The sequence below is a fragment of the Lygodium microphyllum genome, chromosome 27 (genome assembly GCF_053477565.2).
Source record: "Lygodium microphyllum isolate KBCC chromosome 27, Lygodium_microphyllum_v1.1.10, whole genome shotgun sequence".
In the NCBI taxonomy this organism is placed as follows: domain Eukaryota; kingdom Viridiplantae; phylum Streptophyta; class Polypodiopsida; order Schizaeales; family Lygodiaceae; genus Lygodium; species Lygodium microphyllum.
In genome coordinates this window covers 39,034,018-39,178,196 of record NC_141161.1, presented here as the reverse complement: position 1 = coordinate 39,178,196, position 144,179 = coordinate 39,034,018, and the positions used below count along the sequence as shown (strand labels likewise).

At 41.4% G+C, this 144,179-nt stretch overlaps 1 protein-coding gene and 1 pseudogene across 2 annotated transcripts; both read left to right on the top strand.

Moving 5' to 3' along the window:
- The first annotated feature begins 2,284 nt into the window (after positions 1 to 2,284).
- On the top strand, positions 2,285 to 2,857 carry LOC148012230 (uncharacterized; annotated as a pseudogene).
- A 52,896-nt stretch (positions 2,858 to 55,753) lies between these two features.
- On the top strand, positions 55,754 to 122,861 carry LOC148012229 (metacaspase-1-like). Of its 2 annotated transcripts, none has more exons than XM_087669632.1 (6): positions 55,754 to 55,921; positions 56,031 to 56,500; positions 97,698 to 98,028; positions 120,575 to 120,695; positions 122,026 to 122,232; positions 122,344 to 122,861. In XM_087669632.1, the coding sequence occupies exons 2-6, from the start codon at positions 56,167 to 56,169 to the stop codon at positions 122,398 to 122,400; spliced, it is 1,050 nt and encodes a 349-aa protein (XP_087525758.1). In that variant the 5' UTR covers positions 55,754 to 55,921; positions 56,031 to 56,166; the 3' UTR covers positions 122,401 to 122,861. The 2 variants fall into 2 exon arrangements, with proteins under 2 accessions (XP_087525758.1, XP_087525757.1); XM_087669631.1 differs by having other exon boundaries at positions 56,023 to 56,500.
- Positions 122,862 to 144,179: the final 21,318 nt, after the last annotated feature.

The window sequence follows — 144,179 nt, the reverse complement described above, 5'->3', positions numbered from 1 at the left end:
GGCTTTTGCTTTTCAACCACATGAAATTGGATGTGTGGATCCTAGTGTTGTTGCTCTAATGGTTATTTTCATTGTGCCTCACGTGCCTTGGAACTTGAGACCAAATCATGTTCTTAAGGCTCACTTACCAAAGTTGATTTAGTTGTTGAATGTAAAGATCAAGATGGGTATTTTGGAGCTCTCTTGTGCTCCATATTCAAATAGGTGGTTCATAGTGCAAAAGAAGAATGGAGCTTTGGGGTTTATACAAGATACAGAATTGGTGAACAAAGTGAGTATCATGAATGTTGGTACATGTCCAATTGTGGACGAGTTTGCATAAACTTTTGCAAGAAGGGCGATTTTTTCTATGGGATATCTCTACTCTGGATATGATCAATTTCAATTAGATGTGGATAGCTGGGATTAACAACTATAAGAAGCAACCACCTCGGTTGCATATACAATGAATGGGATGAATAAAGTCCTTTGTGACTTCATACCATAGGTTACTATGCATTTTCTTGATGATGTGCCTATAGAAGGGTGTGAAGAAGGGGTCAAGGATGAGATAGTGGATTTGAGGGGGTGCCACAAGTTTGTTGTAGATCATATTTTTTATTGTGAGAAGATCTTATGTAGGTTAGAAGAGGTAAATCTTACTCTTTTTGGGCCAAAGTTAGTTTTTGGAGTCAAGAAAGTTTTGATTATGGGACATGTGTGTGGACCTTATGGCCAAAGGCCTTCTCTAAGCCATTCAAAAGATGAAGGAGACTTGTACTTTCATAACTGAGGTGAGACAATTCTTGGGTGCATGTGTTTTCTAGCTTATTTGGATTCCACATTTTGTACATAGCATATGCACTCTATCAATTGTTGAGGAAAGGTCAAAAGTTTCATTGGCATGCATCACATACAAAGGCAATGAGGAAGTTGAAACATTTGTTGTTATCTACACCCATACCAAGGAAAGTAAATTATGAGTGCGAAGAAGGCATATCATCGTTACAGTGGATACTAGTCCAACAACAATTGGGTGGGCTATTGGACAAGATGATGAAGGAGGAAACATATATGCTATGCGGTTGGGAGCCAAAGTCTTAAGTCCTCAACAACAAAATTACCCATATGTTAAGCGGGAATTATGGGGAGCGGTCATTGCATTGAAGTGTAATAAAGAATACTTTATTGGGGTATCAATGGCTATCAAGATAGATTGTCTACCTTTGTTTGGGATGATCACTAGTTACTCAACTTTGAATATTGCTATGTTGCCATGGATTGCTTACATCAAGTCCTTGAACCTAAAGTTTTGCAATATATTGCAGGTAAAGGTAATCCAATTGCAAATATGTCATCGAGAGGTAGGTAGTCTGAGGATGAAGAAGACATGGTTGTTGAAGGAGATGAGGTTGGTACAAATTTCTACTCCACTTCTTATATTCAATGAGATCATTGTTGTTGTGAATCTTCTCTTGAATCATTTTCGAAAGACATGTATGATGGTGAGTGTTTGCTTATTGACTGCTACTTGAGCACTTTGACTAAGCAAGAGGGATGGACTAATCAGGAGTTCAAACGAATCCAAAGAAAAGCATATGGGTATTTCTCAAAGAATGGCCATCTATAGAAGCATCCAAAGCAAAGAAACAGGACTCCATAGAGGGTAATATGCGATAAGGAGACTAAACAATAAATTATCAAAGAGTTTCATAAGAGTCTATGGGCTAGTCATCAAGATGTGTAGACCACTTTTACAAATATCAAAGAAAGATATTGGTGGAAAGGTATGTATAAATATGTATTGCAGTTTGTGGAGACATGCTACTTGCCAAAAGTATGCCAATGTGCAATATCATGATGGTCTACATGTTACCTATCCATTAGCCATGCATTACAAATGGGTGGTTGACTTGGTGACTATGCCTATGGGACTTTGGTAAATGTGATACATTGAACTTGCTAGGAAAGATCTAACAAATTAGGTGGAATGAGAACAAAGGCTACAAATGCAATATGTAAATTTCTTTTGGAATATGTTATTTGCCGCTATGGTTGTATTGGAAAGATAACTATAGATTGAGGAGAGTTGGATGCAGAAGAAGGTAGGGAATTATTCTTGAGGTTGGGTATAAAGCTTGCTCTCACTTCACCATACAATCTTGAAGGCAATGGAGAAAGTGAACGCGAACACCTGCCTATCATCAGAGCTTTAGCCAATGCATGTAGAGGTAAGATTTGAGAGTGGCTCAAGCTACTTTCGTATGCTTTATGGGCTGATTGCACTACACATAGTACAGTGACTGGATATATGCCTACCGAGTTGATGTATGGTCAAAATCTTGTTATGCCTATTGAGGATGTTATTACTGCTTGGAGTGTGCTACCTTGGGAGAATGATATGAATAGGGAGAACCTTCTTATTTTGTGGATTCGATAGCTAGAAAGGAGGGCCAAAGACATCAAGATTGCAACCATGCATTTAAAAGATGCCAGTTTGAAGAATAAAGATAGGTTTGACAAGAGACATAGGCTTCGTCCAAAAGTCATTGAGAAAGGAGATTGGGTGTTAGTCTATGATAGTAGTCTTGACACTCAACATAGTACACTTAGAAAGGTTTCTAAGAGATGGTTTGATTCGTATATTGTGAAGCATGTACATGATAACACAACATATTCTTTGTGTGAGATGGATAGTACATATTTGAAGATTTGTATTGCAAGAAAGAGAATCAAGATTTTTAAGCAATGGAATGTAAGTGAATCAATTGAAGAACATGTGCAAGATGATGAACATGTTTATGTTGACTTGGATGATCAAGAGGATGATGAAGATGCAAGGATGGAAGATGAATATATTGATCCATATGAAGATTAACCATGTGGCACATACTAGAGGATATGCGGGTTTGGAGGGAGTGGATGTCGTGCATCTACATGGACACAATGTGAAAAACCCTCGAGTGCATTATCATATAGCTTTCTTATTCATCTAGAGAGTCAGTGTCATATTAGTCATTAGTGTTAGTGTCTTTAGTATGGATGGTTCAAAATTACATGATTTTTTGGACAAATTTACCCTATTTTTGATATTTTGGATATTATTTATTGTAAATATACTCAAAGGTGTAGTAAACATTTGGAATAGGGTGTCATGCATAAAGTAAGTTGCTTTTCAGCCACTTTTGGAGATCTCATGCAAAAAGAAGGGCTCTCGAAATTGTGTTGGGTGCAGTTGCAGTTTGAAGGTAGCAAGCAACACTCTGGATGAGGGGAGGGGAGAAGGAGAAATCTAAGTGAGTTCCTATTAGGTATTCTGGGGTTTTACCCCTATTTCAAAGCCAATAGAATCATCAGATTTGCCATCTGAGTAGCAAAGTAGAAGCTAGTGTTTGGTGTGAGTTTTTGGGTATGATAGGGTGAAATAGGACAAGCAAAGGGGAGACTCATTTAAACATGTTTTCTTAATCAAGGATTGGTTTTGGGATACTTTGAGCCTCTGATCTCTTGCATGTATGTTGTTTCATCTCTTATTGGTCTTTACTTTATGTAAGCTCTATTATCATCTCTACTCTCATATAAGAATATGCCTAATCTCGTAGTACCACTAATCCTTGCTTAAGAATCTCTTTATCATCATATACACCTATTTATCCACCACTACTACTTTTATTCACTCCCAAGCTAGAGACTCAGTGTCTTCTTGGCATACGCATAGATTATCTTGACAACAGGGCACATTCTTAAGAGCCAATTATTTTCCTCTTAGGCGGAAGGTCGTGGGGATGCCTATCACTTTCAAGCATAAGACTTGAAGGTGTGAACATGGGTGAAGTCGTTTGTGGGTGATGCCACAACATCCACATCACGTGTTAAGTTCTACATGTTTTAATTAGTTAATGAAATTCCAATTATTTTATGATTTATTATGGTTAGCTGCTTTAATTCAATTAATTATTTTACTGATAGGATTTTTTGAATTTTTGACAGCTAATGTGTAGACACGATATAAATTGGATATGTGTGGCACGCACAATTTAATTTAGAGAATTTTTCTTTAGCCTATGGCATGCGCACAATCCTTTTGTAAATATTTATTGATATTCTAGATTTAAGAGAGATATGTTGAAGATATTTCATAAATGTTTTATGGCTCCCGATGCCAATGGTTTATGCAATAGCTTGCAACCATCCATTTAGTGAACTCAAGCTCTTTTCACCTAAAGAGTGATGTAAAGGTCCAACTTTGGGCAAAGCAAGATTCAATTTAATATTATAAATATGTACATGGAGAAGCAAACCACTCCTATCACTTTCAAGCATAAGACTTGAAGGTGTGAACATGGGTGAAGTCATTTGTGGGTGATGCCACAACATCCACATCACGTGTTAAGATCTACATGTTTTAATTAGTTAATGAAATTCCAATTATTTTATGATTTATTATGGTTAGCTGCTTTAATTCAATTAATTATTTTACTGATATGATTTTTTGAATTTTTGACAGCTAATGTGTAGACACGATATAAATTGGATATGTGTGGCACGCACAATTTAATTTAGATAATTTTTCTTTAGCCTATGGCATGCGCACAATCCTTTTGTAAATATTTATTGATATTCTAGATTTAAGAGAGATATGTTGAAGATATTTCATAAATGTTTTATGGCTCCCGATGCCAATGGTTTATGCAATAGCTTGCAACCATCCATTTAGTGAACTCAAGCTCTTTTCACCTAAAGAGTGATGTAAAGGTCCAGCTTTGGGCAAATCAAGATTCAATTTAATATTATAAATATGTACATGGAGAAGCAAACCACTCCATGTACAAGAGGAGATTACTCCCAATTGTGTGTCACTTAATTTTGTTCTCTTTCTCTTTTGTCTATTCTAAATTTTATTGAGTCATGCAAGTCTTTTGAGAGAGAGAGAGAGAGAGAGAGAGAGAGAGAGAGAGAGATCTGATCTACACAACAAGGATGCCTCTATCTAGACATGTGTTTCCACTATGAAGCATAGATGGTGATCTAGAGAAATGTTAGGCGAAGAGCTTAAAGCTAGCTAGAGGAGCTTTAACTTGATGGTTCCAAGGAGATCTCCTCATTATAGCTTGAAAGATCGTCTCTCGTGTCAAGGGTGCAAAATCCCATTCTATGTCTCTCTTCCCCTCCAACAACGCATCAATAGTTCGCTTCCTTTAAATTCTTTATCTCACATAAGATTTGTTGTTTGTACATATTTGATAATTACATCTTGATGTATTAATACTTCAATTGTACACACATGAGTGAAACCACATAGACGTACACACACACTTACACATTCCTCTCTCTCTCTCTCTCTCTCTCTCTCTCTCTCTCTCTCTCTCTCTCTCTCTCTCTCTCTCTCTCTCTCTCTCTCTCTCTCTCTCTCTCGTTACATCTCACTAATAAGATTGCTTGTTTGTACGTATTTGATAATTACATCTCTCTCTCTAATTACATCTCACTAATAAGATTGCTTGTTTATACGTATTTGATAATTACATCTCTCTCTCTCTCTCTAATTACATCTCACTAATAAGATTGCTTGTTTGTACGTATTTGATAATTACATCTTGATGTAATAATACTTCAATTGTACACACATGAGTGAAACCACATAGACGTACACACACACTTACACATTCCTCTCTCTCTCTCTCTCTCTCTCTCTCTCTCTCTCTCTCTCTCTCTCTCTCTCTCTCTCTCTCTCTCTCTCTCTCTCTCTCTCTCTCTCTCTCTCTCTCTCCCCCATCTAATTAGTCTAATGTATGAATTGTAGTTATGCATTCGTTTACAATAGACCCTACTTGCTTTCCCATCTCTATAAAATATAGCTCCATATATTACTTCATTATACATAAGTTATTCCTTCCAATAATGTATTCTTTTATGCTCCAAACTTCAATAATCAAACATTTTGATACACTAATGTATTTCATATCATACTATACGAACTTACTACAAAAGAATATATTAAATCCACAAATGCATTTGTAATTAAAATAACTGCTATGTGTAAAGAAAATGAACATAATTATTGCAAACATCAAATATCAATCTAGCTCCATTGTTAGAGGATAAAACATGTGTTCTCTAACAAACTCCTAGACTCCCCCATGAAAGCTTCCTAGATTGATCAAATAGGAAAGCATATGTCTCAAGAGGATAGTATTGATGGGATTCCCCTAAAATATATGTGGACATATAATGGAGCTAGGTGGGGTGCCTTGCATCTTCTCTATGCTATCATCCACAAATAGTGTCATTATAGGGTTAAAGTGTGGCCAACCAATATCATCAAAACATTTTAGAAAGTGTAGCTTTGCCTATGACTCCTTCTTGTAGGAGAAGTTACTGAAATTGTCTTGCACTTGCCTTGACTGTACAAAAACAAGAATTGTAGTGCTCACATTGTTTGCTTTATATAATCACTTTTAATTACTTGAAGTAGCTTACTCAAGTCCTCCTCCTTCTCATTGAGCTCCATATGGGAATGCCAAACAAGGCATGTATTCCCTTTAGAAACTTGGCAAGGCATGGCCATAAAATTACCCAACATCTACCTACCTCCAAGGACTTGTGACTAATAATGACCTCTTTTGCCTTAGACGCCTATGTAAAAGCACTTATTCACATCAAACACAATAAGTTTTTTTGTTGTTGGGAGTAGCTATAGATTAACATTAGGAAATGTGAGCATGTATGTATATTGGTATGAAAAAAAAACCTTTGTTACGATTTGATATTATAGAGGTTTAATTAAATATGTTATCTTCACTGTCAAAAATCACCCCTCTTTGGCAAAATGATACAAGCATATGAGCTGTCTTTGAGAATCCAACACTATTGATATAAGGTCACCACACCCCGCATTGCAATCTAAGATACTATCCCCTTCTCTCCTATACAAATGTGAAATGGACATCTAAAAAGTTGTACTACATTGCATGCCACCTATCACACGCGATACGAAGAGATTGGGAATTTACTAAAAGCTCAAAAAATAGCTCCTTGTTAGTTTGACAACAATGGATCTCATACTAACCTCTCATTGGGGCTCTAGTTATATCTTGTATCCACTCATCCATAATTATAGCATCTATTGTGAATTTTGGAGGGATAATTGCTCCATAATTGGCATTTGTGAGCATATATGCTAAAAGATATATTGCATATAGTTGCATCTTAAACACAAACATTAATATTAGCTACTACCATCCATAAAATGAGCAACCAAGTTTGATACTATTGAAGAAATCAACATAACCATGTTCTCACTTAATACCACTTACCTCTCTACCTCCAACATCACAAACATCGATCTCGTTAACGAACAAGTTGTGTCATATGCAAGACCCAACATCTTTGCCCCAATTCAATTTGCATTATCGGTCCATCCTCCACGACTTTCTCCATGAGCTCCATCGTGGAGGATGTTGTGGCAAGGAAAATTAATATCATGGTATCTTTAAGAAAGCAATGAGCTAGATGCATGACGTTGACAAACTCCTCCTCAATACAGAAGTTCTATGATGGAATTCAATCCCTTAATCTATACATGAAATTATTACTGGAAGCTCATACACCACATTGCCATTGTACAAAACTTGGATTTACTCCACCCTCTCTAGAATTCTCGTATTCTGAAGCAATCAACGTAAGGCTCAATATTGCCCTCTTGATGAAATTATCTACTTAGCAATACTTGTAATATGAGTGCTTGCTCCTACCCCTTCTTCTTCCACATCAAGTGTGATTGGGATGTCTTAGTTTTGGCCATGTCTAGGGCTGATGTGATGTACTTGTGGCTTGATTGTTGTGAAAGGTAACATTTGGTAGTCATCTAGGGTCTATCATAGTTTCTGCCATCCGCACTCCATAGGAATAGTTAGACTTTGGTCTCATTGGGCAGCCATGGGTCTACGTTGTTGTTATGAAGCACTTAGCCTCGAACCACAAGGCTCAACTTGAAGGTTCCTATAAGACTTAACAATCTCTAACAACATTCTAGCACTTAGTCTAGGCAATCACATTATGACCCTACAAGATTGAGAGTAGGTCAATTGTCACACTATTCATAATGAGTGAGAGATGAAAGGGAGTTGAACTCTACCTCTCTACCCACCATGAGCCAAAATCTCATATTGGTTGCTCTAAAATGGCGTGTGATTGAGATCTAGGACCGAATCCTAGAAAAGTTTGCACATATCTCTTTATTCTAAATTTCCAAATGAGAAAAGCAACCAACTTATCGGGGGCCCAATTAAGATAAGTATATGTATAAATTGAGAGGAGAAAGAGTCAAGGGCCACAAAAAGTGATGGGCTGCTCCAGTTTAGGGGAAAGTTAACCCTAATCCTAATGTATATAATGTGTAAAATTAAATGGGGATCTCATTCTTGTATGTGGAAACATTTGTTCTAAATGTTTTATGAACACACACACACACACACATATAGAGGGAGAGAGAGAGATTGTGCATGAGGGAGAGATTGGTGCATAGATCAGATGCCGTAAGCACGCGTAATGAGCGTCAGAAGGTCCCCAAGAACAAAAGAACTCTACTTTTTGCACAAAACTCAATGTAGAAAGTATGCACAACATGAACAAGAGACCAATTGGGTGCAATCTCCCCCACGCCTTGTGTGAGCGCTCCACAAAGCATGTATTTTATGTATTAATCATCTTCAAGCTCAAATAATAGTCCAAAATACAAAATAGCACGCTTTTGGCTTTTGAGTTTGCTTTAGTGCCAAGTAGAAATAAAGCTAATAGGCGGGCGCCCAAGAAGTCAGGCATACCCAATACAATGTCCAAATACAAATATCTAAATTGTGCACCCATGCGCATACAAAAATAATAAATAAATATCAAACGCCTTAATAAATAGGCGCAACAAAATATAGGCGTCATGCCTAAGGTATGCACCCATCAAAATATAAATGATAACTCGAATACACGCTATCCTCCAATGCTTTCCATCACCACTACTGCTATCTCTACACATCAACTGAAGCATTCACAATCGTTAGTAAAATAATACAATTAAATCGAAAAAAGTGAATACCTAGCAGTCTTCAGCTACATAAATAAATCAATTGATTAGAAATCAATCATAACCTTAATTTATCACGAGTGCGTACTCTAAACTCATAAACGTTTATTAATTTAATATGTATTTTGTGGAATCACCCGCTATGGAATCATCCATGTACACACTAAATTAATAAAACGCCCGAAAAGGATAGGTGTCCCCATCGACTTCTCGCACAAAGAATCCACTTTGTGTAAATACGGTGGATTTCGTAAACTTTTATTATCGGGGCTTATACACAAAGTGGATTCTTTGTGCGAGAAGTCGATGGGGATGCCTATCCTTTTCATGCGTTTCATTAATTTAGTGTGTACATGGGTGATTCCATAGCGGGTGATTCCGCAAAATACATATTAAATTAATAAACGTTTATGAGTCTAGAGTGCGTACTCGTGATAAATTAAGATTAGGATTGATTTCTAATCACTTGATTTATTTATGTAGCTGAAGACTGCTAGGCATTCACTTTTGTTGGTTTAATTGTATAATTTTACTAATGATTGTGAATGCTTCACTTGATGTGTAGAGATAGCAGCAGTGGTGGAGGAAAGCATTGGAGGATAGCGTGTATTCGAGTTATCATCTATATTTTAATGGGCGCATACCTTAGGCATGGCGCCTATATTTTTTCGCACCTATTTATCAAGGCGTTGGATATTTATTTATTATTTTTGTATGCGCATGGGCGCACGATTTAGATATTCGTATTTGGATATTGTATTGGGTATGCCTGACTTCTTGGGCGCCCGCCCATTAGCTTTATTTTTATTTGGCACTAAAGCAAACTCAAAAGCCAAAAGCGTGCTATTTTATAATTTGGGCTATTATTTGAGCTTGAAGATGATTAATATATAAAATATATGCTTTATGGAGCGCTCACACAAGGCATGGGGGGAGATTGCACCCAATTAGTCTCTTGTTCATGTCGTGCATACTTTCTACATTGAGTTTTGTGCAAAAAGTAGAGTTCTTTTGTTCTTGGGGACCTTCTGACGCTCACTACGCGCGCTTACGGCATCCGATCTGTGCACTAGCCGTAAGTGCGCATAGTGAGCGTCAGAAGGTCTCCAAGAACAAAAGAACTCTACTTTTTGCACAAAAATCAATGTAGAAAGCATGCACGACATGAACAAGAGACTAATTGGATACAATCTCCCTCCATGCCTTGTGTCAACACTCCACAAAGCATGTATTTTATATATTAATCATCTTCAAGCTCAAATAATAGCCCAAATTACAAAATAGCATGCTTTTGGCTTTTGAGTTTGCTTTAGTGCCAAATAGAAATAAAGCTAATGGGCGGGCGCCCAAGAAGTCAGGCATACCCAATACAATGTCCAAATACAAATATCTAAATCATGCGCCCATGCGCATACAAAAATAATAAATAAATATCCAACGCCTTGATAAATAGGCGCGACAAAATATAGGCGCCATGCCTAAGGTATGCGCCCATCAAAATATAGATGATAACTCGAATACACACTATCCTCCAATGCTTTCCACCACCACTGCTGCTATCTCTACACATCAACTGAAGCATTCACAATCGTTAGTAAAATAATATAATTAAACCGGTAAAAGTGAATACCTAACAGTCTTCAGCTACATAAATAAATCAATTGGTTAGAAATCAATCCTAACCTTAATTTATCACGAGTACGTACTCTAAACTCATAAACGTTTATTAATGTAATATGTATTTTGCGGAATTACCTATTATGGAATCACCCATGTACACACTAAATTAATAAAACGCCCGAAAAGGATAGGCGTCCCCATCAACTTCTCGCACAAAAAATCCACTTTGTGTATGAGCCCCGATAATATCCACCGTAAAACCTCATAGAATCCACCATGGCACGGAATCCACCGTGTTTCATAAAAAATAGTAACATGCATGTTAGCAATATCATCAGCACTCTTAATTTTATTTGATAAAGATGCAACAGGTATAGGCAATCTATAACCATAAATGACTTCAAACGGTGCTTTCGTTGTGCTGTGTGTGGTGTATTGTTATATGCAAACTCAAGTAAATGTAGATATGTATCCCATGTATGTGGTTTTGAAATAGTGTAAGCACGTAAAAGATCTAAAATAGTACTGTTAGTAGCTTCTGTTTGACCATTTGTTTCAGGATGAAATGCATATGAAAAATCAATCTTTGTTCCTAAGTTAGCAAACAAAGTAATCCAAGAATTACTACAGAATCTAGAATCACGATCAGAAATAATAACTTTTGATAAACCATGATTAGTAAACACAGTTTTTAAAAACAATTGAGCTGCTTGAGATACAGTTAAAATTTTCTTGCATGGAATGAAATATGCTTGTTTACTAAACTTGTCTACAATAGTCCAAATCATATCATGGATAGCTTTAGTGTTAGGTAAACCAGTAATAAAATCCATAGAAATTTGTTCCCATGTTCGTGCTGGAACAGATAAAGGCATAAGTAAACCATACTGTTGACCATGATGTCTCTTAACTCTTTGACAAACTAAACATTCAGAAACAAAGTTAGATATATCAGTGTCCATATGTGGCCAATAAAAATATTCAGTCAATGTACGCAAAGTAGATAGAATATCTCTATGATCTTGATATGGAGGACAATGAATCTCATTCAAAACAAATTATCTAAATGGGACTGTAACACATAATCTCTTTTCATAAAACATGAATCCATCATTGTAAGACAGTGAATCAATAGGAATCCAATTATTTGCAACTAATTTATTCCAATCAGCTTGAAAAGTAATATCCTGATGATAAGTATCTTTCATAGGGATAAGGGAATCAAATGATATCACAGAAATATTATGAATGGTCAGTTTTCTACTTAAAGCATAAGCTACTACATTCTCTTTGCCTGGTTGATATTGTATAAGGGGATGAAAACTTTGAATGAAAGCTGCCCATTTGATATTTCTGTCAGATATTTGGGGTTGACTAAGGAGATGTCCAATGCTTTGTTGGTCAGTCTTAATCATAAACTCAGAACCCATTAAGTAATGTTTCCATTGTCATAAGGCTTGTACTACAGCTAGTAATTCCTTATCATATGTAGAATATTTAAGTTCAGATGGTTTCAGTTTACAGCTAGAGTAGGCTATGGGATGATTATCTTGCATAAGTACAGCTCCTATTCTAGATCCTCTAGCATCAGTAACTACTAAAAATAATGGTCTATTAAAATTAGATAGTTGTAATACAGGAGCATGGGTTAATGCATGTTTTAATAAATCAAAAGATTTTTGTTGATTATCAGACCAGTTATACACAATACCCTTCTTTAAAAGTTTAGTCAAAGGCAAAGCAAGTAATGAAAAATTTCGCACAAACTTTCTGTAAAAACTAGCAAGACCTAGAAAAGAATGTAACTCATGCACATTTTTGGGTATGGGCCAGTTTAAAATTGCTTCTATCTTTTTAGAGTCAACCTTAATACCTTCTGATGAAACAATGTGACCTAGATATTCAATTTCTGTTTGAAAGAATTCATTTTTTTCTGGATTAGCATACAATTGATTATCTTTCAACAACTTGAAAACTAAAGACAGATATTCATAATGCTCATTCTCATTTGTACTGAATACCAATATATCATCAAAGAATATTATAACATAATGCTGATATTATCATTCGACTAAATGTAGCAGGTGTATTAGTCAATCCAAAAGGTATCACTAGAAATTCATAATGTCCAAATTGTGTTCTAAATGCAGTTTTGAATATATCAGATTTATCTAATCTCACTTGATGATAACCAGATTTAAGATCTATCTTACTAAATATGGCAGAACCTTGTAGTTTATCCATAAGATTGTCTACCTTAGGAATTGAATATCTATTCTTAATAGTAATCTTATTCAGGGCACGATAATTAATGCACATATGATAAGCATTATTCTTTTTCTTTACCAATAAAACAGTGCGCCAAATGGAGAACTACTAGGTCTAATTAATAATCTGTTTAGCAATTATTCTACTTGATTTTGAATTTCTTTCTGTTCAATTTGATTATGCCTATATGGTGCTTTTCATGGTGGTTGTGTACCAGGAATTAAATCTATTTTGTGATCTTCAGGACGTGAAGGTGGTAGTCCAGGTGGTAAATCATCAGCAAAACAATCTTTAAATTGAGCAAGAAATTGTTTATGCCTATGATGCAGATGTTTTTCTTTAGCTTGAAGTTCATTCACCCATATCAAATAAGATTTACTACTTTTACATAATGCACGTTTAGCTTGAGTATGAGTAAGCAGTGGAAAATTATTAGAAGTGTGCATACCATGCAACGTAATTTGTTTTCCTTGAAAATAATTTTTAATTGAATGCGTGGAATAATCTATGTCAAGATTATACTGATGACGGCAAGGCATACCTAGGATAATATCACTACACTGCAAAGGTACAACTAGGAAATTCCTTCTTTCAGCGTATTCACCAATTTTAATTTCTAAGTTATGCACCTCTTGTGTTCCATTATATCTTGTGCCTAGGAATGCTGCTTTAATGCGATAATGTGTAGAAACAGTTTGTAATTTCAATTCTTTCACTAACTTTGCAAAAATAAAATCATGTATGCTACCATCGTCATGCAAAATAATCTTTTCTTTACCATGCACTAAACATTTCATTGTCAACAAAGAATGTGGAGTTGACATACCTGGTAAAATATCCGAAGTAGTGGTAATGTTGTCTTCATCTTCCGTAAAGTTAGGCATTTCCTCACGTTCTTTTTCTTCCATTGCTCCAAGATAGTTGATATAGACAGGTGGTTTCTTCGATTGGCAATTGGCTGCTAGATGTCTAGGTTGATGGCATTTGTAACAAACTATAGGTTTGGCTTTAGATACAATGTTGGCAATGGCAGGAAGTCTAGGAATATTAGGATTTGGCTGTGAGGATGGTTTAGGGTTTTGATTGGTATTTGATGGCAAAGCAAGTGGTTTTGTCCAAGACTTACGGAAAGATGATGAAGGAAAACGACTTTGATTGAATCTTCTAAAATTTGAATTGAATTGCTTGGAACCATAGTTACCATTTGCTTGAAATTGTTGTGGACGCTTGTCTCTTCCTCAAATCTTGTCTTCAGTGTCATGAGCCAAAGAAATTGCATCTTCAAGGGTTGTTGGCTTGAACATATTGACTTCACCGTAGTAATGTCCAAGTAAGCTAGACATAAACTTGCATTTGTGAGTCGCTTCAGGTACGTCTTCAAGCATGCGTAGTTGCAGTAGAGTATTCCAAAAACGTTCAGTGTACTGGGAAATAGGCTCACGATCTCTTTGCTATAGAAGATCCCATTGTTTTATGGCTTTTTTTTCATGGAATTGGGGAGGAAAGAAATTCTGCAAAAACTTCTTTTTGAAACTCTCCAAGGTAGTGGGACAATCAATGCTCTTGCGAACCATAGTCCACCAAAGAGATGCTCGATCGACTAAATGATTAATGACACATTTAATTTTATCTTTTTCAGCGTATGTCTCTTCATGAAAGTAATCATCAAACTGATTGATGAATGCAAGTACAATCTTTCCATCTCGAGTTCCATTGAAAGTACGGAATTTGAAATTTCTTTTACTTATCTTTGTTTCTTTGCGGATGGATTGAGCTTCAAGTGTCGCATCGATGGTACGTCAGATAAGATCTTCGGGTTGTGGTCCATCTTTGTCGGTGGTAGATCGTTGTAGATTGGCCAATTGAACTTGCAAACCTTGTCGGGCTCTTTATTCTTCATCAAGCTGCATCATAATTAAATCTAATTTTTGTTCCATCGTAGATTTGGAAAGATCACCTTTAGCCATTAAATCATCCATATTTTGTTCCATCATCCTGTAAAAATCCAAAAGACCTCACACTCTCGAAATCTGATTATCAGGATGAGCATAGCTCAAAGTCGGGTATACAAGGCTTATAAATTTTTGCTTGGCTTTTACGGTCTTTGTCTTTTGCGGTTGCAGGATTTGTAGTCTTCTTAGAAACTGTGTATGACCTTCTGCATGTGCTGAAACTGGTTCAACAAGTCTGCGTATGTGAATAGAGTCTTCCAGGGAGAAATTTTGTAGTTCTCTGCTTCTGCGCAGGAACAGTCTTTATGGGAGTAATTGAGATAAGTCTGTTTTGATCCTCTGTGGACTTGATTGACCTTTGTGACTTGCAGAATAATAAGACTTGTGAAACTTGAATGATAGCCTTAGTAGACTTTGAGAATTAAGAAGCTTTAAGCTTCTAAAACTAGTCATTGATTTTTGAGGGGGGGCTTGTTTTTTCCGCTGAAATTGACGCTGAACTGTTGTTGCTGCCGCCGATTATCAATTTTAATTAACTAAGCTTTTTAAAGCTTAGTTCTAAGCTTTAACTTTAAGCTTGTGAAGTTTTAAGATATGGAGGCTTATCTGTTGACTGTGGGAAAACGACTTGGAGAAGGAGATGTTGACGTGGTCCTCCGCTCCCTCAAGCCGGTCCTTCGCGATCAGAGGCTGTAGACAGAAGTTCTTGACCGCCAGGAATCCACCTGTATCGACTGTTCGCGATGAAATGCGCTATAGAGCTTGATCATTCCAGGAGCTCCGCCTTCGCGCAAGATGGGTAGCGATTGGAAGCTCTCGATCTCACCTTCGCTCTGATACCATTGGTGCATAGATCGGATGCCGTAAGCGCGAGTAGTGAGCGTCAGAAGGTCCCCAAGAACAAAATAACTCTACTTTTTGCATAAAACTCAATGTAGAAAGCATGCACGACATGAACAAGAGACCAATTGGGTGCAATCTCCCCCATGCCTTGTGTGAGCACTCCACAAAGCATGTATTTTAAGTATTAATTATCTTCAAGCTCAAATAATGGCCCAAAATACAAAATAGCACGCCTTTGGCTTTTGAGTTTGCTTTAGTGCCAAGTAGAAATAAAGCTAATGGGCGGGTGCCCAAGAAGTCAGGCATACCCAATACAATGTCCAAATACAAATATCTAAATTGTGCGTCCATGCACATACAAAAATAATAAATAAATATCCAATACCTTAATAAATAGGCGCGACAAAATATAGGCGCCATGCCTAAGGTATGCACCTATCAAAATATAAATGATAACTCGAATACATGCTATCCTCCAATGCTTTTCTCCGCCATTGCTGCTATCTCTACACATCAACTGAAGCATTCACAATCGTTAGTAAAATAATACAATTAAACCGACAAAAGTGAATACCTAGCAGTCTACAGCTACATAAATAAATCAATTGGTTAGAAATCAATCCTAACCTTAATTTATCAGGAGTGCGCACTCTAAACTCATAAACGTTTATTAATTTAATATGTATTTTGCGGAATCACCCGCTATGCAATCACCCATGTACACACTAAATTAACGAATCGCCCGAAAAGGATAGGCATCCCCATCGACTTCTTGCACAAAGAATCCACTTTGTATATGAGCCTTGATAATAAAAGTTTACGGAATCCACCGTAAAACCTCAGGGAATCCACCGTGAAATATGCCTCCTGGCATCAGAGATTGTGAGAGAGAGTTTGAGGAGAACCTCTTTGCCTTCTCTTCTACTCCTTCTCTATCTTCTTCTCTTCATGGTGCTAGAGCTTTTTGATATGGATGCAAAGAAGTTGAAATGATGGCTTGAGGAGTGTGATCTTTCATACTACAATGCAAGAAGGTAAGCGTGTGTCTTCTTTGACTTTGAACCCTTGATGCTTTCTTTGCTTTCATGGGAATGGGAAAGAGAGACTTGGTTGATTTGGAGCTAGAGTATGATACAACTAAATGAGTGATAGTTGAGTTACAGAAGAGTTGAGCTCTTGAATCATTAAGAGCATTTATTCAATGCCCTACCATTGAGCTCATTTTTAGACTAACAATGAAAGAGAATATGGCAGATTGAAAGATAGAAACAAACACAAGTATAGAGAGGGTACAAATTTTTCTGATGGTTGAAGGATCTATTCACCCATGTGCTCCTAGTCACATTGATACTAATCTAGGCATATGCTAGATAGAGGACAATGAGTATAGAAAGTACTACTATTTAACACCTATGTCTAGCTCAAAATCTTTTTTCCTACTATTCTATAATATTCTTATTAAAGAATTGAATGCTAGAATACACATAGTTCTTTGTGTAAATATATATATAAGTTTGAAAAGAGTTTTTCATCTTGCACTTCTCATAGTTCTGCAATCCCCGCAATCTTGCAAACTTGTAGTCTTTGTAAATCTTGTAATTCTACAGACTATTCTTTTGAGAAGTCTAAACTACTAAAACTTTGGGAAGAGCCTTTGAATGAACCTTTGAATGAAAAGTAGATGAAAATGGAGAAGCTTGATTTGGGCTATGATGTTTGTTTGAGTAATTTAGTAATAAGGGATGTTTTGTGGTATTGGGTTCAATGATGATAGAGATTACCTAACAAATTCACTACCAACGTGTGTGCTAATGTACATGCACTATGCATTGTACATTGTGCAATGTACACCAATGCATGCACTAGTGCATGATGTACTTCACCTAGGTGAAGGATATAGTGTAACACAACAATGACTTGTGTTTTAGGTTATGTGGGAGAGAATGCAATGTTCTACTTGCAATGAACTATGTGTTGGGTCTTTATGTGTAGTGCACTAGGTGGAGTGTAGTGGCTCAATGCACAAGGTGTGTGCACTACGATGGATTGTTGTGTATGTGCACTAGGGTGCACTACTGCACTAGTTCAGTACACAATGCACATGGGTATGCAAGGATGCCATGCACTAGGTGGAGTGCATTGTGGTGGGTTTGGTGCATAAGATATATGCACTAGGATGGATTCCTTGTGCATAGGGGTTGAGTGCATGGTTCTAGGTGTGGTAGGATAGTACACAAAGAACTATGGGGTGCCTTGTTCCCTCTTCTTCTTACTCATTGTCATGTAGCTCTATTGTCTAGTAGTTGAAAACTTACAAGATATTTGATAGTGATAGTATCTTATATGTCTACCTATGGGACTATTCTATGAGTGTTCATGCTAAATTTACATTGTTTTTGGTCATTTATCATGAAGTGAAAAGAGGATTTATACCTTAGTATGAATGCAAAGCAACAAGAATTGGTTCCCTGCCAAGCAAGTGACCATTTTATAGAACTTGGACAAGTGGGGAGAGAGAGAAAACAAGTGTGAAACCAAACTAGGTATTTCCCCTATGATTTGCACCATAAATTTTGGGCATAAAGTGCTGCCCTTAGTTTGGCTTGCTCCTATATTGTGAAGCATGCATATGATAATGCTATACATTCTCTTCATGAGTTGTATGGGACAAAGTTGAAGATACCCATAGGCGGTAAATGGATCAAACTATGCAAGAAAATATATTCTTCCACTTATGAAGAAGAAGACGATGACACTGGAACTACTCAACAATACAATTTAGAAGAGGAGGAAGAGGAAGATAATGAAGATGAAGTAGAAGATCTTGATTATGATTAAGAGTAACATAAGTGTGGCACATGGCAGAGGATGCACAAGTTTAGAGGGGGTGGATGTCATGTGGTTCTATATCCAGTAGTTGAAAACTTATGAGATGTTTAATATTGACAATATCTTACATGACTACTGCCTATGGGGCTACTCTACCAGTCTTGATACTAAATTTACATTGAAGTGGGAAGAGGATTTATACCTCAGTACATGAATGCAAGGTGAGAAGAACTAGTTTCTAGCCAAGTAAGTGACCATTTTATGGACCCAAGAAAACTGGAGAGAGAGAGAGAGAGAGAGAGAGAGAGAGAGAGAGAGAGAGAGAGAGAGAGAGAGAGAGAGAGAGAGAGAGAGAGAGAGAGAGAGAGAGAGAGAGAGAGAGAGAGATTATGAAAACAAAACAAGTAGTCCCCCTATGATTTGCACGGTAAATTTTGGGCATGAATGGCTACCATACTTATTTAGCAGGGAAAGAAGCATATTGTACATGCTAGAAATCAAGGGGAAAGCAATGCAAAGATTGGAAGAAAACATGTTGATGATTTGTGTATGCATGAGAGGACCGTTCTATGATCTCTAGGAATATAGTGGATTGTTCTAAAAAGGGCAAGTAAGTAGTCTACTATTGTTCTTGTAGGGAATATGCTAATATGTCATGCATTTGAAAGAGATTATTTCCTTTTGTTGTCCCGATAGGAGGTTTTGTATGGACTGTTTTGGGAAAATCTTAATTCTACTAATATAGTATATTACATCAAAGATTTTTGAGCTGAAAGAAGGTCTTTTGGAAGCTTCAAAATAGGGGACTATTGGTTTATGTGGCTTGATTTGGTACCGAACTATTTTAATACAAGTTGGCCTTGTTTTTGAGCCCTATACCTATTGTTTGATACTTGATCTTATTTATGGCAGACATTGAATCATATGAGTTGAATTAAAATTTCTTTAAGCCATAGCCTCAAATATGTGGTCTTTATGTGAAGGTATATGTTGAATAGAGATTGAGGTCAAGCTCATACATGAGAAATATATTCAACAGTTGGTTGGACTTTTATTCCTTCTTGTCATTTTCTTTCACAGATTTTCTTTTATTTGTAATGTGGTCATTCTTACATGAGTCCTAGTGGCTTTTGGCCATACATGACAAATATCCTAACACCATCAACCCCCCTTGCAAATAAGATGAGCATTAGTAGAGAGAAAAAGGAGGAGACACAATGTGGGCATTGGCGTATGTATGCAAGGTTGCATATGTGTGAGCATTATGTCTAGGTGGATTAATGCAAGCTACACAATACTAAAAGACAAGATGCAATGTAAGATATCTAATGTGCTATGTGGGATTGATAATGAGTCCTAATGCAAGGGTGAGAGGAGTATTTAAAGGTGCATTTTGTGGGATTCAAAAGTGCTTCGAGTGAATTTGCAAGCCATTTAGAATGGAAAATAAAAACGTAAGGCTCAAATATAGTCCACTTTGCATGGCGATTAAGGCACAAGGCATGGGACATTTTAAAGATAAAGACATAACGGAGTGCAGAAGAAAATTTTTGAGCAATGAAGAGGTGTCCATCCATTAATTTTGTGCATTTGAGTGAAATTTTATGTCAAAATGCCTTAGTTTATGAGGAGAATGGTTGTGGGTAGCCTTTATGGCCAATTTATGGGTCAAATACAAGTGGCCATGCCAAAATTTAAAAGAGCATGTGATTGAGACTCAAAGTGTCACATTTTTAACGTAGGGGGTCATGGAGAGAGAGAGATGAAGAAATGATCATGAAATAAGGTGTCATGCCATGCTTGATGGACTTGATCTTGTTGAGCTAAATCTTCATCGATTGTCGTGATTGAAAGCACAAATGAGGCTTGATCATCAAGCTCTTCACAATGATACCACTTCCACATGATGAAACAAAGGAATAAGAATTCTAAAATTCTAGTACATCTCTCTTCTCTATGATTTTAGTCTCTCCCCTCTCTCTCTCTCCTCCTCCTCCTTGTATATGCATAAAAAGCTTGTTCCATGTGAGAAGGGGGTGGGTGTTTCAGTATGAGAGATGGATCAACTATGATAAATGAGCATTGAATCATGTTTTTGGAGCATTTGGGAGTGCATTCAAGTTTGTTAATGGCCACATAAAACATCAGCAGTCTTGGAGCATCCATGACATATCACACACGTTTTGGTCATATTGTGTCTTACACGTAAGTACTTGAAATTTGATACTATTTGGTTATAAAATGCTGAATTGTTTTCATGAGGAATAAATATGAGGGAACTCTTAATTTTTATCACCTTTGCCAGCGTGTTTTCATTTTTTTTATCATCTATTCAAAATATGACTAAAAATTAGAAAAAAAATAAAATATAGCAAAAAATACCACAAATACCAATAATTATGGAAAAGTTAGGAACAAGTGTAGAATAAAAAAAGTCACGAAAAAATGTAGAATAATTATGGAAAAGCTAGGAACAAGTGTAGAATTAAAAAAACATCTTGTATCATAGTAAAAGTATCGAATTTTATCAAAACTATTGTTTAAGTGCATAAAAATGATGTTTCGATAGTATGGGGATAGCCTCGTGCCATGCATTGCATTCGACATAAAGAGAAATGCTAAAAAATTGATCATACATGCTAAAAAGATTGAATTTTCCATACATCTTATGCTTAGAACGATTATGTGTTCTTTGTTAGCCCTAGGGTAGCATGAGTTTGGAGAATGTGCCCTAGGGGTATGCTAGATCACTGCATTATTTATGTTATATTCATGGAAAAATGAAAGGATTGTTTTGTCGCACCTTCACATTGTTTCCCATTAATAATGATTGATGGCTTATCATACACATCTTGCATATGAAGCATTCTTTCGTGTACAACAAAGCATAGCAATTGTTCTTTGTTTAACTAAGTGTGGGTGACGAAGTCTAAGTTGTTGTAGGTTCACAAGTGTTGTGGGATATAAGTGAGGTTGAGTGGATTGAAACGGATATGTTTTGTGCTAAGATGAGGACTGGCAAGTTAAATCTCTAACAAGTAAAGGATCACTTGGAATAAGAGACCACAACACTTGATTGAAGATGCCTAAGTGACATTTTTGTAATAAGAGGTTGGCAAGTCAAATCCAAAGGATCACTCATAGTAAGAGACTACAATACTTAGCCATCAGAGGTGCCTAAGTGATGTTTGTGTGGTGTATTAGAGATGTCATTGTGTGGGGATACCTCTTCCTTGGAGCTCACATCGTTTAGGCAATTAGGAAGCAGACTACAATGCAGCATTCTAAAGTCTGTTTGAGGGTTTCTCAGCATTCTTCCAGTTGCTCATGGCCGTAGGGATATGGGGGTTGGTGTTTGAGGCCTTCTAGTGAAGCTTAGGATGAGAGAGCCACTTTCGGGCCCATTTTAGATCTTGAAAGGTGGTGCATTTGCCATGAGGCCTCTAGGATTCCCAATAGGGCCTAAAATTCAAATCTAGAGAGTGTATCTCTCTTTAGAGTAGTGAAAAGGAACTTGCTTAGGTAGGAACAAGAGCAAAATCTAGAAATCTCTCATATCCAATGGGAACAACGTGAAGAACGGTTAAGGAGATATGCAAAGATCTTTTACTCCCTTGATTATACTAGTCATGTATCTCTTAAGATTCTTGTATCCCTCAAAGTCAAGGGTCTTACAGCCCATCGTAGTAAAAACAGTCACATTGCATGTAAAAGTGGAAGTTTACCCTAACACTAGTAGCTTGGTAGTTCACTCCCCCAAGGACTAGAAAGAGTGGTGGATCAACTCCACCTAGTGCTTCAACCTTTTCAAAGCCCATCCTTACATCTACAGGCAGTGATGGCACAGCAGCCACCTTTGATAGCCGCTCAAGCGATCCAGATTTTCAATAGGTACGTTAGCCCTTCCTACTTTAGGGAACCTATTGCCCATATTCAATGGAGATCCAAATGAGGATGCTAAATTTCATATATAGGATTTTTAAAAGTTAATCTTCAACTTTCAAGTAAATGAGCAAGCTCACCACATGATGTTCTTTTGGGTGACCTTAGAGGGAAATTAGCCTAATGGTATTATCACCTTGTGGTTAATTCAATCACCAATATGCAACAATTTTACCCCATTTTTCATAGGAAAATTTTACTTGAAAAGGGTGGGCAATACTAATTATGTGTCCTTAATAAGATTCATCATGAGTTAAATGAGAGTGTAAAAGCATATGCTTCAAAACTATGTGAGGTTTTTTGTCACTTGGATGCAACCATTCTAGTGCCTCCTCCCACACTTTACAATCCAACTCCATTTGAGTAACACTACTCTTATTGATCTTGACACCACTGTAACTATAGTAGCAGAGGGGGTAAATTCTAGAATCCAAGTAGCCTATGCAACAAGGGGACAATCCCTTCCTAGGGTGGTGCTTAATGTAGTGTTAACTAGTTATAACCCATCATTACCCAACAGCTATATTAACTCGAGTCACTAGCCCAATCAAGGGTTTCTACAATTACTAGCTGTTGGGGGGATGTCAAATGTTGTCCAATCTCAAGGCCCATGATGTCCACGATTAGTGGAGAGACTCTTGTTATGAATCAAGAAACTATACAACTAGCAACCCCTCTACAAATTGTGAAACCTAATGTGGGGACAATAGTTGAGGCTGTTGGTTATGAATCTTTGCATCTAATATTGCAGAACAAGTAAAAGATATAATGAAATATTATACTAACATGAGTACATAACAATATCTCATATTGTAGTACATGTTAATTTCCTTAAACACAAGCATAACCTAATGAGTACTAGGAAGCCTGATGACATAGGCCCATAAAGATTTAGCTATAAGTGGTATGGTAGTCTAACACCATCCATGAAATTTTCCATGTGTAAAATGTGATATTTGCAAAAAGTCAGGGCATATGGATAATACATGTCAGAGTAGAATATGTTCACTCTAGCATGCTAATCAACAACCTGGGTCTATGAATCATTGATCAAATGATGGAAACACTCAAGGGGATGGCCCTAAGAAAATTCAGAAAAGGGTAAAGTAGCTCTTGAGGAGGTCACATAGTGGGTCTAGCTTAGTAAAAATATGCTTCCAATCAATGACAATGCTATTTTTAATGATGTTAGAGTAGTCACTAGGGGGACAAATGTTGAAAGTAGATCAGTAGACTATTGACCTAGCTTGAGTGAAACTAGGTTAACAAGAAAGTTATAAATGCTAATACCTCAAGCTAGTCTTTTAAAACTTGATGATTTGAAGAGTGTGTGGTTAAGAGAAAGCATAAATCTAAAGCAAAGGAAGACCTCATTATAGTTATTTAGAGAAAGTCTTCTTGGTTATGGTATTCACCACCAAAAAGTTCAGACGTTATATTCCTTATGTGAAGGTGGTGTTTTTTACTAAGACTGAGGGGCTACATTTATTGTTGAATAAACTTCAACCCCTCCCCAACCACCCAATGAAGTGGTTAATATATTTGCAAGAGCTTGCTTATGATATTAAAAGTAAGATATCAAAGTTGTAGGGGATTTTTGAGTGCTAAGTAGATTTCGATGAGCCACCAAAGTTGCAAACGATTGTTGAGTGCTTAGTAGATTTTGGTGAGTCTAAGGAAGAGTGAGCCGATATCAATTATTATGAGAAAGATTGATATATCTTCAATCCCATTGTGGTTTATACATTATCTATCTACAAGTAACTCGAAAGAAAATCTTTCCAAATTTGAAATGAGAAAGATCAAGTAGCAAGTACTCCACTTGTCCTTAATAGCAGATGTTGTATATAGATGTGGTGTAGATGAGGTATATCATAGATGTGTGGTGTCCAACAAGGTGCCATTGATTTTAAAGAGCACCATGATTCAAAATGTGATGGTCATTTTGCTAGATGGCTTACTGTCCATAAGGCTTTATGCGCTATATTGGTGGCCAATGGTTTTCTAAGATACTTTTGAATGTGTAAAGCGTTGTGATATTTACCAAAGGTACAATGATAGGGAAAATCATAAATGGCTATTTAACCCCATTCTAGTGACATTGCCCTTTGAAAAGTGGGGCATTGATTTTAATGGACCAGTACATCCTTCATCCACAACATGGAAGTGTTACAGTATTGTAGTGATTGACTAGTTTACAAAGTGGTCTAAGGCCCATGCCATGATAAAGGATAATGCCAAGGAGATGGCAAGTTTCATTCTTGAGAAAATCGTATGCTATTTTAGTCGACCTAAAGAGCTTGTTTCCAATCAAGGGGGGACAAATTTTGGAATAAGGGTATTGAAGCATTGACTAAAGATTTAAAGATTAAACATAATAAGACTACACCTCATAATGCCCAAGTAAATAGGTAGGTAGAGAGCACCAATAAATAGCTTGTGGAGATTCTATCTAAAATGGTAGCTAAAGGCCAATGAGATTGGGACAAGAAGCTATATGTGGTTGTTTGGGCCTACAAGATGACCTTCAAGAGAGCAACAAGCCACATGATATTTAAGTTAGTATATGGGGAAGAATGTATCTTGGCTTTGGAGGTTGAGATACCTACAATAAGATATGCATTGAATCATTCCTTAGGTAAGGAACAAGTGTTGCTCGAATAGCTACCTTCCGTAGCACATCTTGACGAGATTAGATTATAGAATTTGTTGCATTAGGGGGTAGGGAAGAAGCATATGAAAGTGCTTCATGATCTCCAACAAGTTAAGAAGTATAAGCTTCTCAAGGGTCAATTAGTTATCTACTATAGATGGGACGGTCCTTATTCAATTGTACGTGTAGGGAAGAATGGTTCTATAGCCCTTTTAGCAAATAGTGGTCAATCAATTGAATGGGACTTATAGCCTGCATGATCCCATTCTACGTATGTATAATCATGCTGCTCTTAATATGCTCTAGACATTTGAGCTAGTGACATGCTAAATGTGTTGAGATTTACAATCACACCTATTGTACCCTCTTTGTATGAGGTAGTTTAGGCTACGGATATGCAAGCTACTTTATCCCATAGGCACAGAGAGGGAGACTGCTACCCATCCAACAACTATAAAGCATTGTACTTGACTACCATTTTTTCATATGAGATTAATGTAATATCATGATGCTTTCTCTTTTGAGTTAGTGTCTTTGTCATTGTTAGTTAGTCCAATCTAAGTCTCTGTCTTTGTCAAGTCCACCAATCCTTGTCATGTCATCATGAGCTGTGTCTTCATCTTCCATCCTCCATAATCACTGCCATGCTCTAGATCCTGTGTTTTTCAACATGGTATCGGAGCCCAGTCGGCGGGCATGGCATTGCATCTCTTGCTCTCTTTTACTGTCATGTGGCTTGGCTTGAGCTTCAGCCCCCAGCTTAGGACCTCATCTCCCACTTCTTCTTCTCACTGCCTTGCTTGGCAGCCATAGCCACCTTGCTTTAAGCTCTTAGATCTCTTCAACTAGAAAAGATCTTGATGTGCTTCCTTTTGGAGATCTCTACTCTTGCTCCTAGAGCTCCCCTTTGTCATCTTAGAGCTCAACATTAGGCCATTTGTAGCTCAACATTGTCAACTCTGTCAACTTCTGTTCTATGTAACCTCCATAGCCAGATAGAACCTGCTGCACTTGGAGCTTCTTGATCTCCTTCTACAAGCCACATCTTAAGTCAATTTCTTCTGGGAAGTTGTTCTACATATTAGGGTGCTTTAGTCCATCATGATAGATCCCAACATTATGTGCATCAAAAGGCAACATTGTGGAGATTCGAACTTGCTAACGAATCTACACATGTCTTCATCTGTATGCTCTGTGCTACTAGCATCTACCACGGTTTACCTTGTGGCTATAGGGCTTTGGAAGCTTACTACATAAGCTTCATCTTCATTAAATATTCGTCATAAGATCATGTGTACGTGCTGTTGTAGGCAAAAATTCAGTCAACCAAGAACCCTAATCACAATCCACCATAGACAAAGTTGAATAAGCTTCATTTCTCACTTCATTTTCTTATCTTTCCTAGTTGGAAGGCTCAAGGGACCCCCTGCAACTCTCATCTACTCAATGCCATTGATTAATCAACAAGGAGGACAAGTCTTTGAGGATTTTTGAAGATTTCAAGATCTCAAGCTCTTTTTCAACCTCACTCTTCCCACTCTTCTCATTGGAGATCTTGCCTCTCTCTCTCTCTCTCAACTGAGTATCCAACCGATATTCAACTGATTTACCAGCAAGGAGGGGACTCAAGCATTGAAGGGTTCACATCAAATCATCAAGCAAGAGGAATTAGCATTAGCACCAAGATAGTATCTCTTGATACTAAGTTAGTGCTTCTTGGCACTTGTGCTGTTTAGCACATTCAAGATCAACTCTTTGCTAGTCATTTGGAGCTGATATCCTATCATGGGAATGTCAAATAAGAAAATTTTTATATGGCTACTTCCAATGAAGAGTAACATTACTCTTGTTGCTCATTTGCATTACATAGAAGACTTGTTTGAACCACTTGCAAGACGACATGAAGTTGCCTACACCAAAGAGCAATCAAAGGATTCATTTGAAGAACTTGAAGACATGCCTACTACCTTGGAGATAGTGCAAGAGTTTGAAGTCATTTCCGCTGCCTCAAAGATAATGATATCTTTGCTTGAGGGGGACATGAACATGAAGATTGATGCAACTATTGCAAGAAAAGTCAATTAAGAAGCAAACCACGAGGACCGAGAAAAAGAAGAACATGAAGCAAAGGAAGAAGAAGAAGACCACCAGGAGAAGGATCCTCATTAGTCCTTCTATGTCTACTCTGATAGATTGTTTTAGCCTTCTAATGTCTAAAGCCAAAATGCTTTTATCATAAGCTTGTAAACTCCTCATGAAGCCTTGTACTACAATCTCTATACACTTTGTGAGGCCCCTGACAGCCGCTGGATGTCCACCATGTTTGTAGTGCCCACACTTAGCCTTTCTGCGATAGCCTTTGGTGTTTTTGCCATGTTTATGGTGTGCCCACACTTTGCAAGTATTGTTATCGCTAAAGCCTCTACACACTTTGTACTTTCTGGTTGTCATTGAGGAGGGGTGTTGAGATTTACAATCACACCTATTGTAGCCTCTTTGTATGAGGCAGTAAAGGCTAAGGATATGCAAGCTACTTTATCCCATAGGCATAGAGAGGGAGATTGCTACCCATCCATCAACTATAAAGCATTGTACTTGACTACCATTTTTTCATATGAGATAAATGCAATATCATGATGCTTTCTCTTTTTAGTTAGTGTCTTTGTTATTGTCAGTTAGTCTAGTCTAAGTCTCTATCTTTGTCCAGTCCTTGTCATGTGTCATCATGAGCCGTGTCTTCATCTCCCATCCTCCATAATCATTGCCATGCTCTAGATCCCGTGTTATATGCTCAACAAATTGATCCCCCCTCAATGGAATTTTTTTGTAGGTTCTTTGGTGAACTATGCTTTCATTGAAGATGTATCTCTTAATTGTGGTCCCAAAAGGGCCTTTTGAAATTGTTTGATGGCTTCCGCTTGGGACTATTACGGGGGTTACAATGTCTTCTTTTGGTCATTGATGGTTGGTTAGTATGGGTGATGAGTCAGGTAGCAATAAATTACCTTTTGATTCTTTTGTGGATGCATAGGATTATATATAGACATATCCATTAAACACCCTTACCATTTATGCAGGGGACCTGATGCATTTAGTGTAGGACCCTAAGTGGCCTAAACCTATTTGCTTAAGGCCATTATAGGGGTTGCTTATTGGAATGTCTTGTTTCATCAATGGTTAGTATGGGTGATGAGTCAGGAAGTAACATATCACCTTTCGATTCTTTTGTGGATGCATAGGACTATATATAGACACATCCATTAGACAAGCTTACCATTTATGCAAGGGGTTGGCCAATAACTTGATGCATTTAGTGCAGGTCCTTGAATGGCCCATCCCATGGTCTAGATTTGTGCTTTTAATGAGTTATGTGAGGATCAAGGGGTTGAATTGGCATTGTTAATCTTTGTGTGGTACTTTTCTTAATACATCTCATTAGGTGAATTTAGTGGGTGCTTTTGGGGAAACTTGACATCTAAGGGGTGTACTACATCACCGCATCATATAGTTTAATAAAAGGATTTGTTTGCTACACCTTCACATTTTTTCCCCCTAACAATGATTGAGCACTTAACATATACATATTGCATATGACGCATTCCTTTGCATACCACAAATTATAGCAATTGTTTTCCCTTTGGTTGAGTGTCGATAAGGAAGTCCAAGCTATTATAGGTTCGTGGGTCTAGTGGGATATAAGTGATGTTGAGTGGATCAATAGTGATATGCTTTATGCTAAGACAAGGACCAATGGATCAAATCCCTAATCAGTAAAGTATCCCTTGTAAATAAGAGGCCACAAAAATTAGTTGCGTAGAGGTTCCTAAGTGGCATTTGTGTGGCATATTAGATGTCGTTCTATGGGAATATCTCATGCTTGGAATTTGGGCTAGGAAATTAGGAAGTGGACTACAACATAGTGTTCTAACATCAATTTGAGTATCTAGTATTATTCTAGTTGCTCATGGCCACATGGTCATGGTGAGTTGGTGTTTGAGGCATGATAGTGAGCTTAGGGTGTGAGAGCCATTGTCAAGCCCCATTTAGGTCTCAATAAGGGGTGGCATGTGCCATGTTTGGGGATGTTCTACATTGTGTGCCAATATGTGTGCATGTGTACATGTATGTTTGCCTTATACATTGTGCACTGTGCACATATGTATAAGTGTAGTGCACTAGTGTTGGGCACTACAATGTACCACCTTCCTTTCTCCTTCTTCCCCTTGGTCTTGCCCTCTTGCAAATATGGATTCAGGTGTTTAGAGGAAAAATGAAAGAGGACCTAGCAAATATGGGTGGTGTGTAGTGGGTAATGTGCATTATGCATATAGTGTGCACCAATGCACATGTGCACATACTTGTGCATTGTATGCTGCATGAAAGTGTGTTCATAGACAACCAAAATTTTTTATTGCACCTCAAAATTTAATGGCTTTAATTAACCAAGAATATTCAATAAGATGCTAGATAACTACCAAATGAAGTCAAGGCCACCCCCTTCCCATTAAATGTTCATGTTCTCTCTTCTTCCCCTTGGGAATAGGGTGGGTGTTAGAGAAGCTAAGGTATCAGATAGCCTCCTTCCCACTCTCTCTCTTTTAATGTATCCCCCTTTACAAAAGGATGTGGCCAATCAAATTTCAACACTTAACAAAATTCCAAATAAGATCTTACCTCTCTCAACTTGTGGTTGGTTGAAGCTCTCTCTACATCTTCTTGTGGTGGCTCTACTATGTTTTCTTGTGGAGTCCTCCCTTTCTGATGGCTCGTCTTTCTTCTCTACAATTCCTCCTCCCTCTTTGTGCTATTGCAGATATAGTCGATGGATCAAGGGAAAGTGTGGTAAGAAAAGAGGGGGGGAATAAGAGGAAACAAAGTGAAACAAAGGAGAATGTAAGATTAGTGGGAGAGATGGAGATTCTAAAAAGGATGATGTGGATGACAAGAGCAATGATAGGAGTGTTCCAATCTTTAGCACAGTAGCACAATTGATGCTAATGTAAATGTTGATGCTAATGATAATACCAATGATGAAGAAGATAGTGTTGCTTATGATGGAGATGGCTAACAACAACCAAATAGTAGCATGCTAATGATGGACAACATGGCAGCCTTTAAGGGCAATATGGTAGCGACTAGGATGAAGGTGATGCTAATGTGTTGATAATTATGACACTAGTGTTGATGATGAAGATCAACAAGTCTGGAAGGTGACAACAATAAGGTGGCCAATCATAACAATAAGAGATGACAATGTTGACGACGACGATGATGATAGTATTGCTACTATTGCAATTACCCCTAGGTGATCTATGTTATATAACAAGCATAAACTATGGTAAAAGTGGCACACATTGATATACATCATCAAGACAAGAGAAGGACTATGGCTCAAACTCTTCACTAACTATTCATCTTCAAGAGAGGTGACAGCTTGGAAGAGCCATCATGCTTATGAAGGGGACTATTCATAGAAAATAGTAGAGTATTCTAACTATTGTCTTGAACTATATAAAGAGAAGTTGGGGGCTATTTTGAACTAAGAGTAGTTCATTGCTGGCCTAAAGGGGTATTTTGGGCTGAAATAGAGGGCTGTCCATGGCCTAGAATAGGGTTGATCTTCCTCAAATGAAAGATACAAGATTGTTCATGATTGAAAAAAGAGCAAGACTATCTTATCAAAGTATAAAGTTTTTTCTTAATGAAGTAAACTTGCAAATCTAATTTGTATCAAGGCCTACAAGCTGTCCATAAACCTACCATGCTAAAGTTATTGTTTATTTCAGGTTAGAAACAATAGCATGTTAGAAACATGCTATCCATAAAATACTGAAATTCTTGTTTATTTCATGTTAGAAACATACTTTATGGATTTATCTAGTGCATTGAATTAAACTCTCTTCTTTCCTCTTCTTTGTGAACTCTCATGGCCAGTGACGCTATGCTCACACAAGATTTCTCTTGACAACGATGGTCACTAAAGGATGGTGTGGAGATTGGAGATGAAAAGTTGGAATTAAGAGTTGCTTATTTCTAACCAAATTGTTTGTAGATTAATAACACTTCGTGCCTTTTTAGGAGGTGCTTATCCTTGCTTGTTATATGCTCCAACTTTTTGAAGAATTTCATGGTGGACCTCTAGTAGATCTTACATTATGAATTTTGTATAATGATTGGCTTATAAATTGTCTTACTATAGAGATTTGTAACATGAGTAGCTTGTAAACTTGTAAATCTATATAAAACAACTTCACCAAAATGGAAGGTAAGAGAAATTGAATTAAGGGTATATTTGATATTATTCAATAGTTTGTTATAATCTTATTACAATATGTTTATCTTTTTCAAATCGAAAGAGAAATTTATCGGTCAATGGTAATTAAAAGTATTAAAACTCAATAATATTTTGACATTATAGAGATTTTGTAAGTTTATATTGATGACAAGTTGTTGATTGAATAAACAAAACATTGTATCTTTTCTAAATGCTTGACTTCATTAGGCTAATTGTGTATGATGATTATAGGTTCTACTTGAAGAATGTCATTTGTTTGTTCCCATAAAAAAGGAGGAAGAATCGCTTCAATTGTAGTCAAAATACGTGTTGAATCCTTGATTAACTAGTGATGGGTTTATAATAACAATTTCCATACTTGCAACTAAAAGCTCAACCTCTTGTATGAACCACTAATTGCTCAAGCATACACACATCCATGAAGTACATTAACAACAATATACGCATACAAAACCAAGAAATATCAACCATCCCCCATCATCATATGGAAAATGTAATTTATATCCATACATCAATATTCAAGTCCACAAGCACACAAGGTCTATTGTTGTCAACTTTCAAAAGTTAAATCCTCGTTCTTCTTCCTTTCTTCTCAAGAAGAGCATCTAGGATCCTCTTTTGTAATGCTTGATCTTTTTTAGTGAGTTTCAAAAGGTAGCCTTATTTTGAGCTTTATTTTGACTTCTTCCTTGAAAAGAGTATATAGAGTGCTCTATGCTTAATTGGGAGAGAAAAGAAAATGCCCATTTAGAGAAAGAGCAATTGTCCTTATTTCAACATTCTAACAACGCTTCGAGAGTCCAATAAATAAATCTAAGGTATAGAAGAAATCAAAAAAGTGTTGCACACAAAGCATTCACACTTCCATTGAACAATACAATTTTAACAAATAAAAAAGAATCGATCTCTTTTCTAGAGACAAAATATATCTTCATAATAAACACATGTAACAACATCATCTTTGGTAAAAATTGATCTTCTAGTAGGACCATGCATTGTTTTTCTAAAATTTCCCACTCAATTTTTGCAAACAATGTATTAGAAGTATCATTTTACTTTATATGAGACATCAGTTTCTATATTGATCAACAATTGTTTCTTGAGATTCTTTCTCTCTTTTCTTTCCCTTAGATATTGATTTGGAGCTTTTTCCTTATTTCTTAGTTATAGGTGAACAAGACCTTTATATGACTTTCAAAGGACCTTTATTTGACTTTCAAAGGAGATTAGATGCATGCCCATTATATTCAAAGATAGATCATAAATAATGGTCCATAAGATGAGCTTTCTTATTTTGGTAATATCTAAGTTATGATTAAAAGATCTTGGACCAACTAATTGCATGAAAAGTTCACTCCATATAATGCAATGCAATGAGGAATTTCACATGGTTTTTATGTACAAATCGAGGTTTTAAACTCATCAAGGCTAATCCTAATGTGGGTTTAACATGCTCATATGGAAATTTCTACTTACTTGTAATAATCTCAACATAATTGTTGCACTCTTAAAAGCCCATGAATGAGTTTTCTTATCTCCAAATTGGATACTTGATTAGCATAGGTAATAGGAATTACAACAATGTATGGGCCTATCAAGTGTCATTACATAGGTCAAGCATTTGAGTCAAGTGATCAAGTGTGTTGTTTCCATTCCATATTGCGCATATAATGTCATCAATGCATTCCATGAGATCAATTCTCAATTTTCTATCACAGAGGGAAATACTTTAAAGCCTTGATTGATTAGTTGTAATGGATTTTTTCACATGAAGTTTCATCTTCCCAATGTATAATTTATTCAAATCAAAGTGCACCAACCATAGCACATAACAAGTTCATGACTTGAAAAGTGCTTTCAAAACCAAACGTAAAGGATCAAACATTGCCTAATTATACAATGGAATTCAACTATGTTATACAAAAGCTAGGTGATTTACAAGGAAAGGGTTGCCATGGTACTTTATATAGAGGGTATCATAAATACCATAACTACAAGAGGAACACTTCCAAGGACATGGTTGTAGATGAGGGTCCTCTTCTTCAAGAAGGCCTTCAAAACATAATGAGAATATAAGGATATATGATTATAACTTTGAAGCAAATAAGCCATCCTTCTACATCGACTTAAACAATATTAAGGGGTATTACCTTAAAAGATGACTAAAATACAAGAGGGGATATTTATGAGCTTTCTAATGGAGATGATATATGGATCTAGTGGTCCAAAACACCCTCCACAAAATCTATTGAGGAGTTACTTTGAAAGCTATAAATTTATAAAAAGTAATTCATGAGGGAAATGGTGATGATGATGAAGGATGTGATAAGAGTTGATGATAGTGTGAGCACACATGCAGTCGCACGAGTGGTAATAAAGGACAAACCTTTCTCATGACTGAGAGAAAAGGAGTGTTGGAAAATAGAATGATTTTGTCAAAATGTGAAACTTGACAAGATAAAATGTCTAAGCACTAGCAGACCAACAACACTTATGCCTCTTGGCAGATACTGAACATGAACACAAAAAGAAAACACGCTTTTCCATAAAGAAAGAAACCGAAGGTCTTAAGTTTAATGAAGAAATTCTCTACAAAAGATGTTACCTACCTCTTCAACAACTCTTCAAAATCTCCGGCTTCAACTTTCGGGGGAAAAAAACTCCACTTCTCTAATTATAGACTTGATGCCACCAATTTCCGACCCGATATTTGAATGGGATCCTCCTCTCTCTTGATTCAAGTATTTTTGCAAAAATCCAAGTAACTATTTTTCTTAGTTCCCCCTCCTTATATAGTTTTCCTTCCCCACATGACTTGCTTTACCAGAAGCCTTTTAGCTTTTCTTTGGGGTTAAGTTTTTTTTTTTAAAATAATAGCCTTATGAATTATTTTAAAAAAAAAATTAAACATGCTTTTGACCTGCGGCTGCTGTGAATCACCGACCACAAGCATCAATGCTTGCAAACATCGACACCCTGTCGAGGGAGCTTCCATTTCCACCTACATAAGGTCACTGCAGCATATGTAAATATTGGCCACCAGCAAGGCTATTTCATGAACTCATGGCAATTCGCACGGTCCGGTGACTTCGACCTCCCATGTCAATCAATAAACAAACATCTTCTCTGTGCCTGTGCTCACTAGTGACAAGGTATGGCAGATTCCGTAATAAGCTGCCATACAAGCTCCTCCCTTTTCATAGGGACTCCAATCTGTTAGCCAGCATGTAGCGCTTGCCTTCGGCGAGTAATATGTCCACTTCCTGATCAACACAAAACACGATAACACTTTGCAAATGCACGCACAATCCTCCCTCACAGCCACGCCACAAAAAGACATTTCCGCAATGCTTCGAACACTAGATAGACAATAATAACCAGAGGCAAGGGAGCTATCTTCAGGACCACATCCCCACAAACCACCGCACCATTCCATCATGCTCTCCTACTCTACAACACTCTCACTTCCATGTCTGCCTATTGCTTTAGACGCGAACAGATATTTTATATTATACAGTGTAATATAAGCGTTACAAAAAAAAAGAATAACTCTAGTTCAGGCTTGGGCACGGGGGAAGGCCCTTCTAAGTTGAGTAGGGTGGACATATCTCTTGCCTCAAGCTCACCCACCATACATAGGACTTTCCAAAATGACTTGTTTTTCTGAAAGATAGACACACCCAAGCAAAATTGGGTAGATTAATGCCTCTAAGCCTATTAGATCTTAACTCCTACAAAGTCTGGAGAGTGGTGATGTGTTTCTTCTGCAGCCCCAGCAATTTGACACGATTTTGTGAATCTGCAGGACCAAAGACACAAATTTTTTTTCAAGCTTCAGTTGTGTTGTACTGCAACCCAAGGCACGGGAGACCAATGTTCCATGCAGTTCTAGCAAGACACCCATCCCAAAAGACGTGCATGAATGTCTCCTTTTCCCCGCAAGGGCATTGAACATATGCAATACCTCAATTGCTGATTTTTTCAGCAATGATGAAGGCTCCTATTAGCACCCGATATGCAAATACTCTGTCACACAGAGGGGTAGGCCCAGCGACCACAGAGACCTGAGAATTTGTTTCAAAGGTCTTGTGTGAGTTCCAAATCCCATAGCTTTCAAATTCTTTCCACATCCAGCAATTGATCTTCCCTTAGGATTGAGCATCCTTTGGAGTTTAGAACTTTGCTTATACATTTATCCTTAGCCCAGAGTTGCCAGTGATTGTTGCTATCTCCACTAGCTTGAGCAATAGAAATGCCTAAAAGATGAAGCCTAATGAATTCCCAAGAGATCTTGAACCCTTTAGATAAGCCATACCTGCTGCTGGCCTCTTCAAAGATTACTAGCTGACTTGCTTGATTCAGCCAATGAATAACTTTATAAAGCCCTTTCCTGGCTAGATATTTGCCTCTCATCCCTAGCAAGGCTACAAGTGGTGGATGAAAAGCCCACGACCAAAATACATTCTCATCCTTGGATATACTGTCTACTTTCGGGTCCTATGAGGCCTTGTTGAGAATACTTTGCCAATCTTCTATCAATTCTGTAGTCAACCCATGAGCCTTGATGTGCATGATAGCTTGGGAAGATATTAAGTCCCTGCTATTCAATCCCCAAGCCAAGCCAAAGGTTATATTTTGTTTCCAGCATATCTCTTCAAGCATGCAAACCCATGGCACCTTCTGCTCCTAGAGCTTTTTCGGCAGCTTGGCTCACAACTTCATGAATTCCTTTTTAATGTCTAGTAGATTCAAGCCTCCCGATTCTTTGTTTTTCATGAGGAGATCCAGTGAAAGGGAGGCTAGATATCTTGGAGCTCCTTGTTTCCCCCATAAGAATTTTTCTATGAGTGAGTGCCACTACCTGATCATGGCTTTGTTTCAGATTAGTAAAGGTAGATAAAACGTGAGGGAGGGGAATATGAATAGATCCAAGATTTTCATCTTCACATGTAAAGGCCATGAGGTTAGGCTCCAACTATCAATCTTTTTCCTGATTTTCTCAAGTACCCACTTAGCCTTTTGAGATTTTGTGATATCAATGCCAATTGGAAAGCCCAAATATATGAAAACAGAGCCCCTCTTAGTGACATTTCCACGCCACCCCAAATTCACCAAATTTGCTTCTGTTACACTAAGCAAGGAATATTTGTCTAAATTAATTCAAAAGCCCGAGGCTTTCTCGTATACCTGTAGGATGTTCAGGGCTGCTTGGATATTGTCCTTCTTAGCTTCTAACATGAGCAGTAAATCATCAGCAAACCCTTACCGTGCCAGCTGTGTTGATTTTTTTACCGCAGGCCCACTATCTTGCCATCTATGGTGGATCTGTCCAGCAAGCAAAAGAGGGGGTGGGTGACTATAACAAATAAGAGGGGACTCAATGGGAAACCTTGTCAAACTCCTCGCTTGATATGGACAGCTTCTAGCAGAGTACCAAAGCATTGCTTCTGCATCTTTCCCTAGAAACAAGTGAAGGTTAGCAATTTTGTCACAAAACCCCATATGCATCATTACCTTCCTGATATAATCCCAATTAACTTTATCAAAGGCCTTCTCTACATCCATTTGTAGGAAGACAACTTCCTGGCTTGATAGCTTGGCCCACTCCACTGCCATGGTCAAGTTGAGGACATTATCCAGCAGAGACCTTCCTTTGAGGAAACCATATTGATTCCAATTTATACATCTTTGCAAGACTGAGGATAGCTTAGAGGTCAAAGCCTTGATCATCAACTTGTAAACAATCCCCATGAGAGAAATGGGCCTCCAATGTTTAAGTTCCGAACATTGAGTTTGCTTAGGCAAGAGCGTAATGACACTTCTTTGCCATGTTGTTGGCAAGCAATTCTCCCTCCAAAAATTATTGATCAAAGTTGTGATAGGACCTTTCAACGAGGGCCAGAAATGCTTAAAGAATTCAGGGGTTACGGCTTTCCTTTTCCCCCATACTCCTAAGAGCTCTGAAAATTTCTTCTTCAGTGAACTCTAGTGTTAAAGTATCATTGTCCTCCTTTTGAACAACCCTGTCCACATACTTCAACAAGGTATCTGTAGCCTCTTGATCACAACATCCATCTTGACCATATAGGTCTTTAAAGTATTGCCTGCAATTGTCAAAAATTAGCCTTTGGTCAGTTAGCCAATCCCCATTGGGTTTCTTTAACACTACTAGACTTTCCTTGAGCTTCTTCTGCTTCAACCCCTTAATAAAGTTTGGAGAGATACAGTTGGGGTACAGCACCAACCTCTTGTTGAGACATCGAGCTCCACTCGTGATATGCTAGGGTGACCGTTGTGCATTTATGTCACCGATGTGTCAGTTGTAGATGCGGTTGGTACACCGCCCATGAATAATAGCTAGATGACAGCTATCCTTATCTACTCTAGTTCGTGGCTCAGTTAGTATACCACCTTAGTTAGTTGAGTTTGGTTTGAGACCCATATATAGGGTTCTTTTATTTATTTGTATAAGAGTTCTTTTGGCTTACACAACTAAGAAGAGGAAAACTATTTTCAGCATCCACCTCTATGTGTATTCCCCCATTGTGCAAGCAAGAAAGCTACAAGTGAGACTCCTTCATTCTCTCCCACAATCTTAACATGGTATCAGAGCCTTGTTCGTGGTAAGGAGCTCAAGAAAGCAAGCCAAGCTCCCGGAGTTCTGGTAAGAGGAGCAGTGTTACTTTCATTTTCTGTTTTGGGAGCAAATCTCTGCAGGTAGCACAGCCAGAAATTGCAAGAGTGCATTGTCTCAGGTTGAGACGCCCTTCGCGGTGAAGCAAGAGGGCAGTATATGCTGCGGGAAAGGGCTTTAGCCCTTGGTGACCCTGTTTTTTTTAATTTGAGGCCATTTCGGGGCCTGTTTTGGAGGTGGAAGTTTTCTGCACGCACTCAGAAAAAGGCCCAGTTTTATGCTGTGCAGCACTGTTCTACAGGTCGGTGAAAAGTTACTGTAGAAATTGCATCGTATACCTGTGCGCAGAGACATTGGGAGTTACAGAATCATCGTTGTTGCCTGTTGATGCAAAATCGTCACTAGGAAGTGACTGTGTGGTCAAATACCACTTTCATCAGTTTTGCAGATTTGCCCTTGTGAGGCTGAAGCTGTGTTCTTTGCAGTGATAGAATTTTTTGCAGTGTTCTGTAATGGTGTATGATTCTCTCTCACAGATTGTCACTGAAAAGCTTGACAAGAACAACTTCCAAGCATGGAAGTTTAGAATGACGAATTTCCTTATGGTAAAAGGATATTGGGAATTTGTTGCAGGAAATGAAGAAGAACCAGTTCTTCCTGATGTTCCCAATCAACAGCAAATGCAAGCATTTAAAGCATGGCATGAGAGAGCCAAGAAAGTTATGTATTGGCTGTCTATCAGCATTTCAGACTCTATGATTGTGCATATTCAAGATGCAAGTACGCCAAAGGAGGCATGGGATACTTTGTCAAAAATGTATAGCACAAATACACAAGCCAAGAAAATGCAGCTCAAGCAAGAGTTGCATAATGTGCAAAGAGAAAATATGAGCATCAATGACTACCACATGAAGGTGAAGAAGATTGCAGATGCACTTGCTTCCATTGGGTCGCCAGTGGAAGATGATGATTTAGTTTATGTGACCTTCAATGGTCTAGGAAAGGATTATGCACAGTTCCGAACATCCATTTCCGTCCGTGAAAGATTTCCTGATTTTGAGGAGTTGATTGCTCTTCTAATTTCTGAGGAGTAGAGAAATGGTGGTGCATCTTCTTCAGGAGGAACTTCAAAAGAAGCTGTCTTCTACTCAAATGCTGGAAGAGGTAGAGACAGAGGTAGAGGAGGCCGATCTGGAGGCTGTGGTAGAAATCAGAATATGCAGCAAACTCAAGAAAACCTGTCCTATGGAGGAGGACGTGGTAACTCTAGAGGCAGGGGGAGCCAAAGAGGTCGTGGTGGATGGCAAAGAGGCCAAAATGCAAACAGCAATATTGAATGCTACTACTGTGGTAAAATGGGTCATATGGCTAAGGACTGCTATAAAAAGCATAATGACATCATGAATGGAAAATTGCAACAAGGGAATTATGCATCTTCTAGTAGACAGGGTGATGACAGAAATAAGCATTTGTTTATGGTGTAGCACATGAACAATTCTGTGACAAGTGCAGAAGAAAGCAACGATGTATGGTATGTTGACTCAGGTGCATCAAACCGCATGACAGGTCATGCAGAATGGATGGAGGATGCAAGGAAAATGGAAAAACCAGGATTTGTGGAGACCGGTGATGATACTGCACATCCTATTGTGCAGATTGGAAAAATTCCTTTGTCTATGCAGGATAGGAAAAAGAAATACATGTCCGATGTATTTCATGTCCCGAATATCACCAAGAATCTGGTTTCTGTTGGTCAAATGGTTGAGCAGGGCTTGCAGGTCAGATTTAATCCTCATGGATGCTTTGTTGAGGATATGAAAAATAAATGTCGCTTGATAGCAAAAGGAAAGAAGAAGGGCAGAATGTTTATGTTGGATGCAGACATGTCTGAATTGAGTGCATCAATGTTTGCATATGGGACCGGTGTAGTTGTAGATATTGATATCTGGCATAAACGCATTGGTCATGTTAATGTACAACGACTTAAACCAATGCAGGCCCAAAATATTATTGCAGGATTGCCTAAATTCAAGGTTGCAGAAATGCATAAGGTATGTGAAGCCTGTCAATTTGGAAAACAAGCAAGGAAACCATTTCCTAGACATGTTCAAGAGAGTAAGAAGCCATTGGAATTAATTCACTCTGATGTGTGGACTACTAAAGCTGCATCTCTTGGAGGTTGTCATTATTTTGTCACTTTTATTGATGACTATAGCAAAAAAATTTGGGTGTATTTTATGAAAAAGAAAAGTGAAGTTTTTGGGCATTTCAAAACTCTTAAAGCTATGGTTGAAAAAGAAACAGGTCTGCAAATAAAATACCTAAGGTCAAATGGAGGGGGAGAGTACCTCTCAAATGAGTTTGCAAGGTTCCTGCAGGAGCATGGCATAAAGCAGCAATATTCATGCAGTCATACCCCACAACAAAATGGAATTGCAGAAAGGAAAAACAGGCATATTGGAGAGGTATCTCGTGCCATACTCAATGAAAAAGACTTGTCAGATTTTTACTGGGTTGAAGCAGTTGCTACAGCAGTCTACATAATGAATAGGACTCCCACTGCAGCAATACATGGGATGACTCCAGAGGAGAGGTATACTGGTAGGAAACCAGATATTTCTCATTTGAAGATTTTTTGTTGCATTGCCTACGTTCATGTGCCAGATGAGTTGAGATCCAAGTTGGATCCAAAAGCTGAGAAGTGCATCTTTATTGGTTACTCTCTGCAAACAGAAAGGGTATAGATGCTATAACCCTTCTACTCGTAAGTTTACAGTGAGCAGAGATGTTGTTTTTGATGAGATGAGTAGTTGGTATAAACCAGTAAATGTGATTGATGATGTAGATGCACAAAATGGTAATGCTGCACAGAATTCACAGCAGCTGTCACAAAATATTAGTGGACCTGGAACGTCCTCTAGCAGTGATTCACATTCTTCGCCATGGACAGGCAGATTGAGATCAGGAGAATCTTCTCAAAGCAATGCAGATAATGGTATTTAGATATCACGAAAAGAAAAAGAGAAGGTAGATCAGCCCATGTTTGATGTGAATGCAGGTCACTCTTATGTGGATGGTGAATCCAGTGGCTCAGAACAGAGCATTGATGATGAGTTGGATATTCCTTCTATTGTTACACCTGGAGTAAGGAAGACCAGGGATGTTTTGAGAGCACCTGGGAGTGAACCTACTTTGCGCAGGTCTACTAGAGCTAGGTATCCTGTGGATAGGCTGAAATATGATGGATTTACAGCCATTCACTATGCATATATGGTCAAAGTGATACAGGAACCAGAACCCACTTCTTTTGAGCAAGCCATGGGAAAAGAAAAATGGGAGAAAGCCATGGATGAAGAAATGGATGCCTTGGAAGCAAATGCTATATGGGATTTGGTATCTTTGCTTAAAGGTAAAAATGCAATTGGTTGTAAGTGGGTTTATAAGGTGAAGCACAATGCAGATGGTTCTGTGAACAGATACACGGCAAGATTAGTAGTCAAGGGGTATGCACAAACATATGGCATTGACTATGAAGAAACATTCAGTCTGGTTGCAAGGATGGCAACCATAAGAGTAGTCATTGCTATGGCTGCATCAAAGGGATGGTCTTTACATCAGATGGATGTAAAGAATGCCTTCTTGCCTGGTGATTTGCAAGAAGAGGTCTATATGGAGCAGCCACCAGGTTATGTGCATGCTGTTCATCCTGAGTTTGTTTGTAGGTTGAAGAAAGCCTTGTATGGCTTGAAGCAAGCACCTAGAGCATGGTCTGACAAGATAGGACACTATCTTGTCACTATTGGCTTTCAGATTTCCAAGGCAGATTTCTCACTTTATGTGAGAAAAACAGAGAAAGGTATTATGCTACTTGTCATTTATGTTGATGATTTGATTATGACAGGTGACAGTGATGAAGATATCCTTCATGTGAAAATGCTATTGAAGCAAAAGTTTGAGATGAAGGATTTGGGAGAGCTGCGTTATTTCTTGGGCATTGAGGTGATTAGATCACCAAGTGGGATACAGCTCTTGCAGAGGCAGTATGGATTGGACATGCTGTCCAAATATGGAATGACAGGCTGTAAGCCTATTTCAGTTCCTTTGGACAGAATGTGAAGCTGAGCGCAAATGCAGGTGAGCTTCTGGAAGATCCTACTATGTACAGACACATAGTAGGAAGCTTGATTTATATGACTATCACCAGGCCAGATTTGAGCTATGCTGTTGGATTGGTAAGTCAGTTTATGCAGGCTCCACGGAAACCGCATTTGGATGCGGCTAGACGCATACTCAGGTATGTGAAGTCCACATTGCAGTATGGACTATTTTATGTGACTGGGGTTCAGATACAGTTGCATGGATACACTGATGCTGATTGGGCTGGTAGCATTTCTGATAGACGATCTAGCAGTGGATATGTGTTCTCTTTTGGGAGTGTTGAAGTCACTTGGAGCAGCAAGAAATAGCCTACAATTGCCTTGTCGAGCATAGAGGCTGAGTACAGGGGTGCAGCAATGGCTACATGTGAGGCACCTTGGTTGCATAAGCTACTTTATGATATGCATCAGCCTACAGATGGGCTAGTTGTCATTTATTGTGACAACATGAGTAGTATACACTTGGCAAATAACCCAGTCTATCATGCTAGAACAAAGCACATTGAGGTGCATTATCACTATGTGCGGGAGAGGGTTTTACTAGGTCTTATTGATCTAGTTTATGTCAGCACAGAGGATCAGGTAGCTGACATATTTACGAAGGCATTGGACGCAGAGAAGCTGCGCAAGTTCAGAGACCTGCTTGGGGTGCAGGAATTGGGATTGAGCTCGAGGGGGAGTGTTGAGATATCGAGCTCTACTCGTGATATGCCAGGGTGACCGTTGTGCATTTATGTCACCGACGTGTCAGTTGCAGATGCGGTTGGTACACCGCCCATGAATAATAGCTAGATGACAGCTATCCTTATCTACTCTAGTTCGTGGCTCAGTTAGTATGCCACCTTAGTTAGTTGAGTTTGGTTTGAGACCCATATATAGGGTTCTTCTATTTATTTGTATAAGAGTTCTTTTGGCTTACACAACTAAGAAGAGGAAAACTGTTTTCAGCCTCCACCTCTGTGTGTATTCCCCCATTGTGCAAGCAAGAAAGCTACAAGTGAGACTCCTTCCTTCTCTCCCACAATCTTGACACCTCTTATTAATGAGGATTCCAAATTTTTCCACTTCCATGATATAAGCCGCTTTTCTTACTTCTATTACTCTTTGTACAAGCATGTTTTCAACTGTATCTAAAAGTCTACCTTTTATTGCTGATCCTGATGAGCAAAGTACCTTCTCAGCCTAATTCAGCTCCAATCTTTCCTGTTTACACAACCAAACTCCTTGTAGCTTGATGCAATGCTGGATAACATTAACAAAGTTGTTCCAAGCTCCTTCCATAGCCTGAAGCATCTCTTCTTTTAGACCTGTGATAGCACCTTCTATAAGGTAGTTAAATGCCTTCTGCCTGAAATGACGCTCATTTGCGACAATGAGCTTATGCTGAATTTTTGTCCTAAATGATTAAATCCACTGAACATAGTTGCAAGATGACTGGTGAGTGATCAAATAATAGGCTATTGAAGTCAACATTAAGTGAGACCACAAGAGGGAGCCATTCCCCGTTCTGTGAAGAATACCATCTATCTAGACGGGCCCAATAGCTTGCATGGCTAAGGGAGTGGAAGGTAAGCTGCAGAGATGAAATTGCAAGATAATTGCACACATCAATAAGACCAAATTGCAGTGCACACCATTCCCAAGCATGAAGCTCAACACCACGCACCAAAGCTGACTCAGTTTGCTGCATCAATGTTGGAGGTGACCATGTTGAAATCCCCCTCTAAGAGAAATTTGCCCAAATCTAGAGTGCTAATCTCAGACCATAATGCAGCTCTGTTTTTGGCATCATTATAACCATAAATGTTTACCAAGTCTAAGCTTTCCCCATCCCAATCCAATCAGACGTGTAGAATCCTCCCACAATCCAAGTTATATTTTAGAACAGGGTTCCAACGACTCTTGATTATTGTTAGGCATCTAGATTCATTGCCAGCTTGACCATCGAGGAAGCATGTATAATCCCTATAGGTGAAAATTGTGCCACTCCTACCATGTACTTTATGTTCCTGTACAAGCATTGCATCAAATTGATTGGCATAAATACAATTCCAGAATAGAGATCTTTTAACATCTCCATTTATTCCTTTAACATTGAATCTAGCAAGCTTAAGTGGAGCCCCTATCATGCTGGCGATTGTTATTGTCTGGTAGATTATCATCCTTGTGCTCATATCCCCGATCTGCCCCTTCATCTTTGATGTGATCTTTGAGCCATGAGTTCCATTGAAAGTCGGGGGCTCCTGAGGAGTTTTCATCATTAATTTGGGAAGAGAACTATCCGCTCTGCCGCTGTGCTCCATATCTTTTGGCTCCTTCATATGCAGAGAGCATGCGTAGTTTGGCATCAAGACCTTGGTATTCATGTTCAAGCTGTTCCACAAGTATCCTATTAAGATTAGCAAAAGCATTAGCTTTCCCACGATTGGCTTTAGGTATAGAAGCTTTATCCCATAAGTTTTTGACCAGTGGTGGTTTGGGAGGAGTATTATACGCCATCGTGCCTTGGCTTTTGCTTTTATTCTTAGCAATTTTAACCTACTGCCACCCATCCTCGACCATGCCATCTTTGTCAACAATGACATCTTTGCCTGAGGCTTTGCTTGCAAAATTTTCCTAGGTTTCTTGCGAATGCTGGGTTTGTGCGGCTTCATCTTCCCCTTTGTTGCCTATTTTGTTAGCAGAACAATCACGGAAGAAATGCCCCCAATTACCATAGTTAAAGCAGGTGCCGAAAATTTTTCTCCAAATGAGCTTGAGTTGCAAACTACCAACACATGGAATTTCCACCTCCAGAAGGTTCGGGTTCTCTTCTCGGGTATCCTAGAGCAAGCACAAGCGATTCCTAAAAGGACTCCCGAGAGGCAAGACGTAGAGGGATGACCTAGCCCCTTTGCAATGTCAGGTAGTAGATTCGAGAGATATGCTGAAAGGTTTGGAATCTCGACCCAAACTGGACATTCTTGCTTAATGCTTTCTCGACCAGCTTCCACTGGTTGCCAAGGTCGAATATGCACAATATCCAATCCCCAAAAATATATTCCATGTTCCAAGACTCGCTTTGCCGCTTCTGTTGTGGAGAACACCGCCTCAAAAAAACCTTTGCCTCCATAATAGATTTTCTCGACATCATTGTCAATCTATAGAATAGCTTTGGACCAGATGGCAACATCGAGAGGCTTAGGTGGCCTCTCCATGAAGAAGGCCAAAACGGCTCTGTCATGGAAGCGTAGGACATTGGCACAGACTTTCTTAGAATCAAGCACCAATTTCTTTTCTTTACCTTCAAGCTTATCCTCCATGCGCAGCCGTAGAGACTCCACCAGTAGATCAGCGACTTGTTGCAGATCAACCTCTAGGGGGCGACTGCAGTCTCTGCAGTCTACAGAGGAATCCTCAAGCTTCTCATGCATGGATGATTTTTGAATTGGTTACTTTACTGACTAGCTATGTGTATCCTCTCCCTCAATCTCGCCCCTCTTGCGTTTCAATGTTGTGGTTATAGATTTTGAGCTGAGCATATCAATATCATTACCCTCATTGCCTGCTTCCATAACATCATTCTCGATGGGCTCATGGTTGCACAGGATGGCATGTGCTAAGGTCCATGCATAGAGATGCATGAAGGGAACGTGGTTGTACTGGGAAATAACGCAGTGGCGGCCACACTAGGTGTATTACATGCTCATGAAAGCTTGGGTCCTCAACTCATCAGGCTATTGATTTGGGAATCTGGAACCATGTTTGTCTATTGCTTTGACAAGGATAGTCTCTTCAATTGCTGGCAAAAACCTCCCCTTCCATGATGTGTATGCATACTCTTATATCACAAATGCCCCACTAGACCTCACATGTCAACATATCATGTCCGTATGATATCCCATTCATGTTTGTAATTGTACCACTGTGCTTGAACCCAAGATACTCAAGCTTTAAACCCTTTTGTTGTCACATAGACTTGAAACTCAAAATAGTTATCCACATCCCCAAGGAGAAACCATGCTACTCATGGAGAAAAAAAGTTGGAACATTTCCACACGAAGCATGAAAAATTTGTGTGCAGTAAGGACATCCATCCAATTTTTGCTTGCTCGAAGGCACAAAACCATCTCCTTTGTTCCACACTCAAATAACAATAAACACTTTAGTGCTTCCAAAGACCTCCTTGTACTTTCAAACTTGTCATTGATTTATCCTCCAATTATTGCTCCCACCATAGCACTTGCAATTGCTCTTTTGATAATGTTCTCCTTTTGTTTTCCTGCTTCTAGTTCCATGCAATGTGTCCTAGTAAAAATTATGCTTTTGAAGATGAAATCCATGCTCAATCACACATTTTGTGAAGAATTGCAAAGCTGAAACCCATGCCATGCAATCACACAATCAATGAAATACACGCAAAGATGTATGCACTGAAAAGATTAGTGCCTAGCCTAACTATAGGTGCCCGTGCATCATGCAAGATGCAAACACAGTTCCTTGATTACGTTAAGATCCTTAACCTCGCCTCTCATTTCTTAGTGAAAGAAAAACTTGTTAAACTCCGTTCCACCCACACAAATCTTCTAAACACTCTGGAGAACAGTGGTTCTCATGATGTTGACCAAATAGAAAACCCATCTCACAACTCGAGGAGTCCTTCACAACCCTCAAACTTCCCCAACCACCTTTCCACTTGGTCCGAAATTCCTATTTAAGTGATGAATATCCCAACTCTCGTGCATGCAAAGAATAGTGCCTGCACAATGAAAGGTGCTTTCTCAAGTGCACGTGCATCTAAGATTTATTGCATATAGCAGTAGCGGGCGGCCTGATGCCATGCTAGTGCTCAACGATGGTGCAATAAGTGCTTTAACCCAACTCATGGCATGGAAGTAATTAAAGAAGTTAGAAGTCAACACCCAAGTGCAGTGTATCTAATAAGTGCAACGTGAAGTACTCATGAATCCATAATCCCTATGATGTGCAAGAATATCAGCATGAAAGCACACTTGAATCAAGATGTCCAACAGCTTCAATCAAAATCTAGCTCCAATCTGTCCAAAAGTGTTGGGGGTGAAGGTGCTTGTGCTTAGCTGCCCATGTATTGTTTACATTGATGGTACCCACATAACCACACACCTATACATTGCAGGTGGTGGGCACCCATCGATGTCACTTCATTCTTTATTCTTTCAGTGACATTTGAATAAAGAAAAGGCTAGTCACACATTGTGACTATTGGAGTTCCCACATTGTGTGTGTCTCTCTCTTGCTCTTGCTCCTTCCACCATAGCTCTTGCTTTCGCTCCATGCTTCCACTTCAGAGCTCACTCCCTTCAACTAGTATTAGAGCCATCTTCCCTGAGAGCTTCATTTTGACCCGACATTGTAGAGAAAAGCTTTAGCTCATAGTTTTAATGGCAACCATGGATTCTTCACCTTGAGGTATGCATTGAGCTCTATCTTCTACATGGCTTCCCCCCCCCCCCCTTTTGCCACTTGTGCCTGAGCATTACTCAATTCATTTGAGCACCTTAGAGTTCTTCTAAAGCCTCAGTACTAGCAATAGGTGCAACAACAACGGAAGCAACATCATCATGATTCGCACATGTTTGCTGCCCCTCATTCATGATTAGCCTGCTGCCCCATCCTCCAACTCCTAGCACTCCTCATGGCTCTTGGCAATCATTAGAAACTTCCCCAACATCTTTGGCATGAGTTTGGGCGTGAGTTTTTGGAGCTCTTAGGATCAACCAATTCACAAGTTGTGATAGTTTGCTTTCATACAGCTCAAGATAGCACTTTATTCATTGTCTGGAGGTCACTTATGCTTCCTGGGATATCTATTTGATCATCTAGGGATGTTATGCCAATGTATTGGAACCCTTTGGGGCTGATTTGAGCACTCTTTTTCTTAGTTTCATAGAAATTTTCTACTATTGTAATAAGCAGGGGGTGAATGCCATTTTATTATAAAAGCATATGCCTATTGCTCCCAGGTGCTTACCGATTATTTTGGGTGATATACCAATGGTTATGGTTCATGTTACATGATTTGTTGTGCTTCTGGATTGCTTTTGAGCTAAGATTAGAGCTTTAAATATTGACATTGATTGTCATTCATTGTTATGTATGGTTATTTGATGCTCTAGTAAAAGCTTTAGAAGATACTTGGGTCAGATTCTCCTAGATGTATGGTACTTAGATATTGGATGTATGGATGCCTTCCACATGATGTTTTGAGCTTTGTTTGCTCATTTGGCATTCGACATTCATTCCAGTGGGATCCACTTCTTGACGTTTGGAGATTATACTGAGCTTTTGGTTACGTAGTTGAGCTTGAGGGTCTTACTGTGAGATCATGGGACTTGGTGACATGTACATGCTCTTGTCATGTTTTACGTACGTAGTTGATGCTTAGTGGGCTGATCTAACATTACTTTTGGGCTAGTATCTATCTCTATCATGATATTATCAATAATGTATGCATCTTGGTTGGTTATGTATTGAGCTTCCGTTACATTTCTCAGTCCGTTGTGCCTCTAGTTTGTCTTTTCCGTTACCCGTGCAACCTACTCTATGCATGATGGTTATGCCTATGGGATGTATCTTAGTCTGACACACTGATTCTTTGACAATTTTTGGTACCTATCACATATTCATTCACTACTAGTTAGAGCTATTCCCCCTATGGCAGCTGCAGTTTGTCTTATATCAGTGATTGCCCATCCTTGGCATTGATATTTTACTATTGTACTTCTTTTTCAGAATGTTGTAATTGCAGTTTACTACACTATTTATGCAAGCAGTCGCCTTCATTTGATAGTTCTTTGCATTGAGTTTGTCGGCAGTTCATTACTTGGTCGGTACCCCTTTGTTTTTAACTTGATCTAGTAGTGGGTTTAAGGTTTTTTGCAGTAATTACAACCACCTGTTTTGACAGTTTGTGCACTTGTTTGCCTTCATTATGGTGGCTGGTGGCTCAAATGATAGTGCTATCTTTAATATTAACAAGTTGGATGGCACCAACTATAGCTACTCGAAGGCCCAAATTTGGCAAGTTTTATGCAGAAAATGCAAGTTAGACCCTTGAAATTTAAGGTCTCAAGCATGAACTTATTGATGTAAATGAGTGGGCTGAATTAGATGAGATACGTAAATCCACCATCATATTATCCCTCTCTAAGCATGTGTTCTATAATGTTGTCTCTGATGGGTAGTCCACATGGGAATTATGGGAAAAGATTTGCAATATCTATGATAAGCAAAGCCTTGCTTCTCAGATGTATTAGCTGAAGCAACTCATGGACCTTCCCATGAAGGAGGGCACTTCTATGTCAACCCACTTAAATGAGTTTCATTCCATTATTAGTCATTTTTCTTCGCATGGAATTGAATTCAAGGGCACTCTTCTTCCCTTATTTCTCTTAGTTACACTGCCTAAATCATGGGATACATTTCATACTACTATGTGTGCCAACATACCTACTGATGGGTTACAGTTGTAGGATGTAGAGGAGGGTGCACTCTTGACTAAAGAGGTTAATGAAGAATGTTGATGCTTCCCATACCTCTCATGCTTTGACAATTAGAGGCAATACTGGTAGGGCCAATAAGTAATGATCACCATGGCGGTAGAGACTCTGAGTAGTTTCACTCTCAGTCATGTGGATAGTCTCGCAGTAAGTCTTGTGGCCGTGTAAGTCCTCATTGACTTATCAATACTCTATGGGAAAGCAGGGTATATTAGGAAGTAGTGCCATAAAATGTGCAAAGACAAGTGGAAAGAAAAGGGCAAGGAGGGTAAAGCAGCACCTGACAAAAATGATGATTGCAACATTTTTCCTAACAAGTCCGGTGTTAAGATTAAAGAGATTAATGTTGTGTAGACTAATTCTGATGATGATTTCATACTTGGAGCTTTTTCTCTTGATACTTCATAGCTAACTGATGATTTTTTTGGATACACTCAATGATGGTTGATAAATTTGGGGCTTCCTTTCATGTGACCCCTTGTACAGAGTGGTTTCACTCCTATCGTAGTTTGACTAGATTTGTCTATTTGGGTAACAACTTTGTATTGGAGATAGTTGGTATTGGTGATATCCAACTGTAGTTTGGTTCAGGTTGCATGTTTACTCTTCATAATGTACGTCATGTATCGACTCTCACGAAGAGCCTTATCTCTACTAGATCTTTAGATGATGTAGGTTATGTAGTTTCTTTTGGTGATTCCTCCTAAAAGATTACTTCTTAGCAACTCCAAGAAGTTGATTGGATAGATGCAACTATGGATTGGCTAAAAAAAAGATGGCCAACATCACATGTTCCCAAAGAAACCAACCCATGCCAAGATTGAAGGTGGAAATTGGTACATCATCTTTTAGGATAAAGAGGTGAAGAGAAGTGTGAAAACCCAAAAGTCTTATTTTAAGTGTCCTCATCTCATTCAATAACTATTTCTCCCAAGAAGTTGATTGGATAGATGCAACTATGGATTGGCTAAAAAAAAGATGGCCAACATCACATGTTCCCAAAGAAACCAACCCATGCCAAGATTGAAGGTGGAAATTGCAATAAATTAAGCCTCAAACCCTATCTTGTTTCTAACAACCAATTTGGAGGGTCATTTAGACTAAGTAGATGAGTTCAATCTTAGGATCATTGACTTTAGAACCAAAGACCTTAGCAAGAGAACCATATACCTGAAGGAGAGCATCGAAGACATCCTTTTCATAGCTACGATGTTGGAGTTGTCATGCGCAAGCATTTCTTCTAGCAAAAGGAGAAGCAATGTAGTCATGTAGTTCCTAAGTAGTGGTTCTATAATTAGAGTAAATAAAAGGGCGGCTAATGGGAAGTCTTATTTGAATGAGTGGTTGAGAGTGAATACTCCAACTCCATATCCATTTATGGAGACAAAAGTAGTGGTATTAAAACAAATAGAGCAATGATCATGCTGCAAAATGTTGTATCAAACCCTATTTCCTCCATTAGCTTAATTATGAGAGCCATATTATCATTATTTGGCTTTAAAGGATGGTTTCATACATTGGATTTCCTTAGCAATGGCATACTATTCTTCAATGTAATAATTAGAGTGCTCCAAGTATTTCTTGGAATTCCATCTATTGCTTGCATGTTTAGTATCATTAAGACAAGAGTGTCTCTTGAATAGTTAGTTGGAGGTAGAGTATTGTTCTATGAAGGACAATGTTGCCTGGCAATATCTACACAAAAGCTCTTCCCTTGCCTTTTATGCTTTATTACAAGCACTTTAGTCCCCCAGCTACTTCCAAGATCTAAGGGGATGATGTTCTTTGTGTCTATCATCTCCTAATTGTGAGTCTCATTTTGAGTTAGAAGGGGGCATTTTGAGCTTTTGCTAATATCTATGTTGTTTCTACTTATGTCTATATAGCCCAATCTAGTAGAATTTCTTCCTATGATTATGGAGCCACATGTCTATTTATTCAAGCTAGATAGCCACATGGCATATTAGTAGGTTAGTTTCATTCACATTTCGAATTGGACTTGCTCCATATTTTTAACAATTAGAAGCAATGTGATAGACTCATTTCATTCACTACATTTGTCATTCATCTCAAATTTTCTCTTTTTTTGTCACTAGTAGTTTCCTTCATGATATTGCCTTGTGTTGTGCTCTCACTACCCTATCTCGTTGACATGTGCAAGGCCTCCATCCATTGTATACCTTTTCTCTTTTTTTGTCACCAGTAGTTTCCTTCATGATATTGCCTTGTGTCATGCTCTCACTACCCTATCTCCTTGACATGTGCAAGGGCTCCATCCATTGTATACCTTGATTTTCTACATGTTGTGTTTCTTCTCTCATTTGTGCTCTCTCTCTCTCTCTCTCTATCTATCTCTCTCTCTCTCTCTCTCTCTCTCTCTCTCTCTCTCTCTCTCTCTCTCTCTCTCTCTCTCTCTCTCTCTCTCATCATGTTTAGTGTCTCTAGTATCTTAAGGGTTTGGAGTATTACATATTGGTGACTATGTAAACAAAATATTAGTGAGTTTCGGAATCTCCCAATTCCCATTTTTTGAATACTAAAAAGGTGGCACCTGGATAACATGCCCATAAATTTCTCAAAACCATATGATGTGACCTATAATTGGAAATTGCTTGAAAAATGGAATCTATTGAGCTATAGAGCACTTGATTTGGAGTTATAGTGTTCAAGTTATGACAAATCCAAAGATTTGACCACGTGTCCCAAACTTATGAAAAATTCCCATATTCCCCCAATATGGTGTTTGTACATGAAAGGAGATGAGCTAGTTTCACTTTAAAGACTTCTTGAAATAATCTAAGGAGCATTAAAGTCAATGTTCATGGGAAAAAAATTGCTAAAAGCATATAAAAACATTCGACCTAGATAATCTACAAGAATTTTCCTAAATTTTGCATGTTTTCCATTTGTATTATGATAACCTAGTTTAGAAATTTGATAATCTCTAACGTATTGGTTAAATTATATAAAGGAAAGTGTATCAAGTTAATGCATATCTGAGTCGTTAAGCCTTGTGTATTGAAGCAATTGCATTACAATTGTTCTCGCCATGGTTTGAGAAGATACAATTCATAGTTCGCATTGATGGCCATTGGCAATGCCATGTGTTGATAGCTAGGACGGGTGAAAAAGTACATCTCGAGTTTTTAATCTTCGCTACCTAAAGAGGACGTTAGACTACTGACCATCTTACAAACAAACCCTTGTGATCCAAAAAACATAGCTACTCCCATCGGCATTCAATCATGTCTTGTGTTCTTTAAATGCGAGTAGGATTTGTGCCACTTCAATCTCCTTGGCTTGAGGAGTGCGGTTGTTTTCTTTTTTTGAGAGGTAGACCTTCAAGGCTTGAATGGATTCAAGCTTTCTCCTTGATTAAGATATCCTTGCTATTTCTTTTTATTAGAGATACACTCTTAAGGCTTGAATGGATCCAAGCTTCCTCCTTGATCAAGATATCCTCACTTCCAAGGATCTACAACATGAATTCCAATCTTAATCTAGAGACTACATTGGTCTTAGTTCCACAAAATAATGTAGTATTTCTATCTTTCCACATGCTCCATAGAAAGATACTTCTTGTGGTAATCCAAGACACCATGGATATTCCATTAGCCTTCCCAAGAGCTTCTTCCATGTTAGTGCTTGAGCAAGGGTTAAATATTGTATAGTTCTTGAATGGATTCTTTGTTACTTGCGCAATGGTTTCTATCTCTTCATTATATCGAGGACAAAGTCCATCTTCTACACCTATCTTAAGCACTCTCATTGGTCCATAATCCTTTATGAAGAATTAGCTAGATGAGGCATGAAGGTTTTTGTGGAATAGCTTTAGACCAGAAATGGTCAATGCAATAGAACCATTGGTGGCCATTCCGTTGCATGCACCAACATTTGTTTATTTGCTTTCTAATAAAGATAGTTGCGTCCTTTTTGAGATTGGGGAGTGGCAGTAGCCCAAATCTTGTATGAGGTCTTGAACTTTAGCTTGCATGTTCAAATAAAGAAAGATGGGGCTAAACTCTCTTCATGACCTTATAAGGGCCATATCCCACTCTTCCAGACCTTATAATGACCTTGTAAGATTGGGGAGTGGTAGTAGCCCAAATCTTGTATGAAGTCTTGAGCTTTAGCTTGCATGTTCAAATAAAGAAAGATGGGGCTAGTATCATTCCAAAACTCTCTTCGGGAGCTTATAAGGGCCATATCCAACTCTTTCAATCTATGTGCTCTCTTGAGCTCATTGTCTTTCTTCCAACTATGTTCATCAAAGCCCAGATGTCTTCCAAGTTCTTAACTCCTTATTAATTTGTATTGGTATAGTTTAATAGGGTTCTTCAATCGGAGAGAGTGTTGCATTGATCCACAAGGAGTGTGAAACATTGTATTTTACAAAGAAATCAAGGAGGCATTGGCATCATGGACACATAAGAAATGGGAGACAAATGCATTGCAAAATGGATTATCGTAGGACAAATTAAGGGGGATGAGGAGTGGGCTATCCTATTCAACCATAATCTCACCAACATGATGGTATCCCTATGTACTAGATGGTGATGGCTACATATCCACACTATTATGTTTTGAAAAGTTAAATTTAAGGAAAGAAAATGTGAGAACTAGCGAAAGAATTATGAAAGGCATGGGAGAAATACAAGGACACGGGGATCTAATGATAGTCGTGATGTCAAAATCTAACAAGGTTGAGTTTTTATGGGGGGCTACCTTTTCTTGCATTTGGCTATCTGGGATTTCCCCCTCGTTTCTCTTGGCTTCTTTTTGAGTAGGGGATTTGTCTTTTTCCTTTATTTCCCCTAAATACTTGAAAGTTTTCCTTGGAGAGTCTGTCAATTTTCCTAGACTAGAAGTCTCGAAAAAAATGATGTAGATTTTTTACATCTATTTCCTCCTCCTTCCTTAGTAGCCCCTTGGCTTCAAACCATTAATCCTTTAGTTCGTGCTCTCCATTGTCTACTCTAGCCTCTAGGGCTACTAGGTTTTGACAAGCTGTGACTTGTCTTTTTTCCCCTCTTAATCTAAGTGGCATTAATATTAACATCTTTTAGGAATTTCTATGAGCCCTTAACTGTATTTGCCAAAGTCGGGCTGGATGGGGCTTGAAAATGTGAGCCCCATATCGGTTTGAGCCCATCCTTAACATATTTGAACTTAAACAAGGATTGGTTTGCATAGAAGCACCCTATATGCAAACCACCCTGCTCTTAACTTGTTGGCATATGATTATCTAGGGTGAGGAGGATCAATTTATGGTCAAAGAGCACAATACAAATCATGGTCTTTACCTTGACATCTATGTATCCTAATTGGATTCTTGCCATCACACAATCTGTCTGGCAGGGTCTTTTCTCAAAATTTCCCCTCTTTGACTATTGCTTCAAGTAAAAATTGCAAATAAGTTAGCACCAACTAGGTAGTGGTATCCCTTGAGGGAGAGCCATGCATGTCCTTCTTTATCGGAGACAAGGATATCTTTACCTTCGAATTTGTCATTTACCATGTTAAAATCATCAGCACCACTAGGCAATCAATCATCTTTGGCGAATTCCAAAGTTCATGCACATAATCGACAATTTCCTCCATTAGCCTTGTTTTAGTGTAGGCATTAGGAAGGTTCCTGTAGACCCCTTAGAGAAAACCCCCCCATGAAAACAGCTCTTTGGTTTCTCAATGGGAAACCACAAGCTTTTTTCATTTTTGGGAAAGGGGCAAAAGGAAGGGGGAGACAAGAGGTGTTTTGTAATTACATTTGTTTTAAACCGCTGGTCGTTTGTCGGCACGTTGTCTGGAGGTGCTGTAAAATGTCAAAAAGTTCCGGGTAGGAAAACTACAGTGGCAAGGAAAGACCGAATCTTCGTCGACATGCATTATCGATCGTCATCATCATCATCGATTTCCATTATAGCCTAACAACAACGCGTACAAGGAAAAGAAAAGAGCACACATTTCGTCGGTCAAAATCAATCATCATCACTCGTGATTCCTCTCACGCAACTGTTGATGAGCAGGAGGAGGAGGAGGTCCTCCTGCTCCTTCCCTCTCCCCTCATCATGCGGGCTCCATATTCTTCTGATTGCTCGGTCCTGTAAGAAGCTCTCTCCCCAATCCAGAACGTCCCATGCAGCAGCTTTCCAGGTAAATGCCGATCAATCTCCCCTTCTTTGATGCCGGGTCGGCCCCTTCTCCGATTCTTGGATTTCAGTATTTACGATTGATTGCCAAGTTTTCTGTGTCAGAACCTCAGACCTTCGATAACACGGATATTCACACCTCTTCCATCTCCTCGAGAGCTGTAAATTACAGAGATCATATAACAGATCGTTGCACGTTTTGTCGTGGCCAGCCTCTTGCTTTCCTACCCCCTCGGATAGCTTCCTGTCATGATGAGAAGACACAGCAACATGGTGGTTCAGTGCGCTCATTGCCGCACTGTCTTGATGCTTCCACCTCTCGCAACATCGATCAGATGCGCTGTTTGTAAACAGGTTACGAGGGTGGCACAGGTCCCTGTCACATCTCGGCCTGTTCCTAATCTTCAACAATATGTTCCAACGGTCCCCAATGCCCACGGATCCAAGAAAGCACTAATATGTGGCATATCCTATACAAACACCCGACAAGAGTTGAAGGGCGCCTTGAATGATGCCAAATGTATGAAGTATTTGCTTAAGACCAAGTTCAAATTCCCAGAGAATTCAATCTTGTTGCTAACAGGTATGGCTGCTGCGCCCTGTCTCTCGTGCCTTCTGTCTTTTAAAGTTTAAAAGATTTTCCTCCCATTTGGGCTTGTTCACATTTAATACTGAGTATTTCAAAGAGAGTGCACGTGGGCATGTGCGTGTGCCCGTGCATGCACACATGTGCACATGCATGAGTAGAGCAAAAGGTAGACCTTGATTATCCACAGAAAGGTGTAATGTCTCACTCTTTAATCCTTTTGATTTATCGGATAAAAAAGAAGACCAACCTAGGGAGGGAGGCAAGCTTGATAGAAGTTCAAGTTGTTATGACTCTGATGGAAATCAGGCAGTGGCAGAAATGCAAGAAATGATTCAATGAACCTCCACTTTTCTGCCAGTGTTGTACTGAATTCTCCTTATCAGCACCAACAGCAAGAGCCTACTTGTATGCATGTTAGTGGATGATGATGGTATAGTTGATATGGGTTGGATTAAACCTATAAAACCTTTCATTCTTGCATGAATAAGGGCTATGTGGACCTTCCTCAGGTTGTTGCATAGTCTCTCTTGATTAAAGCAAGCTTTGTATTATGTTTTACCTTTAACCCTAGCTGATATTGGCAGGGTTTTGTCATTCTTAAATTTGTGTATTTCATACTGGTTTTTCACCCCTTCGTTTTTCAAAGAAAATAAAATTTTATCAACAACACCTTAGAGAAAATCCCCTTGAAGTGCAATACAAAGTACAAACAAACCTTGTAAAGAGTAACTAAATACATCATAGTGGTTGAGTGGACAACCAATATGGTGGGCAATAATGCTAGACCATCTGAGGGGCTCTCTGAAAGAAGCTGCCAGAGTCCTAGATCCACAAGGAGGCATCTCTCCTCCTTCTCCTCCTCTTAGAACCACCCTGCCGCATCTCCCATCTCCTCTAAGAGTATGATCTGTATCCAAATCCTTGGAAGAGTCTTTGCAGTGGAGACATCCCGCAGATCTAAAGTGTGGCTGCACCTCACAATCCAAATGTGCCAACAAGCAATAATACTAACAATCATCTCCCATTTGTGACAATCTTCCTTGGTCACCTGGGCTTTCCAGTAATCTGGAGTGGGAATCCTGCTCAAATTCTGACCAGTGATGAGAAAGGAGCTGGCAATGATTAGGAACATGTGACGATGAAGATGAAAATAATGATGGCAGCAAAGAGGGCTTGGATGGCTAGCACTAAAAAGGGATAGATGTCAGAAGTGATGCAGCAATGGAAGCATAAACAACATGCTGAAATAAACTACTGAAACACAAGATAAGAGAAAGAAAGAACGAATGAACACAAATACAGATGAGAACTTAGATGTATGCTCGGGAAACGGAATCCATATCGAACACGAGATAGCAGCATACAACAGTGAGTCACTGGCTGTGTGGGCACCCTGGCACCGGCTCGTCTCTCCCCTAAAGAATCCACAAGTGACGACTGAAGTACTCAAAGAGGAGGAGGAGCCCAACAATATATAAGCATAAAATGGGGGGAGCAATAATGGAGTCGGCCAGCATTTAATGCTGGTTAAATGCTCCCTAGCCCTAAAAAGGGCACCAAAAAATACCAGAAAAATACTACGTGAAATGCCATAGCCTCTGCAGCACAGACTCACACCTGAGTTGACTAATCTGCTAACACCCTATCTCAGATCAGGGGTGATCTGATACAATACAATAGTACAATGATGGGGAATCATAAACTATACAACATAGACCCACCAGAAGAACCATGGATATCCAAGTAGTGAGTGGCCAGCCCACCACCAAGATGCCTCGGAGAATATCTGACGTCAATGTCGATCATAACAGCACCACCTGAAAATAGAGAAGAATCATAGCAGCTCTTTGTGTTTTGTCACCTATGTCACTCAAGACATACAAGACCAATGTGCCAAATGTGTCTCTGAACATGTGACCATGGAATCCCTGCTTTTGGCCAAAACTGCCAAAGTGTTCCCTTACGTGAGCTCCAAACAAAAGCCTCCTGCTCTCTGTCAAGTAACCAGCCCATCATGAACCTAGATGTCAATCCCAGCTCCAAGATTGGTCCTTGCCAGACTTCGGTCGATGCATCAGGGATGTCCCTCTCTGGATCCTGCGCATCTATATAGACATATAGATGAGGCACGGTTGCCCCATCTCACCACCCTCTCACACTCCCTCTCTGGCACTGGAGAGTCGTGAGGGATGTCCTCATCACCACCACTAGAAAGTAGCTGAGGAAGGGGCCACCAAGCCCTTCCCACGATCCGGAGAAGAGGATCCTTTCTGTGCCTTGGACTTCGCCTTGGCCGGAGGATTGGAATCGGAATCTGAGGTAGAGGATGACTCGTCGGAGGAGTCCACATTCTGCTTCGTCCTCTGCTCATGTTTCTTCTTGGAAGCTATCAACTCTTTGCAGTCCTTCCTTAAATGACCCTTCTTGCCACAGTGGTAACACTGGGCCTTCGACTTCTTCATCTTCGAACCCCTCTCTGAAGCTGCAAGAGCCTCACTTGAACCTCCATAATGTGACGGAAGCCTCCCTTCTAGTCGCAAAGTGAAGAAAATTGATAGGAGTCGTAGATCTCTGTGCTCGTAAAGCATTCGTTGCTCCATTAAACTCCCGAGGAAGCTTGTAGAGATGTGCCTGTGATAGGGTAGACTGCAGAGTGCAAAGTTGGTCTTGGAGTTGGGTAACACGAAGTAGGAAGGATTGAATCGTATCTTTGGATTCAAACTTCAGTTGCTAGAGCTGGCCATAGAGAGTAACAGCCCTCATGGTGGAAGGAGCCTTGTATATCAACTGTAACTTCGACCATATGTTGGAAGCTGTCCTGCAGGAGGTGATCGCCGGTAGGACTTTCTTTGGAAATACACCGAATTAATGCCGAATAATCACGGGCATCATCCGAATCCCATGTAAGCACTGCCTCCTCATGGTTGTTTTCAGCAAAATCAGATGGAACAGGAGAAGGTTGTCGAGGACGTGCCACAGCTCCACCAACCACATACCATAACCGCTTCTAAATAAACCAAGCCTTCATCACCGCACTCCACATATAACAATCAGGTCCATGGATTAGTGGATGTGCATGGAGGAGCCATCTGGAGAGGATTTAGAAAAGAAGGGATTGGGAGAGGGAACGCAGCCAAACCACGAGCACAGATTGCAAAAAGCAAGAGTTCACATGCAGTATAACCCAAGATTTGATCAAAATAAGACAAAAGTTGCTGTAAAAAGTCAAGAAATCAGTCAAAAACTGTCAAAAACAGCAAAATCGGTCTGATGATGTAAGCGCCCAGCAAGGAGGAGATGCAGAAACACCAAAACGCAGACTGAAATGGATGTGCAGGCTGTACGGATGTTGACGTCAGCAAAAAACGCAGGCAAAACTGGTCACCTGATTGGAGCAATAGCTGCCTGATCAGCAAGAGGGAAAACAGTCCTGAAATCAGCAAGAAAACACAGCAGAAACACAAATCCTGAAATCTGATACCATGTCAGAAGTGATGTAGCAATGGAAGCATAAACAACATGCTGAAATAAACTATTGAAATACAAGACAAGAGAAAGAATGAATGAACACAAAAACAGATGAGAACTCAGATGTATGCTCGGAAAATGGAACACGAGACAGCAGCATACAACAGTGAGTCACTGGCTGTGTGGGCATCCTAGCACCGGCTCCTCTCTCCCTTGAAGAATCCAGAAGTGAAGATTGAAGTACTCAAAGAGGAGGAGTCCAATAATATATAGGCATAAAATGGGGGGAGCAATAAATGCAGTTGGCCAGCATTAAATGCTCCCCAGGCCTAAAAAGGGCACCAAAAAATGCCAGAAACTAACTACATAAAATGCCACAGCCTCTGCAGCACAAACTCACACCTGAGCTGACTAATCTGCTAACAATAGAATGAAGAATTAAAATGGCAATGATAGTGATTCCCCTTTATAGAACTTTCTGAGCTAGTGATCTTGCTCTAATTAGTTTCTTGTATTTAATGCATTAATCATGTTTGGGACTTTTTGAAAGCTACAAAAATGCCAAAAAAGCATGATTAATTAGTGGCTGTTTCTAGGCAACTCAACATGCACCACATTGGTGATTGTGAGTAATCAAAGGAAAGTTGGGATATACTTGTGTTAGTGTATCCTCAATCCCTTATTCTACACCAGACAACCTTTAGCCCCCTCCCTAACACCGCTGCATACACCCCTTCCCAGAGGACATTACCAGTTTATGGAGGCTTCATTGACTGCTAATCTGTTGTCCACAACATTTTCGACACTAGATGACCTAATCTACTTGTGCGTTTACTTTGTCTACAAGCTGCGTGGTGTTGAGCTAAAAATGCATTAGCTTTACTTAAATGGCCCCAAAACTTGCTTAATTAATGAAGAAACCTTGTTTATTTAAAAGAAACGCAATCCTAGAGAGTTTCTATGTCCCATAAGCACAAACCCACTTGGGAGGGCCCAAACTTTCTATAAATACATATGTTCCCCTCCATTCAGCCTACAGTCTCGTTTTTGCAGATTTCAGGTGTTTTAACTTGCTGCGCACACCCCGTTTGCAGAGGACATCTCAACCGAAGGTGTCCATTGCTGTCTCCATTAGTTGGCGCCTGATTTCCAGCCCTCTTTACGCAGTTTGGAGTTGTTCGCAGCTAGGCAATTGATGTTCGTGCACAAACCTGCTGCCGTACTGCTTGCCACATCATTTCTAGCTTGCGTTTTTAGTCTTTCTCTCTCTTTACTGCTGTCTGCATCAGATCCAGCTTCTTATTGCTGCGTTTGTTGGTGTTCAATATCCGGAGGCTGCCTTCTTGCTATGATTCAGGATCCATTCAAATTATGACACACTCTCCAACTCATTACCCTTGCCTTGATCCTTGAGATATAGGAGTTGTGTATTTGTTGCATGAACATTGTATATTCAGTAGTTATATCACTTCAGTTATTTTTTATGTTCATTATCTTTGAGTTACCCTAACCCTCACTGTGTTCTTTTATCAGTCTATGCTTTGTCGTACAATTGTTATTTGTGCTTCTATGTCAGAGTATTTCTTTACATGGTATTAGAGCTTGGTACTCTCTGAGAAACCTAGGCCTTTGATCTGAAAGCTCTTTGCAAGAAGCAAGAACAACAGTAGGTTCAAATGACTTCAAATACATCAACACTAATTCAGTCTCCAGAACAACCTATGCCGAGAACCGAGTGAGAGTGGGCGAAACAACTTGCTCCATAAAGTTCCAACATGGAAGATACTTCTGACAACATGGAATAAAGGCTATATAAGCTTTCTACTGAAGAATATCATGTGATCATGGACTTTAGATGAAAGAAGATTGAAGAGCTTGATTGAAGGATTGCCCTTTAGGAGAAGCTACTCAATGAAGGTATGCATGAATTTCTCTCTTCAGATGTTGTGCATAAATATAATGATATATTGCAGGACCATCGAGACCTCCCTTAGGGATGGGCCCCCTTGTTGGAAAAAGAGATCCTGAGTATGCTCCATTCTTTCATCCTCTTCCGTCCACTCCGGTGCAAGCTACTTTAGATTCGTCTTTTGTTCCTTCGTTTTTTACCTCTTCTGCTTTGCAAAATATTGGTAGAAATCACGAGAAAGATAGAGTACAATCCGTTGACTACAGAAAAGGTTCTCTTGAGGATCAAATCTTGTATGTTAACACATGTTGTGGGGATTATAAGAAAAAGCCAAGTACCTCTTTTTTCTACCCTTCCTTCTTCTCAAAATCAGAATGAATTTGTTGTTCCTATTTCTACATTGCATGGTGCATCATCATTATCATCATTTCATTTTCAATCATTAGATGGTAAAAATGAACAAAATGCATTTGCATCTTTCACACCATAAATTCAAAACCCATCCATTCCCTCACATTCTTTCACTGCTTCTCCACTTCCCTTTACACCATTTACATTCCCCTAAACACCTCATGTTGCACATCACACCACACCGGGGGGTTATGGAAACACGGCACCGCCCTTTAGGACCTCATCCTTTCCTCCATTAGGTGGTGTTCCACCTACTTCTCACACACTTTCGGGATCATTGTAGCCTGGGTATCCCCCCTAGTCTCTCCCGAGTGTGTATCAGTTGATACCATAGCTTGCCTTTTTAGCATTACCTAGTGGACCTTCTGGCCATGCTGCTGTGCCCCAACCGAGCTTTGGACAGGGCTTCCGTGTCCTAGTGTCTCCACCTCTATCGGCACCTTATGAAAACATTCATGTTCTAGTGCCTTTGCATCAATCGGCACTCATTGGACACTCCCATCCTATTTCTACTTACCCACTTTTTCCCCCTCACTCTTCCTATCAGACACACCTACCACCACCATCTTACCCTCCACCTCCATCTTATCCCACTTTCCCGACACCTCACTGTTTCAACTTATCTTCTGCCAAGTATGCTTTCAATGATAAGACTCATTTTAATGGATCAAACTTTATCACTTGATCGAACTTGATGAAATATGTCCTTGACTCCTAGAACCTATGGGATCTTGTGGAGGGGTTGGAACCCCAACCCGATTGCGCACTTGTTCCATACGAGGTTGTCCGCTTATGGAAGGCTAGGAATGCCTCCGCTATTATCGAGATGATGCAGGGCCTATTGTTTGAGTTTCATTCTTAGCTTTAGCATTTTGACTTAGTAGCGTCAGAACAATGGATACACTTGACTGACTGCTATGTAGCTCGGGATAGGACCTGTCGTATAAATCTTGACCATGAGCTCCAACTCTTTAAAATCACTGACTGGGATGACTTGAAAGTCAAGTTGGCTGAGTATTGGCGACTTCTTGCCGAATTCTCCACTACGGGGACTCCCAAGTCCTTTGACGATCAAGTCACATTGTTTCTGAACAAACTCCTAGGAAATACTTTAGTTTCGTGGAACGCATAGTTTCAAAGCCTACCATGCCTACTTTCTATAAATTTGAATGTTAGCTGTTGCGTTACGCACGGTTGTTCGATCAATTTCACATGAACTTTTCCTCAGAGGGGGCTCTTGTTGCTAATTCTCAAGAGGGGCAACAAGGAAAGAGCAAACAAAATCAAACCTCCACTCAAATAAAAAACAAAATCAATTCCGGGAATCACAAGGAAAATCCCAGTCACAACTCAAACAAGGGTGGCAGAATGTACCTAAAAGGAATAAGTATTGTCAACATTGTCAAAAGGCTGGTCACTTTGACGACGAGTGTCACTCAACGGCCAGAGGCACAACACCCAAATCTAAGTCTCAGACCCCTGCCCCTCAGTCAGGCAACCCCTAGTAAGGAAGGCAGGGTGATGGCAAGGGGCAGTTTAAAGGTCAGAATCATACTCCCACTGCTCAACCATCTTAGTCGACAACATTCTCAACTCTAGAGGGCTTCTCTGATTGGTCTACAGAGGCCCACATTGTATCCATAGAGACATCAGATGCGAGTCTCGTCCACATCTGTGAGTTGCCTCCCTACGAGGTTACTACAGAGGCCCAATCGTCATAGCCGAGCACTTCAACTCCTGTTTGGATTGTGGATAGTGGAGCTACACATCATATGACCTATAGCGGACATTTTCCGTTCCTGAGCCCTTGTAGCTGGTGGGCGGGTTCGCATAGGAAACAAATCCTTGGTCAAGATTCAGGTTCAAGGTAGCGTCAGTTTTGCCACTGATAAGGGTCTGGATTTGGCTTCACTGGACAATGTATATCATGTTCCCTAGCTTGGGGTGAACTTGTTATTTGTTCAGCAGCTTTGCCGGTTGGGGCGAGCAGTTTTCTTTACAGCGACCACAGTCGAGATCCTTGACTCTCTCAGAGTGGTTTTGTGATTACTCGCGGTGAGGCACAGCCTAATGGTCTTTACCACATGACACACTTTCTGACCGAGCTGACAGCCGAGAGCTCCGTGTTTCACAGCTTCCAGGCATTAGCCATATCTCGAGAGCCTACGAACAATGAGCATCTTTGGCACTTTTTCTTAGGGCATATTGATTATGACTCTCTTTATGAGTTATCCCGCTGTCAGCTGGTTGAGGGACTTCCTTGCCTAAAGCTAGCTCGCGATGTCTGTAAAGCTTGTCAGCTCGGAAAGCAGCACCGTATTCCATTCCCTCAGTAGTCCACATATCGTATTGAGGAGCCTCTTAGATTGGTTCATGTTGATCTTTGTGGGCCGACATCCATTGCCGCCTTGAATGGCGCGTGGTATTTCTTTTTGATAGTGGATGATCATTCTAGATACATGTGGGTATACTTCCTTAAGCATAAATCCGATGCTTTTATCTATTTTTCTACTTGGGTGTTACTGGTTCATAACTAGACTGCTCACCATGTTGGCTGCATGAGGAGTGATAGTGGTGGCGAGTTTATCTCCCACAAGTTTTTTGAGTTTTCACTGAAGTATGGTATCTCTTGCCAGCTCACCTCTACTAACTCCCCCTCTCAAAATGGAGTCATAGAGCGTAGGAACCGGACAATCATGGAATGGACACGCTCTATGTTGTTCGCAGTAGAGCTTCCTGAGTGCCTTTGGGTCGAGGCTGTTAACACTTCGGTGTACATCCTCAATCGGTGCTCGCGGCTCTTCTTTAGAAGACCCCGTATGAGGCATTTTTTGGCTCTCGGCCTGTCATTACCAACTTCAAAGTCTTCGGGTGTCATGCCTACACACACACGCGCGTGTGCCTGATGATAAGATAGAAAAGCTCACTTCTCGAGTCGATCTCTCTATTTTTGTCAGATATTCATATGAAGCGAAAGCCTATCGTTTGTTTGATCCTCGGACAAACAAGGTGATCGTTAGGAGGGACGTCGTTTTTTACGAGAGAGATATCGTGCAATCCTTTGTATAGGATGCTGATCCTATTCCTCCTTCCACATCATTGGAGATCGTGCCTACTGAGCCTAGTCTACTTTCCACTCTTGACATTCCTACAGATTCTTTATCTCCCAGGTCCCCCTCCACGAGACCCGTTACCTCGCTGGTACCAGCAGACCATGCAGGATTTGGGGATTCTACCACTGGATTTCACTCCGGAGGGACCTAGAGATCTACCCGGTTTGCTCCTTAGGCTTCAGTTGCGTTGCTGTTTATAGCCAATTACATAGTGCATTCTAAGCCGGATACATGGCAAGAGTCTCTTCAGCACTCTCAATGACGAGCGGTCGAGAAGGAGCTAGAGAGTATTGACCGAAATGAGACTTAGACATTGGTGGATCATCCAAGCCACAAGAAAGTCATCGGGACAAAGTTGATTTTCAGGACCAAGCTAAAAGCTGATGGGACTTTAGATAAGTGCAAGGCTTGCCTTGTCGTGCAAGGGTTTCGACAAAAGTATGGTATTGATTATGAAGAGACCTTTGCTTCTACCGTGTGGTTGACATCTTCCCGATTGCTTCTTGTGCTAGCTACTCACCATGGTTGGCCGATATATCGGATGGATGTCAAGAGTGCCTTTCTGAATGGTTTTTTGGAGGAGGAAGTCTATGTGGAGCAGCCATCGGGCTTTCCTTCAGGGAACTTGAGGGATAAGGTATTCTACTTGCAGAAAGCTCTTTATGGGTTGAAGCAAGCACCGTGATCTTGGTTCCATAGGATGGATGAGTTCTTACGGACTCATGGATACCATTCTACCCCTTATGACCCGAACTTATATGTTCGATCTACTACAGAGGGAGTCAACTATATCCTACTATACCTTGACGACTTACTCATCACAGGCTCAGATTTTGCTGCCCTAGCAAACATCAAGGCAAAGCTTAGTGCTACTTTTGAGATGACAAACCTTGGTTTGTTGTCTTATTTTTGGGGGATGGAGGTAGTTCGTTCTAGGGGATGCATTTTTGTGTCACATCAAAAGTATGCACTTCAACTAGTTGAACAACACACTTCGGATTAGACACGGCCAATGGCCATGTCTCTTGATCCTACTGTCCACTTGTCGAAGGATACCCTAGGACGACCCTTCGATGGACATACCTATAACTTTGTTGTAGGAAAACTTCTTTGGTTAATTCACACTAGGCCAGATTTAGCTTACTCAGTTAGCATACTTAGTCAGTATTTCACAGCACCTAGGACGTCACATTGAATTGCATGTCTTTGTGTGTTGCATTATTTATGGTGTACTTATTCTTATGGCCTGATATATGGTTCTGTTTATGTTTGTGGGGGTACACTGATTCTGATTGGGCAGGAGATCTCGACAACGTTCTCATGGTAGCTACCTCTTTACATTGGGCACGACTCCCATTTCTTGGTCAAGCCATAAGTAGGAGACGGTGGCAGCTTTCATGGCCGAGGCTGAGTATCAGGTTCTCTTCGATGGCACCACCGAGACCATCTACCTGAGGATGTTACTGACAACACTTCATTTTCCATGCGACCCTTCCATTGTTGTCTACTGCAACAACCAGAGTGCCATTGCCCTTGCGGGCAATCCGATCATTACACCACGAATGCAACATGTGGAAGTCCACTTTCATTTTTCCAGAGAGTAGGTTGAGCTAGGCACTATCCGCCTAGAGTTTATGCCTGCATCTGACAATTTTGTAGGTATTTTGACCAAAGCGGTCAACTGACAGGTTCTTCAGTACCTGTTACCCAGGATCGGTTTGGATATATCCTCCCCTACTTCTTTAGCTTGACGGGGAGAGGGTACTTTCCTCTTGCTTTTCCTTCCAGTTTGAGAGGGGGCAGCTTCTACTCTTGATAGTGACAGTGATGATGCTTACAGTTTTTAGACATTCATTCATCTATTGTATTATGGACATTTGTAACTTCATCCGCACTATCAAGATGATATGATTGTAAAAGGGTGCTTGGGAAAGTGAACAATTCCCTAGTGAGGGCATTGTCCAAGTGGCACCGTTGCATTGCATCTTGCGTGGGCATGACATCTTGCATTGCCCTTTGCATTACCCCATGCATTGGCATTCTATTCATGTAAACATGCATTTGTGCGCATTTATCCCTTTTTGGTCTTTTGGAGTGGTTGACTTTGGATCCACAATATTCGTGGCATTACCCATGGTAGTCTCCAAGGCAGCAGTTTTTCCTTAGCTTGCTTGCTTGCTTTGCTTGTCTTTCTTGCTTCACATATTTGCTATATCTACACCTTAGCCTTATTCTTCTTCATTGGCATCCTAGTAATGGTAGGGATAGTATGCTTGTTCTGTGAAGGTCTTAGGTCTAACCATCCTTTATTATTCTCTTGTTTAGGGCACAAATACTCAATAGGACGAAAATTGATTTGAACCCACACTTAATGCTAAATCTATCAATTAAAAAAAAAAAATCCATAGCTAATTCCATCCCCCTTTGTAGGGCTTGGTAGGCCACTGGGCAATCGACGTGCATCCTTTGTCCGATCCCTTGTCCTCTCTGGAGTGATCACTTGGGCTCCCTTGGTAAGATAACCATCGCCTCTGTAGTCTTAGTAGGCCACTAGCAGCCACGCGCACCCTTTGTTTGATGCTCCGGCTACTTTGTGGTGGGATGACTTGGGGTAAAATATCTTTCTCGGGGCACCGTTGTTGGGCCTAAGAGGGGATGTTGAGCTAAAAATGCATTAGCTTTACTTAAACAGTTCCAAAATTTGCTTAATTAATGAAGAAATTGTGTTTATTGAAAAGAAACACGATCCTAGAGAGTTTGTGTGTCCCATAAGGACAAACCCACTTGGGAGGGCCCAAACTTTCTATAAATACGTATGCTGCCCTTCATTTAGCTTACAATCTCGTTTTTGCAGATTTCAGGTGTTTCAACTTGTTGTCCACACCTTATTCGCGGAGGATATCTTAGCCGAACCCGTCCATTGCTGTCTCCATCAGTTGGCGCCTGATTTCCAATCCTCTTCACACAGTTTGGAGCTGTTCCAGCCAGGCGATTGCTATTCTTGTACAGACCTGCTGGCGTATTGCCTGCCACATGATTTGCAGCCTGCATTTGGTAGTTTTCTCTCTCTTGCAGGCTGTTTTGCCTGCCTTTTTAGTCTCTCTCTCTCTCTCTCTCTCCTGTAGGCTGTCTTGCCTGCGTTTTTAGTCTCTTCTGCAGCCTGCGTTTGTAGTCTTTCGCTCTCCTCACTGCTATCTATATCAAATCCAGCTTCTCACTATTGTGTTTGTTGGTGTTTGACATCTGGAGGCTGCCTTGCTAAAATTCAGGATCCATTCAGAGTACGATACACTCTCTAGCTCATTACCCCTGCTCTTATCCTTGAGATACAGGAGTTCGAGGTTCAGTATTCATTCATTGCATAGTGTGTTTGTTGCCCGAGCATTGTATATTTAGCAATTATATCAATTCAATTATTTTTTGTGTTCATTGTCTCTGAGTAACCCTAACCCTAACTGTGTTCTTTTATTAGTTTGTGCTTTGTCGTACGATTATTATTTGTGCTTCTGTGTCAGAGTATTTCTTTACACGTGGCTCCCCACAAGCCTTCTTCGCTTGGGTGACTTCCTTGAGATTTGTTCTAGCAGTCTTCTCCCTTATTAGTTACACCTGCGTTTACCTACTCTACAGACTGCTTAGCATCCTTCTCCATCCTACATCAATTGTCTTTATTACCAGCCACTATGTTTGTTGTCTAGAGGAATGTATTTGCTGAGCTAAAAATGCATTACAAACTGATTAACTCTTTTGAAAAGCCCCAAAACATGTAATTACCAAAACTTTCATTAGAAAAGAAGCGTGTTCCTAGAGAGTTTTTGTGTCCCATAAGCCAAACCCTAATTTGGGAGGATCCACTCATCTATAAATAGATAAGTTGCCCACCATTCATTCGATCTTTGTTTTGTAGGTTACAACAGTCTTCACTATCTCTCCAGCTGTTGGTGCCTAGGTTTCAGCCTTCAGCTTGTCTACATCAGCTGTCCAGGCCCTGTTGACTGCAACTTCTCTTGGTGACCTGATCTTTGCTGCTGCCAGTCACTTGACAGGCTGCATTTTGTTGTAGATCTGCCATGTCAACAGGTGTCACCCATCTCCTGCATCTATTGCCTATGTTTACTGCCTATGCAGGCCACCCTGCATCAACACACCCTCTTCCAGCGTCGCCTGACTGTTTCCAGCATCCGGTGATCAGTTTCCAGCACATTCAGGTGGTATACTGCTGCATTTTGCCAAATGCAGCCTCTAGACTGCTGTGTTTTGGTTACCAACTTGCTGCCCTTTCATTCTTAGCATTATTTTAGCTCCAGCTAGTGGTTACAACACTCTGGATTTGTCTTTGGAGAATGTCTCACTTCGACTACTCTCAATGCTTTTTCTTTGAGCATCTTGTATGCTCTTTTAATCATTTATAGCATTGATTCATTCACTTAAAAGTTCTCTTTCTTCTCTGCTTGTGTTGGTTTTTTAGCGTTTTGTGTTTATTGTGTTATTATGTTTAAGTCATGTTGTACACGTTGTGTTTTCTTAGTGCAAACCCTATCATATCTTCAGATGGTATCAGAGCCGATGCTCTTCTAAAGAGTATCTTGTGGCCATCATGGAGAGCTTGGTTTGTGCAAGATACACAAATGACACGTAACCAATTCACAATGTCTCAAACTCCTCGGGATCCTACTATGTCTTATCAGGTTTCTCCATAAGTGGAAGCCTTGAGGAGGCATTATGGACTCGACAAGGAAGACACTGCTTCACCTTCACCTTCTTCTTCTTGGCCAAATACACGTTTCATGACAAATGAGGAGTTCCAAGAATACTTGCGTATCAGGTATGGTCGCAGCTAATGCTCTCCAACTGCTGAAAACCTTGTTTTTGATACATCCAAATTGGTTGGTGAGGCTGGCCACCTCTCTAATTAGAAAGAACATATGGCATTTGGGAGAACTAGCATTCCATCTTTTTCATCATAGCTAGGCCCAGTGTTAGGTTTGTCTAACCCGTTTGAGTTACTCGAATCAAAATCCTTCCTTGTGTTTCCTTTTGGTATACAGGACTCTGTAATGCCAGGTTTGAGTATATAAATGTAAATTGAGGAGGCTCTCAAAGGAGAGTACTTCCGCAGGTGTATCTGACACTTCTATTTTATTTGAGTATTGTATTGGTAGTCATTTTTTTCAAACTCCTCCCATCTCTCCATCTTTTGGTCAAAACATAGATTTTCTTTCTTTTGCTTTCAATAATGTAGGATTGCACTCCACATCTATATCTAATACACTAGGATTTGGATCATCCGTTTCAGTTCCTAGTATCTTTTATTTTTCTACACCACATGTTAGCTACCCATAGGTGAATGCCATTCAACACTTTGGTACATCGTTAGCAGGAATGCCACCCTTTAATATTGTACCTTACACACACCTGCAAGTGAGCACATCTGTCTAGCTTGGGACAATTGTGATGGGTATCCCCCTCACTCCCCTTGGACACTCATCACCCTATCCGTTAGCCTCTCAGGCACATGGATTTCCATCCTCTACCTATGGTGCGCTGTCACTCACTCCATGGGTCACTCCCACGTAAGGATTTCCATCCTTTGCCTACTATTGTCGTGTGATCACAAGTCTAGTGAGGAAAAGCAAAGAAAAAGTCCATCTACACTAATGTTTTCCTGTTTTCAAATGGAAAATGTTTTCAAGAAGGATTTTGGATATGAGACTATGTTTGGCAAGAAAATGGAACCTTGGTCACATACAATGCATACTGTAGAGAAATGGAAGATTTCTAGAGATAAAGGGAAGATTTCTAGAGATGACTTGAATAAGGTAGGGAACTGTATTCGGTAAATGACAGGATGGGATGCTTTTATTGATTCTTTCTCTCTCTCTATGCATATCTTGTCAAAGCCTAGGAGATTAAGGCTATTGTAGAGAAACAAAGAAAGTGGTATGATAATAATCGAGAGACATCAAAGAGGGTAGCAAAGGGGAGTAGGCCTGAGTTTGATTAGCCTTTACCTCATGTTACGCTTCCATTAGAGAAGTTTATAGAATATGTATCAAAAGAAAAGAAGTAGGATCACGGTAACCAATAGGCAAGCACTAAGTTACAAATTGTAATACACCCAAATTTTATTTGACAATCACACATGACTCCACCTTATTTTCACCTCCTCCCATGCAAATAACTTCGTTTTTCACTTTTATATTTGTTTATATATCCTCATATAAGCTTAAAATAATTTGTATTACACAATTTTCTATCTATTTGACGTGGAATATTTTATTATGATTTGAATTTCATATTTCTCTAATTAAATTGAATGATTCTTATGGTAATTTTATTTTTTATTTAGTTTAATATACTTTGATTTTATTTCAATTATAATGATTTATCTCAAATTTTTTAAATTCATGACCAATTTTCTTAATTTATCCTAGTTATTTACAATTTTTTTAAATTTATTATTAACGAAAAGATTTCTTACTTAAATTAAATTTCATATTAATTATGATTTTAATGAGAAATTTTGCAATTTTTTAAATGTTGAAAAATTTCTTTGATTATCTCAAATTTATATTTGCTTTTTAGAATTATTTAGTTAATTTTAAACAAAAAAATCACTTTTTAAAACTTGTAGATTGATTTCTTTTTATTAAAAAAAGAGGGGCGTGTGTGTGTGTGTGTGTGTGAGTGTGAAGAATTCTTTAAGAACCCACATGATCTTCCCAAACAAGGTATGTTGAGTTTTGATACAATGAAGAAAGCTAATCTTTTTATGCCACACGATCTTGAACAAATATATCAACCCCACACAGTGACACAATTCATTCAGGATTTGCATAAAAGCATTGGTGACATTCAACTTGAAAGTGATGCAATGGTATTTGCATTTCAACAAATGCAGTAGGAACTATATTCTTTATGTAAAGTTTTGAAAAGAGCTCTGCGAACACAAAAGCAATTTTCACAACAATCTAAAGAGATCTTAGTAGAGCTAAATATCTCTATTCCTTCTTCTTCATCCCCCAAGGAAAATAATCCCAAGCCTATTAATCAAATCAGACTGTCTCTAGGTAAACACAAAGTGAATGCTCTGACAAATGGTGGGCCAATTCCAACCATCTCTATAAAGTTGAAAAGTGTAGGAAAGTTCAACATGTTTTTAGATGCACTTATTGATACTGGGTCTAGCTTGACAATAGCTCCTTTTGAGCTATTTGCCCCAGACTGTATACAAGCAATTAGTTCTATAGTGGTTGAGCTATCCAACAATAAACAATAACTTTGACTCATATCACATAGGTATATCTTTATTTGGGTCAAATCAAGGTTCCTATTGAAGTACAACTCATGAAGCAAATGAGATATGATTTATTATTTGAAACTGACAACATCTAGTTCCTTAGAATGTCTGGGAAGAGCATTTTACAGTGTGTTATTTAGGTAAAAAGGCCGATATCCCTCTGCTTTCCAAAATTGGTCGAAGCATATATTATTTGACTGAAATGCCTACAAAGCAAAAATCTTTAGTAAATTTGATTTGAAATCAAGCTTTTGGAATACATTGTTTGGAAGACATCTACAGATGTAGGTCTAAGTATTAGCCAAGCATGTATTGTTGTAGAATGACCTTGATTTTGGCAATCTCTTGTGCATGTTTTTTCATTTTCTGCTTAAGCCATGTCTCTGTGTCAAGAATTTTTTGTTGTGTATGCATTTCAGTCAAAGAATATATGCTTCGACCAATTTTGAAAAGCAGAGGGATATCGGTCTTTTTTCCTAGATAACACACCTTAAAATGGTCTTGCCGGAAAGTATAAGGAACTAGATGTTGTAAGATGTCAGTTCCCAATAGTAAATTATATCTCATTTGCTTCATGAGTTGTACTTCAGGAACCTTGATTTGACCCAAATAAAGATATACTCGTGTGATATGAGTCAAAGTTACTCTTTTATTGTTGGATAGCTCAACCACTATAGGACTAGTTGCTTGTATAGAATCTGGGGCAAATAGCTCAAAAGGAGCTATTGTCAAGCTAGACCAAGTATCAATAAGTACATCTAAATACATGTTGAATTTTCCTACACTTTTCAACTTTACATAGATTGTTGGAATTGGCTCACCATTTGTCAGAGCATTCTCTTTGTGTTTACTTGGAGACAGTTTGATTTGATTAATAGGCTTGGGATTATTTTCCTTATGGGATGAAGAAGAAGAAATAGAGGTATTTAGCTCTGCTAAGATCTCTATAGATTATTGTGCAATTTGCTTTTGTGTTCGTAGAGTTCTTTTCAGAACTTTACATAAAGAATGTACTTTCTACTGCATTTGTTGAAATGCAGATACCATTAATCACTTTCATGTTGAATGTCACTAGTGTTTTTATGCAATCCTGAGTGAATTGTGTCACTGTGTGTGGTTGATGTATATGTTCAAGATTGTGTGGCACAAAAAGATTAGCTTTCTTCATTGTATCAGAATTCAACATACCTTGTTTGGGATGGTCATGTGGATTCTTAAGAATTCTTTTTTGATCTTGTCATTGTCTTTCTTTTTGTTAGAAGAATCTTAAGGACTAGAAGTAGAGCCTTGGGCTGACTCAGAATCATCTTCAGATTGATGTGTCTTTTCCCCCTTGTGTCTATGCTTTGAACTGGATGCAGATGGCATATATTTTTCTTTTTCTTTCTTGGAAAAGTAATGAGGGATTGAGTGAACATTAATTGGAGTAAAGATTATTGAGGATGTATCTGGAGAAGTATCGTTTTCTTGTTTAGATTCAGACACCTTTGAAACACTTGACAGACTACTTTGAGTTTGGAGACTTTCATCATCAGAATAGCATGATTCATTTCAATCAGAAAAGAAGCTTTTTGTATCAGTAGTAGTAGTACTACTCTCATTGGTATCAATATCAGAATCATAAGAAGTCACAGAAATAGTGTTGTCTGTGTCAGAGTCAACAAGAGCCTCCGAATAAGAAGAATCATCAGACAATAAGTAATGAGTATTTATTTTGGCTTATTGGTCCTTTCCAGTCTTTCCAGAGTGTTCCTTGCCTTAGGACATTTGTTGGCAAGATGACTAGAACTGCCAAATATATAGCATTTTAAGCCTTTGCGGTGTGAAGTATTACCTTTGGATATTTCTTGTTTAAAATCATGTCGATGATGTCTATGATGCCTCCTTGATCTTCTATGCTGATGGGAATGGGAATCTCTCTTGTGAGATCGATAAGAAGATTTGTTGTTGTTGTATGATCTCCATTTAGACTAACCAGTCAGATTGCAAGAACATCTTTCACAGCCAAAATCCTCTTCATACTTTGTTGTAGACTTACATATAGCTGTAGGAAATTTTTGTTGTAAATCTATCAACTTTTGCTGTTGGCAGACTTCTTTGATAGTTTGTTCTATGGTTTGAGTAATTTGTCCAACACTGTCAGTAAATTTTTTTTTTTTTTTGTTTCATTTTTTGCTTACAATAAAATGGAATGGGCTCAGGGAAAGAACAGACCAAATGTTCCTTTATGCTGTTATCATGTGCTCCAAGTCCATAGAGAAGATCACACATATAAATTAAATACTTTTTGTATTTCCTTGGATCACATAGCTTGGACTTGAAAAAAGCTTCACGAGCCTCTACTACATCATCTAGCTTGTTACCACAACAGTCTTTCCTAGAAGTAATTCAAAAAAGATTTGTACAAGGTTAGGTTGTTGAGCTATAGCTAGTTTGACCTATGGATGTATAGAAATCCACCATTGCCGGTGACCACTGACAAAACCATGTATCATGGCATTGAGTATATCTATTCTATTGGTAGTAGGTTTTTCCAACATCTTTTGACCTACGTAGGCATACATCATGTAGATTAAGAGTTTAATCTCCTCTCAAGTTTTTCCATCAATGGACCAAATAAGAAAAGTGCCTACCTTTTTCGGGACTCCAATTTTATTATAAAACTTTGGGTGAGAAGAAGACTTATCTTTGTCTGTGTTATGACCATTGACTATGGCATGTGCATTGAGATATTCAGGGTTACCTGGAAGGAGCTCCTCTGTGGGAATTAATAGGTACAAAAGTTTCATCAACCACACTATCACCATCTCCATTAGAGGATGAGATGCTGTAAATGAGTTGATTTTGGGCATGAGTGTCCATCATATACCAAGCTGGTATATAATCTTCGATATTCTGTTCAACAATTTCACTCATGACTTTTGAATTGTACCGATTATGTACATACCTTGTCAGATCATCATTCTGTTGCTCTTTAGGATCAATATATAATGGCATTTAATCCAACACTTTGTTAGCCTCTTGCTGCCTGTGGATTTTATTGAACACCATTTGGTCAATTTCATCAAAAGCTACTTTATAGTCTTTGTCAGTCCATTCTGGAAGCAGAAGTTCCAGATATTCAGCCAATTCAAGTGCCGTTTCTGCTGGTTGCACTATAGGTTGCATTAGTGAAGGTTGGTGTGCTTGGGTAGTACTTGGACCTGCTTCTGTAGATGTCTCCCAGACAATGTATTCATCCTTGTCCTCATCTGTAGTTGTGGGTGGAAATTGGGGTACATAGATTCTCTGTATATCATATTATAGGATAGAGCCTGGATGTTGTTGTGTGTGTTCTTCTAATTTAGCCTTTCCCTTTAGATTATTTTCAAGGATGGAATGCACGTTGAGAGTGGTGCCTTGTGTTGGTGGAGCATTCAGTGAAACAAGGTTTTGAGATGCAGAAGCTGTAGAGGAAACAGTTATAGGGCTAGAAGCTTTAAAAGCTTCGTCTATTGCTGGCAGAGTTATAAGATAGTATCACATGTGTCAGCTATTTTGTCTATTTTTTCTATCAAGCTTGTCAAGGCAAGATGAGTCCAATTGACAGCTTGAAGTTTTGCGGATCAAGATGCAGAATCTTGTGGCCTTAAGTAAGGAGCCGCTTTATACACATGATTTTCATACTCAAACTCCTGAATAGTATTGACAATAGAAACATTGGTGTTTTCAATCAGTTTCTTACAATGGAGACAAATACCTTCTAAGATTTTAGGATGTGAGCAAGGTTATGCGTGTGGGAGAAACTTCAATGTACTTGCTCTCTGAGATGGGGAAACTTTGAGCCTTGGTTGCTGGGTAGCAACTACTTGAGGAGCTTGCTCTTCTATTGTTTCTCTTTGAGGAAGATGCAAAGTTTTGCCTTTGATGTTGCACACAGAAATCACCTTGGGAGGTAGCAACTCTTTCTTCTTTAGAGAAGATATATCTAACTACCACTCCTAGGGTAGCTCAATTTCAGACCAATTAACACACTCAGGGAGAAACCTCTCAGCGCTTTCATCTGATTTCATAATAATAGTTTACCCACAATCTTTAGAAGAATTTGTGCCTTCAAGTACCCTGGGTATTGCTGAAGACATACAACGAAAGACACTTGTGTGGATGTAGCCAGATGTGCTGAAGATGCCTTCATATGAAGCCCCATCGTGTGCATATGTAACATTAGAAGCTCAGGCAAATAAGGATAATCTATAGCCATGACATAATTAAGACACAACTCAAAAAAGATAGGACAATTGGATAAGGGAGACATTGTGGTCCTACAATCATGTCTATGAGTTCTAAAGGCCTAGTGTCAAGAACTGCAGCCATACAAGATATATTTAACCCTCTACGGAACAATGGTATAATGCCTATTGCAATGTAACTAGGATGCAAATAAGGATAAGTATTTTTGGCTTTTTGTTTTTTAATTTTATGGAGGACTAATGAAAGAAGATTGACATTTTGATCTTATGCTAACGTATCACCTACTATCAAAATACCCTGATCCTCAACATAGATAGTAGAAGACTTAAATTTAAACAACTGGTTTTCTCCATAGATGTGTGCAGCACCTATCTTAGGTAGAATCCATTTGGCACTTGGATTTGGCTCATCTACAATGATTGTGGAGTTCCCAAGAGACTTTTGGCGCTCAAAGACAGTATTGAAAGCAACACCGAATGCGCCTTGCATAGATCCATGAGAGGCCATGAGGAATTAGTGGACGAGACAAAGGATTTATTCCTCTTTCACACGGCTCACAACTATATATAGAAAAAAAACCCTTTAATAAGATGGAGGAGCTAAGGTGAGGAACCCCTTCAAAAGGGGGTCATGTTTCATGCTGCACCTCCCCCAAGGTCAACGGTTGTCAGACATTCCCTCTCCCTTGATTTTTGTTGAGTTCCCTCTACTGGACTGATTCATGCGTCCACCACTCCCCTCTCTCCGTCCACCCATCCCCCCCTCCCCCCAAAACCCAAAAGACAAAATGATACTCTCTCTTCCTCCCAAAAATAAGGGGAAATTTTCATTATTTATAAGGATAAAAAATTATACATATAACCCTAGTCTTTGCCTCCCCCCCTTGTAAATTTCTTGGGGATATAAATAAGTAAAAGTGTTTGCCCTTTTCTAAGGGACTTTTTCTTCTTTCTTAAACCCCAATAAAACAAACCCTCTTCTCCCCCCCTCCCCCCGCTTGCATGCCTCGACAATTTTCCTCCCTCCCAAAAATAAGGGGAAATTTTCATTATTTAAAAGGATTAAAAATTTATACATATAACCTTAGTCTTTGTCTCCTTCCCCTTCTAAATTTCTTGGAGATATAAATAAGTTAAAAAAAAGCCCATTTTCTAAGGGACTTTTTATTTTTTCTTAAACCCTAATAAACCCCTTCTCCCCCCCCCCCCCCCCCCAAGGAAACCAAGAAAACCCCCTCTTCCCTGTTGGTTCACAAATCCATCTCATTTTTGAAAGAGGGGTTGATGCTTACCTCCCCTTCGTTTCTCATTCTCATTGAACCAAGTGTGGTGCTTGCCCATCTCAAGTCTTTGACGGCTCATGCAATAGTGACTGTCTTAGCTTGATGCTAGAATACTGCTAGAGACCGTAGTTGTATCATTAGGAATCTACAAGTTGATCCTCATGGGATAAGGCTAGATGGTTTGTTTGCAATGTAGACCTAGGAAACACCTAGTCAACTAAGTTTGTATGCATGTGAGTAGCACGGATGCTGATGGCTAAGTTTGGATCCCTAGATGACAATCAAACTACCCTCCCTATGATTCGGGGTTAGGTACTTTTCACATGGTATCAAAGTGTAAATTCTAGTATGCTTTATCGATAAAAATGATTGCAAATCAATAGTTATTGATTTTTGTAATATGAATAATCATATTAACTTGAAAATAAGCTCTTGTGGATAGCTAATTAAAGCTGGATTTATTTTAGTGTTCTTTAGCAAACTCTTGAATGGTTGAAAATCCAAGTTGAAAGTTGGAAATTGAGAGATGGAAATTACTTGGTGGATGCTAAGAAAGTAAGGTGTATTGAGAAGGACGTAGGAGGGTTGAGATCCTTGAAAAACTTAACATGATTGAAATCTTTGGGCTCTTTGAAACAAAAGATGCTCAAGCTCTTATTTGTATAAATGGTTAGATGACCAATCAAAATAAATATCTATACTCTCAACTCATAGAAGTTTTAGACCCTAGGCGCATTGGAATACGATCTCATAATTCTTTTGTACCCAATCTGAAGATATCAAGTTGCCTTGACTACCTCATTATGGTTGTAGATGTAAAGAAAGTTCATTTTCGTAAATATATTGTTGAGCCTAGCAAAGCCATCACCATTATTCTGCTTGAATATCACTTTAGGCCAACCAAAGCTTCATAAACCCAAAGAAATTCTTGTGTTAGTAATAAAATATGAGGCTCAATATATTTACTAGTAGCCTTGCAAAATATATAAAAAGTTATAGACATTCTAAGGGTCATTTTATTGCCAACAAATGGAAAAAATCAGTATAACATATGAAACTTGTAAATAATAAGGAAAGAATGCTCTCTTACTTCTTTCGAAAACTTGTGGAAGAGAAATTTTGTGCAATGTTCTCCCTGGTCTACCAAGAAGGATCGTATTGCAGCCTACCCTTGCCAAGAGTACCTTTTTTCGGATGATGGATAGATCTTTGTCTTGCCTCACTACTAGTTTTTCAACACCTATTAGTAGACACAATACACGGAATGATACATGATGCCTCTCAACTATTATATGCGTGTCAACCATATTGGCAACTTAGAGTATGAGTTTTGGAGGATTAATGGGGCCAAAATGCTCAACATTTTCTGACTTTTTATCTTTTACCTTGGTCCCCCAAGTCCTATTGAGTACCATGAGGGTGGGGCCATGACTTCAACTCGGTGGGTTTATAGGAGAGTTACCTGGGTCATTCAATCCAACCACATTGTATTTGCCCACTGATCTCGAGCTTCTAGGTATCAGGTGGAGAGATTCCCTAATTTCTTTGCAAAGTATTTAGCCCTACATGTTGTGAGTTGCCTAAATATTACACTATTTCCTTAGAGAAACTTCATGGTTAATCTTGTATGAGACACATGGCTTTTGAGTAAAGCCCTTGCATATAAATAATGGAATAATATAGTTTGTTTTTTTAAAATTTTTTTCTTTAAGCAATCTTGTCTTAATAATAATTGTGATTTAAGTTAACTTACCTTGTAGTTATATAGATATAAAACGAGTTGTGGGATGATTTTTTAGTCTTTCGCACTATGTATCAATCTACCTTACATTCTTGGGACTACTCTTGGTGGGAAGACTTTATGAAGAACTTGGAAAGTCTCTATTGTCCCCCAAAATATTATGTGGATAGGCAATGGCCTCAATACAACATTTACTGCTCTATTGATGTTGAAAGGCTAGCATACTTTGAGACTAATCTAAAGAGGATTCGATGAATGAAAGAGTTGAAGCTTGTCAAAATATAGGAGTCTAGGGAACCTAGGGTCAATGCTATAATAAATGTAAATGATTGAAATATTTATCAAGATCAATATATTTGTGACCAAGTAACTGATATCATCCCTATTGATAGGATAGCATATGCGGGCACGCTAAAATGACATAATTATATTTATGACCAAGTAATTGACATCATCTCTCTTGATAGAATAGCACATCTAGGCAGGCTAAAATGAAACAATTGTGTCGTTAAAGGTTTCCCAAAACAACCCAATCAATATTACATTCTCAAAGTCCATGAGAAGCCTCTTGTGTATAAAGAAATATCGATTGCTAACTTCCATGAGTATGTCCTTAACCACTGTGTTCAAAAGCTCTTTTCAAAGCTATGAGCATTGTACATATTTTATATAATAAAAATTTAGCTTTTTATGGTGTGAATAATTATGTGTAGGTTCTATCAAACTTTTTAGGTACCCCCATCTCTAGTCACTTCGTTTGACTAACAAGAAAATAAATTTTTGCTAAAACAAGTAAAGCCTTCTGAATTTAATGACAAGGATCCCAAAATAGACACTAAAACTTGGATTGAACAAATGGAGGACAATTGTTCTGCTGGGAGGAGCGTAGCCAATCAAACTATGATCACCCAACTTTGTCTCACCAAAGAAGCCCATCTCTAGTGGAAACAATGTTGCCGTGACAAGGCCGTTGGTGAGACCTCCCAAACATGGGTGCAAATTAAAGCAACAATCCAATGAAGGTACTTATATCCATCTTATCAAATCTAAAGGATGGACAATCTTTTTAGTTTGAGGTAGCATTGAGCAAGGGTTGGTAGTAGAAGGATAGTACTGTTAACCTGCCTATGTTAGATATGCCAATTTGTCATCTTCTGGTTGTGAGCTCTTATCAAAGTCTGATGGAGACATAGGAGCTCTTGCAGTTTATGTGTGTTTTCTTATGTGTCAGCTTCTTGTGTGCATTCCGAGGTTAGTTACTGCTTTCCACAGTCTGCCTACACCTACTAGACATTGTCATTGTCATTTGGGATTTTTCGAGGTCACCCTATTTTTCTGGCATTTTTTCCTTCCGTGACTAGCATTAAGTGTTGGTCGGCCAACATTTATGATCCCTATAGGAGCAAATTGGCCAAGTTTTTGGTGATTTGGCTATTTATAGCCAACCCTCCCACTTGGCAGACACACACACTTTTCAGTCTTTAATCTTCCCTTTGCAGGTGCACACTCCGATACTCCGAATCTTCATGTTTGGTGTTGTCATCATCATCAACCTGACCCGGTGTCTTCACTGACGCCTTGGGCTATGTACAGGGACTGATTAGTCCATCATCATTGTATCAACATTCTTCTTCAATCAATGCAGTATTCTTCCTTCATCCTTTGCTTCCTCTCTGTCTCTCTATGCTTCTCTGTGTTCGTGTTTCTCTTCCATTGGGCACTCTCACATGATATCATCGCCTAAGTGAGGACACAGTCTAGAGATTTCTTGCAGAAGAGCAGGTTTTCATTGCGGAGCAGCCTAGATCTTTAAACTGCAAATTTTCAGCCTGCATTTATTGCGTTTACAGCCCATATAGGTGCTCCAAAGCCCAGTCGACTGATAAGCAGGCTGTTAGCAGTCATGTTTGTCATGCCTTGTCATCTTCTTCCTATGAGCCTTAGTCTGATTCGGACGAGGATTTTAGGAGCTCTAATCTATCTATCACTTGTTTTGATGGAGGAGATAGCTCATTCTAGAGCACTCAGTTTATTGCATTTTAGTGCATTTTTTCCTCCAATTGGGGATTTATGTGCATTTCCTGAGGCAATTTCTGCATTTTTCAACTTGCCTCACCTGTCGGACATTGTCCATCCTTTCCAAGATTTTCCTGAGTATTTTTGGCATTTTTACTAGTACTAAATGCTGGTCGGCCATATTTTTGGCCCCAAATTTCAGGTTGGCAGTTTTGGGATATTTGGCTACTTATAGCAATTTTCCACTTGACAATCATTTATATCATCATCTTCCCTCCTTCCTTGGCAGGTGCACATTCTGACTTTGTCATCTTCCTCTGTCTTTGGTGCTGTCGTCATCATTATCCTGATTTGGTGCCCTCACTGACGTAGGCTGCGTGCAGGGATTGGTCAGTCCTCCTCTTGTATTCAGCATTTGTTCCTTGTCAGTGTAAGTCTTTTTTCTTCTTCTCTTGTAGATTTTCCATCTCTTTTCCTCTTGTGTTCGAGTTCCTTCTTCCATTGCACACTCTCGCATGGTATTAGCTTGGTATCATTGTCTAAGAGAGACACAAAGCTGACTTCTTGTAGAGGAGACCACCCCAGACTGCCAAGCGGTCTTGCCACATCAACGTTTTGCTGAAATTTTCTTGTGTTAGGCACCCATTTTGCTGTCCACTTCTTCTCTTGTTGGAGGCGCTAGGCTTCCTTAGTCAGGCGACAGTCTTCTGTTGCAAACACACTGTTCCTTGGTCCCAATGACAGCTCTCCTTAGCGAATGCACATAGTCCTTGTGTAGGCAACAATCTATTTTCCCTAGGGGGACCCTCCACATTGACTTCCTTGTGATCCTGTAGTTGTTTCCTCCTGTTTCGAGGCTGTCTACTGCCCAAACGCAAATTTCTTATGGGTGTCTTACAGGATATCGAAGATGTCCTATCACTAGTTCTTTGCTGACTTAGAGGATGTTGTCTCCGTTCCTTTGAGAGACGAAGAGATTTTTGTGCTAGTTTACGTGACGAGCGAAGGTCACCTAGCTCGTTTGTATGGGTTCTCTCTCCTCCCTGCTCTCTCCATGTTTCACAAAAGGCCCGTTTTGCTGGCCTTTGTTAGAGCTGGACATTTCCTGGACAGGCAGGAGCACTAGATACAACATGCGGCAATAGGTACAGCAAGAGGGTCATGTGGTAGCTGACACGTGTTGGGCGGGTAGGCAGCTGGTCGGACAGTTTTTCTGTCCAATGGATGTGGTCTTTCTGGCCATTTTTTGTTGGCCTATTCATTGGTCTCGGTCTTCACATTCTTTGTCAATTGTGCTCCTAGTTTTCAGGCTGTAGATCGCGCAGACTGACCTTGGGTTTCATGGCGAGTGAGATCTTGAAGGAGGACACATACGCAGATATTCTCTCTGCACCCTTGTATATTTCTGCATCCTTATACAACATTCTTCACTGCAGATTATTTGTGTTTCACACACACTCTCTCTCTCTCTCTTCACTCTTTGTCTTGGTCATGCGCTTCCGCACTGCTTCACTCTGACATGGTATTAGAGCATTGAAATGGATCTACCTGAAGAGGAGATTCAGCGCGACACAAGGCTGCATTTTCAGCGTTCAAGGGTGAGCAGGAGGGCTGCGCATCACAACAAGGTTGAGGCAAGCATGGATGTGCAGAAAGGAGAATATTTGTTGAAGCTACTGTTGGTTTTTGCTATTAGAGAAGGAAGAAGGCTGCATTTTGGGCCTTTAACTGCAGATTTTACCTTTTTATAGCCTCTGACAGGTGAAGAAGGCACAAGACGAGTGCAAGATGAGGGGCAAAGAGCCCTAGCAGACTGTATTCTCATAGTTAGAGAGGGTTGCTTTTTATATTTTCTGCAGGCATTGTAAGTGAAGATGTCTTCTGAGGCCGAGACAGAGTTTTAGGTGATCATGGACCGGAAGATGTCCGTGTTACCAGCTCTTCCATCAGATCAAAAGCTTAATGGTGAGAATTACTGCATCTGGCAGGTCATGATGCTTTGCCATTTTGGAGTCCTATGAATTGGCGAAGCTTGTTACGGAGGCTATTCATCATCCTTCTTCGTGAGACGAGTCCAGACTCTCTTCCAGTGATAAGGTGAAGTTGGCAAAGGCTTAGGCACATTGGGATAAACTCAATGCTCGCATTTGCTCTTTTTTATTTCTTTCATGCACTACAATTGTTATCTCTCATATTGAGCATTTGATAGTGGTCCGGGAGATATGGTTGGAGCTTGATTAGATGTACAATTGTATAACCATCATGAAATGAGTTTCTTTGAAAGTGCAAATGCGGACCATGAGTGTCAACAAGTCATCTTCTATATAGGAGCATATTAACAAGCTATGGCAGCTTTAGATGTAGGTACAAAACATAGGGAAGGTGATTACTTTTGAAGAAATGGTGATAACTCTTCTTTCATAGTTACCGCCTTGTTTCAGTGGTTCTTATTCCGCCTTGATTGTTTCAGGACGGTCTAAGACTCTTTGGTGGGAAGAGTTGGTTCCTATGGTCTTGAACCAAGAGGAGCAATTAATAGGGCTCAATGCTTCTAAATTTAAGGCTTTGGTTGGTCAGTCATCTCAAAAGAAGGGGAAGGACCAAAAGCAAAAGAAGGAGAACAAATCCAAGAAGGACAAAGAAAAGGAGTCCACTTGTCACATCTGTGGCAAGATAGGTCATTGAAAGAAGGATTGCCCCGACAAGGAGAAGAATGAGAAATATTCAAAGGATTTTGGAGCGGTGGCTGCTTCCTCATCAACTGCTTTCCTCTACTTAGAGGTGGTTGAGGATTTGACCCCGATGGCTTTTAATGCTGCATTGATAGCCCTCTACACTTGTGAGTGGATTGTTGACAGTGGTGCCTCACCGCACATGACCCCTTCTTCAGCAAGTGTTGCTCATTTGTGGCCTTCGCATGACCAGATTCTCATTGGTGATAGTGTGTCTATTCCTATTTAGGGACGGGGTGACATACATCTTATTCAAGATGGGCGAGGTGGTGCCCATACATCTGAGGTGCTTTATGTGCCGGCCTTGGGTTACCATCTACTTTCGGTGCATAAGATTTGTACCCTTGGCTTCTTGGTCGAATTTGATCTGGATTCTTGATCGTGGATCGAGAGAGGTTCTTTCTTCAGGTTATGAGGAGAATGGAGTCTATAAGTTGCAGTCTTCTTTTGCCTTGACTTCTCTTCTTCTTACCCCACAAACTCGGTAGCTTTGGCATGCTCAGTTTGGCCACCTCAACTATAATTACCTTCGGAAGGCTTCAAAGGGACAACTTGTTTGCAATTTGCTAGATATTGTGGTGAGCCAACAGCCTTGTGTATCTTGCATTTGTGGGAAGCCAACTCGTAATGCTGTTCCCAACAAGGCTTCGAGGTGGTCTTCAACACCCTTGGAGCTTGTTTCTATCAATCTTTGTGGACCGATGTGGACAAAGTCCCTTAGAGGAAGCTTGTATTTCATGTTAATTGTGAATGATTACAGCAAGATGACATGGGCTTATTTCCTAAAGTTGGCAGCTTTCTCCAACTTTAAGGATTGTTTGCTCTTTGAGGAGAACTAATCGGGCCGGAAGCTACAGACCTTACAATTGGATAATAGCAAAGAATTTGTTTCTAATGAGCTTGCTCGTTTTTGTGCATATTGTGGTATTCACCAAGAGTTTGCCAATACAAACACCCCTTAGGAGAATGGCATATTGGAGCGAAAGAATTGTAGTGTGATCAAGACGGCCCATACCATGATGGAGCATTGTCAGACACCTTAGTGTCTATGGGCTAAGGCTATGGCTAGTGCCATTCACATCCTTAATCACTCCCCTACTTCCGTTGTTGTTGGTATGACCCCTTATAAGGCATACTTTGGGTCTAAGCTAGATGTTTCTTATTTTAGGGTTTTTGGGTGTGATGCCTATGTTCACATCTCGAAGCCACAACGTGAAAAATTTAAAGTGGCTTCCAAAAGATAGGTGTTTGTGGGCTATAGCTTGCTGTCTCAAGGCTATTGATTGTATAATCCCATTAAGTGGGATGTCTACACGAGCCGTATGTTTGGTTCATTGAAGTTCCAGCCTCAGAGGAGAGCGAGAAACACTCTGTTCTTGGAGATCCTGGTGATAGCTGGGTGCCAATGACTGTTCCTCTGGAGCCTATGCCTCTGAGGACTCTTCTTCGGATGAGGAGCTTAGTTCTCAGCCACCAGATTCACTGATTGCTCCCCAGTCGTTGTTGGACCTTCTAGAAACTTCAGCAGAAGGTAAGGGATGAGGCGAGATCCGGCCTCCTCCTCGTTGGGCTCGTATTGCTCTTTGTGATGCAAGGATTGAGGGGGTCCTTGAGGAGTGGAAGGTGCAGGATGGCCCGCAGCATTCTCGAAGGAACCAAGCACACCACGCTGAGCTTGTTTACACTAATTACTGTTTGATGACTCGTGTCATGCAGGATCGGGAGCCCACCTTCATGAAGGATGATTTATAGCATGATCATTGGCAGAAAGTGATGGAGTAGGAGCTAGAGTCAATTAAGAAAAATGGCACTTGGTATCTTGTGTTGAAGCCTCCCCATAAAAAGATCATTGGAGTCAAGTGGGTCTTCAAGACCAAGTACTGTAGTGATGGCACGTTGGATAAGCACAAGGCACGCCTTGTTGCTAAGGGTTTTGCAGAGTGTTGCCCAGGCATTGATTTCCATGATACTTTTGCCCCTACAGCTCGGATGGCTACTATTCACGTAGTTCTTGCCTTGGCTAGCCATAGGAGATGGCCAGTCTATTAGCTAGATGTGAAGTTTACCTTCTTAAATGGGGAATTGAAGGAGGAGATCTATGTTGAGTAGCCTCTAGGCTTCGGTTCTTTTGATGGTAAAGTGTAGAGGTTGAGGAAGGCTCTCTATGGCCTTAAGCAAGCTCGATGTGCTTGGAATGAGACCATGAACCCAACCAAGAGACCTACAGCAAAATATAGATGAACCCATGTGTTGAGGAGCCAAATCAATGATCCAATCAATTGACGGTAGCAAGTAGCATTTTCCAATGGAGAATTTGCGTGTGAAGTGGCCTTCCAGTTCGGATCCTAGGAGTAGAAATGGACCGATAATCCTCCATCTCAAAAGTCACCAAGAGCTCCTGTACATATTTCTGCTGAGAGATGAAAATCCCCCTTTGAGACTGATAAATCTCGTAGCCCAAAAAGAAATGGAGAAGTTCTAAATCCGTCATCTCGAACTTCTAATGTAGAGCTGCCTTCATCTCTTCAACCTTCTGGGTATGATCACCTATAACAATCAAGTCATCAACATACAAAACAAACAACACACGACCACCCTTGGAAGTGTGCACATGAAGCTGCAGATCGGCCTTAGAGCTCCGATATCCCAACTTGGCTTGGAGAAATGAATTAATCTTCTCGTTCCAAGCGCGTGGAGACTGCTTTAGGCCATACAAGGCCTTTTTCAACTTGTAAACCTGTCCATCTGAGGAACCAAAGCCAAGAGGCTGCTCTACATAGATCTCCTCCTTCAAATCACCATTCAAGAAGGCGGACTTCACATCCAACTGAAAAACAGGCCATTTCCTATGCTTAGCCAAGGCAAGAACAACATGAATACTAAATAGTGTCATGCAAGTAGTGGGGGCAAAAGTATCATGGAAATCAACACCTGGGCGCTGTGCAAAACCTTTAGCAACAAGGCGAGCCTTCACGTTCTTATGAGAGGGACGAGGCACAAGAAACCAAGTGCCATTCCGCTCAGTAGTCTCCAACTCGGCTTCCATCGCTTTCCGCCAATGATTAGACTGTAAAGCCTCCTTCATTGATGTAGGCTCTCTATCCTGCGTAACACGAGACATCAAACAGTAGTTAGAGAAAACAAGCTCCGTAGAATATGCCTAGTGCCTCTGTGACCTCCGCGGTCCATCCTATGGTTTCCACTCCTCAAGGACCCCCTCGATCCCTGAATCTCGGAGCGTGTCATGGGCCCAATGAGGAGGAGGTCGAATCTCGCCTTAGCGCTCTCCATCTGCTGAAGTTTTTGGAAGGTCCACCGGCAATGGAGGACCAATTGGTGAATCCGGTGGTTGGGTAGTAGGCTCCTCATCCGAAGAAGAATCCTCAAGAGACATAGCTCGAGAGGAACAGTCGTTGGGGCCCCAGCTATCATCGGGATCTCCAAGTATAGGGTGATCCTTAACCCCCTCTGGGGCTAGAACCTCCACGAACGGAACATCATAGCTCGTGTAGACATCCTGCTTAACGGGATCATACAATCGGTAGCCTTGAGATTGTGAGCTATAGCCCACAAACACTTATCTTCTGGAAGCCGCTTCAAATTTGTCACACTGTCTTTGGGATGTGAACATAAGCATCACACCCAAAAACCCTGAAATAAGAAACATCAAGCTTGGATTCAAAGTACGCCTCAAAAGGTGTCATACCGACAACAACGGAAGTAGGAGAATGATTAAGGATGTGAATTGAAGTAGCCACATCCTTAGCCCATAGACACTGAGGTGTCTAACGATGCTCCATCATAGTATGAGCCATCTCAATCACATTGCGATTCTTCCGCTCCAAAATGCCATTCTCCTAAGGGGTGTTTGTATTGGTAAACTCCTAGTGTATGCCATGGTTTGCACAAAACCGAGCAAACTCATTAGAAACAAATTCTCCTCCCTTATCCGATTGTAAGGTCTTTAACTTCGGCCCTGATTTCTCCTCAAAGAGCAACCAATCCTTGAAGTTGGAGAAAGTCTCCGACTTCAACTTCAAGGAAAGGCCTATGTTATCTTGATGTAATTATCTACAATGAGTATGAAATACAAACTCCCTCGAAGGGATTTCGTTTTCATCGGTCCACAAAGATCGGTGGAAACAAGCTCCAAGGGTGCTGAAGACCGCCTCGAAGCCTTGCTGGGAACATCATCACGAGTCTACTCCCCTTGGATGCAGGATACACAAGGTTGCCGACTTACCACAATATCTGGCAAACCTCAAACAAACTAGTCCTTAGACACCCTTCGAAAGTATTCATAATTGAGATGACCAAACCAAGCATGCCAAAGCTCGAATTGTGTTTGAGAGGTAAGAAGAAGAGAAGTCAAGGCAGAAGAATACTGCAACTTGTAGATTCCATTCTCCTCATAACCTGAAGAAAAAACCACTCTCAATCCTCGATCAAGAATGCAAAAAGAATCCACATCAAATTCGACCAAGAGGCCAAGTGTACAAATCTTGTGGTAAAGTACCTCAGAAGCTTGGGCACCACCACGCCCATCTGGAATAAGATGCATGTTACCTTGAATAGGAATAGATGAACTATCTCCAATAAGAATTTGTCCATGAGAAGGCGGCAAATGAGTAACACCTGTTGAAGAAGGAGTCATGTGTCGAGAGACACCACTGTCAACAATCCACTCCCGAGTAAATGGGGCAATTAACGTAGCATCAGAAGCCGACATAGTCGAATCCTCGACCACCAAATGGAGGAAAGCAGCTGATGAGGGAGCAGCCACTGCTCCAGAATCCTTTGAAGATTTCTCCTTCTTCTCCTTGTCGGGGCAATCCTTCTTCCAGTGACTTGTTTTGCCACAAATGTATAAGTAGACTCTTTTTTCTTCTTAGATTTGTCTTCCTTCTTCTTCTTTTGGTCCTCTCTCTTCTTTTGAGAAGATTGGCCAACCAAAGCTTCAGACTTTGAAGCATTGGTTCCTTTCAGTTGCTCCTCTTGGTCCAAGACCATAGGAACTAACTCTTCCTACGGAAGAGCCTCAGACCACCTTGAAGCAATCAAGGTGTAAAAACTATTGAAGCAAGGCGGTAACTATGAGAGAAGAGTTATCACCATGTCTTCAGAAGTGATCACCTTCCCTACGTTTTGAACCTGCATTTGAAGCTACCTTAGCTTGTTGATATGCCTCCACATGGATGATGACTTGTTGACACTCATAGTCCTATTTGCACTTCCAAAGACACACGCTTCATGGCGGTCCTCCAATTATACATCTGATCCAACTCCAGCCATATCTCCCTAGCCACCGTCAATTGCTCTATGTGAGAGAGAACAACTGTAGTACATGAGAAAAATAAAAACGAGCGAATGCGTGCACTGAGTTTATCCCAATGTGCTTGAGCCTTTGCTAACTCCACCTTCTCATTGGAAGAGAGTCTGGACTCGTCTCGCGAAGGACGGTTGATAGCCTCTGTAACAAGCTCCACCAAATCATAGGACTCTAATATGGCAAGCATCATGACCCACTAGATGTGGTAGTTCTCACCATCAAGCTTTTGATTTGAAGGAAGAGCTGGTAGAACAGGCACCTTCCGATCCATGATAACTTGAAACTCTGTCTCAGCCTCAAAAGACATCTCCACCTACAATGTCTACACAAAACACAAAAAGCAGCCCCCTCTGACTGTGAAAAAACAGTCTGCTAGGGTTGAGGTGCGCTTGTCCCGTTCCTTCTTCACGTGCCACAGGCGATGATAAGGTAAAATCTGCACTTGGAGGCAAAAAACACAGCCTTTTTCCTTCTCTAACAGCAGAAAAACAGCACAGCTTCAGCAAATCTTCTCTTTTCTCGCACGCCCACTCTCGCCTCAGCTTTGTTCTGATGTGCAGCCCACTTGCTCGCACTTGAATGTGAAAACACAGCCTTGTGTCGTGCTGAAAACTCCTCTTCAGATAGGTCCACCCTAGGTCAGTCCTTCAATGCTTTGATACCATCTTAGAGTGAAGCAATGCGGAAGCGAATGACCATGACAAAGAGTGAACACAGAGAGAGAGAGAGAGAGAGAGAGAGAGAGAGAGAGAGAGAGAGAGAGAGAGAGAGAGAGAGAGAGAGGTGTTTGGTCGGGGAGCGCGTCGCCTGTCGCGCCGCCATAGCCAGGTTCGCCACCGTCGTCTGTGCCCGTCCCCTGCCGCGGCCCGTCGCCCGTCGCCTGTTGCCTGCAGCTGCCCGTCGCCTGCAGGCCTGTCACCCGTTGCCCGCCCCTGACGCCCCGTTGGCCACGACTGCCCCTGGCGTCCTGTTCCGTCGGGCGCAGCTGGGTCCTTCGCCCCGCTGCTGGTCGGCCCATCGCCAGCGGCCCCCGCCCTGTTGTCGCCCGCCTGAGTGGTGGGCTCTGCACCAGTTTTTGTTCGTTTGCCCTCTGAGTTTTAGGGTTTCTGCTGGCGAGGCCCCTGCCCTGCGCCCTCGACTATCCCGTGCTGCCGTCGACTGCCAGACCTGTGCCCCACCCTCAGGCCCATGCACCGTTAGGGTTGCGCCCTGCCACACGCGCTCGTGGGACAGGCCACAACTCAGGCTGACAGGACGCGTGTGAAGACAGCAGTATGGCTCCTAGATTTGGACTTTCTTGACCGGAGCGCTTGGCCCTGATTCCGATGCAGAGGAGCCGGATTTCTTGACCGGAGCGCTTGGCCCTGATTCCGATGCAGAGGAGCCGGAAGATATGGTGCCATGCACGGAGGAGTTACCGCCGACTTCTAAACAGCCGCCTGCCGGCAAACGCTCCAAGCATACGCCTGATGAGCCAATGAGCCCTCCGGAACGCTCCTATGCGCAAGTGGCCTCTGATCCTGTGGATTCGCAGGAAATTGACTGGGCGCATTTGCTGGACTTCGCCAATACTCTGCTTGGTGATTATGTCCAGCATAATACCGAATCTTTTTCTGTTGCGGGAACGGATGATGTGCTGGAAGCCACGGTCGACCCCAAATCAGTCTTGCGATCATTCTCGGTGTTCTATGACCGTGCCGTTATACTTTTCTTCACTGGCAGGATCCCAGTGCTTTCGCACATTCGCCAGTGGTTGCACCATCTATTGCAAGGGGAGTCGGTTGAGGAGATCTTCCTTGGACCTCGCGGGTTTTATGAGGTCCTGCTGAAATCAGAAACGCATCGCGCTGAGCTCCTGTCCAAGTTGCCGCTATTCTTTGATCGCCGCTTGGTTCATGTTGTGCCATGGCGCCCCATGGCCGACTTCCAGCGTCTGCTTCAACGCGAATGCCCGGTGTGGGTGGAGGTGGAAAACTGTCCGGCGGTCTATTGGCCCATGTTGAAGGATGCGATGGCAGTTGTGGGAACAGTGCTGGTTCCCCCAAGCCTTAGGGCGATGAACCGCAACCGTTTATGCATGCTCTGGGACATGGCCAGGAAAAGGCCCGCGTGGCTTCGCCTCAATTGTTCGGGCATGCATCCTTTGTATTTTCGCTTAAAATGGGGAAACTTTGCGGGTCACTGCTTTTCATGTGGAAAACTGGGGCATTTCATGGCCGAATGCCCTGAAAAGCAGACGTCTTCGGAGGATGCGCAGGTTGCGCTGCCCAAGGACGACATGGTGCTTGATGCCACGCCCCAGGAAGCCCTTCAGTCTCCTCATGTCATGGATAAAGGCAAACAACAGGTCCTGAGTGTGGATTCCGGTCGCACTGACTGGATTGAGGCATGTCCTAAAAAAGGTAAAAAGTTGGATGCAGGCCTGGCAGATCCTGGGCCTCCCGCTTCCCAGGATTCTGTGCGCACGTATACGCGCCGGAAAGACATGGCCACTTCACAGCAGGCTGCGCGTCCTACGGCCCCGTCGGGCCCCCGCAATCAGTCTCCAAGGAGAGCCTATACCGACGGCCCCAGAGGCCCACCTGCCAAGCTGGCGTTCGATGCCAAAGGAAATGTTATTACACCCTGGGATCGGCGTTATCCCCGCCCCTCTCCCAAGGTAGTGGATTTCCCTTCTACCTCCAAAGCAGGTCGCCAGAATTCTTTTGCAGTGTTGGCTGATTTTCTGGATGAGGGTGTCCTGGATGCTCTCGCGGAAAAGGTGAAATCGAGGCAGCAGGTGCCTCGTTCCTGACTTCCTTATTTGAGAATACATGAAGATAGCCACGTGGAATGTGCGAGGCATTTGCTCTCGCCATAAGCAACATGCCATGTGGACCGTCTTGCACGAGAACCAGTGGGATGTATTGTGTGCAGTTGAGCACAAAAGTCACGGTGAAGCAGGGAAAGTGATAGATTGTCATGGATTTCGTCTATTTTATGCAGGGACTCATGCTTCGCACTATTCGGGCGTGCTGATGATTGTCCATGAGAAATATCAGCCTGTCCTTGTTAAAAATGATGTGCAGGGCCGGTTTCTGGTGATCGAAGTCTTATTTGAAGGAGAGATTTTATGGCTGTTGGGCCTCTATGCTCCGAATGATCCCGCATCCCGACAGGATCTTTGGTCCACTTTGCAAGGCTCCATGTCACTCGGCCAAAGGGGGTTCTTGATGGGCGATTTCAATATGTGTGTTGACTCTTCACAGTCCACTTCAGGGCATTCGGTAATGGATACGCCGGAAAGCCGGGTGTGGAATTCCTTTGCTTTGCACGTGCTCAAGCAAGATCTTTGGTCGTGGCTTCACCCTTCTTTTTCAGGGTTTACTTTTCATTCCGCACAATATGCAACTACCTGGTCGCGACTGGACAGAATATATATCATGCAGGGCGATGATTTTCTTCCCGAGATGCTGGAGATGAAGGTCTTGCGGCAATATGCGTTGTCGGACCATTTCCCCCTCCAGCTTGAGCTGCGAGCACACTCTATTGCACCTTTTGTGCAATTCCTGGAGAGGCTCCCTTTACGTTTCAACTCCTCTTATTTGAAGCATTCAATTTTCCAGGGCTATATGCAGCAGCTGATTGAGAGGTTCTTATTGGACTTCGCCTCGGAGGGCTTGCCTTCATTTGCACGACTGCTCTCCAATGTGCAGCGAGTTGCTCGCCAGTATGGGATCCATCATGCCTCGCTTTGTCGCCGGCGTCGACATGCAGCAGAAGACCTACTGGCGTTGGTCCGGTCCTTGCTCCTGGATTCCCCTGATGATGATTTTCTGCTGTCTCTGGAGAGGCGGTTGGCCCATCTTATTCAAGTGTTTCAGTTGAAATCTTATCAACAGGCCAAGCTGCACAACTTGACGGACACAATGCAAGACAGCGCCTGCCAGTCTCATAAGTTCTTTTGCGCCTTGCATGCGTCTCCAGCTCGCGAAAATATGACCAGACTCCAGGATTCGGAAGGTTGCATGGTCACGGATCCGCAAACCATTGTCACTATGTGCAGAAACTATTTTATGGAACTCCTTGGTTCCTCTTCCTCGCCTTCTAGCCAGGTTACGCATGCCCGTTCGGTCTTCTATCAACTGGTCCGCCAGCAGGTTCCACTTGATATGCAAGCCGCTTTGGAGACGAATATTTGCGAGGAAGAGGTTATGGACGTTTTGTTGCACTTGTCGAATGATAAAAGTCCTGGCTGGGATGGTCTCACTAATGAATTCTTTCAGACCTCGGCCACGCAGTTGGTGAAGCCATTGGTGGCCATGTTTCAGCAAGTGTGGGAAACGGGGGTCATGCCCTCCTCATGGAAAGAAGGCCTTATCAAACTAATTCCAAAGGTCCCTTCGCCGTCAAAGTTGCAACACTGGAGACCAATCTCTTTGATGGGCTCCATGTATAAAATCTACTCCAAAGTGCTGGCGAATCGGCTTCACAAGCACCTTCCAGCTATTGTGCATCCTCTCCAATATGGCTTCATTAAGGGCCGCAACATTCTGCATAATATCTTAAATGTGCAAATGGCGATTGACTATGCGCGGCACTCCGGTCAGCAAGTGGTATTGATCCAATTGGACTTGGAAAAGGCGTTTGATTATGTGGACTGGTCGTTCATTGCAGACCTCATGTCGGCTATGGGCTTTGGTACCCGCATGTCCCGACTGATCTACACCATTAGTGTTGAGGCTTCCTCCAGAGTTATGCTTAATGGTGGAGTTACAGAGCCATTTGTCCTTGCGCGCTCGGTCAGACAGGGTTGTCCTTTGAGCCCGCTCTTTTTTGCCCTGGCGACTCACCCGGTCCTTTCAATGTTATCCTCCATGGCAGCATCTGCTCAGCTGGCCGGGCTGTCTCTTTCGTTGGGTCAGCACTTCGTTAGCCAATCTTTGGCTGACGATACCTTTATGATCTTGGAGGCGGACAGGGACAACATTCGCAGGGCATTAGATGTTTGGACACTCTTTGGTCAGGCCTCTGGGCTTCGCATCAATGCCCTTAAGTCAGCCATTCTCAGTTGTATGGAGCCTGATCTGCAGTCCTTAGGCTGGCAAGGCCAGGTGGTTTCCCGTGGCTCCATTGTCAGGCATCTTGGATACCCATTGGGGGTGGATGTACGGCCAAAAGACCTGCTGGACTGGATTTCACAAAAACTGGCGGCGAAGTTTATGTATTGGAAGTCGCAAGCGTGGCCATTCCATGTCCGCCTCAAAGTGGCCCAGACAATCATGCTTCCGATGCTTACATATTTCCTGCCTTTGTTGCCATGGACGCCTACTACTTTGAAGGCCCTCACTCATCCCATCCGTTTCATGTTGTGGAAGAAGGATTCACTGCAGGCCAGCATTTCCTGGATTTCATGGTCACACGCATGTACCCCTAAGCGCATGGGTGGAGGAGCTATTTTGGATGCACACACTCATATGTTAGCTCTCCGCTGGTCCCTTTTTCGTGCCATGTGTGTGGACCATCACGCATGGACCATCATAGCCCGCTATTTTCTTGAGGACAGCAGGCTCCGCCATGGTAACACACGGCTTCGGGCCTCCTGGTGGCATGTCCTTAATGCGGACTCTCGTGTTTCCAGTCCCTCTTCCTCTTTGTTACTGCACTTGGTCGGCTCGTGGAAAGTGGTGCTCCAAAAGGCCCGTTGGCACCCAGCAGGGGACCGCTTGCAGACTAACTCCTTTCAGCTGGAATTGTTGGCAGTATCGAGACTCCTTTCATGGGAAGATAAACATCAACTCAGACCGAGATTTAATCGCATGGCCCGTTTAGGTGTGACGTCGGTGGCGGATGCTACCCTTGCCACTCGCAATGTCCTCGTATCTTTTCGGACTGCTCGGCGACTCTTCAAGATTCCGCGTGGATACCGTGATTTATGGGAGCAGCTTTCGTCGGAACTTCAGGGTCGGCAACCCTTTCCTGCCTTGACTGTGGACCGCCCTTGGCAGGACTGGGACCTTGCAGGCCGCCTGAGTCTGGAAAAGGCCTCTACTAATCAGGTGTATCATCTTCTTGTTCAAGATCACCAATGGCTGGGAGAGAAAGCTAATACTGTTTGGGGACTGCGGAAATCGCTGTCATGGTGGCAGAAAACACTGATGGAGGGCTGGCTAAATAAGACGCCTTTCAAATGCAAGGTTTTTCTTTGGCGGGTGATGATTGGTGGTCTTCCTCTGGCCTCGGCCCTTGCCAAGCGTCGCATCTCGAATGGCAATTGTTTCTTCTGTACCACACCGGCGGAATCGGCCCGACATCGTTTTCTCTCTTGCCCGCTCGCCAAGAATATCTGGTCGCTCTTGTCGCACATTTGGCACGCGGTGGTCGGGTCCTCGCTAACTCCTTTCGACTGGGTTTTTGTGCGCCCGAAGTATCCTGCACCGCCACAGTTGCATGAGAAGATCTTATTTCACTTTTTCAGATATTGGGGATGCTGGCACATTTGGACCACGCGCAATGCTTTTCTCTTTGATTCGGCCTCTAATGTACCCCGACATATTGCCAGGCTTAAAGGGCTCTTGCATTGGCAGCTAGATATCATCCGACACTCCCACCTGCTCCCTCGGGAGGATGTGCATCCATGGCATATGGCAATTGCCTCGGGGTCGTTGCCATGATTGGTGTAACCTTTTCAGTGCATTACTACGGGGTTTCCCCACATGTTGGCCTAGGGCCCTCGTGTATCCTGTAATCAGGAAATCCTCTGCATCCTTGCCATGACGTTGTAACTTGTAGTACTTAGAATCTCTTCACATGATGACTTAGATTGTCGTCATGTATCTTGTAATCAAGTAATCATGTACTTTTTTTCGTAATTAATACAATTACCTTTTACGGAAAAAAAAAAGAAAAAAAGAAAAGAAAAAAAAGAGAGAGAGACGGTGAAACACAGAAAATCTGCAATGAAGAATGCTGTATAAGGATGCAGAATTATACATGGGTATAGAGAAGATATCTGCTTATGTCTCCACCTCGAGGACCTCGATCTCCGTTAGCCCCGAGTGCAATCTCCATCACCAACAGGCTGAAATCTGTCAGATACAAGTGTACAAGACTGCTGGAAACTCAGCCTTATAAAGGCTGAAAAGAATGCCTCAAAATAACCTGAAATAATCAGGTCGGCTGCAGCCGATTGCAGTCTGAAAGTCTGACTGCTGCCATGTGGCACTGCTGATGTGGCACAGGAGATGACTAATGACTCTCAACAAGATGGATCCTCTATCCACGAGTTTAGCCAGACTCTTGAGTTTTCCAGGAATACGTGTCTTTATAAGGAATGATTTGAAGCTAGTTGTGGTGTACAATGTTTCACAAGGTTGGGCTCTTATTTTTGGACAAGAAGTTCAAATCTATCGGCAGTAAACGTATGCATTTTACCATATCACATTTTATCAACATTTTTCTAATTTTCTATGTTGGTTTTGTGGAGGCAGAGGTGATCAAACATTCTTGAGATGCTTCTCTTCTGTATGAGAAAAATATGTTACCACCTTCTCTTCTTGCTTTAAAACTGTGTTGATATTAGAGTAGTTTTGGCACAGTGATAAACCAAAATTTCAAACCCTGTTATCCTACACAGAAGTATTCAAAAGTTTCTTATATCTGGTTGTTCATACCTGGACAGAGGATCAAACAGATCAGCTCAGGCTGCCAACAAAAGCTAATATAAGAATGGCAATGCATTGGCTTGTCCAAGGCTGTCAGTCTGGTGATTCACTTGTTTTCCATTACTCTGGCCATGGTTCACAACAACGAAATCTTACTGGAGATGAGGTGGATAATCTTGATGAAACATTGTTGCCTGTGGACTACAAGAAGAATGGAGTAATTGTGGATAACGACATCAACCTGGCAATTGTCAGACCATTGCCCCGAGGTGTTCGGCTACATGCTGTAGTTGATGCTTGCCATAGTGGGACTGTACTGGATCTTCCTTATCTGTGTCAGTTGAACAGGTATATCACTTCTAATAGCTATTGTTAAGGACTTCCTTTTTTTTTTTTTCGTAAAAGGTAATTGTATTAATTACGAAAAAAAGTACAAGATAACTTGATTACAAGATACATGACGCCAATCCAGGCCATCATGTGAAGAGGGGCTAGGTGCTACAAGTTACAAAGTTATGGCAAGGGGGCAGATGAAATTGCCATAAGCCAGGGACGGAAGTCCTCCCTAGAGAGCAAATGAGAATGCCGGAGAAGATCCAACTGCCAATACAAAAGGCCCTTAAGCCTCGCAATATGTCGCTGAACATTATAGGCGGAGTCAAAAAGAAAAGCATTCCTAATGGTCCAGTTATGCCAACAGCCCCAATATCGAAGAAAATGATACATGAGTTTCATATGTGGCTGTGCAGGAGTGGGGTATTTGGGCTGTCCGAAAACCCAATCAAATGGGCGCAGGGTGAATCCAACCGCTCCTTGCCAAATAGCCGACAAAAAGAACCAGATTTTTTTTGCAACAGGGCAAGAAATAAATCTGTGACGGGCCGATTCCACCGCAGTGGTGCAAAAGAAACAGTTGCCATTGGAGATTCGTCGCTTGGAAAGAGCCGACGCAAGCGGGAGACCACCAATCATCACTCTCCAAAGAAATACTTTACATTTGAAGGGGGTCTTGTTCAACCAGCCCTCCATCACAGTTGCCGTCCACCAGGACCGGGATTTTCGTAAACCCCATAAAGCATTGGCTTTGGTAACTAACCATTGTTGATCTTTGACCAGAATATGATAAACTTGATTAGCAGAAGCTTTGCTTAAAGGCAGCCGGCCTTGTAGGTTCCAATCCTGCCAGGGATGATCTGAAGCAAGGGCAGGAAAGGGTTGTCTGTTCTGGAGCATCCGCAAAAGCTGTTCCCATAAAGGCCTATATCCCCGCGGAATCCTGTAAAGCCTCCTGGCTGTACGAAAAGATATAAGCACATTACGACTAGCAAGGGTGGCATCCGCGACCGAAGACAAGCCCAAACGAGCCATCCGGTTGAATTGTGGTCTAAGCTCATTTTTGCCTTCCCATACAAGTAAACGCGAGACTGCCAATAATTCCAATTGAAAAGAATTCGTAGTCAAGCGATCCTCCGCTGGATGCCACTGAGCCTTTAGAAGGACCCGTTTCCAGGAACCTACCAAATGATTGAGCAGCGACGAGGAAGAACTGGAGAACCTTGAATCAGCATTAAGAACATGCCACCAAGAAGTCCGGATTTGGGTATTGCCATGTAGAAGCCCGTGGCTCTGAAGGAAATAACGGGCTATATCGACCCATGGATGATGATCCAAGCACATGGCGCGAAAGAGAGACCAACGGAGTGCCTGCATGTGAGTTTGGACATCTAAAATAGCTCCGCCACCCATGCGTTTAGGGGTGCAGGCATGCGACCAAGAAATCCAGGAAATACCTGCATGCAATGAGTCCTTCTTCCATAGCATAAAGCGAATAGACTGAGTAAGAACATTGAGAGTCGTAGCAGTCCAGGGCAACAATGGCAAAAAATATGTCAACATTGGCAACATAATTGTCTGGGCCACTTTGAGACGAATATGGAAGGGCCAGGCTTGAGATTTCCAATACATAAACTTGGCCATCATTTTCTGAGAAATCCACTGCAGAAGCTGCTTTGGTGGAACGTCGACACCCAAAGGGTACCCAAGGTGCCTGACAATGGAGCCACGAGGAACAACCAGACCCTGCCAGTCCAAGGACTGCAAATCCGACTCCGTGCAGCTGAGAATGGCTGATTTGAGCGCATTGATGCGAAGGCCAGAGGCTTGGCCAAAAATGCCCCAAACATCCAATGCGCGCTTGAGGTTGTCCTTGTCCGCCCGCAAAATCATAAAAGTATCATCCGCCAGGGATTGGCTAATGAAGTGTTGGCCTGAAGGAAGCGACAGACCGGCCAACTGAGAAGAGGCTACCATATGGGATAACATGGAAAGAACTGGATGTGTCGCGAGGGCAAAGAATAGCGGGCTCAAAGGGCATCCTTGCCTGACTGAGCGGGCAAGTACAAATGGCTCAGTAACACCACCGTTCAGCATGACTCGCGAAGACGCCGCAGCGCTAATGGTGTAGATTAGACGAGACATCCTGGGACCAAAGCCCATAGCCGACATAAGTTCAGCAACGAAAGACCAATCCAGATAGTCAAAAGCCTTTTCCAGGTCCAATTGAATGAGTACCACCTCCTGGTTAGAATGCCTTGCATAATCAATAGCTAGTTGAGCATTCAATACATTGTGCAGAATATTTCGGCCCTTAATGAAACCATACTGTAGAGGATGCACAATGGCCGGGAGATGCTTATGAAGCCGATTCGCCATTATTTTGGAAAAGATTTTGTACATTGAACCCATCAAGGAAATGGGGCGCCACTGTGTCAATGTAGATGGCGAAGGAACTTTTGGAAGCAGTTTAATAAGGCCTTCTTTCCATGAGGCAGGCATGATCCCGGTTTGCCATACCTGCTGAAACAAGGCCTGCAATGGTTTCGCCAGTTGGGTAGCAAAAGCTTCAAAGAACTCATTGGTGAGACCATCCCAACCCGGGCTTTTATCCTTGGGCAAATGTAACAAGACGTCCATAACCTCTGCCTCACCAATATCGGACTCCATAACAGCTTGCATGTCCTGCGGTAGCTGATTACGGACCAAGTCATAAAAAACCGAACGGGCCTGAGTGATTTGATCTGTAGGTGGAGAAGTGGTGCCGAGAAGATCACGGAAATAAGTCCTGCACATTTGCACAATAGTCTGCGGATCCATGATAAGGTGACCTTCTGCATCCTCGAGTCTGGTCATATTCTCCCTGGCAGGAGAGGCGTGAAGAGCTCGAAAGAATTTATGGGTTTGACATGCATTATCCTGCAACGTCTCTGTCAGATGTTGCAGTTTGGCCTGCTGATATGATTTCAATTGGAATTCTTTAAGAAGATCCGCCACTCGCATGCCCAGTGCGAGCAGAAATGCATCATCCGGAGTGTCCACCAGCAGAGAACGAACCAAAGCCAGCATGTCCTCGGCTGCCTTGCGGCGCTGCTGACAAAGAGAGGCATGGTGGATCCCATACTGCCGAGCAACCCGCTGCACATTAGAAAGCAATCGTTCGAATGACGCAGTGCCCTGAGAAGAGAAGTCGAAGAGAAATCTGTCAATCAATTGCTGCATATAGCCCTGAAAGATGGCATGCTTCAAGTAAGACGAATTGAAACGCAAAGGGAGTCTCTCCAGAAATTGCTTGAACGGGGCAATGGGTTGTGCAAGCAGCTCAAGCTGCAGAGGAAAATGGTCCAACAGGGCATATTGCTGCAATACTTTTATTTCGAGCAGCTCAGGAAGGAAATCATCATTCTGCATGATATATATACGATCCAATCTCGACCATGTTGTTGCATACTGGGCAGAATGGAAAGTAAACCCTGTAGCGGACGGGTGTAGCCAGGACCAGAGATCTTGCTTGAGGACGTCAAGAGCCAACGCCTGCCACATACGACTTTCCGGCGTATCCATCACCGAATGCTCTGATGTGGACTGGGAGGAATCCACACACATATTGAAATCCCCCATGAAGAAGCCCCGTCTACCAAGTGACAAGGAGGCCTGCAAAGTTTGCCAAAGCGCCCGACGAGATAAGGAATCATTCGGAGCATAGAGGCCAAGTAGCCATAAGATTTCCCCTTCGAATATAATTTCAATCACCAAAAAACGGCCATGAACATCATTTTTAATCAGAACAGGCTGATATTTGTCATGGACAATCATGAGCACACCCGAATAATGCATGGCCTGTGACCCAGCATAAAACAATCTAAAGCCATGGCAATCTACCACTTTTCCGGCTTCATCATGAGTCTTGTGCTCAACAGCACACAGGACATCCCACTGATTTTCATGCAACACAGTCCACATAGCATGTTGCTTGTGTCGCGAACAAATTCCACGCACATTCCACGTGACGATTTTCATGTATACTCAAAACAAAATCAGGTACGAGGCACTGCTTGCCTCGATTTGACTTTGTCAGCGAGAATGTCCAGGACTCCCTCGTCCAAGAAATCTGCCAACACTGCAAAAGAGTTATGCGGACCAGATTTGGAAGTAGACGGCATATCTGCGGGCTTTTGGATGGAACGGGGATAACGACGATCCCACGGGGTAATGACATTACCTCTGGTATCAAATGCCAGCTTAGCAGAAGGACCTTTTGAACGATCCGAGGACATTTTCCTGGCGGGCTGATGACGGGGGGCAGAGGAAACCATAGCAGGAGCCGAGCGCTCAGAAGACGGCATGTCCTTCCTTCGCATGTATGTACGCATGGAATCTTGTGATGTAATAGGCACATTGTTCTCCAGGGCCGCAACAACCCTGTTGCCTTTTTTTGCACGGACTTCCATCCAATCAGTGGCGCTAGAATCCAGACCCGCAACCTGTTGTTTACCCTTGGCCAAAGCTTGAGGCTGATGGGTAGCATCCAGCGATGGGGCATCGCACACCATTTCTTCCATGGGCGGCACAGCATGGCCATCATGGGAAGTGTGTTGCTGTTCCGGGCACTCGGCCATAAAGTGCCCCAACTGTCCACAGGAGAAGCAGTGCCCTGCAAAATTGCCCCATTTCAAACGAAAGTGTAATGGGTGCATGCCAGGGCAATTAAGGCGTAACCAGGCAGGCCTTTTTCTTGCAGTGTCCCATAGCATACACAAGCGGTTGCGATTCACAGCTCGGAGACTGGGAGGGACCAGAACAGTGCCCACAACAGCCATGGCATCCTTCAATAGCGGCCAATAAACAGCCGGACAGTTTTCCACCTCGACCCAGACTGGGCATTCACGTTGCAGCAGACGCTGAAAATCTGCCATTGGACGCCAGGGAACCACATGAACCAACCGGCGTTCAAAAAACAAAGGCAGTTTAGACAGGAGAGCAGCACGGTGCGTCTCTGATTTCAACAGGACCTCAAAAAAACCCCGGGAGCCAACAAAAATCTCTTCAACACAGTCCCCTTGTAGCAGATGCTGCAACCACTGGCGAATACGGGAAAGCAACGGGATTCGACCAGTGAAGAAAAGTATCACTGCGCGATCATAAAATACCGAAAAAGAGCGTAGGACAGTTTTTGGATCCACGGTGGCGTCCAGCACATCGTCAGGTGCAGAGTCAGAAAATGCTTCCTGATTATGTTGAACATAATCGCCAAGCAAAGTGTTTGCAAATTCCAACAAGTGTTCCCAGTCCACTTCCTGAGAGTCCACCGAATCCGAGGCAACCTGGGCATAGGACCGATCCTGAGAAACGTCTATCTCTTCCGAAGCATGCTTGGTACGTTTACCCGCAGGCTGGATGTCAGGACCAGAGGGCATCTCTTCGTTGCACGGAATCATATCCTCAGGGTCCTCCGCATCGGAATCCGGGCCCAGTGCTGCCACTGTTTGATCTATGAAGTCCAGATCCAAACCAGCCATCATATATGATGATTTGATCTCGAAGGAGGACTGACCCTCTGTTTTGCCGGCTCACTCGCTTTCCCTTGTTTTCTGTCTCCGTGCAGGGGCAGACAGGCGAGGCACAGGCCGGGCGGTCTCCACAGCAAGACAGGACAGGCTGGGCTGCTGGGCAGGTGTCCGTCAGCAGTGTCCGGGAACAGGGAACGCTGGCGGCGCCAGGAGCAGGGCGACTGTTGAACTTAGGGTTTTTGGTGGAATAGACAAGGGCGTGAAACCTGATGCAGAGCCTACCAGAGCGACGCGCACTGCTGCCGCAGAGAGAAAGCGGCGGACGGATGCCAGCGGCCGATTCCAGCCGCAGACTGAACCTGCGTGACGGTAGGACAGGACCTGCGGGACGGGACCTACGGGACGGGACGGGACAGGGACGGGGACGGGGCCTGCGGGACGGCACCTGCGTGGCGGAACCTGTGACGACGGGACGTGACGGAATCTGCGACCTGCAGGCGAGGGCGACGGGCGGGACGTGCAGGCAGGCGTCAGGCGGGACCTGCAGTCGAGGGCGTCAAGCGAGGGCGACGGGCGGGACGTGCAGGCAAGCGTCAGGCGCGACCTGCAGGCGAGGGTGTCAGGCGAGGGCGACGGGCGGGACTTGCAGGCGATGGTGTCAGGCGGCAGCGACGCATCCCGCTTTCTCTCTCTCTCTCAAGGACTTCCTTTTTTGAGTCTGGAGATTCTGAAAGCATTGAATGAAGGATGATCTATAAGTACATTGAACTAAGAAGAGAGGGTTTCTTTTCATAGCATTTTATATGGGAATTTGGATGAAGGATGTATTATGCTCACATTTTTTGGGTTCTTTTCTACTGAGGGTTAGAGATACGTTTTCATGGCATTTTAGATGCCTCACATTATCTAGTGGCTTGTGCTGTGTCTTTAGTGTAAGGGAAATCCTCACATTGAGAGTTCTCATCGAGCATCTATCTATCTTGAATTTTTGGTTCATTAGTAGGGTGTATAAAAGAGTATCCGATGTCATAAGCCATTCATTCTATCAAGTTCCTTTGTATTTGGATTCTATTGGGAGAACATATCTCAAAGTTTCACCTTCTCTCTCATCCCTCTACTCTCTTGCCCAGCTTCATTTGGAAATGATATGAGTTTGGAAGGACTTGAAGAACATAGGCATGCCTCAAGGAGTCTGGGTTGCATAGCTGTTTGCAAAGATTGACACAGTATCATTAAGTGTACCATTCATCAATAACGAAGTTATGGAGCATGTTCACTGTCCAACAAAATAAAATTGAACAGCACCACATGGGCTGGCACCAGCAGTTTTCTGCTATAGTCTGAAGCTTAAACTTCAATCCTCCCTAGAAATCACCATTGGTCCAGTGTTCTTTTTCTTTTTCTTTTATGCATTTTCAAGTATTGCTGCCAATTATCTGAGGTGCAACAAGGTTGAAGGCAATGCAGATATGTGCAATCTGATCTGTGTACTATGCGTGCACCGCAAGCTCTGCAATTTTAAGATGATTATGTACAATAAACAGGTACCACAGAAAGGAAGATCACCCAAGAGTCCAAACCTCTAAGCATTAATGACACACTAGACAATTTGATGTGAAATATGGTACGAATGTACTTACATGGCAAAGATCACAAGCGATGTTCTATTCGTAGCCTAGGGTTTACTATTTCATCTGGAGAAAAATAACACTTTATAAAACCTTTACTAGTTGTCTAACTGAGGTATACACGTGAAGATAAATTTCATATCCATGGTTCTAACTGTTAGCTCCACAGAATGATATAGAAACGAGAAACATTCATTTTTCTTGATAACCTCTAGGTGGCTTTTCCTCATCTGACCGTTTCCGTAGCTCTAGATGGACAACTCAATCCACTTGTATAACATAGGTGGACATGGAATTGTATTGAAGGTAAGAGAACTCGCCTTATTTGCCTTGAGAAGCTACCCTAGCCGGTAGGCCCTTTGGGTTACAAAGACAGAAAATTGGAAAGATTAGAAACCTAATCAGGACATGTAGGTGAAGATCCTATAACCTCCATTGGTTTTTCCATATTTGAATCTTTCTGTTGGCAAATTGGTGGGGCAGATTTTGGTCAGCCTTCCTAAGTCTATATCACATTGGTTATAGGAAGTTAAGATTTTAATACATTGGTGTAGGTCTCACACCTCCCCTTCCAGCACCCCTGTTGGTCAACACCTCTTATCTGCCTTGGCATGCCAACTGGCCATGTTTGCCAGCAGTATGTATCTGGTCATACCAATCATCTATATTTCCCTACTAGTGCAATCTGCCAACTATCAACTACTCATCCAACTTGCCATTTGATCCTCTTGTTCAACATTTTTCTTTCTTGCAATGACCATAGATGGGCTTAACAATAGAGTTGGAGTTGAGGGCATGAGCAAGTCTGGAGCTACATCAAAATAAATACAAAGCCCCCCAGGCTGGGCCATCATTCTTGGAGGCTACCTATCCCCGTTTTGTTCACACAAAGCTTGTCGAAAAGATAACCTTTCACAACTTGGTATAGCAATCTAGCGAGTAAGGAAGAGGCATAAGCAAGATTGCAATCACTTGTGACTATATAGTGACATGGGACAGGAAGAAGCTTCGAATCTTGATGTCCCTAAACCAAAAAAAACTTCATTTTTTATCTTCAATAAAGTTGGATGAAACACCTCTCAGCATCCAACCCCTTCTGTCTTACTCAGCATGCCACTTGCTAGCCACATTCTTATCATTACATGAAGACTTGGACTGATCTTCCTTAGTTTTGTCCTTCCTCTTCTCATAAGCTTTGATATTGCAGCCTTTCTTGTCAAATTTGACACATGAAGCGTATGATCATGAAATAGTGAAGGTTTATGACATAGCTTCAAAATGATCAAGATTGTAAAAAAGCATTACTAGGAAGTTTGAGACGCGTACAAAGGTCGAAGAAGAAGAAGAAGAAGAAGAAGAAGAAGAAGAACAACAACAACAACTCTTTCTCCTTATCCTCCTCCACCACCATCTCTTCCTACTCCAAATCTTCCTCCACCTCTTCTACACACTCCATCTCCTCCTCCTCTGCCTTGGGCTCCCATCTTCTTGAGTGACAAATGCCTTCCCACAAGGATTTGACTCATGAACATCACTTTTCCACTTTCACTTTTATGCATTATTGTGAATGCTAATTTCTAGATGAGTTGATGAAATGGATGTTTCTGTTTTATAGGTGGAATGAAAAATTGGAACATCCATTTCATTCCATGAAAATTTATATTATGGATGCTAATTTATATCATAACTAGACTTCCATTACACATGAGAAAGAAGGAACAAACTAGCTGATATTTGAAAAATACAAGGCTCAACGGTCAAGCCCAACACGTAGCACTAGGTGTCAGTGTGAGTGTCAAATGGTGGCAAGGGGATGAGAGAAGAATGACTAGGGTTGGCTGATGATCACAATGAATGAATGAATGAGGGGGCAGGCTGTTAGCAAACATTTTGAGTCCCGACCTTAGGAGCTCTGACATTTTGTTTGTCAATAAATTCATGTGTTTGATGGAGGCGGCAACCTTGCATTTCAACTGGCAGACTGTTATTTTAGGTTGTGCTTCTTTTTTATGCTGCCTATTAGCATGTTCACAGTGATGATTGGACATTGAGATGATCTGGTTTTATGATTTTTTATTGCTGGCCGGCCAGTCTTGGTGCATGCTTTTGTACCAGGTCAGCCAGTTTGGGGCTGACTCTACCTATTTAAGATGGTCCCCCACAGTTGGCATGTCATTCCTCTTTCTCCCCCTTTGCAGGTGATGTCCACTCTCCCTCATCTGGTGACTGTCCTCCATCATTTGGTGCATTTTCTGTCATCAGCCTGATTTGGTGCCCTCATTAATGCTTTAGGCTGCGTGTAGGGACTGATCAGTTTGCTTTGTATTCAGTATTTCGTTTCAATTAAGTGCATAGTTCTCCTTCTATTCTCTATATTTATATCAGTCTCGCTCTTCCCTTCACTCTCCATGTTTGTGTTCTTCTTTTGTTGCGCACTCTCACATGGTATTAGAGCCAAAAGGGAGGACCTGGAGGTTCAATGAAGAGGAGATCACACTTTATTTGCTGTTTGGTGCAGATTTTTTGCCAAGAATACTGAGTTTCTGCATTGTTGAGCCTTCTTCGACGTGTGCAGAGCATCTACAACTTGTGTTGCAAGAGAGTAATTGATTTGTCATCTTTTCGGTTAGCCCAACATCATAATGCAGCAGTTGTGTGTTTAGTAGATTCTTTGAAGGGAGATGGACTATTGGTTTTATAGGTTCGATGACCCAAACGAAGAAACCATCCAATCTTTTGAAGATTGACGTGAAGAGCGACACAAAGAAGTTCAAAGATTAGAGCCATGATCATCTAGAGATCATCACTTTGATAGACCCAGAAGAACAAAGCGGTCTCATTACCCACCTACTTTTTTTATATGTTTCTAATAGGGGTCCTAGGTGCTTGTTCTTCCATCCCTACCTGAGAAAGATCAACTTGACGGCACCAACCACTCCCTTTGATGCGTGGGCTTTTGTGACTAACCTGATACCTAGTCCAATGGAGGATCCCCGTATTGGTTCTACTATTGACAAGGTGGCTCTTTAGGATCAGCTCAACTCTTGAGCTGGATCTTTTCTTTTCATGAGTTTGCAGGAGTTAGTCTTTGTTCATGTTCACAGCATCCAAGCTGCTGTGGAGGTTTGGACAAAGCTCTCTTCTCTTTATCAATAGAAGGCATTTGCCCATTGCATTATCACAAAAAAGAATCTCCAAATGTTATCAATTGATGAATCTTCTTCCATGAAGGACCACATCAACAAGATGGAGGAGTTACAGGATGAGCTTGCATCCCTCAATAGGATGATATCATTCGAAGATATGGTGATGCTCATCTCCCATCTTTGAAGTGTGATGTCTTCTACACCAACTAGCTCATGACCAAAGTTCAGGTCCCTATTCTTTGGGAGGAACTAGTCATGCTTGTTTTGGAACAAGAAGAGTGACTCAAGGAGCTTGGAACTGCTGGATTTGTATCCACGAAAGTTTTTATTGCAAGTTCGGGAGGGAACAATAAGAAGGACATGAAGGCCAAGAATAAGAAGCAGCAGATTAAGCACTCAAAGACGTCTTCAATTCTGATACAAATTTGGAGGGGAAGCAACAATGGGAACCTAGATGCCCACACTATGTTAAAAGCGCCTATCTTTAGGAGAAGGGTTGGATGAAATACCCTCACCTTTGTTTGGAAGCAAAGGATGGAGCTACATCTAAGCCTTCCTTTGGCTCTATTCGAACTATTTCTCACAAGTTTATATTCCTTTACATCCATGAGACGGAGGAGCCTTCTACTTAGCTATCTCATCTTTAGAGAGGCCTTGGCTTATTGACAAAAATGCCTTGAGTCATATGACTCCTCAAGGAGGATGGCTCCACAATCTCCATTCATCAGAGGGTACAATCACTACAGGTGACATTTGGTTGGTGTCTATAGAGGTGTTGGTACTTTGTTGCTATTGCTTGATCATCCATTGAGCCTTAACTTGGGAGTCGTACATGTTCCAAATTTGGGCTTCTCACCCCTCTTAATTCATGGCCTTACTAGGCTCAAAACCCAAGTTATCTTCATTGGAGATGCTATCTTTGTTAAGGATTCTTTTGAAGGAACCATTCTTGCAAGATAGGTTGGCAAGAGAGGGGGCTATACAGACTCCATCTCTCTTTCTTTGTGCAAGGCCCTTGGAGGTAGTCTTCCATTGCCACACCTATTCCTGCTTGTACACCACTCATCCCTCAAGTTCCATCCCATCCTTTGGTGGTTTCCTTGTACCACCAATCCCTTTCAAAGGGGGACAATACTAGTGCTGCTGTTGTGGATTCTTTGGCCTTTTGCGTTTTAGAGGGGGGATTCCCAAAATCATGAGGAGGTTCTTCATTGATGGACTACATTGTGTTCAAAGTTGAGAGAGAGAGAGACAGGGAAACTCCATTGTCATGAACCTTCAGGTTCCATAGCTTTCTTCCATTATTCTTTTTCTCACTGAGTAACACACACAACAAAGATAAAGTGACCTAGTGTAAGTGTAGACTAGACAGACTAACTCTAGTCAGGTCACTAACTGACTACTAACCCGACTTATTTAATGTAGTCACATGTAGACAGCTGCACACTCTAGCTGTCATAGATATCGGTCATAGATAAAGACACACTGACGGTGAGCTTGATTTCTAACACTCCCCCTCAAGCTCAAAACAGAACTCAAATCATCTGTATCACTCCAAGTAGCTGTCTAAAGTGAATGAACTTATCTTTACCAAGTGATTTGGTAAAGATGTTTGCTACCTGGTCTTCAGTCTTCACATGCTCCAAGTCAATCTGATCTGCTAAAACCATTTCCCTGATGAAATGGTAGTGAACCTCAATGTGTTTCGATCTTGCATGATAAAAAGGATTGCTTGCTAACATGACACTGCTCAAATTGTCACAGTACAGCTTGACTTTGTTGTCCAAGTGTACTCCCAAGTCATTCAGCAACTTCTGTAACCACTTAGCTTCACAGGCCACTAAGGCCACACCACGATACTCTGCTTCCGTACTGGACAATGCAACTGTAGGCTGTTTCTTACTCTGCCAACTGATCATGCTACTACCCAATCCAAATGCATAGCCGCTGGTTGACCTCCTGTCATACGTGCAACCAGCCCAGTCAGCATCAGTGTACCCCATCAAGTCAAGGGGTTTCCCATATGCATAAAACAGCCCATGATCTGTGGTACTCTTTACATATCTCAGAATTCTCTTGACTGCATCCAAGTGTGGTTTGCGAGGCTTCTACATGAACTGATTGATCAACTCCACAGCATAACTCAAGTCAGGTCTAGTGATCGTGAGATAGATCAAGCTGCCTACCATCTGTCTGTACATAGTAACATTCTCAATCTCTGTCCCAACATCAATCTGCAGCTTGACATTCTGCTCTAAAGGCGTATCCATAGGCTTGCAATCAGCCATACCATATTTCTGTAACATGTCATGAGCATACTGCTTCTGTAGCAGCCATATGCCTTGAGGTGTAGAGACAACCTCAATCCCCAAAAAATATTTCAGCTCTCCAAGGTCCTTGACCTTAAACTCAGCCTGTAAACATGTCTTTATTTCAGCAATCCCATTTTCATCATCTCTTGTAATGATTAAGTCATCAACATAGACAACTAGGAAAACATAGCCACTATCTGTCTTCTTCACAAACAGACTATGATCAGCATCTCCCAATCGGAAACCATGTTGCTGCAAATAACTGCTGATGCGAGCATTCCATGCTCTGGGTGCTTGTTTCAGCCCATATAATGCCTTTTTCAACCGACATACATGTGCTGGAAATTCTGGATGCACATAGCCTTCAAGCTGTTCCATGTAAACCTCTTCCTGTAATTCTCCATTGAGAAAGGCATTCTTTACATCCATCTGCCATAGTTTCCAGCCTCTAGCTGCTGCCAAAGCAATCACAGTTCTAACTGTAGCCATCTTTGCTACAGGGCTGAAAGTCTCCTCATAATCAAGACCATACTGCTGTGCATATCCTTTTGCAACCAGCCTGGCCTTGTATCTTTCCAATGATCCATCTGATTTACATTTCACCTTATACACCTACTTGCATCCAATAGGTGTTTTGCCCTCAGGCAACTGTACCAAATCCCATGTACCATTTTCAGCCAAAGATGAATATTCCTCATCTATAGCAGCACGCCAATTCTCATCTGCAACTGCCTCATCAAACTTACTTGGTTCTCTAAAACCTGTTACTTTCGTCATATAAGCATAATGACGGACTGAATATCCAGTGTAAGTATACATGTCAACAGGTCGTCTGACCCTCTCTGATCTCCTGAGCTGTGGCTCATTGTGAGTTTGCCTCTCATGAGGCGGCACATAACGGCTCTGCCTAGCACCTGGCGTCATAACAGACGGAATCCCCAATTCACTATCTAAGCTGTCATTGCTAGATGAATCATAACCTGCAGTGAGTGGACCTGTTACATCTTCAAAAAACTTTTCTTTTCCCTTATCTATTCTCCCTCTCACTGACATATCCGTGTCAGTGGATACAGTAGTGCGACTTCGCAATCATCCTGTCTAAGGACTCACTGTAGATGATACATCACCTATCTGACCACTCATGGAAGTACTCTCTGCAGGAGTATTTTCAGCATGACTCATACTGGGTGAGCCATCAGTAGGCACTGCAACAGGATTCCCATACCAGGATGCTAACTCATCAAATACCACATCTCTGCTTATGAGTGTCTCATGCGAAGAAGGTACATAACACTTATAAGCTTTCCGTTCCTGTGCATATCCTATAAACACACTTTTCGCTGCCTTAGGATTCAATTTCTTCCTCTTTTCATCCGATATATGCACATATGCAATGCTGCCAAATACCTTCAAGTGCAAAATATCAGGTTTATGACCATACAGCCGCTCATACGGAGTGACATCATGAATCCCTGCTATAGGGGTTCGATTCAACACATAGACAGCAGTCATCATTGCTTCAGTCCAATAACCATTTGGCAGACATTTTTCATTCAGCATACCTCTAGCTGACTCCATCAAAACCCTGTTTTTCCTCTATGCAACACCGTTTTGTTGCGGTGTATAACTACATGTGAGCTGTCTTCTAATCCCATATTTAGCAAGATACCTGTCAAAGTAATTTGAGACATATTCACCTCCTCCATCTGATCTCAAGCATTATATGTAACAGCCCAATTCATTTTCAGCATGCTTCTTGAAGTCTTTGAATGCATGAAACACATCATCCTTATGCTTCAAAATATAAAGCCAAGTGTACTTGCTGAAATCATATCGTGCATCGCCAAAAGAAGCATTATGTGAAGGACCCCAAACATCAGAGTGCACCAACTGTAAAGGCCTAGTGCTGTTTTTTACATGTCTCATAAAAGGAAACCGTGCCTGCTTCCCAAACTGACATGCAGGGCATACATGACCAAAATCATTATACTTGAATTTAGATAATCCAAGTATTACTTCCTTCTGCTGCATAGATTTCAGCTTTTGTACATTGACATGTCCAATCCGCTTGTGCCAAATCTCTATATCCCGAATGGCACTCTCATCATGAGCAAACATGGCTGCCTTAAGTCCCGGAATGGTCGCATCCAATGTAAACATCCTGCCATTCCTTCTGCCCTTGGCAATTAACTTGCAGCCATTTCCATACTCCTCAATGAAACACCCATCTTTGTTAAACCTCACTTGCAAATTCTGTTCTGCCATTTGACCCACAGACAACAGATTCTTTGTTATGGTCGGTACATGTAATACATTATGCAGGCCTTTTTTCTTGCCATCAGGCATCATAAGAGGAACAATCCCTTTATGCTTTATGTCATGTTGGGTGTCATCCCCAGTACATACATGACCATGTGTACCTGCAACCATCTCATCAAACTACTCTCCATGCGGTGTCATGTGGTTGCTCCAGAGTCAATGTACCATTTGTCATCTCTATCATGTCTCGATGCATTTTTGGATACATGCTGCATGGCAAAGAGTCTATCAATTGGCTTTTCATGAGCACCACTGGAAGATGCATAGTGCCCATGCTGTCTGCCCTTTGCCTTTATATCTCCCTGCTTCTTGTAACAATCCTTTGCAATATGCCCATACCGGCCACAATAATGGCAATCCTTGTCCCTGTTGGACTGATCAGATGACTGCCATGAACCAGATCCACCACCTCTACCTTGGGGTGATCTCCCCCTGCCTCTAAACCCGCCAGATCCACGCTGGCCTTGTGTATTTGCACCATGCTAATTACTCTACTGCTGTTGCTGTCCATAAGCATTACGAGTGTCACCACGACCTCAAAATGAACCACGACCTCTAGATCCTCTACCATGCTGGCTAGAGTATAACACAGTGTCTTTACTCTGAGATGCACTGGAACCTGTATTCAAACCAAGTTTGACTTCCTCATGCAGCAACAAAGCAACTAGCTCTTCCCAGCTAGGGGGCTCTTCTCTGACAGAAATGGAAGTGTCAAAAGCTTTGTACTCTTTTCCTAAGCCATTCAAGGCAACAACAATCATATCATCTTCTGATACACTTGAGCCAATGGTAACAAGTTGATCAGCTATGGTCTTAATCTCCGTGGTATACACCTGGATGCTCTTGCCATTCCTAGATATGTTGTTGAACTGCTGTTTCAACTGGATCTTCCTTGCATGTGTCATGGTTCCATAATTTTTCATCAGTATGTCCCAAGCATCCTTCGGAGTCTCACATCCAGTGATTTGAATTACCATAGCATCAGATATACATAGAGAAAACCAATGCAGCACCTTGCATGCTCTTTCATTCCATAGCCTGTAAGCTCTTTTGTGTTCATTAGTTGGATTCTGTGCAGGCAACTCAGGAGCAGCGCCATCTCCTGTGCATAGATCCCAATAACCTCTGCCAACCAGAAAGTTTTTCATCCTGAATTTCCATAATGCAAAGTTCTTGTTGTCCAACTTCTCTCCAACTATCTGAGTGATATTGTCAGTACCATGTGCATTAGCCATGATACAATAGACTGTCTATTAAGTGCCTCACTCCCTGCAGACCAATAAGTATGACTGACCAAGTTCAGTCCGTAACAGTTTATGACAGTTTTTTGCACTAAATTGCAGAAAAAAAAAACAGGGTATTTCAGCCCACTGACACCCCAAAACAACCCACAAACAAGTGGTCTCAACTGTAGGTATAACTGTCAATACATAAGCTATGTGTTTGCTTCAGCTTAAGCTTCTGTAACCTCACTGCCAGGGTACATACATGCAGTCTGAAAACTGTAAACTGTGAGTAACCAGCAGCAATTTCAAGTCCAAAACTGAGTGGTAATCATGTCATACATGTTCCAAAACCTCCCAAATAGCTGCTAGTACATTTGGCAGTCAAGACATGAGCATAGAGGCACAGAACAGTGCATAACCAGCACATACAAGTGTCAACAAATTTAGTTGCAGGTTGCAGTCAACCAAAATTCAGCATGACAAGCTCCAAGCAGCTCCAAAATGTCTTCCAATCATGTCATACATTTACTTTGTAGTGGCAAGTTCAATACATGAGCATCTAAGTAGGCATAGACAAGCTGTCTTCGTTGACCAATGGCATAAACTTCATGAACTGTTTGTAATTAACCAAGACAATGTGACTGCATTTACTTCAGCTTCAGAATTCAGTTTTCAATGATGCTCATTGCTTGCTTCAATCCTCCATACATTCAGCATGTATAGGTCAGTTTATATAGATGATAGAACCCCCAAGATGACCTGTATTGCTTCAGTAATACACAATGCTTGTCATTGACTGTGTATGACAGTTTTCAGCCACTAACGTACTTTAGATATGAGTGATTTCAGTGAGCAACTTCAGCTCAAATGCATTACATCCGGTACATATGGCTTCTTGACATACATCTTGGCTCCAGTGATGCTTCTGGGTATGTACGAGTGCTTCAAGCTCATGCCAGACAAGTGTATATGCTTTGTAGTGGCTGTATACAGCAGGCCACTGTTTATGACAGACCTGTGATCTCTGTTTTCAGCTCGTAAGTGAGCTCCAGCACAAGCAATGGCTTCCTATTATCTTCAAGTACCTTCCAGGGATCTCTTGCAAGCAATGTACAGCCAAGTGAGTGATTACAACCAGCAAATGAGGCAGAGGAGTTCAGGCCTGAAACAGGCGCAATCTGCTTAGACTGGACAGGGGTTTGCAGCAGCACACGATGTTGATAATGATGATAATGGAGCACACAATGGTGCTTAATGCTCCCTTCTCAAGGTTCTAAACAAGCCCCAGACAGTAGCTTGGACCATAGAGCGAACAATCACACAATGCATACCTTCCATTTGACAATGGCATTCAGCCTGTTTGAAAAATAACATAAGTCTTCAACTGCAGATCATCTTCACTCCCTCCTGCTCCAAGAAGTCCACCAAGTCCAGCTCTGATACCATGTTCAAAGTTGAGAGAGAGAGAGACAGGGAAACTCCATTGTCATGAATCTTCAGGTTCCATAGCTTTCTTCCATTATTCTTTTTCTCACTGAGTAACACACACAACAAAGATAAAGTGACATAGTGTAAGTGTAGACTAGACAGACTAACTCTAGTCAGGTCACTAACTGACTACTAACCCGACTTATTTAATGTAGTCACATGTAGACAGCTGCACACTCTAGCTGTCATAGATGTTGGTCATAGATAAAGACACACTGATGGTGAGCTTGATTTCTAACACATTGATGAACTTTGGCACTCCTACTTTCCTTGGATCCATACCATCCTCTTTGGCCTCCAATCATGTCTAGGATTTGAGAGGGGGTGTTAGTGGACATTTGTGTCATGCACAGTCATCTCTTGCCCATGAGCCTTGGTCTAGCTCAAACAAGGACATTAAGAGCTCTAACATTTTTTCTATCAGTCATTTGTGTCATGCACAGTCATCTCTTGCCTATGAGCCTTGGTCTAGCTCAAACAAGGACATTAAGAGATCTAACATTTTTTCTATCAGTCATTTCATATGTTTTGATGGATGTGGCACTCTTCCATTTCAATTTTAGACTATTTAGGTGGGTGTTCACACAGGCAGCCTATTATTTTAGGTTGTGTGTTTCTTTTTTATGCTGCCTATTAGCATGTTCACAATGGACATTGAGGGGATCTGTTTTTAATGTTTTTCAATGCTGGTGACGAGCATTAAATGATGGTTGGCCAGGTTTGGGGCTGAATGCCTATTTAAGGCAGTCCCCCATACTTGGCAGGTTGTTCCTCTTTCTCCCCCTTTGCAGGTGCTGTCTACTCTCCATCATCCAGTGCATTCTATGACAGACAATCACAATGTTAGAGCTCCTGTCCTCGTCTGAGGCTCACAAGCAGGAGATGATTGTACATGGCAAACGTCTACTAACTATGTTTCTAGTCACTATGATGAAGATCTATGATACCAACAAATTTGGGACATGTTGATAATTTACCGAAAGATTAAGAGAGGTGCAAATGGAAGTACAGCTATGTTATGGTGGATCATTGAGGTAATCATGATTGAAACTGATAATTAGAGTGGAACAACAATAAGATCTGGATGTGATGATTGAGAAAGTGACGTGCTTGAACTACCATTGCCCTGACTACTTTTGAGTCTAGCTTGTATTTGCTGCCATCCCTGCTTGAACTATAGCTTGTATTTGCTTCCATCCATGCTGCCTCTCCTTGTCTTCGCTGCCTTCCCAGCCTCTACCAAATTGTCTACTAGTTTTGCCCAGTTACCTGTCCAGATCTTCCATGCTCCAGCCAAGTGCCACCCTTGCTCCCTTTCTTGCAACTCTGCCACATATCTACAGTCGGGTTGCCTCTTCAGGTATCATGTGCTCCCTTCCCAACATTGCCAGTTGACTATGCTACCCTCTCAAACTTGCTCTTACTCTACCTTGCCTCACGTAGCTTGTACCTCCAATTGAAGTCTCTCCTTCCAGCCTCATAGCTTTCTTTCATTTCCTTTCCCAAGCCTCCTCCTTCTCCCCTTCCTTTTTTTCCCCTTCTCCATAGGTGCCAAAATCAGCCCAACAAGGTTTGGATTAACAGGTAGTTCAAGATACTTCAGTCCAACAAGGGGACTCTACTGTAGCCCCCATGAATCCCCAGTCGATGCTTTGTTGCTAATTTTCTCTAATCTGACTATAAAGCTCGCTCTTACAAACAGAGTCGCACCCCTCAAGTCCTCATCCCTGGCCTATTGATTGGTTGGAGATTGTCCCCCTCTTCACACTCTCAAGGATTCCATCCAAGCAGCCCTCACTGGCACTTTGATTGGGGTTACACGACTGGTAACCTCGGGAAAGTGATGTTTCATGGTCCAATTCAGCTCAGTCGAGTAGCTGCCAGCTGGAGGCAGCACTTGCTACAAACTTGCTCGAGGTTTGATGATCAATGCTTACATCAACAACTTGGTGGGGGGACTGTGACTACTTTATGCAGCCCCTTGATACCTGTTGGTTAGCATTGTTATCTCTACTAGATATACTGACACCCTTCCTCGGATGATTAGAATTCCTCATACATCCAGTCTTCTACTCTCGCCATCCTCAGTAGTGTTTTGCCTCTGGGATGATGGGTCATCTTGCAGTACAGTCTCCATGAGGATCCTCTCATGGAATGTATGAATCTTTGATCAATGACTATTTAGACAAAGCCACATGAGGCAGGACCTGCATAGAGTACTGTTGGAAGGATTACTGGATTTCCTCATGATATAGGAACATCACCAAGGTATGGGATGTTGCAAAAGGGTTTTGCTAGGACAGAGCTGCACTTATTGGGCAAAAGTGGTGAAGGACACAGATTCAAATACGAGTGTTTGCATTGGAGATGATGTGGACCCAGGAAATACAGGGTTGGGGTATCATGGTTCCAAGGAGAGCCTTATGGGTCTCTGTGAGGTGGACAACACACACTCTGTTTTGCCAGCCATTTATGCACTGAATGACTATCAAGACAACAGACACTTTTGGACTACCCTTAGTCAGCCATTATGTCAGGTTGATCATTTGATAGTGGGTAGGGGCTATGGTAGAGGCCTTGTTGGGCATGAGGGGCATATGCACAAAGATCATTAGAGGAGGAGAATGGGCTGTTTGGGAGGGGACACATACTAAGGCTGTTGCAAGGACACATACCCCTGCATTTTGACTCTCTAGCACGTTGCACTGCTTTATTTGTCACTCCAGCCTGATCTCTGTTGTCTTCAGCCCTTTCTCATCACTTATCCTCTTCAGCCATGTGGGACAGTCCTCTTTGTCTATGCTAGTGCCATAGGTGTCTACACTAGATTTCTCCTGTCTCACAGCCAGCTTCTGTTGCCTGCATCAGCCATTGCAGCCTGCTGCATTTTCATTTGCAGCCACTCCCCATATTTGCATTTTGTCTACCAGTTGCTGCCCACACGTGCTCAGGATGTCGCCAAGCTGTATTTATCACTCCAGCTTGCTGGCTTGCTGTCTTTAGCCCTCTGTGATCATCTATACTGTTTGGACCTTGGGACAATCCTCCTAGTCTATGCTGCTGCTAGAGGTGTCTATATCAAATTTCTGCATAGACATTGGTGGTTTGCTGAACTCCTGAACAGAGGATGGCATTCTAGCACTCTCCCTTGGTCCCCTCCCATGAGAGACAGCGACTGTTGGACAGCCTCCACTCCTTGAGCTCATACTTGTCTTTCTTCCTCGTTCTTTCATTATTCAACATTCATTCATCTTCTTCTCTTATTCATTTGCATTCTTATCCAAGCTCATTCTGTTAGTCATGTTTGTTTACTGTTTTCATATTTTAGCTCCTCATTTCGTCAAATGTTTCATTGATAGAAATTTTTCTTTTCTCGAGGGAAAGACCTCTTCTATCAAAAGACCAATAAAGTTATAAGACAAACTGATAAGAGAATTGATCAAGTGTTGGCACATAGGTGGATGGATTCTTCTGAGGTTTCAGTAATAGAATTTTCTTTTCTTGGGGGCCAAAAAAACCTTCCTTGTCAGAAGGCCAACATACTTAGGGCAAACTGATACATAAGGGAAGTGGTCCGTTGTTGGCAAGTGGTGGATGGATGGTGTGTAGAGAAGGTCTTGAGTTTGTGAGGAGATATCTCGGTTTAAATAGCTATTTGCAATAGCACCCTCATTTGATGAAACGAGTGATGATGTCAGATGCTGGGCCTTATGGGATAGAAAGAGATTGAATTATTTGCATTTTTTCCCATCATTGTTTCTTGAATTGTTTTACTCCACTTGGCAACAAGTTTGTAGGTTCATGAACTTAGTATTGATGCACATGCCATGATCCGAACCTCGTGGCATGGTTGGAGGTATTGTACATATTGGAGAACACCTCTACAGAGATTATAGTGGGACCCTAGGGAGTGGTTTTGGAGAGATCCCTTTGCAAAGGGACTCAGGGATGTCCCCTTCTTTGGATACATCACTAGATTGGGGAGGATACAAAAGGATGCCAACAGCAGCTCTGCACTGGATTGCACAGGATGTCACACCATGTTTCCTTGTTGAGTTCTGTTGGAGATTGGAGGATGGCTTTAGCCCAAAAATATTTCACTCTTTTTGTGGTTGTGCATAGGAGCCTAGCAATTGACACTTGGCTTGGTTATGGCAGGTCCAATTGCTTGCGTTAGATGTAGGGAACCAAAGGAGACATGAAGACATTGTATATTGGATTACCCTAAGGCTCAGGAGGTATGGAGGAGCCCTTGGGATGGTATTTCATGACATAATAGAGTCTATGATTGTGATATGGGGGACCATTGCTTGGTTTACAAATACAGGCCCAGCCTGTGGATACGAGGATATACAAGGGAATTGTACCTAATTCAGCCTGTGGAAGTGGATGGAATTTGTGGTTAATGTCAAAGTGGTGTGTATTGCTTGTCTTGTCAGCAAAAAGAACCTTTTAATAGAGTTTTCCATGTCAGTTTTCCCTATTGGCTGATACAAGTCTGAACATTTTTGAGGTTTCATTTCCAAAGAAATCCCATCACTACATCTAGATTCTTGTGGATGGCTACTCATGATCAACTTATGATCAATAGTCCTAGGCATTGTAAGGAAGGGAGCCCTAGGATTAAATTCTGCAGATAAACCTAGGGATCTTCGGGGTAGGGTCACACAAGTGAAACGATTAGGCTATGACTCACAGGCAAAACTACCCTTGTTGCAGGAATGTGTAGGCTGTATTATTAAGGCTAGCACATTGGACCAGCATGATATTCTGCAGATTTCTTATTCATGACTTCCTTGGATTTGGGGTTGGCTCTAGACATTTGTATCAGAGAATGCACCCATAGTGTGTGGTTAATGATCTTGTTTTCTACACTGCATATAGTTTTATAGTTTTGTTGTGCAAATCCATTGACATATCGTGATGCCACAGCCATGGAGAATACAGATGGGAAGATCAGAGTCCCCGCACAGGGGTCTGGAAAGGTACAAGTGGTGGTGAAGCTTACTGTTTCAGTGGCTGTGATGACAGTCAAAAGTCTGCTGACACAACTGTAAGACAGCTCTCTTTGCCCTAGTAATATCCTGAGTGTAATGCAGCAGAATGCTTTGAAGTAGCAAGAGAGTTGTTATTGTGACTCGTTCTCAAGTTTGATGCATTCTATGAAGTTGATTATGCTTTTGATTGTCTACTTTTTTCCCCCCCTTTGGCACATGCCTATATAATCAGATCCCAAGTTATTATTTATGCATGTATAAAACACGCCTTAGAGATTTAACGATCATAGAAGCAGGGCTCATAGCTACAAGCTAGGCAAGCGGCCTCTTCTATTCAAGCTTTTTTCTTCAAATAGTATGGCAATGACTTTACCATATGTTTAAATGTGATCTATTTGATCTTTTACACACTTTGATGCTGCCCCAAATGCTAAATAGGCTGACAAGAAATTGGTCAGTAGGGACACAACATTTGATCAACGGTAAACATCAAGAGCCATTAGGTCTAACTGACTAGATTGATAATAACATCATAGTGCTCGTCTGTTTTCTTCCACAGAAAAGAATGATTCTATGAATAGATCCCCTTGGGAAAAACCACCTCAAGGCAAAGCACCAAAGTAGCCTTGTAAGGATCTTCCAAAACAAAAATATACAACAAAAGAGAAGTCTATTACAAAGCTTAAGTAAACAAACAATAAGGAGGTGTATAGTGCCAAATCATGTGCGGCTGAATGTGAAAGAAAGTGCCAAAATACAAGGGCTTGAGAAAAAACATCTCCTCCTCCTCCTCATAGTCTCTCAACCACTATATAACCTCTCCCATCTCGTGTGGAGAGTGCGGACAGTCTTTGTGCAAATCCTGGAGAGTCTCTGCAATAGCATACATGCAAATGTAACCATCGCCAGCATACTTGGGATGAAGGCCCATGATGATTCAGAGCACATTTTCTTGGGCCAGACGATTGCAGTTTTCGTTTTTTTTTTTCATGAAAACAAAAATAGTATCAGATAATACTCCTAAGCCATAAAAATTACTAAGATACTAAATAGAGTACAAAGTCCAAATGCATGAGATGAAGGTATGTATATGGTTCGACATCTCCATGCTGTCTGCTTAAGGGAGAATGTCTAGTTCAAAGGCTCAAAGAACAGCTAGTCTGTTGATCTAATATTGCCAAACCAATTGGGGAATCCCTAGATGAAAAAATATACCAGATTCCTGCAGCTGTTGACATTTTTTTCTGGCTCAGTCCAGATGAGTATGAACGTGATGACCAAATTCTAGTATCTATGCAAGTCGCTGGATGTCTTTTTAAAGAAAATATGCAATGTTTTTTGGGTGAAAATAGTGCAAAAGAACAATAATGAAAGCTAAATTTGCAGGCACTAGCACAAAACGCTTACACGGGAGCTATGACCTTCAGCTTCATTCAAGCCATAGAGAAAGGTCGTGCAAGGACCTACAAAGAACTTCTGACAGAAATGAGAAACACGGTTCGTAATGTCGATGGTGGTGGTTTGGTTGGTCCGGTCACTTCACTTCTTCAGATGCTATTTGCTGGTGGAGGCTTTAGATGGAAGCCTGGTCAGGTAATTGATCAGTAGTATGTTAGAAATGTGTGTCAAAATTTCCCCTCATCCCAGGATAGTTATGCTACATTTGGAACATCTAATTCAATGTTGTATTGGGTTGATTCACAGGAGCCACAGTTAACAGCTTCAAGCCCATTCAATATAGACATACCGTTTCACTTGTAATGGGGATGGCTCTGCTCAAGGTAGCTTGAGAGAAGCACTGGTGCCGTGATGAGGTGACTGAAAGATATTTCAGAGAACTGATGGGTTTTGGTTTTCTCCAATACATATGTTAAATTAAGAACCTTTGAAGTAGGAGGCGCAAACTGTGCAATGTGCAGTATCCACTATCACTAGGGAGATGCTTGGAGGACGGTTTAATGATCTAACACCGTCTTCACTTACACTGCGAATAATGATGTCCTGAGTCCTTACAAATCTTGTGTTATGTGGCCCTTATGTGGGTGGAATTGTGTTAATGTTCCTCCATGCTGATAAGTGATGGTGTGCTCCAACGTCTATGATTTCGAACTTCAGGTAAGCCTTACATGAAACATCACCCACGGCTCCAATGCGCATTAAACCAAAGCATATTCCTTCGGGACTCGATCGTTTAGTCTCCTTCAAAATTATAATGTTTATGAGTCATGCCCTAACTCCCTAACTTTACTTCTGGTTAGAGTCTTAGACAAGTCTCAACCTTGCTCATGTGAATTGTCTTTAATTTGTTTATATGATCACAAAGGAAAATATCTAGATCACCTAAAAATGCTCTCTCCACAATAGCTCTAATGATGTCTTTAGTAATGCCCAAACTCTTCATCATGACCAAGCAAGAACATGGGGACCTTATCTATACATCAACTCTTGTCACTATGAGCCACCATTTGAATCCTTTGTTTAGAAATATGACAAATCCCCTACATGTCATCCTTTTATCACTTTAGTTAATCATTATCTTGGTATGCAAAAGTTGAGCACTCATTTGCTTGTGATGCCCACTATTGCAAGCAACACACCATCATTGGTAAACAAGCCCATTCATTGTCCATGTGTTTAAATCTAAGTGATCCAATTTGGGGAAATAACCTTAACCATGAGGGTTTGGATTATATACAACCCCTTTGAAGCTCTTGAGTCACTATCTTTGAATGCCTAAGTAGATTCTTCCATTTTGCCTAACATCTTGAAAGTAAATGCTTCCAGAGTAAGATTGCTACCTGAGGTTGTGCATATGTCTAACTAGATTATTGAAAAGAAGGGCCTTTGAAATTACTATACTTAAAGGCTAGTACAAACAATATATTTGTATTTTAGTAAGTTGATAATTATAGAAAAGAATTTATTTTATGTATATTGCATATGAATGTAATAGTCTTGATATGATGTTGCCTCTCCCCTCAATGTTTGTTGTTGCCTCGCCACAACTAGTATATTGTTGTCATTCTCCTACCATTGAGCTTTTTTCCCCCCCTCCCTCCCCAAGTGCATATCCCCCCCCCCCCCGCCCAATAGGTTTACTTTACCCACTTACTTGGTTGCCATGTTTATTTGATCAGTTCTATATCCTCCCCTTCTCGAAAAATGGAAGAGCTAAGCAAAAATGAGAGCACAAGAGTAAAGTTTTGGAGGTTGGAAAAAAAATAGAGAACAAGTGTATGTGTGGAAGCTCCAACAGTCTCACAGTGTGTGATCTCTCTTCTCTTATCCTATTGTTATAGTAAAGAATAAAGAATAAAGTGATAGTGATGGATGGTTGTCACTTGCAATGTACACGTATATGAGTAGTAAGTGCAAGATAAACATAGAAATTCAATTACATATAGCATTTAATCATCAATAACTTTTTACTTAAAGGTAAATGTGCTCGAGTGAGGAGAAAACAAGAAATAAGTAAAAGTATAATGTGTATATATAAGTGCAACTAGATGAGGAATAGATGTTATATCATCTTATATCAATCGTCTTTCTGAGGAAGGCATAACATTTCATTGGGAGACTTTTAGTGAGTAGATTAGTAGGATTCTCATTTGTAGAGATCTTGACAAGCTTTATTTGCTTGTTTTCAACCACCTCTTTGATGAACTACTAATGGACTTGAATATGCTTGATCTTCATATAAAAGATCAAATTACATGTCAACTAGATGACATTTGTAGAGTTCAAATGCAATGTAGGAGTCATTTGTAATACCAAGGGGCCTAATCATGAAATCTCCTTACAAGTCTCAATGATTACAATGTACTTAGCCTTAGACAAGGTAGTGCATTTTTGCATTATAGACATCCAAGAAATAGTGCATCTAATCCCCTTGTCAACAGTATCACAAACATGATCATATTCCAGTCGTCTCATGCAGAACTCGTCATAGGACGGTAAGTATAAAACCAAGTATAATACGGGGTCACTTGAAAGGAAGCCCTCGAATCAAGCAATCAACACTAAGAGAGAGAGCTAAGTATTAGTCAATTGGACATTAAGTAAAGAAGAAGCCGAATTGTACTCATCAAAACTATACTCCAACGTATTTATCTCCTCAATCTTAATAGCAGACTTTGTGTTACTATGATCATTTGAAGTCTTAACATTATCTTGAGTCTTTTACTTACATTTATCTCACCTATCCTTGGCATATTTTAAAACACTCTGGTCGAATACGACCCTATTGCTTGAAATAATGTATATAAGAGATGACTTGGGGCCATGGGATTTACTATTACTCTGTCCATGAGATCTAGAATTTGACCCATCCTATTATGCATCTCTACCATGACGGTCATTACCATATCTTTCATCATTATGGCCTCTAACAATGAGTGCATGAGAGGCATGAGCTGCATCGGTATTCCCATCCTTTACATCTTTGAGCTTAAAATCATTTGCTGGCGTATTAGTACTTATAGTAGTGTGAAATGTGTTCCGAGACTTAGGGAGAGTGATGAGCAAGAACATAGCCCTGACATTCTCCTCAAAGATAATCCCATGAAAAGTAAGTTGGCTAGAAATGTAATAGAACTCATTCAAATGAGAAGACATAGTAGTTTCCTTCATACAAAGATCAATGAGCTTCTTAAGCCAATACAACTGCAAAGCAGGGCTTTGCTATCATAAAGATGACATATTTTCTCCCATAACTCCCAAGCACCACCCTCATTCCTCAATAACATTGAAGTAAACTTGCTTTGACAAAGACAAGATAATATTAAACTTGCATAACTTATCAAGACTATGCCAAGTCTCTACATTATACTCTTTGAGCTTTATCCCTTTAAACTTCAATGGTCTAGCTTTCTTCTTTTGAACCAAAACTTCTCATATCTAGGTCTTCCAATATTTGAATTTATTGCCATCCAACTTGTCTATGTTAAAAATGGTACTATATCCAAAGGCACTTGAAGTAGATGCCATTATGACTGCAAAGGAAAGAGTGAATAGGTTGTTGTCATAACAATTGATTAGCCCCAAAATCAACCCAAAATTGAATGCAAGAGATGGGATGCAATACAATGTATGGATATTGACAAAATAAATATACTAAAGTTCTCAAACCAAGTGTCTACTCTTAATAAAATGACTCAAAATTGAATTCCAGTATTTCTATCAATAAAACTGTTGTAAAAGAGTATGGAATTGTAGACAAAATACCAAAATACAAAGCTTCCCACTGCCAAGGAAGTTCGAGTAGTAGCCGAATTGAAAACGCAACTAGTATTATGCAAGAATGAGCATAAACCTCTAGGTACCAAGTATTGTCAGAGAACCAAAGTATGTCAGGTACATCAATGCATCCCAACCAATAGAATAACCATGTACATAAATTGATTGTACATAAGAGATCTCTCAAGTAAACAAGAAGATCCAACAAACTACAACCAATCAGATTGTATATGTACAATGAAGCTCATGTACATAAACATAGCATATATCAGCCAACTAACAACTCATCTATTGACAAGAGACAATACTAGGCTATCAAATCAAATCAAAATTAGCCCACGGTCAACAATGTCCGCAAAGACAATGTATGCATAAACTAATGAGCATATAAGAGTCTCCTATTGACCTAATGGTCCAAGCTCTGCAAATAAAATGCCAAATTACTCCCATTTGAAGCAAACCAAAATAGCTCATGAGCAAAACAAGCTCAATACATAAGGCTCAAAAGCATCCGGTAGCCCAAGATACATCAAGTATACATTTAGGAGCATATATATCCAACAAGTAACCAAGCCTATAAGTGGAAAATCACTAAAGCAAATAGCACTGCAAAAATTGTATATAACAAATCTCAAAGCTCAGTGAGAGCATAACCATGCATATACATTGATTGTATATAACAAATCTCAAGATCAAATCTCAAAGATCAAGGAGAGCATAACCATGCATATACATCAATTGTAGGCATTTGTTTAACCAATAGACACCCCCAAAGAGCCTATAGGCATCACATACATAAGTATTCACAATGTATGCTCGCTATCCACAAGGTATAAGAGTAATAAACATTCTAAATGTTGAGCTAAACAAGCTTTAATTGATTTAATAACATTTCTCAAGCATCAACACTTCATTTGGGCATCAAAATATCTTTACATAAGTATTAATGGAGCATGATGTAATGAATAAAGCTGAGAGGAGAGAGGAGAAAGAGCTGAAGAGAGAGAAAAGAGCAAGAAGAAGAGAAATGAAGACTAGAAGAGGAGAGAGAAAGACAAAAAAGAGGCAAAAAGGAATGAGAAAGCTATGGAAGCTGACGATGAAGGTGGAGAGTATGTTCTTGGTAATCACTGGTTGGCCTAATTTGGGACTCTTACACCTTATATACCCCGGTCAGTGTGACTGGGTGTCTAATCCCTAGTTTCTATGTATCCGGCTTATTACAATCCATCCCCACCCTAAAGATTTTTGCCCTAAAAAATGAAGAGAGCTTGAGGGGAGTGATGGGTGGGCTTAGGGAGGAATGCAGAGTACTACTCTGAGCCTCATTATAATGAAAGTGGGTGAATAAAGACTAGGGACAACACGATGTCCATGACCGGCCTGCTAAGGTAAAATTGTCATAACTTTTGGTAGGCTGCTCCAAATGGGTTGTGCAATGTTAAAACGGAGCTTATGATAAGTACTTTTAGCTAGGTAGGATGCCTGAAGTAGGGCTTGCATGCTAGAGTGGGTGGAGTTATTATAGATAAACTCAGCCAAGTGGAGCCACATATCCCAACTGTGTTTTACATCATGGAAAAAGTGCCTCAAATATGTCTTAAGCCATTTTTTCACGCTTTCAAACTGGCCATCTATCTGAGGGTGGTATACAGTGGATGGGGCGAGCTTGGTACCCATAGATGTGAAAACTGTCTACCAAAAGTTGCTCATAAACTTAGCATCCGGATCATGTACTATGACTTGTGGTAAGCCATGCAACTTGAAGACATATTCCATAAACTGAGTAGCCATATGAGAGGCAGTGTATTGGGTCTTAGTGGGGATAAAGTGGGCAGCTTTGGTGAGGCGATCAACTACCACATATATATTGTTCCACCCATTCTTGGTCACGGGGAGGCCAGTGATGAAGTCCATTGTGATATGAGTCCATTTCCCTTCAAGAATAGGGAGGGACTGCAAGGGGCCAGCAGGTCTAAGTGTATTGCCCTTGTTCTGTTGGCATGGAACACATTTGGTCACAAAGTCCTTGACATCCCTCCATAATCCTTTCTAATGAAAGCTCTTTGCAATCTTGTCATATGTTTTGAAAACACCCGAGTGGGGCAAGAATGCATCTCTTCCATGAACTTCTGTGTGAAGGGGGAAGTGTATAGGATGACGATCTTGCCATGGGACCAAATAAGGCCATGCTTGAGCTAATATTGGGAGTTTTCAACAATGACTGTGTAATTTTTGGAGACGCGGCTGAAGTAATCATCTAACAAATAAGCTTCTTGACGCTCTTCAATCCAATCACTATGCAACTTTGAAATAGATAATACTCTACATGTCCACATTCAAGAGAGTGAATCAGTCATGATATTATCTTTGCACTAAGTGTGAGAAATGTTAAAGTCGTAGTTTTGTAATGTTGCCACCCACCATCACCTTTGCTTAGGAGTCAAAGTGGATTGAATCAAGAAGTACTGGAGGACTCGGTGGTCACTTTTTACTTAGAAGTGGCTTCCGTACAAATAGTAGTGTCATTTCTTGATAGCATGGAGAATGGCCAACATCTCCTGGTCATACACATTCATTTACATCTCCTTCTCATCAAGCTTGCGACTCTCAAATCCAATCACACCATGCTCTTGCAGCAATACTGCACCAATACCCCTACCACTGGCATCACAATAAATGGTAAATAGCGTAGAGAAGGCATCACCGTAGACAAGGATGGGGGCGAAAGTAAGCACGTCCTTTAACTACTTGAAGCTATGATCAGCACAGTGGCATCCCAAAATAATGAATTTTTTTTTTACTTGATCAGTCAAAGGTACTGCAATGGTGGCATAATGCTTAATGAAGCATCTATAGAATGAAGAGAGACCAAGGAAGCCACCCAATGAAGTGGTGGTGGATGGAGTGGGCCAGTCCCTAACACATTGCACCTTCTTTGAGTCAGCTTGTAAGCCATTTTTTCTCACAATGTGTCCCAAGTACTCCACAATGTCTGCATGAAGGTACATTTGCTCTCCTTAGCAAAGAGTCGATGCTCTCTCAATATGTCAAACACCCTTATGGTATGTGCCAAGTCCTCCTTTGGTGACTTGTTGTAAATGAGGATGTCGTCAAAGAAAAGAGCACAAACTTGAACAAAAAGGGTTAAAGGATTTTGTTCATGAGGCTCTGAAATGTGGTGGGGGTGTTAGTTAAACCAAAAGGCATCACTAGAAAATGATAAAGTCCATGATCAATCCTGAAGGCCATTTTGATCTCATCTCCCTCCCTCATATGAATCTAATGGTAGCTAGAGCGTAAGTCAATCTTAGTGAAAAAGCATGCCTCTTTCAACTCATCTAGTTAGTCGTCAATCCGTGGATGGGGTAGCGGTTCTTCACTATAATTTTGTTCAAGTCTTTGTAGTCGATGCACATGCGAAAAGAGCCATCTTTCTTCTTGACTAATAGGATAGGGGATGCATAAGGGGAAGAACTCGGTCCAATGAAACCCATGTCCAACGACTCCTTGACTTGATTTGCAACCTCTTCACATTCACACTTGGAGAGTCTATAAGGTGGCTTGTTTATTGGCTTCGAATGGGGCTCTAAATCAAGTGGATGGTCCACTTGTCTCTTAGGGGGAAGGGCTATAGGCATTTGAAATAGATCATTGTACTCCTCAAGTAGGGCTTGCAAGGTTGAATCATTAGATACTTCAGAGGGTTGACCTGAATTGTCCTTATTCAATTGCAAGTAAAGATTTGTGAGGGGTGTCCAAGGGGGATCATTGCATCTGAAGAGAGGGTAAATATGGAAGAGTACCTACACCTGCATACAAGTATCGGACTCTCGATCACTGGGAGGTGGGCAAAGTTCCCCTTGGGCACCGGGTTGGGCACCCCTTCAGGGTCTTAAGTGGTAACGGAGGGTCATCTCTCTTTTGTCTTACCACCTCACCTAGCATCGACCTTTTTCCTCAACCAAAGTATACATGGCAAACATTTTTACTAAGCAATCAGCATGAGATGCATTGGAAAGGAAACATTCGGTCGTTTCATGATATGCAAGGATGAACAAAGGCTTGAATAGGAGTTACCTTGGTAGTCTAGTGACTCGCTGGTTGCTACTAACCCATTTACAAAGGCTATTACTCACTTTGAGACTTATCCAAGGCACACAAGACAAAGAGATGGTTAATGTCAACCCATACAATTGATTCACTATTAGTTATGATGCATTAGGAAGCAAAGGGGGACATTGACTTTCAATAGATACATGCATACAAAGAGGGATTGAACAAATAAAGCCTATGCAATCTTTAATCCCTCTAGTAAGGGATTAAGCTCAGCAAGTGGATAAATATGAGAGATTAAGATTAGATTGAAATATCTCTTCAGTGCTTGGGGAAGAAGGTTGAAGCATAGCCCACCATGATGCCCATTCGCTCCATCAAGCACGCACGGTTGGTTGGGGCATTCCCATGAAAGAAGACTTCAGCATTCGAATGCTTCCACTGATGATGAGGGCTCCGTGCTTGTTCCCGAACTTGAACTTCAAAGATGGAAAGATTAAAATGAAGCTTTCATGGCTTCCCACAAGAACCCCATGCATGCTACTCTCGATATCTTCAATCCAGGTAAGAAAGAGGCAAAAAGGGTGAGGGGTCTCTTGAGGGCTATGCTCTAGAGGTTGTGGGCTAGATCAAGAGCTTGAGCTAAGTTGTAATAGGCTACCCACAGGCAGTGTACAGCAGGGTGTTCAATCGAGAGCTCAATGTCGGAGGAAGAAGTGTCAAATCTTGTTGAAGGAGGATTGAGCCCTTGCCTCAAGGGCCAGGAATGCCAAGGGAGTCCCCAAGATCTGGAGCTGGAGGCAAAAGGAGGGAAGGGGCAACAACACAATTTGCGTCGCGAATTGCGAGCTACTGTTTGGAGCCTACAACAAGGTTTCCCTGGCCTCTAGGGTGTGCAAATTGAAGCTAAGGATGTGGAGGATCAGTTCCTAGTGGTGGTTGATGGCCTAGAGAGGGTTGAAGCAAGCTGGGGAAGGTTGTAGGAGCTAGCAGTCAACTTGCAGGAGAGGTGAGAGAAGGATGGTTGAGGGAAAAGGTAACTGGGGTTTTGCCCCCTTCTAACTCTTAGGACTCTAAAATTGGCCTGGCACCCCTCAAATTTGCGTGAAAAGAAGTGATGACCTACTATTTTAACCATTTTACCTCCAGTTATGCCAATCTCCAACCATAGCTCTCTTGCTTGCTTCAAAAAGCTAAGACTAACTGTAGTCCTTCCTGCTGTACCTATACATGTAACTTGAGTAACTAGGGTTTTGGGGATTTGAGAAAGAAGAAAAGAGAAAGGAGAAAGGGGAAAGAAGAAAAGGACCAAAGACTGATGCTTTGATACCACTTGTAATGAATGAAGTTGAGAGAAGAGAGGAGAAAGAGCTAAGGAGAGAGAAAAGTGCAAGAAGAAGAGAAAGGAAGACTAGAAGAGGAGAGAGAAAGATAGAAAAGAGGGAAAAAGGAAGGAGGAAGCCATGGAAGCTAAAGATGAAGGTGAAGAGTGTGTTATTGATAATCATTGGTTGCCCTAATCTGGGACTCTTACACCTTATATACCCCAATTAGTGTGACTGGGTGTCTAACCCCTAGTTTCTATGTATCCCGCCTATTACACATGAAGTAATCAAATACTTGCCACCAAATTAATAAAATGCCAAAGTACTCCCACCGCTAGAAGCAAATCGGAATAATCAATGAGCAAACCAAGCTTAATCCATAAGGTTCAAAGCATCCAATAACCCAAGATGCATGAGGCATCCACTCGAGAGCATATACATCCAATAGGTAACCAATCTCGTAAGTGGAAAATCATTGAAGCAAATAGCCACTACAAAATGTATGTAATTGAGCTCAAGATCAAAGCCCAAAGCATAATGAGAGCAAAACCATGCATATACATCAATGGTAGGCATCCATATAACCAATAGATATCCCCAAAGCATAATGAGACCACAACAATGCATATACATCAATGGCAAGCATCCATATAACCAATAAATATCCCCAAAGAGCCTTTAGGCATAAAAAACATAAGCATTAACCACGTATGCTTGTTTTCCATACTGTTTAACAATAATAATCCTTCCAAATGTTGAGCTAAATAAACTTTAATTGATCGAAGAAGCTTTCCCAAGTATCAATACATCATTCGGGCATCAAAATGTCTTTACATAAGCATCAATGAAGCATGAAGTAATCAAATACTTTTTGCCCCAAACAATGAACAACAAGTCTACCTTAAATTGTGAATCAATGGCTGACTTCAATCTCTTTAAATGATGCTTAAGAACAAGCCAAACTACTCAGGAGAAGCAAGTGCCAAGATTTGCTAATGCTTGAGCAAGAGCTAGAGATGAGGCTTGAGCTAGAAAGATTAGAGAAAATCATCCTTGACAGCATGTGCAAATAGCATGGGCTATCCACAAGGAGCTAAGGGTGGCTACAAAGCTTGGTGATCACTTGACAATGCAAGGGAAGTCTTAGGAAGATCCTGGAACAAGGTGAGATGAAGGAAAAGTTTAATGTATCTCATATAAATTGAAGTAGAACTACCATGGAAGTTATAAGTGAAGCTCTTTTTGTGTGCTAAAATGAATATTGTTGAACCTCCTTGAATGCCCACTTTGATACTAGTTGAAAAGTGAAAAAAATATTTATTGTTGTCCCTTCCCCTCCTCATGCAGCCTTCCCTCTCAATCAAATGGTAGCACTCTCAAAAGGTCCCTAGTAAAGACCCACAATAAAAACCTCTAGTCCAATGTTGGAGCACTGTGGGACGAGTGTCCCCCCTCCTTACACACCCTATGCATCACTCTCACTAAGGAGCAACTCTTGTCTATTTGCACTACAGAAAGAAAATTGGAGGAAATCACAATTTTCGGCAAACAAGAAGGAGTCAATACTAATGGGTTAAGGTATCTTTATGGTTTCGGGCTCATATCAGTAGAGGCAACTTTGGAGTTTCTTGGCATCTTCCCCATAGCCTCTACGAAATGTGCCATTTACACGGTCCCTTAGTACAATGGCTTCACTATTAAGAGCTTTGAGCTCCACAACAAACTCCCATGTTATATGTCTCTTCATCACTACCCTTCCCCCTTCCTTTGCTAATGTAATAATGGTCGCATGGGTCCCAAATGTAGAAGTGAAAATGGAAGATACCAAGAAAATACCCAAGCTATTAGAGATCAAAGCTCATATGCACACATTTAGACAGTGGATTATTGTGACAGTGCAGCTTGGTCACTATTTGCAATGCCATGGTTTTGGGCAGCATGCCATGGAGTGTACTGGCTTTGGTGCTAGGGAAACACAATAGGTGGAGGCATAGGTGGATGATGAATGTTTCATGAGGTCTAGTAATGCCAATAGGGGGAGGTGACAAGATGGGCTGCAACTGGGCCCCTAGCCTCACTCTTATAAGTAGAGGACCGAGGGCTAAGAGACAAGTCCCTGCTAGAGAGCCCCTCCATAGTCACCCCTCCATAGCCACCATACCCCTTGTAGGAGTGCAAGTCTCCCCTTAACCCCCTATAGGCAATGTAGCCTATACTAGCACCCTTGACATAGCCCTCCTTGTGCACTCCCCCCACCCAAACCCCCACCTCATGGCTCCCCCCCCCTCCCCCCAACCCTGTGCACAACTCCCTCCCCAACCCACCAACTTCCCTCCTACTCCACCTACCCCATCCCCCTAGCCACAACATCCTTCTATAGGGGGTGATGACACCCATACTCCTATCACCTCTCTTGATTTTCAATCGAGCCTTTTTTCCCCCACATTGCCACTAGCTTTGTAGCAATGCCAGTTTGCTACATTTTCCCTTGGTAGACATAGCTTCTACCATAGAATTTTTTCACAGTGGCCCATGGTCATACATAAGAGTGGTGGATCAAGTAGAATTTTTGCTTCTTGGGGTCTTTTTAGTTCACAAATTGAGGGGTGGTAAAGCCGACCTACTTGCACCACCAAATGGATCAAACTATGCCTTCTTCCTTCAGGTGTCTCGCTCTGGGGCTTGGTCAACAGCCTTGGTGGAGGAGGTCGTGATGCAACTATAACCTTAAGTGGTTGGGAGAGGTGGGGTTTTCATTACTAGCACTATAATGGCCTAGATGTAAGATAGACATCTATTGGCAATGTGGAGCAGAGATCCCACATCTCAACATCATCTTCCGAGTCCCTCCTTAGTGGATCCTAAGAATAGATGTGATCAAGTGGCCATTGGCTCAAGCTACATGATTCTATCAAATGAGAGATCCTTAACTCTTAGATTGGCTCATGGATATGTTGGTTGTGCTACGAAGAGTGTCTATTATCCTCCTTCTACACCATAGGTCCAGCATGGGGGAATGGAGTTGGCCCTCTAGGTCTGTGGCAAAACACATATGCAAGCCCCATATTTTCTCCTCTTCTTCAGTTTCTTCTATGATGAACACGAAAACTACTGGCCTCACCCATAAGTTTACACCTTTGATCTTGGAATGTGAATAGCCTCCATTGTAATAAGGCATGAGGTCCCAAGAAGTTAATTGATATCTTGCTTCTTCAAGACCATAAGTTTACCCTTTCTTAGGTCAGCAAGGTGGCAAAGGTACTCTTAGGCAGGTCACACACATATTAGGAGCACTTCATCGATGCCCACAACAAGAATGGAGGAGTATGCACTTCTATTGGCCCGAGCTTGGTGGCCTCTATACATAACCATGAGAGAATTGTGGCTAGGTCCTATGGGTGAGACTTGACTTGGGGGACTCTTGTCTAGTCTTATCAACATCTATGCTCCTATGGAGGCTTGCATACACATTAGTTTCTACATAGAGGTTGTAATAGGTATCCTTGTGGTTGATTCTTGGATTATTGGAGGTGACTTCAACAATCTAGAGACCTTAGAGGATCAACAAGACCATAGCAGAGATTTCCAAGGCATGGTGGTGGAGGATAAAGAGGCATGGGAGGTCTTTCTTCTTACAATAGAAGTGTGAGATTCTTGGAGGGACCCCGCCTTCCACAAGTGAAACGGCTCATTAGACTTCTCTCGAGATTATAGCTAGTTGGGTGGTGCACTCTTGGAGCATCATGAGTGCGATTGCATGCAAAAGCAAGAGGAAGCAAGGGCTACGGAGGTGAGAGAGAGAGAGAGAGAGAGAGAGAGAGAGAGAGAGAGAGAGAGAGAGAGAGAGAGAGAGAGAGAGAGAGAGTATGTGGAAACTCCAACATTCACAATGTGTGACCTTCTTTCCCTTATTCTACTGTCATAGAAAGAATAAAGAATAAAGTAACAATGATGGGTGGCTACCGCTTTCTGATTTTGCATGAAAGATTGGATTGCATACCAGCTAGATGATGCTCATAGAGTCCAAATGAAATGTAGAGGTCAGCTAGATGACCTAGCCATAGGGCCTCCTTGTAAGCCTTGGTGGGCTGAAATGTACTCAACCTCAGTAGTAGACAATCCTGTGCATTTCTGCACCTTGGACATCCAAGAAACATCATCTCCAACAAAGGTGAAGACATAGCCAGAGGTGGACTTCCTACTATTTGCATATCTTGCATAATTTGAGACTATGTAGCCTAGGATTTCAATATCCTAGCCACCATAACAAATGCTCACATCTACAATGTCCTTGAGGTTTCTCATGATACCCTTCTCAACATCCCAATGTTGCTAGCTAGGCGTTGCCATACCCACTATGAATGCATATAGGAACTTGGCCATCTCAGCTTTGGCATCATCTAGTTGTTGGGGACAATTTAGTTGACTAACCTTCACATGAGAAGGTAATAGGCAACTAATGTATTTACCACCCTGCATATAAAATTGCTTAAGTACTCTATGGATGTACTACTTCCGAAAAAAGTAGAGAAGTCCCTTGAAGCAATTGCGTATAATGTGCATACTAAGTCTGTGAGGGGCATGTCCCATGTCTATCATCTCAAAGTTCTTCTTGAGTTGAGTCTTCAAAGCATCCAACTCAACATGAGCACTCCCAGCACAATCAAATATCATCAACATAAAGTACCAAAATAATAAGGTTACATCATGAGCCTTTTTTGTGAAGACATGGATCCATATCACTGCAAAAATATCCATGTGAATGCATGAAAGCATCAAGCGTGTGGTAGCATTTCCTAGGTACCCACTTAAGTTCATAGAGACTATTTTTAAACTCACAATAGGTGTTCCTTTCCCTTTTCCAACAAAGCCCTTAAGTTGGTGCATATAACTACCCTCGTGTAGGTCCTCCTGTAAGAAATTCATTTTCACATCCATCTAATAAAGCTCCAGATCTAATTGTGCAACCAAGGCTAGAACCAAGCACAAGTAGTCATCTTGGCCACCATTGCGGATAATATCTCATCAAAGTCAAATCCCTTTTCCTATTTAAAACCCTTTGCAATAACAAGGGAGAATATCTCATCAAAATCAACTCTCTTTTCCTTTTCAAAACCCTTTACAACCAAATGGGCCTTGTATGCTAGCTAAGGGTGATCAAAGGTGGTCTTCAATTTATACATCCACTCGCATGGGAAATGTATGTTTACCATATGGTAGTAAGACCAAGTCCCACATATGATCTTTTTGCAGTGAATCAAAATCAAACTACATGGCCCTCTCCCAAGAGTAAGTATCACCTCTACTTGTAGTAGTTGTCTCATAAGTAAGGGACTCATCAGAATTTATTACCAAGACATAATGCATAGAGGGCTCAAAATGATTAGGAGGAAGTGAGGCTCTAGCAGAGTGCATCCAAACTGGCTATGAGACATGTATTGCATGTCCTCTTTCTCTAATTTTGTGATCCTACACAATAGGTAGATCCAGGCCCACTACATCATCAACAACTACATGTTGTCTAACTAAGGATGGTTATATTATAAGAGGAGGCTACTCCTAAAAGATCACCCTACATATCTCAACCACCTCCTTTGGTCTCTTATGCATCTTATCCTCATGAAACACAACGTCATAGCTACATATAATCTTTAGAGCCTGCAGATCCTAAAGGCAGTAGCCCATCTCACATGCATCAATGTATCCAAGAAAGATGCATTTGACGAACTTCAAATCCAGCTTGTTATGTTTGTCTTTGGGAACATGGAAAAATGCCTCACATCCAAAGACTTGCAAGTGTGCATATAAGGGAGGTTTACCAAACCATACCTCCTCTGTAACTCTACCACTAAGAGGTATGCATGGGGATCTATTAGTCAAAGGAATTGCAGTAATTGTCTCAACCCAAAAATGTTATGGTAAGCTAGGAAAGAAATATGATATCTAGCATCATCTAATTGTCTTATAGAGATAAGACTTTTAGTAAAAGTAGGCACATAGCCTGCATATCATGCAACAGAAATGGAGTACTAGTAGCAAATTGTAAACAAACTTCCCCGATGTTAACAACATTACAAACATGACCATGGTTTCGTCTCAAAGAACTTGTCATGAGACGATAGGTATAAAACCAAGCACATTACGAGATCACATGAAAGGAAGCCCTCTAAATCAAGTAATCATCACTGAGAGCAAGATAATTGAGTGCCAGGCAACTCAGCATAAGGTGAAGAAGTAGCCAAAATGTACTCATTAGAATTGTACTCCAATGCATTTATCTCCTCAATCTTGATAGTAGACTTTGTGATTCTACAATCTTCCAAACTCTTAATCTTATCTTGTTTGCCTTTATATTGCCTAACTTGGTGCATTTTATGGCACTGTGGCTAAGTATGATTCTACTGCCTATAGTAATGTGATGTAAGAGATGACTTGGGGCCATGGGATTTACTACACACTACCCACAAGATTTGAACTTTGACTTGCCCTATTGTACATCCCTATCATAATGTTCATTACCATATCTGCAACAATTACAACCTCTAATAGAGTATATGCGAGACACAAGCTACATCAATATTCTTCCTATTTACATCTTCAGTAAGCAAGGCACTCTCTACATCTTTGAGTGTAAAACCATCTACAAGAGCATTTTTACTTATGGTAGTGTGAAAAGTATCTCAAGACTTAGGGATAGTGACAAGCAAGAATATAGCCTTGTCGTTTTTCTCAAAGGTAATCCCTTGCAAAGTAAGCAAGTGAGACTATATATTTTCTCCCATAGTTCCAATAAACCTGGTTTGATAAAGACAAGGTAATGGTGGACTTGTATAACTCATCAAGATCATCTCAAGCCTCTACATCAAACCCTTTAGGCTTAATGCTTTTACATTTTGATGGTCTAATTTGTTTCCTTTGAGCCAAAACTTATCATATTATCTTCCAATAATTGAAGTTTTTGCCATTCAACTTGTCTATGTTAAAAATGGCACTATCCTAAGAAGAAAATGTCATGATAATTGCAAAGCAAAAAGTGAATGGGCTACTGTGATAACATCAAAATAGCCTCAAAATCAGCCCAAAATTGAATGCAAGATGTGGGTGGCAATAGAATGTGTGGCTATCCACAAAATAAATACACTAGAATGCTCAAACCAAGTGTCTGCCCTTAACAAACTGACTCAAAACTGAATTTCAGCAATGCTATCCATAAAACTACAGTAAAAGAGTATGTAACTATAGGCAAAAGGCCAATATACAAAAGCTCTCGTTGCTAGAGATATCTATGTAACAAGGTATACAATACAACTAGCAACGTTAAGAAATATTAGAAACCACCAAGATACCAAATACTATTAGAGACCTAAAGATATCAAGTACATAGATGCAATCCTAGAAAAAGAGTAGCATATACATAAGCCAATTGTGCATAAGAGATCTCTAAAAGAAACAAAGATCCACCAATATGCAATTAACTCACTATACATGAATAGTGAAGCTCAAGTACATAACCCCCAAGAATGCATCCAAAGCTGACAAATCCATTTGGCAAGAGAAAGTACTAGGTGTACAAATCAAAGGTAAATCAGTCCACATTCATCAATGTCTACAAGGATAGTGTATACTGAAATCGATTGAGCTTACAAGTAAGAGACTCCCATTGTCTCTAATAAGCCAAACTCTGCAATGAGAAGGTCAAACTACTCCTACTGGAATGAAATCTAGAATGACACAAAGCAATGCAAGCTCAAGACATAAGTGTCATAACATCTAAGAACCCAAGGGGCATCAAATGTAGATCCAAGAGCATAAGCATAGCATAAGTGACCAAGCTCACAATTGATAAAGCTCCAAAGAAAGTAGCCAATGTAAGTATGTAATTATTTGAGCTCAAGATCGAATCTCAAAGCTTAATGAGACTATACCCAACCATGTATATTAGTGGCAAGCATCCCTAAGTACAAATAGTATCCTTGAGTAGAATGTAGGCATCAAATACATAAGCATTCATTGTGTACACTTGCTGCCCATAGTGTAAGAAGTATATACAATGATAACTTAGTCCATGACTTTAGAAACTAAATAAAAAACTAAAGGTTTCTTTAAGTTTTTAATTGACATTTAAATCTTAGAGCACATCTAATGAGCTCTCATTTCCTAACTTTCAAGAAGTTAGCTCATTTGGACTCATTACATGATTCTAAAACATTAAACTCAATTATGTTGTAGATATGATGAAGTGTGAAAGAGTAGCTTGCCTCTAAAGGCTACCTATGAATGCCAATTCCCTTGACGATGGCTTTAAATGCTCGGACATATATAGGGATCCTTGCTTATAAAAGAAGTGAACATGAAGAACATTGATGCAACCTATACTTCTCATGCACTTACAGTACAACTAGAGAGACATGATTGTAAAGGGAATAATGATAACCATGGTAGAGACTCACATCCCAATAGGGGTAAGTCTAAGTCTCTTGGATAGTCACACAGTAAATCATGTGGTCCTAACTCCTCTCTTGTCACATAGATGGGTCACATAAAGCCATAGTGCCATAAAATACACAATGATAGGCATAAGAAAGGCGAAGGGAAAGTGCAAGATAATGCCGAAATTTTGATGATCACATTGTTCCTAAGTCCACTGTTAAGATTAAGGAGAAAATATATTAGAGTATAGTTTGGATGATTACATACTTGCTGCTTCGCTTGATGCTACTCATTTGATTGATGTTCATCTGTGGGAGCTTTCGCTCAACCGCCAAGACCCATGGCCCGCTTATTGCTTCAAGCGTTCCAAGCCGAGCACTAATGGCTACCTCTCACATAGCCAACGCGCCATCCATATCTACGAGTGTAGTGAGTTTACCTCCATGCCGTTCGAGTTACCTCCTCTCCTGCGCACTCCGGTAGCTCCACGATCCAAGTGCAAGCTTCAAGCAAGCTCGATCCTCCCGCTCCACGCTCCAAGCTCCATCGCTGCGAGCAAGAGAAGAGAAGAGAAGAGAAGAGAAGAAGAGAGGAGAAGATGAAGAGCTTCTCCACCCCACGGTCCCTCACCCTCACACACTCACTCCCTCTCACTCTCACACTCCCTCTCTCAAGCACAAGCTCAAGCAAGCAAGAAGAAGAATAAGAAGAATAAGAGAGCCGCTTTTTGCCACACACAAGAATGAGCCTCTCATTCACTTTTCAACTTTATATACAAAACCCTAAATCCCTTTTGGGTGGTCATCCCCTTTTCCCCTTTTTACATGGCCGGCCGTAGCCTAGGCCCTTTTTCCATTGTCCTTCTATCTTCCTAGCTTTCTTTCCATCACCCACTACATTTACAATTTGCATGGGTGAGAGCCCGGCACTCCTTGAATTAAACCATGATGCGCTTGCGCCCTTTTTTCAAAAGTTTTGACTTGCGCTTTTCCTTGTGCGCCTTTGTCTTCTGGTTCTCTTTGCCTTGGCCTTCGTCTTTGTCTTCTATTTTAGCTTCTCGGATTTTCCACCACCTGGCACTCTTTTACAAGATTTCGGGGTGCGCCTTGGTATTTTAAAATGCACCTTTTCCCCTTTTGCAGTTGCCTTGGACTTTTTAAGGTTGCCCTTGCGCTTTTGGCCCTTTCTCCTCTTCTTTCTTCAGTCGAGCTACCTTTTTTCCGCCTTTGCCCTGCGTCTTTTTTATTTTCTTTTGTTTTCTTCATGTTGGGGTTAACATTACCCCCCTCCTAGACGAGGGCCAATCCCATGGAACTCTGCATCGAAGGTAGCATGTGGAGCTTGCACCGAAGATGTGGGTGGAAGGGTTGTTGTGGGTTGCCTTGGAGGAGCTCTTATGTTGGTGTGGAGGAAGGGCGTGGGTGGCACTGTGTTGTTCCAATCGACTGGTGATATGATTGTTGTAGGTGGCGATAGACCTACTCGTTGTTGGGAGTGGCCACTCATGGCTGGCACGGGATTCGATGTGCGTGGGATGCTCATGGTGGATCCTGCTCGTAATGATTTGCTGGTGGTTTGCATGATGAAGTAAAGTATAAGAGTTCAGAGTTGAGTGTTGATGTAGAGCTAACGGCGCTTTCGTGGGAGTCTTTAATATCTGCAATTGGAAAACCTCTCAAGTGGTCTCTCCCTAAGGGGTAGTGCAAGTCTACGTAGCGTGCACAAGACATAGTTGGATTAGTTTGGGAGACAGGTCGAACTCTAAGCAAGCTTGGAGTATTGTCCTGCACTTGAGGACCCAAACTGTGTATAGACTTTGGTGCAGATATTACGTGAGTGCTCGTGCATACTTAGATATTACGTAGTTAGAAGGCCGCGGGCTAGTTTCTCGTAACAATGTGTGGATGAAGCAAGGTTGTCCAGGTTGAGAAGTTCTCGTGAAGGTGTATGAGACATCCTTTGCCTTGTGGCTGCACGACGTAGCATAATTGAATACAGGGACACCGCACTTTCGGTAGGAAAGCTATTGGAACTGCTTTGTTGAGGACAGTGTATTACCATTGACCGCAATGGTATTGAAGCAGAGTGCCAGAGGGGACTGTGCAAGTGGGTCAAGGTGACAGGTCTAACCCTAGGCTAGACAAGCTCCCTCGGTATGTCCTGCCCATGTGCCCTGAACTATTGTGGGGGATGCTAGGGGGTTAGGGGACTAGGGACGGAGCCAGCCGACCGAAGTCACTGGACGCACCTCACTTACGGACCCTTAGGGGCAGTGCTGTGATCGTGGGTGCTTCTCTTTTTCTTTTTCTTTCTTTCTTTTTTTTTTTTTGCCAAAGTACAACCACTGCAATATGCTTACGTTATGAGCCTTTTTGGCTAGGAAATGTCAAGTTTGGAAATGGATATGACAACGATGATTATGCCCGAGCCTCGTTGTTAGGGAAGTCGTTGTTGCGATATTGGCGTGATTGCGGGGGCACCCGTCATGAGCTCACTGTAGCGCTTGGCCCTAGAAGAGAGCGTAGCCCACAACCATGCTTTGGTACGAGCAATGGGGGTACTCGTACGGGTGATTTTTCACGTTTCGCATCGTGGCTGTGTTGCGATTCGTGTGGGTTTGTGGTCTTGCGGTGGCCTGGCTGTTGGACACGTTTGCGCGACGACCTGTGTCATCTTGCATCCACTTGTCACTTCGTGAGAGTATATGCTCGCTGGCGTTAAGCACATCGAACAAATGAAATCATGCTGAGACATAATTTTCAGAATTCTATGATGTCTATTGGAATGCCAATTTCATTGCTTGTTAAGGTCACATACATTAATGAGAGGTAACGAAAATGTGTACAAGTGGGGGTCTTGTCCCTTTACTTCATAAAAAAAAAAAGTTATAGCATGTTGACTTGTCGAGCTACTTGCACATCATTGGGGTTTAGTCGATAGGTACAAGGCGGGGTGAGTCTGGTTGGCTAGGCGACCGGGGCGGTGCTAGTGCGGGGTTCCCATGAGGCTGTGCAGGGAACATGTCAGTCGAGACATGAACGGTGTAGTCCCGGGCTGCTACCGTTGCCAGAATGTCCTTAAACAATTCATTAAATTCTTCCCTATCCCTGGCCGCCTTGTCACTTCGTGAGCACCTGGTGCTCGGGCGCGTGTTGGGGGTCTGTGCAACTAGCATTGCCACATGCTGCGCGTTCCCTTGAGTTTCGACTTTCTTGGCCTGGGGATTCTTCAGCCTTCGTCCTGGACGGTGTCGCTTAGCGCCTCGCTTCTTCGCGTACCTTTTGAGGGTGGGCACGTAGCGCAGGGCACGTGCCGCATGTTCCCGGCGTGTGCGAAGAGCATCCTTGCACGCTAGCTGGCCGTGGTTCTCCATGTTTTTCTTCTGGAAACCTGCAAAATGCAATATAAGAGTTAGGCTTTTATACAGGATAAGGGCGTTCTCAATGCGGAATTGCAGTGTGGGTTATCTAATGCATGTGACTTAGAAGAGGCGGAGTGGGATGCGATGTGCTCGTTGTAGCGGGATAGCCCTCGTAATGTTGTTGACTCAGCCTCCCGCCAATAGCAAGTCTTGGCTCACACCGAGTTACATTGGCTGGTGGTTCCGCATTTAGAAGACTCCTCCTCGGAAGGATAGGCCGGGGAGGGGGTCGTGGACAGAGAGAGAGAGACTGCGCCCTGCTTACGTCCTTTGGACCGAGCTACCGTGGTGATAATGCGGAGCACATGCTCTTTGCCCGGAGGCGTTGCCCGGAGGTGGGCATGATTTGGTGAACGTGGGGCCAGCCTAGCATAGCTTGGCGGCCCTAATTTGTCTGTCTACGCTTGACTCGTTGTGGCTTGTGCGTGTTGATAATGTCTGTACAAGGTGGCACGAAAATCATTGTATATATATGTGTACACCCATTTGTTTGAACCCTTGGCGTTCCACTAGGAGAGGAACCAATGGTAGAACTCGGGGTTGTACTGAAGCGTGGCACACGCATCTAGCACACGTGGTAGTTTACTCAATACTGATAAATATTTCTCCATATCGAGTAGCATGGAACCTTGTCCAAGTCTACTGGCGACATGTAACTCCTCCTCAGCAAGAACTTTATCAAACAGAGGGTTTTCTTGGCTTGGTTCGGCCCAGTCTTTGCCCCGAATGGCAGTCAACACTCGAAGGGAAGTTGGTGCCACATAGGTTGGGTCTCTTTGGGATCACCATTTGGCCAATCGCTCCTCACAGACTGTCACGATCTGAGCCCCCAGTTCGGCCATTGCAATGCGGCCTTCGCACCAACGCTGCTCAAATCGACTCTGGCCTGCTGACAGTCGCTTTAGTTGCTCTATGTCTACGAGATTCGGTTGGCAGAGCACTTCATTGAACGTAACAAATAAGCACAGTTTGTCAACTTCCTCGCTCGAGATGAGTCGCAAGCGTTCGTGTAGGAGCCTGCCATAGTGCTCATCAAGATGTTCCTGCTCCTCCCGAGACAAAGGGAAGGGCAA

Excerpts from the sequence above, each read along its gene's own strand:
- LOC148012229 (XM_087669632.1), top strand. The coding sequence starts at position 56,167 with ATGATGAGAAGACACAGCAACATGGTGGTTCAGTGCGCTCATTGCCGC. Across the intron at positions 56,501-97,697 it reads TTCAATCTTGTTGCTAACAG|AGGATCAAACAGATCAGCTC; the intron begins GTATGGCTGCTG and ends ATACCTGGACAG. Across the intron at positions 120,696-122,025 it reads AAAAGTCTGCTGACACAACT|GCACTAGCACAAAACGCTTA; the intron begins GTAAGACAGCTC and ends CTAAATTTGCAG.